The sequence below is a fragment of the Triticum aestivum genome, chromosome 1A (assembly GCF_018294505.1).
Source record: "Triticum aestivum cultivar Chinese Spring chromosome 1A, IWGSC CS RefSeq v2.1, whole genome shotgun sequence".
Taxonomy (NCBI): domain Eukaryota; kingdom Viridiplantae; phylum Streptophyta; class Magnoliopsida; order Poales; family Poaceae; genus Triticum; species Triticum aestivum.
This window is the reverse complement of record NC_057794.1, coordinates 221444045-221588223: the sequence shown is the minus strand read 5'-3', so window position 1 is coordinate 221588223 and position 144179 is coordinate 221444045.

Below are 144179 nucleotides of genomic sequence, written 5' to 3'. Positions count from 1 at the left end.
CAGAGAAGACATTCGACAGTTTCAATAGAATGCATATGATTTGGAGAGATAGAATTTGAGATAGAAAGCATAGAGAGGTTAGGGTCCGATCACATTCACTTAGTTCAAAAGATTCAACAAGAAGACATAGCTATAAGTGAATGCTGTAGAGGACAGAACACTAGTATATATATAATCAACATAGTGAAGATAATCATGAAGACATGTTGAGATTGAAGCCAAACCAAACGTGAAGACATAGCAAGGTAACGCCATGAGTGAAACACTTCAAAATAGAACATTTGGTGGTGGCGTTACCCACCGTATAGGAAGTATTAGACCCAGACACGGCGCACAATTATCGTGGCGCTCCGAAGTCAAATTCCACATTAATGTATTCACACTTAGAATGTATGTCTTCATTGATTGAAGATATACTTTACTTCGTGTGTTGCACATCTAAGTCATCAATATGCATAAGGGTTAGGATGTGTGCCTGATCACAGGACATTTGAGGATTCCAGGATATTTAGCTCACACCGTAACTTGCAAAATCTCTTCTCATCCAAGGGCTTGGTGAAGATATCTGCCAATTGCTCTTCAGTGTTGACGTGTATGATATCAATATCTTCCTTCACAACATGATCTCTGAGAAAGTGATGACGAATTTCAATGTGCTTTGTCTTCGAGTGCTGAACTGGGTTGTTGGCAATCTTGATGGCGCTTTCGTTGTCGCAGTAGAGTGGCACTTGCTTCAGATGAATGCCATAGTCTTTGAGCGTTTGCTTCATCCACAGAAGCTGAGCGCAGCAAGATCCAGCAGCAATGTATTCAGATTCAGCAGTGGAGAGAGATACACAGTTCTGCTTCTTTGAAGACCAACATACAAGTGATCGTCCCAGAAAGTGACATGTGCCTGATGTAGACTTGCGATCAACTTTGTCACCAGCATAATCAGCATCCGAGAATCCAACCAGATCAAACTCTGAGCCCTTTGGATACCATAATCCTAGAGTTGGGGTGTGAGCCAAATATCGAAGAATTCGCTTCACAGCTAAGTGATGCGACTCCTTTGGTGCCGCTTGAAATCGAGCACACATGCAAACACTAAGCATAATATCTGGCCTAGATGCACATAGATAAAGTAAAGAACCAATCATGGAGCGGTATACCTTTTGATCGAACTCTTTACCATTGTCGTCAGGACCCAGATGATGCTTGGCTGGCATTGGCGTCGTGAAGCCTTTGCAGTCTTGCATACCGAACTTCTTCAGGCAATCTTTGAGATACTTCTCTTGAGATATGAAGATGCCGTTGCGTTGCTGTCGTATTTGAAGACCGAGAAAGAACTTCAGCTCTCCCATCATAGACATTTGATATTGCTCTTGCATCATATATCCAAACTCTTCACTGTACTTCTGATTGGTGCAGCCGAAGATAATGTCATCCACATATATTTGGCACACAAACAGTTCACCATCATATGTCTTCGTGAAGAGAGTGGGGTCGAGAGAACCAGGTATGAAGCCTTTGCTCTTCAGGAAGTATTTGAGTGTGTCATACCAGGCCCGAGGGGCTTGTTTGAGGCCATACAGTGCCTTGTTGAGCTTGTATACCATGTCAGGATGTTTTGGATCTTCAAAGCCAGGAGGTTGTGCAACATACACTTCTTCTTCAATCTTGCCATTGAGGAAGGCGCTCTTCACATCCATTTGATAAAGAAGTATGTTGTGATGATTTGCATAGGCCAGCAGTATGCGTATGGCTTCAAGTCTAGCCACAGGAGCAAATGTTTCATCGAAGTCAATGCCTTCCACTTGAGTATATCCTTGAGCAACGAGACGAGCTTTGTTTCTGACAACTTGACCATGCTCATCTTGCTTGTTGCGGTATATCCATTTGGTGCCTATTATGTTGTGCTTCCGAGGATCGGGACGCTTGACCAGTTCCCATACATTATTCAGCTCAAACTGTTGAAGCTCGTCTTGCATAGCTTGAATCCATTCAGGTTCCATGAAGGCTTCTTCAACTTTCTTGGGTTCTGTTATTGAGACGAATGCGAAGTGCCCACAGAAATTTGCTAGCTGAGTTGCCCTTGAACGAGTGAGTGGACCGGGTGCATTGATGCTATCAATTATTCTTTCAATCTGCACTTCATTGGCAACGCGAGGATGTACAGGGCGAAGATTTTGCTCTTGCTGATCATTGTCGTTGTTAGAAGGAATGTCTTCAGGCTGAGCATTGTCTTCATGTTGATCAGGTGCTGAGATGATAAGTTCTTCTTCAGGATGAGCTTCAGAAGGTATAATTTCTCCAGTTCCCATTAGCTTGATTGATTCACTGGATGGAACTTCATCTAGCACATTTGGCAGTTGCTCTCTTTGTGAACCGTTGGTCTCATCGAACCGCACATCCACTGTTTCAACCACTTTGTAATGAAAGAGATTGAAGACTCTGTAGGAGTGCGAATCCTTTCCATATCCAAGCATAAAACCCTCATGTGCTTTTGGTGCAAACTTTGAGGTGTGATGTGGGTCCTTGATCCAGCACCTGGCGCCAAATACTCTGAAGTAACTGACATTTGGCTTCTTGCCAGTAAGGAGCTCATAAGATGTCTTGTTCAGAAGCTTGTGAAGATAAACACGATTGATTGTATGGCATGCAGTATCAATGGCTTCAGGCCAGAATTTTCTTGGAGTCTTGTATTCATCTAGCATCGTTCTGGCCATCTCAATGAGTGTTCTGTTCTTGCGTTCGACGACCCCATTCTGCTGTGGCGTGTACGGGGCTGAGAATTCATGTGTGATGCCCAAGGTATCAAGATATGTATCAAGGCCAGTGTTCTTGAATTCAGTGCCATTGTCACTTCTGATATGCTTTATCTTGGCGCCATAGTTGTTCATTGCTCGATTGGCGAAGCGTCTGAAGACATCCTGCACTTCAGTCTTGTAAAGGATTATGTGCACCCAAGTATATCTAGAATAATCATCAACAATGACAAAGCCATAGAGACAAGCAGTAGTAGTAAGAGTTGAGTAATGAGTGGGACCGAAAAGATCCATGTGAAGCAGTTCGAAGGGTCGAGTAGTGGTCATGATTGTCTTCGAGGGATGTTTGGCCCTCGTCATCTTTCCTGCCTCACAGGCACCGCATAAGTGATCTTTCTTGAACTTGACGCCCTCGATGCCTATGACATGCTTCTTCTTTGCCAGGGTGTGGAGGTTCCTCATGCCAGCATGCCCAAGCCTCCGATGCCAGAGCCAGCATTCTGAAGCTTTTGCTAGAAGACATACGGCAAGCTGTGGTCCTGCTGAGAAATCTACCACGTACAAATCATCTTTTCGATACCCTTCAAATACTAGAGACTTGTCAGATTCCATTAGAACAAGGCAACGATATTTTCCAAATATTACGATCATGTTTAAATCGCAAAGCATTGAGACAGACATTAAGTTGAAGCCAAGGGATTCAACAAGCATGACTTTATCCATGTGTTGATCCCTTGAGATTGCAACTCTACCTAGACCCAATACCTTACTTTTACCAGTGTCAGCAAATGTGATGTGGCTCTTGTCGGATGGACGTAAGGTTGAGTCCATAAGAAGGCTTCTTTTGCCAGTCATGTGATTTGTACACCCACTATCAATAATCCATTCTGAAGACGCTGGTGTCGTACCCTACAGTGCAGTTAGGGGGATAGGCTTCACGAAGAGCATTGTGAAGCAAAAACATTTGACGAACCAGTGGGTTATGAAAGCTTAGATCCAGATTAGGACTAATAGGGAGAGTAGCAAGCGATTCAGGAACGAAGTACATAGTAAGACCATTCGGGCATTTGATCTTGCGCCCTACAAGATGTTTAAGGTCCCCAGCAATAGCGTCAGACGATTTTGGTTTTCTGCTGGAGACCTTTCCCTGCAAAAGAGAGTTAAGCTTTCTTAGCCACCCACATCTTCAAGGGTGGCTTAGAAGCAATAAGTCTAAGTGCAGCATCTGAGAACTTTGGCTTTGGAGCCCTAGCAAACAGTCTTGCAGGCGGACAATAGTACTCATAAGAATAAGCAGAATAGTTCTTGGTCTTATGAACATGGCGGTTTGATGAACCGCTCTCATATTCATATGCCTGAGTATGGTTTCCCTGCAAAACATTTGCGTTAGTGCGACTCAGGTGAGTCCTCTGTCTGTATGAAGCCTTTGGACCGTATGAAGCCTTTGGTCTGAGGTTTGTCTTCTTCACGTGAGGTGTCATGATGACATTCACAGGAAGATTCTCCAGACACCTTTTCGGAACCCAGATCTTCTTCATAGGCGGTCCATTCCTGCAGTTAGTACCAATGTACCTGGCAAACACTTCACCATTCTGATTCTTAAACAGTTTATAGTTTGCATCAAGGGATTCATCAATGATAATGGGGTTAGCACAAGTGAAGCCAGATAGATTGGATGGATCTGCTGAAGGTTCCTTTGCAGCAACCCACGTGGTTTTGGGGTACTGCTCAGGTTTCCAGTAAGAGCCATCAGCATTCATTTTCCTTACGAACCCAACACCCTCTTTCCTCGGGTTTCGGTTCAGAATCTGCTTTTTGAGGACATCACATAGTGTCTGATGCCCTTTAAGACTTTTGTACATCCCTGTTTCAAGCAATGTCTTCAACCTAGCATTCTCATCAGCAATAGCAGTGGTATCCTCAGCAGAGGGGTTAGTTACCACATCAACAGTTGAAGATATTGCAACAGTAGTAGCAGTAGAACATTCAGCAACAGAAGTAGCATTATCACGCTCAATGCATTTAAGACATGGTGGTTCAAATCCTTCCTGAGCGGAACTGATCTGTTTGGCGCGAAGTGACTCGTTTTCCTTTTGAAGATCTTCATGAGCCGCTCTCAATTTCTCAAGATCTTGCTTCCTTTGAAGATAATCATAGGAAAGCTTTTCATGAGTTGTTGAGAGAGTTTCATGACGACTTTCAAGTTCCTGATACTTAACGTGAAGATTTTTTATGTCTTCAATTAAGGATTCAGATCGAGTCATTTCAGCACCTAACAGATCATCGCTTCTGTCTAACAGTTTTTGAATATGTTCCATAGCTTTCTGTTGTTCAGTTGCAATTTTAGCAAGTGTTTTGTAGCTGGGTTTTGAACCACAATCAGAGTCATCGTCACTAGATGTTTGATAGTGAGTAGTGCGTGTGTTTACCTTGGCACCGCGTGCCATGAAGCAGTAGGTAGAAGCGGAGTAGTCCTTGTCATTTGCATCGGTGTCGGTGATGAAGTCATTGTCTTCAGTGTTGAAGATGGACTTGGCAACGTATGCTGTAGCCAGACTTGCGACGCCTGAATCGGACTCCTCCTCAGACTCCACCTCCGCCTCCTCAGAAGCGGACTCCTCCTCTGAATCCATTTCCTTGCCAACAAACGCACGTGCCTTGCCAGATGAGCTCTTCTTGTGTGATGAAGACTTTGAGGAAGACTTGGAAGAAGACTTTGAGTATTTCTTCTTCTTCTTGTCGTCAGAGTCATATTCCTTGCTCTTCTTCTTCTTTTTGTTCTCATTGTCCCACTGTGGACACTCAGAGATGAAGTGGCCAGGTTTCTTGCACTTGTGACATGTTTTCTTCTTGTAGTCGTGAGCAGAAGCTTCATCATTCCTTGAGCTTGATCGGGAAGACTTTCTGAAACCTTTCTTCTTGGTGAATTTTTGGAACTTCTTCACAAGCATAGCAAGTTCCCTTCCAATGTCTTCAGGATCATCCGAACTGCTGTCAGATTCTTCTTCAGATGAGGAGACAGCTTTTGCCTTCAAGGCACGAGTTCGCCCATAGTTTGGACCGTAGATATCTCTTTTCTCAGAAAGCTGAAACTCATGTGTGTTGAGCCTCTCAAGTATGTCAGACGGCTCGAGTGTCTTGAAATCAGGACGTTCTTGAATCATCAGGGCTAGGGTGTCAAACGAACTATCAAGTGATCTCAGTAGTGTCTTGACGACTTCATGTTTGGTGATCTCAGTAGCGCCGAGGGCTTGAAGCTCATTTGTGATGTCAGTGAGTCGGTCAAATGTGAGCTGGACATTCTCATTGTCATTTCGCTTGAAGCGGTTGAAGAGGTTGCGAAGGACACTGATTCTCTGATCTCTCTGGGTTGAGACGCCTTCATTGACCTTGGAGAGCCAGTCCCAGACCAGCTTAGATGTTTCCAAAGCACTCACACGGCCATACTGTCCTTTGGTCAGATGACCACAGATGATATTCTTGGCAGTAGAGTCCAGTTGAACGAACTTCTTGACATCAGCAGCAGTGACACCTTCTCCAGCCTTGGGAACGCCGTTCTTGACGACATACCATAGGTCGACGTCAATGGCTTCAAGATGCATGCGCATCTTATTCTTCCAGTAGGGATATTCAGTTCCATCGAAGACGGGGCACGCAGCGGAGACTTTAATTATCCCTGCAGTCGACATAGCTAAAACTCCAGGTGGTTAAACCGAATCACACAGAACAAGGGAGCACCTTGCTCTGATACCAATTGAAAGTGCGTTATATCGACTAGAGGGGGGGTGAATAGGCGATTTTTATGAAAGTCTTCAAAACGTGGAAGTTATGAAGACAAACGATAGAAATAAACCTATTACCCTGCAGCGGAAGGTAGACTACACTAGGCAAGCCATAGTCAAGTATTCAATAGAGTGAAAGCACAATGACTAATAGCAGCAATGTAGTAAGGATCAGGTAGGAAGATATTGTGAAGCCACACAGAACACGCAGTCACTCAGTGAAGACAAAAGATAGTGCGAACATACAATGACTTCACAAGGAGTAACAGTAAGTAAAGGGAAGGGAAGATGAAACCAGTGACTCGCTGAAGACAATGATTTGTTGGACCAGTTCCAGTTGCTGTGACAACTGTACGTCTGGTTAGGGCGGCTAGGTATTTAAACCTTAGGACACACAGTCCCGGACACCCAGTCCTGAACACGCAGCTCAGGACACCCAGTCCTCACCGTATTCCCCTTGAGCTAAGGTCACACAGACCTCGCCCAATCACTCTGGTAAGTCTTCAAGGTAGACTCCCAAACCTTCACAGACTTCGTTCACCGGCAATCCACAATGTCTCTTGGATGCTCAGAACGCGACGCCTAACCGGCTGGAGGATGCACAGTCCTCAAGTGTAATAAGTCTTCAGATCACACAGACAAGAAGACTTAAGTGATGCCTAATTCTCTTTGGCTCTGGGTGGTTAGGGCTTTATCCTCGCAAGGAATTCTCTCTCAAAGGCTTCGAGGTGGGTTGCTCTCAAACGACAAAAGCCGTACTCTGAATCTGAGCAGCCAACCGTTTATGGTTGTAGGGGGTGGGCTATTTATAGCCACTTGGCAACCCGACTTGATTTGTCCGAAATGACCCTGGGTCACTAAGGAACTGACACGTGTTCCAACGGTCAGATTTCAAACTCACACGGCAACTTTACTTGGGCTTCAAGCAAAGCTGACTTGCCCGACTCTGGACAAGATTCGCTCTCAAAGTCTTCACTCGAAGACATAGGTTTTGTTTAAGCATCACTTCAGTCATTCTGACTGGTTCTCTTGGACCCCACTTAACAGTACGGTGGTTCCTATGACTCAACACAGAAGAAAAAGAACTACGAAAGATATAAGTCTTCGAGCTCCATAGGCTTCATGTGGTGTCTTCTCTTGTCATAGTCTTCAATGTGAATATCTTCATATACCACCTTTGACTTCAATGTCTTCATACATTTTTAGGGGTCATCTCTGGTAGGAAAACCGAATCAATGAGGTACTTCTACCTGTGTTATCCTGCAATTCTCACAAACACATTAGTCCCTCAACTAGGTTTGTCGTCAATACCCCAAAACCAACTAGGGGTAGCACTAGATGCACTTACAAGAACCCATCTAATAAGTCTAGGTTTAGCATCTTTCTTTTCCATAAGATATTTAATAGCAGCATGATTCGTGTGAATAGTTACTTTATAATCAACAATATAAGGTCTGAACTTATCACAAGCAAATACAACTGCTAAGAATTCTTTTTCGGTTGTAGCATAATTTCTTTGGGCATTGTCTAGAGTTTTACTAGCATATTGGATAACATTTAATTTCTTATCAACTCTTTGCCCTAGAACAGCACCCACAGCATAATCACTACCATCACACATAATTTCAAAAGGTAAATTCCAATCAGGTGGCTGAACAATAGGTGCAGAGATTAATGCTTTCTTAAGTATTTCAAATGCTTCTACACAATCATCATCAAAGACGAACGGTATATTTTCTTGTAATAAATTAGTCAGAGGTCGAGAAATTTTTGAGAAGTCCTTAATGAACCTCCTATAAAAGTCGGCATGACCAAGGAAACTTCTTATACCTTTGATGTCCTTGGGACATGACATCTTTTCAATAGCATCAACTTTAGCTTTATCAACTTCAGTGCTTCTTTCAGAAATTTTGTGCCCCAAGACAATACCTTCATTAACCATAAAGTGGTATTTCTCCCAATTCAAGACAAGGTTAGTTTCTTCACATCTCTGCAAAACTCGGTCAAGGTTGCTTAAGCAATCATCAAAAGAGGATCCATAAACGGAGAAACCATCCATGAATACCTCACATATCTTTTCACAAAAATCTGAAAATATAGCCATCATGCATCTTTGAAAGGTAGCAGGTGCATTACATAAGCCAAAAGGCATACGTCTATAAGAAAAAGTACCGAAAGGGCAAGTAAAAGTGGTCTTAGATTGATCATCAGTTGATACAGGTATTTGAGAGAAACCAGAATAACCATCTAGAAAGCAAAAATGTGTATGTTTGGATAATCTTTCTAGCATTTGATCAATAAAAGGTAAGGGGTAATGATCTTGTTTAGTAGCCTTATTTAATTTGTGGAAATCAATTACCATCCTATAACCTATAATAATTCTTTGCGGAATTATCATCTTTATCATTAGGAACGACAGTAATACCTCCCTTCTTAGGAACACAATGGACAGGACTTACCCACTGACTATCAGCAACAGGATAAATTATACCTGCCTCAAGGAGCTTTAGTATTTCTTTTCTTACCACTTCTTTCATCTTAGGATTCAGTCATCGTTGGTGATCAATAATTGGTTTGGCATCTTTCTCCAAATTTATTTTGTGTTGACATAGAGTGGGACTAATGCCCTTAAGATCATCAAGAGTATATCCAATAGCAGCACGGTGCTTCTTCAAAATTTTCAATAATTTGTCTTCCTCCTTCTCTGAAAGGTTAGAACTAATAATAACAGGATATATCTTCTTTTCATCAAGATAAGCATATTTAAGAGTATCAGGCAATGATTTAAGCTCAAACATGGGATCACCCTTGGGTGGAGGAGGATCCCCTAAGATTTCAACAGGCAAGTTGTGTTTCAGAATAGGTCCCTATTTAAAGAACACCTCATCTATTTCCCTTCTTTCATTCATAAACATATCATTTTCATGGTCTAGCAAATATTGTTCTAAAGGACCACTAGGAGGTACGGCAATAGAAGCAAGACCAATAATTTCATATTTACTAGGCAATTCCTCTTCACGGTGTTGTCTATGAAATTTAGAAAAGTTGAACTCATGAGATATATCACCTAAACCAATAGTAACAACATCCTTTTTGTAGTCTATCCTAGCATTAACAGTGTTTAAGAAGGGTCTACCAAATATAATGGGACAAAAGCTATCTTGTGGGGAACCAAGAACAAGAAAATCAGCAGGATATTTAGTTTTCCCACACAAGACCTCAACATTTCTAACAATCCCAATTGGTGAAATAGTATCTCTATTGGCAAGTCTAATTGTGACATCAATATCTTCTAACTCAGTAGGTGCAATATCGTGCATAATTTCTTTGTATAAGTCAATAGATATTGCACTAGCACTAGCACCCATATCACACAAGCCATGATAGCAATGATCTCCTATTTTAATAGAAACAACAGGCATGCCTACCACAAGTCTATGTTTATCTTTAGCACAAGGTTTAGCAATTCTAGCAGTTTCATCATAGAAATAAATAACATGCCCATCAATATTATCAGCCAAGAGATCCTTAACAATAGCAATATTAGGTTCAACTTTAACTTGCTTAGGAGGTGTATAGGTTCTAATATTGCCTTTACGAACCACAGTTGAAGCTTTAGCATGATCTTTTATCCTAACAGGAAAAGGTGGTTTCTCAACATAAGCAGTAGGAACAATAGGATCATTATAAGTGATAGTCTTTTCTTCAACTTTAATAGGTGCAGCTACTTTTACTTCTATGGGAGGATGATATTTAAACCACTTCTCCTTAGGGAGATCAACATGAGTAGCAAAAGATTCACAGAAAGAAGCTACTATCTCAGAGTCAAGTCCATATTTAGTGCTAAATTTACGGAAAACATCGGTATCCATAAAAGATTTAACATAATCAAACTTAGGTTTCATACCTGACTCCTTACCTTTGTTGAGATCCCAATCTTCAGAGTTGTGTTTAATTTTTTCCAATAAATCCCATTTGAATTCAATAGTCTTCATCATAAAAGAGCCAGCACAAGAAGTATTGAGCATGGTGCGATTGTTATCAGAAAGCCGAGCATAATTTTTTTGGATAATCATTTCTCTTGAGAGCTCATGATTGGGGCATGAATATAACATTGATTTAAGCCTCCCCAAGCTTGAGCGATGCTTTATCCTTCGCGAGGCCAAAAAATATATATGTAATTGCGATCACGATGAACTAGATGCATAGGATAAAACTTCTGATGAAATTCCAATTTCAATCGTTTGTAGTTCCATGATCCCATATCATCACATAGCCTATACCATTTCAATGCATTTCCCTCCAAAGATAAAGGGAATACCTTCTTCTTGATAACATCATCAGGCATACCTGCAAGCTTAAATAATCCACAAACTTCATCCGCATATATTAGGTGCTCATCAGGATGTAATGTTCCATCTCTTGCAAAAGGATTAGCTAGCAGTTTTTCTATAATACCCGAAGGAATTTCAAAGTAGACATTTTCATTTTCAGTAGGTTCAGTAGGTTGAGGAGCAACTCTTTGCTCTACTGGTCGGGGTGAAGATACCCCGAACAAGCCCCTCAGAGGATTACTTTCCATAGTAACAAGTGACAGTAAACTTTAGCACACTATATATATTTTTCCATACCAAATTCCACCTACCAAAGGCGCTTCACTCCCCGGCAACGGCGCCAGAAAAGAGTCTTGATGAACCACAAGTATAGGGGATCTATCATAGTCCTTTCGATAAGTAAGAGTGTCGAACCCAACGAGGAGCAGAAGGAAATGATAAGCGGTTTTCAGCAAGGTATTCTCTGCAAGCACTGAAATTATAGGTAATAGTTAGTTTTGTGATAAGATAATTTGTAATGAGCAACAAGTAATAAAAGTAAATAAAGTGCAGCAAGGTGTCCCAATCCTTTTTGTAGCAAAGGACAAGCCTGGACAAACTCTTATATAGAACAAAGCGCTCCCGAGGACACATGGGAATTATCATCAAGCTAGTTTTCATCACGTTCATATGATTCGCGTTCGGTACTTTGATAATTTGGTATGTGGGTGGACCCGTGCTTGGGTATTGTCCTTACTTGGACAAGCATCCCACTTATGATTAACCTCTATTGCAAGCATCCGCAACTACAACAAAAGTATTAAGGTAAACCTAACCATGGCATGAAACATATGGATCCAAATCAGCCCCTTACGAAGCAACGCATAAACTAGGGTTTAAGCTTTTGTCACTCTAGCAACCCATCATCTACTTATTACTTCCCAATGCCTTCCTCTAGGCCCAAATAATGTTGAAGTGTCATGTAGTCGACGTTCACATAACACCACTAGAGGAGAGACAACATACATCTCATCAAAATATCGAACGAATACCAAATTCACATGACTACTAATAGCAAGACATCTCCCATGTCCTCAGGAACAAACGTAACTACTCACAAAGCATATTCATGTTCATAATCAGAGGGGTATTAATGTGCATATAGGATATGAACATATGATCTTCCACCAAGTAAACCAACTAGCATCAACTACAAGGAGTAATCAACACTACTAGCAACCTACAGGTACCAATCCCAGACTTAGAGACAAGAATTGGTTACAAGATATGAACTAGGGTTTGAGAGGAGATGGTGCTGGTGAAGATGCTGAAGGAGATTGGCCCCCTCCCGATGAGGGGAGCGTTGGTGATGATTTCCCCCTCCCAGAGGGAAGTTTCCTCGGTAGAACAGCTCCGCCAGAGCCCTAGATTGGTTCTACCAAGGTTCTGCCTCATGGCGGCAGAGTCTCATCCCGAAAGCTTGCTTATTATTTTTTCCTCAATGAAAGACTCCATATAGCAAAAGATGGACATCGGAGGGCCACCAGGGGGCCCACGAGGTAGGGGGCGCGCCCCCACCCTCGTGGCTGGTGAGTGGCCCCCCTCTGGTACTTCTTGCGCTCAGTATTTTTTATATATTCTGAAAATAACTTCCGTGAAGTTTCAGGACTTTTGGAGCTGTGCAGAATAGGTCTCTAATATTTGCTCCTTTTCTAGCCCACAATCCTAGCTGCCAGCATTCTCCCTCTTTATGTAAACCTTGTAAAATAAGAGAGAATAGGCATAAGTATTGTGACATAATATGTAATAACAGCCCATAATGCAATAAATATCAATATAAAAGAATGATGCAAAATGGACATATCACGTGGCTAATCAATGGGCTACGGAGATGCCCACCGATTGATGTCAATGCAAGGAGTAGGGATTGCCATGCAACGGATGCACTAGAGCTATAAATATATGAAAGCTCATCAAAGAAACTAAGTGGGTGTGCATCCAACTCGCTTGCTCACGAAGACCTAGGGCATTTGAGGAAGCCCATCATTGGAATATACAAGCCAAGTTCTATAATGAAAATTTTCCACAAGATTATGAAAGTGACAACATAGGAGACTCTCTATCATCAATATCATGGTGCTACTTTGAAACACAAGTGTGGAAAAAGGATAGTAACATTGTCCCTTCTCTCTTTTTCTCTTTTTTTATTTGAGCCTTCTTTATTTTCTTTTTTCTTTTGGCCTTTTTTCTCTTTTTTTCGTCCGGAGTCTCAGCACGACTTGTGGGGGAATCATAGTCTCCATCATCCTTTCCTCACTAGGACAATGCTCTAATAATGATGATCATCACACTTCTTTTTACTTACAACTCAAGCATTACAACTCAATACTTAGAACCAAATATGACTCTATGTGAATGCCTTTGGCGGTGTACCGGGATATGCAATGAATCAAGAGTGACATGTATGAAAAATTATGAACGGTGGCTTTGCCTCAAATATGATGTCAACTACATGATCATACATGGCAATATGACAATGATGAAGCGTGTCATAATAAATGGAACGGTGGAAAGTTGCATGGCAATATATCTTGGAATGGCTATGGAAATACCATAATAGGTAGGTACGGTGGCTGTTTTGAGGAAGATATAAGGAGGCTTATGTGTGATAGAGCGTATCATATCACAGGGTTTGGATGCACCGGCGAAGTTTGCACCAAATCTCAAGGTGAGAAAGGGCAATGCACGGTACCAAAGAGGCTAGCAATGATGGAAGGGTGAGAGTGCGTATAATCCATGGACTCAACATTACTCATAAAGAACTCACATACTTATTGCAAAAATCTGCAAGTCATCAAAACAAAGCACTACACGCATGCTCCTAGGGGGATAGATTGGTAGGAAAAGACCATCGCTCGTCCCCGACCGCCACTCATAAGGAAAGCAATCAAAGAACACCCCATGCTTCAAATTTGTCACATAATGTTTACTATACGTGCATGCTACGGGACTTGCCAACTTCAACACAAATATTCATCAATTTCAAAATTACTCAACTACCACACCTCTAATATCACCACCTTTATATCTCGAAACAATCTATCAAGCATCCAACTTATCTTAGCATTTATAATTTATAATCAAGGTGAATTACCATGCTGTTCTAAAGGACTCTCAAAATGATATAAGTGAAGAATGAGAGATCAATTATTTTTATAAAATAGAACCACCGCCATGCTCTAACAGATATAAGCGAAGCACTAGAGCAAAAATTATCCAACTCAAAAGATATAAGTGAAGCACATAGAGTATTCTAATAAATTCCAATTCATGCGTGTCTCTCCCAAAAGGTGTGTACAGCAAATATGATTGTGGTAAACTAAAAAGCAAAGACTCAAATCATACAAGACGATCCAAGCAAAACACATATAATGTGGCGAATAAAAATATAGCTCCAAGTAAAGTTACCGATGGACGAAGACAAAAGAGGGGATGCCTTCCGGGGAATCCCCAAGATTAGGCTTTTGGTTGTCCTTGGATTTTACCTTGGGGTGCCTTGGGAATCCCCAAGCTTAGGCTATTGCCACTCCTTGTTCCATAATCCATCAAATCTTAAACAAAAACTTGAAAACTTCACAACACAAAACTTAAAAGGAAATCTTCGTGAGCTCCGTTAGTAAAAGAAAACAAACCACCACTTCAAGGTACTGTAATTAACTCATTATTTATTTAAATTGGTGTTAAACCTACTATATTCCAACTTTTCTATGGTTCATAAACTCTATAAATAGCCATAGGTTCATCAAAATAAGCAAACAACGCACGAAAAACAGAATCTGTCAAAAACAGAACAGTCTGTAGTAATCTGTAGGTTTCGAATACTTATGGAACCCCCAAAATTCTAAAATAAATTTATGGAAGTGAGGAATTTATCTTTTAATCATCTGAAAAACGAATTAACTAAATAGCACTCTCCAGTAAAAAATGGCATCAATTCTCGTGAGCGCTAAAGTTTCTGTTTTTTTACAGCAAAATCAAAAAGACTTTCCCCAAGTCTTCCCAACGGTTCTACTTGGCACAAACACTAATTAAACACAAAAACACAACCAAAACAGAGGCTAGATAAATTATTTATTACTAAATAGAAACAAAAGGAAATGAATAAAAATAAAATTGGGTTGCCTCCCAACAAGCGCTATCGTTTAACGCCCCTAGCTAGGCATAAAAGCGAGGATAGATCTAGGTATTGCCATCTTTGGTAGGCAATCCATAAGTGGCTCTCATAATAGATTCATATGGTAATTTATTTTTCTTTCTAGGGAACTGTTCCATGCCCTTCCTTAACAGAAATTGGAATCTTATATTTCCTTCCTTCATATCAATAATTGCACCAATCGTTCTAAGGAAAGGTCTACCAAGAATAATAGGACATGAAGGATTGCAATCTATATCAAGAACAATGAAATCTAAGGGCACATAATTCCTATTTGCAACAATAATAACATCATTAATTCTTCCCATAGGTTTCTTAATGGTGGAATCTGCAAGGGGCAAGTTTAAAGAACAATCATCAAATTCACGGAAACCTAGCAAATCACACAAAGTTTTTTGGGATCATTGAAACACTAGCACCCAAATCACACAAAGCATAGCATTCATGATCTTTAACTTTTATTTTAACTATAGTTTTCCACTCATCATAAAGTTTTCTAGGGATAGAAACTTCCAACTCAAGTTTTTCTTCGTAAGATTGCGTTAAAGCATCAACGATATGTTTAGTAAAAGCTTTATTTTGACTATAAGCATGAGGAGAATTTAGCACGGATTGCAACAAGGAAATACAATCTATCAAAGAGAAATTATCATAATTAAATTCCTTGAAATCCAAGATAGTGGGTTCATTGTTATGTAAAGTTTTAACCTCTTCCATCCCACTTCATTGCTATTTAAAGTTTTGACCTCTCCAATCCCACTTTTATCAATTTTTGCATCAAGATCTGAAAACTCCTAATCATTGGGACGCCTTCTAACTAAAGTTGACTCATCTCCAGTCCCATCATTATCAAGATTCATATTGCAAAACAAAGATTTAATAGGGGACACATCAATAACTTTTAGATCTTCATCATTATTATCATGGAAACTAGAAGAACACGCTTTCACAAAGCAATCTTGTTTTGCACACATCCTAGCGGTTCTTTCTTTGCACTCATCAATGGAAATTCTCATAGATTTGAGAGACTAATCGATATCATGCTTAGGTGGAATAGATCTAAGTTTCAAAGAATCAATATCAAGAGAAATTCTATCCACGTTCCTAGCCAACTCATCAATCTTAGACAATTTTTCTTCAATCAAAGCATTGAAACTCTTTTGCAAACTAATAAATTCTTTAATATTAGATTCAAAATCAGAGTGCATCGTATTATAATTTCCATAAGAATTGTTGTAGGAATTACCATAATTATTAGAGGAATTACTAGGAAACGGCCTAGGATTAAAATTACCTCTATACGCGTTATTACCAAAATTGTTCCTACCAACAAAATTCACATCCATAGATACATTATTATTATCAATCAAAGTATACAAAGGCATATCATTAGGATTAGTAGGATCACTCTTATTAGCAAACTATTTCATAAGTTCATCCATCTTTCCACTCAAAACATTAATCTCTTCAATTGCATGCACCTTTTTACTAGTAGATCTTTCAGTGTGCCATTGAGAATAATTAACCATAATAATATCTAGGAGTTTGGTAGCTTCTCCTAAAGTGATTTCCATAAAAGTGCCTCCCGCGGCCTAATCTAAAAGATTTCTAGAAGAAAAATTCAAACCGGCATAAATTTTTAGTATAATCATCCATAAATTCAATCCATATGTAGGGCAATTACGTATCATCAATTTCATCCTCTCCCAAGATTGTGCAACATGCTCATGATCAAGTTGCTTAAAATTCATAATATCATTTCTAAGAGAGATGATATTAGCAGGAGGAAAAATACTTAGAGATAAAAGCATCTTTGCACTTATTCCATGAATCGATACTATTTTTAGGCAAAGACGAAAACCAAGCTTTAGCACAATCTCTAAGCGAAAACGGAAATAGCTTAAGTTTAACAATATCATTATCCACATATTTCTTCTTTTGCATATCGCACAAATCAACAAAGTTGTTTAGATGGGTAGCATCATCGTCACTAGGAAGGCCAGAAAACGGATCTTTCATGACAAGATTCAGCAAAGCAGTATTAATTTCACAAGATTCAGCATCGGTAAGAGGAGCAATCGGAGTGCTAATAAAATCATTATTGTTGGTGTTGGCAAAGTCACGCAATTTAGTATTATCTTGAGCCATCGTGACAAGAGAGCAATCCAACACACAAGCAAACAAGCGAAGAAAAAGCGAACGGAAAGAGAGGGCAAATAAAACAGCAAGGGTGAAGTGGGGGAGAGGAAAATGAGAGGCAAATGGCAAATAGTGTAATGCGAAGGATAAGAGTTGTGATGGGTACTTCGTATGTCTTGACTTGGCATAGATCTCCTCAGCAATGGCACGAGAAATCCTTCTTGCTACCTCTTGAGCATGCGTTGGTTTTCCCTTGAAGAGGAAAGGGTGATGCAGCAAAGCAGCGTAAGTATTTCTCTCAGTTTTGAGAACCAATGTATCAATGCAGTAGGAGACCACGCGCGAGTCACCTCGTACCTACACAAACAAATAAGAACCTCACAACCAACACGATAAAGGGGTTGTCAATCCCTTTACGACCACTTGCAAGAGTGAGATCTGATAGAGATAATAATAATAAGATAAATATTTTTGGTATTTTTATCATATAAATTGTAAGTAAAGATTGTAAAATAAAATAGATTGGAAACTTGTATGATGGAAAATAGACCCGGGGGCCATAGCTTTCACTAGTGGCTTCTCTCAAGATAGCATAAGATTACGGTGGGTGAACAAATTACTGTCGAGCAATTGATAGAATTGAGCAAAGTTATGAGAATATCTAGGTATGATCATGTATATAGGCATCACGTCTGTGACAAGTAGACCGACTCCTGCCTTCATCTACTACTATTACTCCACACATCGACCGCTATCTAGCATGCATCTAGAGTATTAAGTTCATAAGAACGGAGTAATGCTTTAAGCAAGAAGACATGATGTAGAGGGATAAACTCATGCAATATGATATAAACCCCATCTTTTTATCCTCGATGGCAACAATACAATACGTGTCGTTTCCCTTTCTATCACTGGGATTGAGCACCGCAAGATTGAACCCAAAGCTAAGCACTTCTCCCATTGCAAGAAAGATCAATCTAGTAGGCCAAACCAAACTGATAATTCAAAGAGACTTGCAAAGATAACCAATCATACATAAAAGAATTGAGAGGAGATTCAAATATTGTTCATAGATAGTCTTGATCATAAGCCCACAATTCATCAGATCTCAACAAGCACACCACAAAAGAACATTACATCGAATAGATCTCCAAGAGAATCGAGAAGAACTTTGTATTGAGATCCAAAGAGAGAGAAGAAGCCATCTAGCTAATAACTATGGACCCGAAGGTCTAAAGTAAACTACTCACACATCATCGGAGGGGCCATGGAGTTGACATAGAGGCCCTCCGTGATCAATGCCCCCTCCAGCGGAGCTCCGGAAAAGGCCCCAAGATGGGATCTCTTGGGTACAGAAGGTTGCTGCGGTGGAAATAGGGTTTCGTGGTGCTCCTGGATGTTTTCGGGGTATGTGAACATATATAGGAGGAATAAGTAGGTCAGCTGAGCCATGAGGGGCCCACGAGGGGGAGGGCGCGCCCCCTGCCTCGTGGCCACCTTGTTGGTTGCTTGATGTCCACTGCAAGTCCTCTGGATCATGTTTGTTCCAAAAATCACGCTCCCGAAGGTTTCATTCCGTTTGGACTCCATTTGATATTATTTTTCTGCGAAACACTGAAATAGGCAAAAAATAGCAATTTGGGCTGGGCCTCCGGTTAATAGGTTAGTCCCAAAATAATATAAAAGTGTATAAATAAGCCCATTAAACATCCAAAACAGAATATATAATAGCATGGAACAATCAAAAATTATAGATACGTTGGAGAGGTATCACTGCCTAAATTGGATACATTTGTTTTGCTTACAAATGAAGGGCCTGACATGGATAAGAGGAACGAACACTGGAGCAAGACCAAGCATGGAGATGATGGCATGCGCAAGGGGAACAAGAACGGAGTTTCAAGTGATGATTTCAGGACTTTGAAGCCACCATAAGGAGTGCATGAAGACTTGGATGAAATATACAAGATGCCACTTTATAAATTTCGTCCAGAGACTACTCTAGGTGCTACATCACCTTATTATTGGGCCAGGCCCATGTAACTTTGAAATACTTAAGTATAGGCTGTTTTTAGAGTCTGTATGTGTGGGGAAACAAGAGTTAGGGTTGGTTTCGGACCCCTCCTCCAAGGGCCACGAAATTCCCCCTCTTCCTCCATATATACAGCCCTTAGGGCGTCATTTAGACTTTGGGTATTGTTTAGACTAAAAGTTCGCCATAACTGCAAGTTTGCGTACTTCGTTTGTGTTTACCGACCAGACAAAGGCGTCACAGAACCCCACCTTCATTGATAAAGCTTTCCTCTTATATTCGCAATATCCATATTGCAATCTTAGTTTCTTGCTTGTTCTTTGTTAGCTCGCAGGAAACAGACCCTCGTGGCTAGGCTGATCACGCTCCGGCGTGGTCAATAACCCCTCGGAAGTTGGTTTAGTGATTGCTAAGGCGCAGCGTCCCGCACGTTCGTAGTCGGACCGTCAAGGTCGACTCCCATAGAAAACGATAGCCACCATCTCATCGAAACATTGGGACACCTTCACCTCTATCGGTTTTTAAGAAAGTTATTTGGTTTCATGCTAATCGAAGGTGATTGTTAATAAGACTTGATCAACCTTATTAATGGATCATTTTTTAGAGGTATGAAGTTGATGAATTTAGTAGGCACTACCTTCTGTCCTTACCTTTTGTTTTCTGTTTTTCTTAGTTAAATAAAATAAAATAAAATGTCTATCCTGTTTTCTTGATTTTCCGTGCAATAAAAAATGACCCAAAAATAAAAGTGCTCAGAATGCCTAGAAAATTTAATACGATTTTTCTGAATATTTATGAATTTTTAGTGCAAATAACATCAGAGGGGGGTGCACTAGGAGCGCACAACCCACCTGGGCGCGAGCAGCCCCAGGCGCGCCCTCGTGGGTTCTGGTCCCCACGTGGGCCCCCTCACTTATCTCTTTATCCCATGCCATCTCCTACCTTTAGAAAAAAAATCACCATTACTCTCTCTCTCATGTTCTTGCTCTCAAACCCACGGATTTCAATCTCTTTGCTTGAAGCTCCGTTTCCAAAACTATTTTGGGGGATTGCTACTTGAATTTTATTCATAGGAATAAGATGAGTTTCTTTAGGAGTTCTTCGAGGAGGAGGTCTTTGATACGTGTTTGTCGTACCTATAATTTTTTTTGTTCCATGCCAAATATCTACAACTTTTACATACTCTTGGCAACAATTTATATGATTTTCTTGGACTAACATATCGATACAGTGCCCAGTGCCAGTTCCTCTTTGTTGCACATTTTTGTTTCACAGGAAATCCATATCAAACGGAGTCCAAACGGGATAAAAACTTATGGAGATTTTTTTGGAATATATGTGATTTTTGGGAAAAAGAATCAACGCGAGACGATGCCCGAGGAGTCCACAAGGCAAGGGGTGCGCCCAAGGGGGTAGGGTGCACCATGGGCCCTTGTGGCCACTCCGTAAGGCGGTTGGTGCCCTTCTTTTGCCGCAAGAAAGCTAATATCCGGATTAAAATCGTGTTAAAATTTCAGCCCAATCAGAGTTACAGATCTCCGAGAATTTAAGAAACTGTGAAAGGCCAAAAATAGGGAGCGTATAAACAGAAGGAAACAGAGAGAGAGAGAGATCCAATCTCGGAGGGGCACTCGCCCCTCCGCCGTCATGGAGGCCATGGACCAGAGGTGAAACGCTTCTCCCATCTAGGGGGAAGGTCAAGGAAGAAGGACAAGAAGAAGAAGAAGAAGAAGAAGGAGGAGGAGTGGGAGGATGAGGAGGAGGAGGGGGGCTCTCTCCCCCTCTCTCCCGGTGGCACCGGAACGCCGCCGTGGCCATCATCATGACGGTGATCTACACCAAACACTTCGCCGCCGTCATCACCAACTCTCTCCCCCTCTATGCAGCGGTGTAACACCTCTTCTCCCTGTTGTAATCTCTACTTAAACATGGTGCTCAATGCTATATATTATTTCCCAATGATGCCTGTCTATCCTATGATGTTTGAGTAGATATGTTTTGTCCTATGTGTTGCTTGATGATCGCGATTGGTTTGAGCTGCAAGTTTTATTATTGGTGATGTCCTATAGTGCTCTTTGTGTCACGCAAGCGTGAGGGATCCTTGCTGTAGGGTTTGCAATATGTCCATGGTTTGCTTAATGTCTGCGTTGCGGGAGTGATAGAAACACAAACATGGATAAGTGGGTTATGGCGTATCGGAATAAAGAGGACTTGATACTTTAATGCTATGGTTTGGTTTTACCTTAATGATATTTAGTAGTTATGGATGTTTGCTAGAGTTCAATCATAAGTGCATATGATCCAAGAAGAGAAGGTATGTTATCTTATGCCTCTCCCTCATATAAAATTGCAATAATGATTACCGGTCTAGTCATCGATTGCCTAGGGACAAATAGCTTTCCTGTGTAACAAAAAGCTCTCTACTAAAACTAACTTAGTTGTTTCTTTATCTAAACAACCCCTAGTTGTATTTATGTGCTCTTTATTATCTTGCAAACTTATCCTATCACACCTACAAAGTACTTCCAGTTTCATACTTGTTCTAGGTAAAGCGAACGTCAAGCGTGCGTAGAGTTGTATTAGTGGTCGATAGAACTTGAGGGAATATTTGTTCTACCTTTATCTCCTCATTCAGTTCGACACTCTTACTTATCGAAAGAGTCTCCAACTAATCCCCTATACTTGTGGGTTATCAGGTCCTTTTTCTGGTGCCGTTGCCGGGGAGCAATAGCATGAGGTGAATATTCTCGTGTGTGCTTGTTTGGTTTATCACCAAGTAGTTTTTATTTGCTATTCTAAGTTGTTATCTATCTTTAGTTATGGATATGGAACACGAAATACCAAAAAAATTAGGTGTACTTGCTACTCTTGGAGATGGGGAACCTCCTAAAACCCTCGATGCTCATTATGTGAAAGATATTATGCACTACTTTAATAATCCGGATAAAACCCATTAAATTATATAATGGGATACATGTTGGATCAATGTGAATACTTTAGGGATTATCGCTTGACTCAAAAAGGTAAACTGTTATGGGATCAAATTCATATGTTGCATTGGTATGCTCGGAATTTATGCTTGAGATATGATTATACTTGTTGCTCTAGGATGAAGGCTCCACACCTTCCCTTTTCATGTAAATTTAATGATAATCAAACCTTGGCTTCTTATGCTCATGGTATTTATGATTACTATGATGTGGAACGAATTGAAGAATTTGTTGCTTTTAAGGGTGCTTATGAAATTGAATCTATGTTTGAAAAATGTAAAAATCTTGATGATGTTGTTTACAGACCTGAAAATTTTGCTATCCTTAAATTTGTTATATGAATTATGAATAAAATTCCGATATTGATGCATTTATTGAGAAAGTCTCCGCTGTCCAAGAAGAGACTAATATTTTGCAGGAAATTATGGAAAAATAAATTGATGATACTGTGAGCTCATTGGATGAAAAAGATGAGGAGGAGAGCAAAGAACAAAAGGAGGAAGAGCAGATTGATCACCCGTGCCCACCTTCTAATGAGAGTAACTCTTTATCTCATACATTGTTTAATTCCCCTTCGTTCTTATAGAAGGATGATTGCTATGATCCCTTTGATTCGTTTGAAATATCCCTTTTTGATGAACTTGATGCTTGCTATGCTTGTGGCCATGATGCCAATATGAATTATGCTTATGGAGATGAACTTGTTATAGTTTCATATGTTAAGAATGAAATTGTTTCTATTTCACCCATGCATGATAGTCCTATTATCTTTTTGAATTCTCCCAACTACACTATATTAGAGAAGTTTGCACTTATTAAGGATTATATTGATGGGTTGCCTTTAACTATTGTACATGATGATTTTGATAGATATAATATGCATGTGCTTGCTGCTCCTACTTGCAATTATTATGAGAGAGGAACTACATCTCCACCTCTCTATGTTTCCAATACAATAAAATTGCAAGAAACTGTTTATACTATGCATTGGCCTTTACTTGATGTGCATGAATTGTTCCTTTATGACATGCCTATGCATAGGAAGAGAGTTAGACTTCATTGTTACTTGATATATGTTACTTTGTGCTCACTACTAAATCACAAATCATTGTTAATTAAAATTGGCTTTGATATACCTTGGGATCCAGGTGGATCCATTACTTGAGCACTTTATGCCTAGCTTAATGTCTTTAAAGAAAGCGCTGCCAGGGAGACAACCCGGGAGTTTTAGAGAGACATTTATTTCTGTTGAGTGCTTTTATAAAGTTTAAAAACAAAAAAAATAAAGTGGGGAACCTAAAACTTTTTCAAAAAAGAAAAGTGAAAGTAAGAAAGACGAGCACCATTGAAGTGGGAGAGCTCCTTGAACTTTGTTCATGCCCATGGAAACTTTGCAAACCTTGATTACATAAACTTTTCAACAAAAATAATGTATTGCCTCTAGGATTATAAAAATCCATTATATTATTTAAATAATGTGCCAAGATTTGCCTTTAGGATGATTAGATTGATTGTTTGGTTTGTGCAGTGCAAAAAAAGAAACTTTGGCTGTAGTGCGTGAATTTTCATTTTTTACTGGACGTGGAATGTTTCTGAAACTTTTTACATAGTAATTATATACAATTTTTTTATTTTTTCATAATGTTTCAGAATTTTTGGAGTTATAGAAGTACGGCAGATGTTCAGATTGCTACAAACTGTCCTCTTTAAGACAGATTCTGATTTTGATGCATTGTTTTGTTCGTCTTGATGAAACTTTCTATTGTATCGGTAGTATAAGCCATGGAAAAGTTATATTACTGTAGCTACAATGCAAAAATAAAATATGAATGAGTTTGCAACAGTACTTAAAGTGGTGATTTGTTTTATTATACTAACGGATCTCATGAGGGTTTTGTTAAGTCTTGTGTGATTGAAGTTTTCAAGTTTTGGGAGAGATCACGATAGATGAAGGAATAAGGAGTGGCAAGAGAGTAAGCTTGGGGATGCCCGAGGCACCCCAAGGTAATATTCAAGGACTCCCAATCAACTAAGCTTGGGGATGCCCCGGAAGGCATCCCTCTTTCTTCTAGCAATCATCGGTAATTTTACTTGGAGCTATATTTTTATTCGTCACATGATATGCGTAAATCTTGGAGCGTCGTGTGCTTTTTATTTTTTTCTCTTAATAATGCATCATGCTGGTATGAGATAGTCCTTGGTTGATTTATAGAATGCTTCATGCACTTCACTTATATCTTTTGAGTATGGCTTTATAGAATGCTTCATGTGCTTCGCTTATATCATTCGAAGTTCGGATTGCCTGTTTCTCTTCACATAGGAAACCACCATTTGTAGAATGCTCTTTTCCTTCACTTATATTTGTTAGAGCATGGGCATATCTTCTGTAGAAAGAACTGAACTCTCTTGCTTCACTTATATCTATTTAGAGAGTTAACAGTAATTGGTCATTCACACGGTTAGTCATAAAATCATCAAGACCTCATTCCTCATAGGATTGGGATGAACTAGTTGCCTTGTATTCCTTTGTTGTCCTTGAATCATTGTGACCTCTTGTGTTCTTGGATCTAGCATATGTGTGATTGGATCTAGTGGATTTGAGTGTTTCCCCTCTCTTGTGTTCTTCGTGTTCTTTGTGGGATTTTCCCTCCAATTCATGAAAGATCCATCTTAGGGTTCCACTCTAAAACATCTTGGTATCATGAGCCATGGTTTCTCACGAAACTGGAGCCCCCTTCTTGTTTTCTAGCCTAATTTTGTTGTGTTCATCCCCAATTTCGAAAATCCCCACCAAAAATAGCCCCAATTTTTTTGTGATTTGTTGGTTTGATGAGGTTTTGTTGGATTTGATCCATGGATTTGCTTGGTTTCAAGTGGATCTAGCTTTCCCCCATCTTTTCCCCACCATCCATCCCCAAAATCTCCCCATTTTTTCTCTAGAAATCTTCAATTTCTGCCCCGAAATCGCGAAATTTCCGCCCACCCCGTGCCCACGGACCCCAGACCCCGTGCGCACGGGCCCCGAAAAGTCTCTAGACACCCCGTGCCCATGGACCTATACCATGCACACGGGACCCCATGCCCACGGACCTATACCGTGCACACGGGACCCCGTGCCCATGGGTTCCTACCCCCGTGCGCACGGCCCCCCTACAACTGCCGCATGCACTTCAGCATTTCGGTCATAACTTCCACATTCGGAGTCTGATTTTCACGTACTTTAGCTCATTGAGTAGCTATTGACATCCCCCATCCGTCTAGATAGGTTCCCATAATTTTACTCCAATTTTTTTTTGACATTTTTGCATCTTTGCCTAGGCCTTCCACCATAATATCTGCAAAACCACCATAACCTTCCGCAACCTAACCCATTTTGCTCCATATAGCATTTGTGGTTGCTTGAGTAGTGACTTGAGTCTCCTCGGGTGTTTCGGCTACTTAGGGATGGTTGCTTCTGCATCAACCACCACCACCACTTCTGCATTATCATCTCCGACACCACCACCACATGTCCGCTACCACCATTTGATATTTGCCTTTGGACATTTTGAGTTTGCGGTTTTTCCTTTTCCTAGGGTGTTTCGGCTAACTAGGAACGGTTTGACATCGACAACACCGCCGCTCAAATTCGCCAAGGATTCGACATCAACCACCTTCACCATTTTGACACCCTAACCGTAAGCAAGAATGGTAACCTCTCTATCATCTTGGTATCGTGGTATCCCATCATTGTACATTCTTGCCATTGCATTGATAACCCCTAGCCCATTTTGCGTCACTTGCCTATCGAGACTATCCATTGAGTATTTCTAGCAATGATACTTGTGCACATTAGTGATCATCGCCTACACCTTCCATTGCATACATACCATATCATATTGGTATTATCTTGGTATCGTCATATCATCTCTTGTGTCACAAGATTGTTCCCTCATATACACAATTGCTATCTTGGTTTGTGCATTTCGCATAGTGGCTATATAAAAAAATCTTTCAAGCAAAAGAAAAGGAGAGCAAAGAGCTTGTAGGAAATAGCCATAGCATCATACCACATTGCACATAAGATTGTCATATCCGATCATTTTGGATCATCTTGAGAAGAACAATGGGAACATCATACACATAGCATAATTGGGATAGAAAGCTCCTACATTTTGCATCTTATAGGTTTTGCACAAGTGTCGTATCCGCCTATTGAGCAATCGTGCTAGTGTCTCTCTTGAGTTGTGCAACACGAGCGTTTTCCGTGGATTCCACATTTTGTGCTCATTCCTTGGTTGCGCGGCCCCATTTATCTATCCGTGTGTGTGTGTTTCCGCATGCCACATATTTCTATTGGTCTACTTGTTTCACTTGCGAATTTGTGAATCTTTTCCAACATTATTGACTCTTGCTAACATTTTGCATCAAATTTTTGTGCCACCATCCTCACCAAGCTCCACCTTAATCCTTACTTGTGTAGGTGTGAGAACTGACAAGATCCGGTACCAATTGTGATATCTCCTTGATACATTATTGAGTGATCATTGATCCATCTTCAACATTGGATAAGTTACATTGGTCTAGTTCTTTCCTTTCTTCCACTCACATTTGCTTGAGTTTTGTGATGGATAGGCCAAGCATTTCATCTCCGGTCTTCGACAACAACAACGGCGCGAACAACTACATCACCAAAGCTTCCATCTTCGATCTACAACGACAAATGCAAGGTGCACAATCAAGATTGCGAGAGCGCATCGACAACCTCGCCATCGACATATGACACTCCAAAGCACATACAAGAGACTACTTTGACAACAAGTTTTCCGCACAAAAGGAGGAGAAAGATGCAAGGATGGAGGAGATTCGGGCTTTGGTCAAGTCTACTTCCCCTTCGTCATCTTCAAGGCGACGACGAGCAAGTCGATCACATTTGGAGCGCCACATGATACAAGTACCACGCGGCACCATCATCATCTTCAAGACGACCGCCAAGGCCACGAACAAGACCATGAAGAGCGACCTTCGAGATGAGAGATGGCTTCTCTATCACCCACGTGCACACAGGCCCTCGACCCCCGTGCACATGGGACCCCGTGCACATGACCTCCCGCACCCTCATGCGCATGGGCTCTACAAAACGGCACCATTGACCCCAAGGCTGCAGCTTCATCAACAACTTTGGCATCCTTGCCAAGTGACTTCAAGGCATCTTCACCTTTGTACGTATGACATCTTCGCCTACTTCCCACAAGTTCACCTACATCGACATCTTCAACAACGAGGCGACCACCTACAAGCGATGGCGACACTTCCATCTTCGGAAGCCCCTCAAGGAAGACGGTCGAGCATGGGAAATTCCCTTCGGTCATGGAGACGAGCTAAGAGGTGCCACATCATATGGGCCTCTTACAAGATGGCGACAAGACGGTCGAGCAAGGACCATACCCTTCGACCACGGTGACGAGCATGAACCTCTTCAACAACATGAAGACGGTGCCCCAAAAGGACTCATTCTCCGAGTCAAGCTACGAGACCGCACATGAGACCTTATTTTTGTTCTTGGAGGAGAGTGATGGTGTGTGATCTTCAGCCTTCATCCATGGTTACGACCGCGACATGATTGAGCATGAAGACATTTGCACCTACATCTCTCTGGCACCCACATATGACGAGATGCCCCAATTCCCATGTGAGGAGAGCCACCCCACCATGAGTGATATGAGTGACTCCACCCTATATGACATTGAGAGCATTTCCTATGAGAGGATGAGTGTGACAACCATTGGCCCCACACATGAATTTATGCCACACATCCTATGTGAGCTTGAGAGCCATTTGAGTGACCCCACCAACCATATGAGTGAGGGCATCTTACCGGGAGTGAGTGAGCCACAACACTTAGTGAGTGAGGTAGTTGAGACAGCACGTGATGCCACTATGATTTCTAAGGACTTAACCTCTACTCCAAGTGTGTTTTCTACTTTGGTGCTAGGTCTCCTACATGACAACATGCCTACCCTCCACGAGTCCATACCTCCAGTGGCAACGATGATGGCCATGGTGGACGATGATGCACCCCCCACATGGTTCCATCATGATGAAGATGACCACGGCTCGGTCTTCGACACCTCACCTACAACACATGAGCAATGCTCCAAAGGTAACATAGGTAGTGGTGCTTCTCTTGTCCCACTAGTGGACTATCTTACCAATGATTGCTTGCATGATGTTGACACACCTATTCCATGCTTCATGCTAGTGTGACTTCCTCATTTCATGACTTACTAATTTATGATGAATATGATGATGAGCATGTCGAGTTGCCTAGTTTTGATGCTATGCTCATAGTATATCATGTGAAAATTCTTTTGTCCACATCATGTTCGACAACCCATTAAACTTGTCATATGCTATGAGTGAGATCTCCCATATTGCATCATTACAAACTCACAATAGTAACTATGCATGCCCCATTAAAATAAATCCCATTTGCACTTATGGCATAGATGACAAGATGATGGTTATTGGCTTTTGCTTTTCATGTGATGATATTGTCATGCTTCCTTTACATGATTTGCGCAATTCATCTACTATGCCATGCCATGAACAGATTGCTTCGGATATGCATTGTTTTGGATGTTGTCAATATTCTCCATGTGATGTTTCCACTAATGCTCATGAGTAGACCCCCAAAGTTTCCTCATACATATTAGGAGATTTTGATGCATTCCATACTTTGCATGATGCCCATGATTGTGTTCACCCTATGCATTCCATGAATAACAATGCTCTACATATTGCTCGTGATACATTACACAATTTGAGTCTCCATTATGCTACACATAACAACAAACCCATCATGATGGATGACATGTTTCTATATCACGCATCTCATTTATTTGAGCATTGGCTATTTTGTGCTAACCAACACTTGCACGTGTGCATCATAATGGATCATGTGTACATATACCACGCGCACACAATTTTCCCTTTGCCTTTGTTTTGTGTAGGTACTTATGCAAACTCGTCAACCTCACAATCCCATGAGTTGATGAAACGAGCTCTTGAGAGCAACGATGATTTGGGATTCCATGGACTATACTTACCACCGTTCCCTTTGCGCTACGACTACGCGCATCTCTTCTACTTGGCTCTCACATGGCTACAGGCTATATACCACTTGTTACTTTATGCCCATTGTATCATGTTCACTTCGCATGTTGTCCCTCTTTCCATGCCTTTGCCATGCAATTGTGACCCTTGTTTGCACTTACATATGATTCAACATTATACAACTTCTATGTGTACTTGCATGCTTGGTGGAGATCCTAGTAGCTATTACCATGATTTCTTTGTGCCCAATGCTATTGATGCTTGTTGTGTTGGGAGAGTCACTATGCCCCATTGCTATGTACACATGGCCTCTCGCCAATACATTTATGATATTTTTCTCATATCTTGCTTTCATGCTTGTGATATGTCATGTTCATTATTCATGCTCCCTATTTGCACACATGACATGCTTGCCATGATTCCTCCTAGTATGTTGCATCTTTGCACTACTAGCTTACATGACTTGAATGCTATGATTGATTGCTTTGTTGCAGCACCCATGTTCCATTCTTACTCCCTTTCTTGGGTTGATGACATATATGTTCATGCCTCTCACATTATATATCTTGATCATTGTCGCTTGTCTCCATCAGTTGCAACTCTCATATCCACTTGTAGTGAGTGCAACCATGCTATGCTTATTGACCTTGGATACTTTGGCACCTTACTTGTTATGCATGCTTGTTTGATTGAACCTATTGTATTTGGTTTTCTCGCATCATATGCCTCCATACTATGAAATGCTCCCTTGTCCTTTCTTTATGATGAGCATGATGCATACACTTGTTGGGTATCTTACCACACGAATGATAGGATTTGCACTTCCGCTAACCTCATTTGTTTTTCCGAGCATTTGTCATGTTCTTTCGTTTTGAAGGATTCACAAGGTGGTACCATGACGAGACAACTTGGTCATGTGAAGGCGTACCCGATGCGCGACACCAACATTTTCGACATTCACATAAAGGTGAACTACTTCCCTTTGAGTGATCCTCATATACGCATCTTGGATGGGTCATTCTTTCATTGTTGTGTCCTTCTTCTTGTCTACATGATACATCTATTGGATGGAGGAACGAGATTGGAGATGGACCATATGGTCTTTCAAGTTGAGGAGTGCCACGACATCGAGCTATGGTACAACACCACCCATAACAAATTTCCATCTTATGCTTGGATTGCCTCACATTATGATTGCCGTGTTGCATCTTGTATTTCTATGTCATCCATGATATATGAGCTTGAGCATTTATTTAGCAAATTTGTTGTCATCTTTCTTGATAGCATATTCATACATAATGATCACATTACCCATCATCAATTGCATGATCACATAGTCACATTGAGCACCAATTACCATGTTCATGCTTTTGACACACCGTCCCATTATGACATCATTTTGCACAATGGTAGAATTTGTAGTTTTGTGCACCATGACAAGCACCATACCATTGTGTGCATGACGAATGAATTTGCTCCCATGAATGCATTACATATCATTCTACATCTTTTAGATAAGCATCATGTGTCTTGCCATGCACAATCTTTTCAAATGGACTCATGCTTCCTTGATGGACGCATGTGCACGCTAACCATTGTATTTCCAAGTGTCCCTTATGTTTGATCATTTTGCATGTATACCATCTCGGCAACATCTTGAAGTACTTGGATTGCGCCATCACATATACTCCATCCGACAACAAGTACATCCATGCCTACCGTGTACATGGCGATGCGGTTTACGATTCGAGGTCGGGTCTTTCCCAAGGGGGAGGGGTATGATGCGGAACATCCCACATTTATTTCCATGTACACCTTCATAGCACCTCAAGCCCCAAGTGGACCGATCGTACTTAAGGTGAACCTGCTCCTCTTCGAGATTTACATGAATATCTATTGGACTTGGTTGCTACCTCAACATGGAACGTTGTGCATCATTAGGTACAAGGGCGACCGCCACCAAGAAGCTAGGGAGCTTCCCGGAGGCCAAGGAGAAGGACCCAAGGCCACAAGGAAGAAGGAGTGCACAAAGTTCATCTCTGCACTTCCCAGGCAACCTCGTGCCGACGACCCTCGAAGACCCGATGCGCACGGGTTACATAGGGAGCTGGTGTTGGAGCACCCCGTGCGCACGGGCCCAACTTACCCCATGCGCACGGTCTCATCAGGATGGATGGCCGAGAGTCGCCTGTTGGGCCTCCACTTCGTCCCTTTCCTCCACTTACCTATATATATCCCTCTCCCTCCTCCATTTAGACTTAGCAAAGTAGTTGATAGACATTAGAGAGCTTTGCTCCTTGTATCCACTCCTCTAGGAGATCATGACCTCCTAGGAGAAGATCCCCTTGTGGATTCAAGACCTCCTCTTGGGGAAGACTATCATCAAGACCTCGTTCCTCATAGGATTGGGATGCACTAGTTACCTTGTATCTTTCCTTTGTTGTCCTTGAATCATTGTGACCTCTTGTGTTCTTGGATCTAGCATATGTCTGATTGGATCTAGTTGATTTCAGTGTTCCCCTCTCTTGTGTTCTTCGTGATCTTCGTGGGATTTCCCCTCCAATTCATGAAAGATCCATCTTAGGGTTCCACCCTACAACATCAAGTATTTCATTTTTCTTGAGAGGATGATCAGGAAAAGCATTAAGCAATTGGCAAAGCCTCCCCCAAGCTTGTGGGAGACTCTCTTCTTTAATTTGGACAAAATTAAATATTTCCTGCAGGGCAGCTTGTTTCTTATGAGCAAGGAAATATTTTTCAGATAAGTAATAAATCATATCCTGTGGACTACGCACACAACCAGGAGCAAGAGTATTGTACCAAGCTTTAGCACGACCCTTTAATGAGAACGGAAATAGTTTGAGAACATAGTAATAGCGAGTTTTCTCATCATGAATGAAAAGGGTGGCTATGTCATTCAACTTAGTAAGATGTGCCACAACAGTTTTAGTTTCATAACCATGGAAAGGATCATATTCAACCAAAGTAATTAACTCTAGGTTGACGGAGAATTCATAACCGCTATCATTAATAAAGATAGGTGAAGTAGCAAACTTAGGATCATATTGCATTCTAGCATTCAAGGATTTTTTTGTTTATACTTGCATAATAATTTCTCTAGATCATCTCTATCCTTACAAGCAAGAATGTATCTAGTTGTCTCTTCATTCATAACATAACATTCCGCTACCTTAGGCAATTCATATCTAGGAGCGCTAGTTCTAGTAGGTGTTTCAAGATTTTTAGTTTCAAGCTCACCATCAGTTTCAACAATATCATGTTGTCTTACTCTAGCAATTTGTTCATCAAGAAAATCACCTAGTGGCACATCATCATCAACCAAGGTACTAGCATCATCCTAAGTATCATTCATAGCAGAAGTAGCATCATCAACAACTTGCAACATATCGGGATTAATAGCATGTGGTGGTGTTGCAAGTTTACTTATAACAGCAGGTGAATCTAAAGCAGAGCTAGATGGCAGTTCCTTACCTCCCCTTGTCTTAGAGGGAAATATCTTGGTCTTAGCATCCTTCAGATTCTTCATAGTGATAAATTGATAACAATCCCAAGTGACTTAACAAATATAGCTATGCTCCCCGGCAACGGCGCCAAAAAAGGTCTTGATAACCCACAAGTGTAGGGGATCGCAACAGTTTTCAAGGGTAGAGTATTCAACCCAAATTTAAAGATTTGACACAAGAGGAGCCAAAGAATATTTGTAAGTATTAGCAGTTGAGTTGTCAATTCAAACACACCTAGAGATTAATTATCTGCAGCAAAGTGATCACTAGCATAGTAATATGATAGTTTTGATAGTAGTGACAATAGCAATAGCAACGGTAATAGTGATAGCAGTAATTTTGTAGCAAGTGCAACAGTAATGATAGCAGTAGTAACTTAGCAGAAACAATATGATAGAAATTCATAGGCATTGGATCGGTGATTTATTGGATGATATTCATCATGTGACAGTCATAACCTAGGGCGATATGGCACTAGCTCCAGTTCATAAATATAATGTAGGCATGTATTCCGTAAATAGTCATACGTGCTTATGGAAAGAACTTGCATGACATCTTTTGTCCTACCCTCCCGTGGCAGCGGGGTACAATTGGAAACTAAGGGATATTAATGCCTCATTTTAATAGAGAACCGGAGCAAAGCATTAACGCACGGGAATACATGAACTCCTCAAACTATGGTCATCACCGGGAGTGGTCCCAACTATTGTTACTCCGGGGTTGCCGGATCATAACACGTACTAGGTGACTATAACTTGCAAGATTTGATTTAGAATATGGATATAGTGGTGATAACATAAACGGTTCAGATCTGAAATCATGGCACCCGGGCCCAAAGTGACAAGCATTAAGCATGGCAAAGTCATAGCAACGTCAATCTCAGAACTTAGTGGATACTAGGGATCAAGCCCAAACAAAACTAACTCGATTACATGATGAATCTCATCCAACTACTCACGAACTAGTGAGCATATGAAGGAATTACTCACTCCCGGTGGGGAGCATCATGGAATTGGAGATGGAGAAGGGTTGGTGATGACAAAAATCCCCCATTCTGGAGCTCCAAACGGACTCCAGATCTGGCCTCCCGATGAAGAACAGGAGGTAACGACGGCTCCATCTTGTGGAACGCGGTAATTCTTTCTCACTGATTTTTTCTGGAAATATGGGATTTTATAGCATTGGTTTCAGGGTCTGAGGGGCCACCAGGTGGGGACAACCCACCTGGGCGCGCCTGGGGGGGGCAGGCGCACCCTGGTGGGTTGTGCCCACCCAGGTGCCCCCCTCCGGTGGTTCTTGGCTCCAGAAATTCTCTATTATTGTATAAAAAAATCCTCGCAAAGTTTTGTTCCATTCCGAGAACTTTTATTTCTGCACAAAAACAACACCATGACAGTTATGCTGAAAACAGTATCAGTCCGGGGTTAGTTTTATTCAAATCATGCAACTTAGAGTCCAAACAAGAGGAAAAGCGTTAGAAAAAGTAGATACGTTGGATACATATCACGCCCCTTACCAACGCCCTGTACGCGCGCCAACTGCGCTCACCGCGGCCTCGCCCCTCCCACTGTGCCACCGCGCATGCTCACGCCCGCTTATGACCGCGCCGCTCCGTCAAGCGCTCATCGCGCTTTCCCACCTCGTCAGCCCGCTGCCACTGTTGCCCCTACGCATCGGCCTCACGCTTGCCGCAACCTCCTTCCCGGCGCTTGCCCCTGCTTGCCATGCCCTTGCCCCGCGAGTGCCCGCTGTCGCTGGCGCACGCCCATCGCTCGTCCCGTCCCACGCTGCGCCTGCAGCCGCCCTGGCGCCTCGCGCCACCCTGCTCGCCGCTCGCCACCACCACCACTACCTCCAACCGCGCCCCCTATCCTCGCCTGCTCCGGCTGCCCTGGCCGGCGCCCTCCTCCGCCCCGGCCGGTGCCCAGGGCCAGTCGGGCTGCGCTCGATCCACGCACCCGTCGCCCATTCGGGCTGGGCCCTAGCGCCCGATGCACGCACCCGCTATGGCCCTCTAGGCCACTGACTAGGGGGCCCCACGCCCAGGAAACATAAATAAAAATGAATAAAAGAAATAAATAATTATTTAATTAAATAATTAATTAACCTAATTAATTCTGTTTAATTAAACTAATTAAACTTAGTTAACCTAATTAACTAATTAAACTAACTAATTTGTTAATTAGCATAATGTGACAATGACAAACAGGACCCACCCTTTAGTTTGACCGGACCATGGCCAGAGCTGACCGTTGATGTCAAGATGACGTCATAAATGTTTTTCGATTAAATTAATCTATTAATTCCTGGAAATGAATTAAAACTTTGAAAATCAATATAAAATAATCCATAACCCGGATGAAAATGTTTTGTACATGAAAGTTGCTCAGAAAGACGAGAGGAATCCGAATGTGCAAGACTTTCGTCTGCCACACGTCCCTACCATAGCGAACATGCAACCATCCCCCTCTAGTTTGTCTATCCGAAAATGTTGAACACCAGGAATCCTTTCCCGGATGTTTCCCCCTTCGCCAGTAGCACCTAGTACCGCGTTAGGGCACATCTAGCACCGCTTAATGTCATGTCATGCATTGTCATGCATCTGTTTGCATTGTATTCATTGTTTCTTCCCCCTCTTCTCTCTGGTAGACTACGACACTGACGCCGCTGCTGCCCCGGTCGACTATGGTGTTGACGACCCCTCCTTCTCAGCAGAGCTTCCAAGCAAGCAAACCCCCCTTGATCATCCCGATATCACCCATTCCTTCTCTCTACTGCTTGCATTAAAGTATTGTTACAGTTGTCGGTTTGATCCTATACTGATGCATGGCCTGTCTTTGATACTACTACTGATACCTTTACCTGTAATCCTAAATGCTTAGTGTAGGATGCTAGTATTTCATCAGTGGCCCTACATTCTTATCCGTCTACCATGCTACTTTATTGGGCCGTGAACACATTGGGTGTTGATCACGGTTATATACTATATACATAATATGCATGATACCATGATGTGACTAAAGTCGGGTCGGCTCGTTCAGTACCCGCGAGTGATTCACAGACTGGGGGCTGAAAGGGCATGTTTCTCGACGGCCCTCGGAGTGGATCGTTGTGGTGGAGCGACATGGCAGGTTGTGACCACCTAGGAGACAGGTGGGCCTAGTCCTAGTCGGCGTCCGTGGTTAGTTCAAATAACATGCTTAACGAGTTTGGATATTTGATCTGAGTTGGGCGTTGGCCTTATACACACTATCCGCCACGTAGGAGAAGATATGGGCAACCGACGTTGTAGTATCAGCTGAAGCTCTTCTGACGTCAGGGGCTGAGTGGTGCGCGCTGGGTTGGACCGCGTAACGCACCCTCCTTTGTAATGGAGGTTGCTAGGTCTGCTCACCAACCGCGTTCGCAACATGTAGGAGTGCAACGGGCGATGGGCCCAAGACCCCTATGCGCTTAGGATTTAGACCGGCGTGCTGGCCTCTATGTTGGGCCTAGGTAGGGCTGCGACGTGTTGATTTTCTGAGGCCGGACATGACCCAGGAAAGTGTGCCCGGCCAGAGGGATCGAGCGTGTCAGGTAATGTGGTGCACCCCTACAAGGAAGATTGATCTATTCGAATAGTCGTGTCCATGGTTATAGGACAACTTGGAGTTGTATTCCAACCTCATGAGAACTAGAACTAGATACTTAATAAAACACACCCAGATAAGTTCCGGAGACAACCCGGTGATCGCTTTCTCACAGGGTGACCACGAGAGGATCGTCGAGTAGGATTATGCTATACGATGTTACTTGATACTATACTTGCTACTCTCTTCTATATGCTTCAAGATGGAGGCTTCTAGAAGCATACTCTTTGATAGGACTAGCTACCCCCTCTTATTCTGGCACTCTGCAGTTCAGTCCACAGATACTACCCATTTCATTGATACCGATGCATATGTTCTGTAGATCCTTGCTTGTGAATACTTTGGATGAGTACTCGCGGTTGCTTTGCTACTTATTTTCCCCTTTTCCCGGTAATGCGATCATATGATGGAGTCCAGCAGCCAGAGGATCCCGAGGATGTTTCTACATGGAGTTCATGCGCGAGGTGGTTCTCCTGTGGGTGGCGGCGCACGGGAGATCAGCGAGGAGGCATGGGTGAGTTGGATCGGGAGGAGCGGGGCTCTCGCTCCTCTCTGGCGGCGCGATCAAGGGAACGAGGGAGAGAGGGTCGAGCGAGTGGGTGGATAAGGGAAGATCGGGCAGGCCTCTAGGCCGGCTAGGTTAGGCCGCGGGTGGGCCTTAAGCGGGCTGCGGCTATGGACTGCTCCCCTCTCTCTTTATATTCTCCTTTCAAAAAATAGAGAGAGACCAAATAGAATCAAGAGAGGAGGCCATGGACAAGAATAAAATTGTGGGATATTTTTGTAAGGCTTTATGGAATATTTCCAACACAACAAAAATGGTTCCAACAAAATAGGGGAAGTTAAATCCAAAATTATTTAACTTGCACCAAAGAAGTTTGAATGGAGTCTAGGATTTAGGAGTGTCCAAAATGTTAAGATTTAAGCTGTAGCTCGGGAAAGTGATGAAAGAATTTGCAAGCAAAGTTTGAGGTCAAGAAGTGAGATAGAAAAGGCATGGAATTAAATTGCATGTGTGTTATGGTGAATTCGAAATTAATGGAATATTTTATTATAGCTCCTTAATAATATCGGGATACTTTGTACATGCTATAAAGAGAAATCACCATTCTGAATATCCCTCGATTTAAATGGACCAAGATCCATACAATTTATTTATTTGAGTTAACAAAGAATGATATGATGGCATGAAGCAATGATGCAGTGCAACAAACAAAATAAAACACACGATGATCACGAAATATATGGAAGTCCTCTAGAGCGCCCGTCTCGGGCTGTTACATATGTACTCAGATATTGTTGCTTCCGCTGACTCGTTTGTATTCGAGCTGATGTATTCGATCCCTCGAGGCCCCTGGCTTGTAATATTTTAATTTGTGTCTAGCATTGTGTTGTGATATCTTCCCGTGAATCCCTAATGATCATACACATTTGTGTGTATGATTAGTGTACGATTGAATCGGGGGTCACAACGAGAGTGGGGCTCGAATCATTGTCGCAAAACACTTAAGCATCTTCATCTTCATTAACTTGACTATGCATGACCACGTGCTCTAGCGCTTCCATTTATTCATCACTCACTGAATCATATTCTCCATTTTAGTTGATGATCATGGTCCACCTTGTGGGACACTCAAAGGTCTTGTAGTTGGGGAACGTTGCATGGAAAACAAAAAAAATCTACGCACATGCAAGATCTATCCATGGATATGCATAGCTATGAGAGGTGGAGAGCATCTACATACCCTTGTAGATCGCTAAGCGGAAGCGTTTATCAACGCGGTTGATGCAGTCATACACCTTCATGATCCGTCATGATCAAGTACCAAATGTACGACACCTCCGCGTTCAGCACACGTTCAGCTTGATGATGGCCTCGGCTTCTTGATCCAGCAAAAGAGGCGAAGTAGCAGATGAGTTCTGGCAGCACGACGGCGTGACGGAGGTGGTGAAACTATCCGCGGGGCTTTGCCAAGCACAACAGACATGGATGGAGGAGGAACCAGAACTAGAAGGAGACGGGGCGCCACACACGGCTTGGGGATCGTTGTGTATGTTGCCCCTCTCCCTCCTCACATATATATAGGTGGAGGGGAGAGGGGAGGCAGCCCTAGGGCGCCCCAAAAGGGGCCAGCGGCCAGCCCTAGTGGCCTGCCCTAGGTGCGCCCCTTCCTTTCTTGGCGCTTGGGAAGAAGGCGGGAGGGGAGCCCCCCCCCTTTCCTTTCTCTCATGTGTAAGAGAAGGCGGGAGGGGCTATCCCTCCTCCTTTTCTTCCCTAAGGGTCGGCGACATAGAGGTGCGGCGCACCAGCCCCTTGTGGGCTGGTGTGCTTCCCTCATTGGCTCGGTAAGCCCAATAACTCCTCGTGGCCTCCCTGAACCCCTTCGGTGATCCGATAAATACCCGGTGCGTTCTGAAACCTTTCCGGAGACCAAATGGTATTGTCCTATATATCAATCTTTACCTCCGGACCATTCCGGAGCTCCTCGTCATGTCCGTGATCTTATCCGGGACTCCTGTAAGGGCATATTTATCCCTCAAGTAGTTTTGGTGATTGATGACAAAACGTTTGCGGACTAATCGTGTGCACTAACTGTTTCAGGTGATCTATTATAATGGCACTTTGCGATTATTCCCCTCGAGGACTTCACTTTAGATGGATTATTTTCCTTCATTTCTTTTTGGTGGAATTGAGTCATAGGGATAACCGTACTATCAAGAGGGGATCCGTTTCAAAAGAGTATGGGTGGAATCATCACGTACACATTGTCCTTGCACCCTCGATGTCTTCCTGCGTGTTGGTGTTTCCGTGTTGTGCAAAACAAGGGGTGCCTTGTGCTACGCGGTAGTACCACGGCCAGGGCGGTAGTACTACCTATCGGCGGTAGTACCGCTGGTACTACCGCCTCTGCTGTGGTCTCGACTTTTTCGTGCCGGGTTTTCATAAAAGACCACGCAGGGGAGCGGTAGTAGGGATGGCAGTAGGGCGCGGTAGTACCGCTCCTACGTTCGCTCCAACTGCCGCACAGCTTGTTGCCCTCCTCTATTTTTCCAGCGGCTATAGGGAGCAGCAGTACCGCCCCCAGGGCGGTAGTACCGTTCTTGTGCGCGCACTTCTTCTTTCTCAGCCATGGTTGTCCTATGCCTGCTTGCCACAGCGGTAGTACCACTGTGGCAGCGGTACTACCGCTCCAGCAATGGTAGTACCGCCCAGATGCGGGCTGTGGGCTGCATAACGGTTGGATGTGTCCCCCCACTATATAAAGGGTTCTTCTTCTCCAAGATACCTCACCTCTTTTCCCTCAAACTCCATTGTTGCTCCACAAGCCCATTTTCGCCTGATCTCTCTCCCTAGCCAATCAAACTTGTTGATTTTCTAGGGATTGGTTGAGAAGGCCCAGATCTACACTTCCACCAAGAGAAATTTGATTCCCCCCACTAATCCCTTGTGGATCTTGTTACTCTTGGGTGTTTGAGCACCCTAGACGGTTGACGTCACCTTGGAGCCATATTCCATTGTGGTGAAGCTCCGTGGTTTCATTGGGAGCCTCCAATTAAGTTGTGGAGAGAGCCCCAACCTTGTTTGTAAATGTCCGGTTGCCGCCTTCAAGGGCACCAATAGTGGAATCACGGCATCTCGCATTCTGTTAGGGCGTGAGGAGAATACGGTGGCCCTAGTGGCTTTTTGGGGAGCATTGTGCCTCCACACCGCTCCAATGGAGACGTACTTCCCCTCAAAAGGAAGGAACTTCGGTAACACATCCTCGTCTTCACCGGATCCACTCTTGGTTATCTCGTTCCTTTACTTGTGATTTGTGTTATATCCATTGCTTGCTTGCGTTCTTGTTGTTGTTGCATCATATAGGTTGCTCACCTAGTTGCATTTCTATACAACCTACTTTGATGCAAAGTTTAAATTGGTAAAGAAAAGCTAAAAATTGTTAGTTGCCTATTCACACCCCCCTCTAGTCAACTATATCGATCCTTTCAATTGGTATCAGAGACTCGTCTCTTTACTAAGGACTTTACCGTCCAAAGAGTATGGTTGACACCGTAGACGGTGCGGAGGAGCACTCCGGTGTGAATCCAATCTCGTCCATGGCCGATGGGTGAACCGTGGTGTCTCGTGAGGAATTCAATGTGGCCTTGGACACATTGAAAACCTCCATGACCACCGAGGTTCAAAGCATGTTTAACAAATTCATAGAAGGGCTTAAACTATACACTGCACCATTGAGAGTGGGTGATCCCACTAACAAGGTGACAGATGCTAACTCCGACAAGGGGGAAGCTACTAGTGATCAAGTCCCTTCTTCTAGTGGTAAAATGGCACCGGCATCTTTGCCCATGTGGAACCTCCACTTGTTTATGGTGGACCGATTCCTTCCACTCATTTGAATCATGCCGGTCCTCCCCCCAAGATTGTGAAAAATGAGGATTTTGATTCATGGGTCTATCGCTTTAAGCGTCATTTAAATCATGTGAATACTAATCTTTGGAGAGTCATTGAAGAAGGTTTCCATCCGCATGACTGAAGCAACTTCACTCCTAGAGAAGCTGCGGATAATCAACTCAACGAGAATGCTCTCTTCATCATCCAAGATGCAATTCCACCCAAAGATCTTCCTCATCTCCGGCCCTTCGCCATGGCCAAATATGCATGGCATCAAGTTGTTTCCCTCTACAAGGGAAGCGCAAGCATACAACGCTCCAACTATGAAGTGGTGCAAGATGAAGCCGATGAGTTTGCAATGAAAGAAGATGAAGAACCTCGTGAGCTGTATCGGAGAGTAACCAAACTCACGGTCTCACTTCGAGATCACGGGAGCAAGGACACGTATGACAATTGGATCAAGCGCAAATTCCTCAAGGCAATGATGCCTTACCACAAGGCCATGTCCTCCGTCATTCGTCAAAGGCCGGACTTCCACACCTTGTCCTCAAGTGAAGTGTTGGATGAGTTTGTGGCCATGAGCATCTTGGACAAGACCGCCGACAATGCGGTGCTACGTTCTCAAAGAGCAAATAAGCCCAACCTTGCATTAAAGGCCAAGGTTTGTATGGAAGAAGAGGACGAAGAAGAAGAAGAAGAGGAGAGCAACCCCGAAGATACAAAGTATGCCTATCATGAACACATGGCACTTGCTTCAAGGCAATTTTAGAGCAATAAAAACTCAAGGCCAAACTTCAACAAGAACAACTCAAGTGGCACGAAGAGCAAGCAACATGTGAGGACTTGCTATAATTGTGGCAATGTGAGCCATTTTGTTGCGGAGTGCCCGTATGAGAAGAGGTAAAACAATGGAGGCAAGCTCATCCGAAAAGACAAAGCCAAGTCTTTCCCAAACAAGAGCAACTTCACCCAGAAGACTCCTCACAAGGTGTTGTTGGTACAAGAAGAGTACCATGAGGATGATGATGATGATTATGGTGAGTCAGTTTCCATGGCCTCCATTGCCATTGCAACAACTCCACGGGTGTCTCTCTTCGACTCACCTAATGAGAACATCACTGCCAAGTGCCTCATGGCTAAAGCCACCAATAAGGTAACCCCCAACATCAAAACTACCATCATTAGTAATCCCTCTTTGATGGATTGCATTGATGAACATGAGGGGTCTAATGTGGAGGAGAATGAGTTTTGAGTCTTTTATGAACAAACTCAAGGGTAAATCCAAGAAGCACTTCGTTGCTCTCTTGGAACAACTTCGTGAAGCCAATGACATGATCGAGGATTGTGAAGATACCATCTCTAAGATGGAGGGGCATAGTCGTGACTATGCCGATGAGATTTAGGATCTTTCCAATGCTCTTGAGGAAGAGCGTTGTCTTCTTTTGGCTCTTGAGGAGTCACACAATGATGATAATGCTAAATTAAAGAAAGATCTTGATCATGCTCTTGTTGTATCTCGTGTGCTAAATTCCGAGAAGGCCAAACTTGGGGTTGATCTTGCTAGACTCAAGGTGGAGTTTGATATACTTGACAAAGCTCACAAGGCCTTGAAAATGTGTTCATGCTAGCCTTAAGGAGTCTCATGTTCAATTCCAAGTGAAGCTAACCAAGGAGAAAGCCACCTTTCCTCATATGGTGTTAATTGATAATGCAAATGCTACTGACCCTTGTTGTGAGCATGTGCATCTTGTTGAGGAAAATGCTAAGTTGAAGGAGCAACTTGAGAAAGGCCTTGTGTCGTGCATACAAGGTGAGAAGAATCTCAACGACCTGTTGAGCAATCAAAAGGAAGTTGTGGCCAAAGAAGGGATTGGGTTCGCACCCATGCCCAAGAACAAGAAGAAGAATGGCAAGACCAAATGACCTCCCCCGCTCAAGCAAACATTTGTGAAGGAGGGAGAGGGTGCTTCCAAGGAGAAGAAGAACAATGTGAATGGTGGTGGTGTCAAGAAAGGCAATGCCACCCCGTCAAACAAAGCCGGCGACTTTAAGCCTTCTTATGTGTTGTGTCGTGCTAGTGATGGGCATGTTTATGCCAAATTTGTTGGTTCTCCTTATGAGTACATTTAATGGTCTATTTGGGTTCCTAAGACCCTTGTTACTAACATCAAAGGACCCATTACAAAATGGGTACCTAAAACCAAGCATTGATTTCTTGTAGGTGTTTGCTTCCGGTGGGGGATCAATGTTGCTCGATAGTGGATCTACAAATCATATGACCGGAAGTGAGGACTTGGTGGTGGACGTGCACAAGATTCCATTTATGCCCACCAATGTCGAATGGGGTGATGCCTCGTCTTCTAAGGTATTGGGACTTGGCAAGGTTGTCATCTCTCATGATCTCACGATCGAGAAAGTCATGCTTGTTGAGTCCCTTGCATACAATTTACTTCCCGTTCGTCAACTTGCACTCATGGGCTTTGCCACTTTCTTTGATATTGATACCATGGCCCTCTTGTGGAGCAAGACTCTTAAAGTAGCCTTTGTTGGGCATGTCAAGAACGGTCTCTATGTGATTAACTTTTCGGAGCGATCCACTAAGACCGTGACATGCCTAATGGCTAAAGTTGACATGGGATGGCTTTGGCATCATCGTCTAGCCCATGTCAATATGAGACCTTTGCAAAGTCTTCTCAAGGGGGACCATGTCCATGGACTAACAAATGTTAGTTTTGCTAAAGATCGTGCTCCAGTGCTTGTATCGAAGGAAAGCTACATGAGAAGGCTCACCCTCCCGCGACTATCATTTACTCGAAGAGGCCTTTTGAGCTCCTTCATATGGATCTCTTTGGGCCTCCATACTTTGATAGTCTTGGGGGAAGAAAGTATTGCCTGGTGATTGTGGATGACTATTCAAGATACACATGGGTACATTTCTTCAAGAGGAAGAGCGAGACCCAACAAACCGTCATTGACTTTGCAAATGAAGCTCAACGTCAACACAATGCAAAGATCTTGACTATAAGAAGTGACAACACCGAGTTCAAGAATTACACCTTGGATGAGTTTCTTAGTGATGAGGGGATCAAGCATCAATATTCCGCACCATACACCCCTCAACAAAATGGTGTAGCGAAAAGAAAAACCAGACATTGATGGATGCGGCAAGGACCATGATGGCGAAGTTCAACTCTCCATAGAACTTTTGGGCCGAAGCCATCAACACCGCTTGTCATGCTTCCAATCGGCTCTACCTCCGCAAGGGTTTGAACAAGACTCCATATGAGATACTCACCAGTAACAAGCCCAACCTCAAGTACTTTCGGGTGTTCAGGTGTAAGTGTTTCATTCTCAAGAAAGGTGTGCAGTTGTCTAAATTTGAGGCTAGAGCTTCTGAGGGCATATTTGTTGGTTATGCTACAAACTCTCATCCTTATTGTGTCCTCAATAAGTCCACAGGACTTATCGAGGAGACGTGTAACGTGGAGTTTGATGAGAATAACGGCTCCCAAGTGGAGCAAAGTGGCACTTGTGATGTAGGTGATGAAATTCCTCCTCAAGCCATAAGATGAATGGGAGTTGGTTTTATCCTACCCATTGAGGAACCCGTTGTCGCCGAAGGAGAAGGACAATGCTCCACGCAAGTGGATCCATCACCAACCCAAGGCCCACACGCTTCCGAAGAACAAAGTGAAGGCCATCAACCTCATGAACAAGACCAAGGGCAAGATCAATCTCAAGACCGTGTTGAATCACCAAGTGATGCCCAAGGTCAAGTTCTCTCCTCCGAGAAAGTTCAAGATCAAGAGCTACCTCAAGATCAAGAATAAGCTCAAGACGGCGCTCAAGATGATCAAGTGACCGCTCCTCGGCTCACCCCCGAGGAGGAATTGGAGCATTATGCCGCCAAGATTGCATCCAAGCTCTCCACCAAGGGTCATCTCATGAAGAATGTGCTTGGAAGCATTCAAAAGGGGGTAAGCACTCGTAGAAAATTGGCAAACTATTGTGAACATCACGTGTTTGTCTCTTGTGTTGAACCCCAAAAGGTATATGAGGCGCTCAAAGATCCGGATTGGCTAAATGCCATGCATGAAGAACTCAACAACTTCGAGTACAACAAGGTGTGGAGATTGGTGCCAAGGCCAACGGGGAACCACAATGTCATTGGAACCAAGTGGATATTCAAGAACAAGCAAGATGCTCATGGGACCATCGTTCGCAACAAGGCAAGATTGGTGGCATAAGGCTACTCCCAAGTCGAGGGTATCGACTACGGTGAAACCTTTGCTCCCGTTGCTCGCCTTGAATCCATTCGTTTGTTGATTGCTTGTGCTTCTCATCACAACTTTAAGTTGCAACAAATGGATGTGAAAAGTGCTTTTATTAATGGTCCTATTAATCAGTTGGTATATGTCAAGCACCCCCCCCCCCGGGTTCGAGGATCCCTACTTTCTCGATCATGTGTATCAACTCGATAAGGCACTCTATGGCCTTAAACAAGCCCCTTGTGCGTGGTATGACCACCTTACCGAGTTGATACAAGATCGTGGATTTGAAGTTGGGATTATCGACCCCACTCTTTTACAAGATCGTGGATAAGAAGGTGAAAGGGGAGTTGTTTGTGTGCCAACTATATGTTGATGATATTATATTTGGTTCCCCTAACAAAGCTTTCAATGAGGAATTTGCCGCTCTCATCACCTCTAAGTTCAAGATGTGTTCGATGGGAGAGTTGAAGTTCTTCCTTGGATTCAAAGTCAAACAAAGAAGAGAAGGAACCTTCATCAACCAAGCCAAATACACTCAAGACATGCTAAAGAGATTCAAGTTAAGTGATGTCAAGCCGTCTTCCACTCCAATGCCCACCAAGTGCCAACTTGACATTGATCCCAATGGTAAAGTGGTGGATCAAAAGGTATATCGCTCCATGATTGGCTCCCTGCTTTACCTTTGTGCATCTAGACCGGATATCATGTTGAGTGTGGGAATTTGTGCATGTTTCAAGCCACACCTAAGGAAAGCCACTTTGTGGCGGTCAAGCGAATCTTTCAATATTTGGCTCATACCCCAAACTTTGGCTTATGGTACCCAAGAGGAACAAACTTCAAGCTTGTAGGATATTCGGACTCTGATTGGGCGGGAGACAAAGTGGATAGGAAGTACACTTCTGGAGGGTGCCAATTTCTTGGTTGCTCCTTGGTGAGTTGGTCTTCCAAAAAGCAAAATTGTGTGTCTCTCTCGTCCACCGAAGCGGAGTATGTGGCGGCCTGTAGTTGTTATGCACAACTCTTATGGATGAGGCAAACTTTAAAGGATTACGGTGTCATTTGTGACAAAGTACCTCTTTGGTGTGACAATGAAAGTGCCATCAAGATTTCTCTCAACCCGATGCAACACTTCAAGACGAAGCATATTGAGATTCGGTATCACTTCATCCGGGACCATATTAGGCGAGGGGAGATTGAGCTTAACTATGTCAACCTTGTAGATATTTTCACGAAGCCCTTGGATGAAGCAAGATTTCGTGAGTTAAGGCATGAGCTAAATATCATTGATTCGAGAAATGTGACTTGAACCCTTGCACACCCCACCACACTCATCTTGATGTCTAGTTTAGATGTAGGCATGGACATAGGGGGAGAGTTGTTCTCTCAATGAACTCTTCCTCCCCCCCATTATGCATAAATTTATCAAGTCTTTCACATTAGCCATTTTTTATGGTACTTGTGCTTCAAGGACGAGTTTTGGTCATGGGCCCAAGGAAAATTCTTCGCGGCGCCATACCATTTGCTCAAACATAGGTGGCCTCGGCCATCGTCCTCTCTTCTCGAGAGTTTGTTTGTGTGTTGTCTCTTGTTGCTTGTGCTTCTCTCTTTTGAGTGGTTGTGTTTTGGTTTGGACGTGTTCGGGTTTGGCTTGTCGTGTCTTGTGTGGTCCTTCTGTTTTTTTGCTAGTCGGGCGTAAGCCATCTTTTCCCCTTGTTCCTGCTTTGGGGCGCCTGAGCAGTACTACCGCGGCAGCAGAGCGGTACTACCGCTTATACAAGCGGTACTACCGCCCGGCGGACACGGTACTACCGTGGAGTGGTTCACTGGGCGCTTTGTGATCCAGATCTGCACCAGGGCAGTACTACCGTGCCTTGCACCGTACTACCTCTTGGGGCTGGGCGAGTGGGGTATGTATCGGGCTAGGGGAGTTTCTACTCCCCCATACCCATTCAGTTTGCCCCATCCCCTCGTCCTCTCCTCTCTCAGGCGACTCCCCAAGCACCAGAGGCTCGCCGTCGGGCCGCCGGATTTAGGCCGGCTCCCTCGTTTCCGTCCAGTGGGATCATTCCCCACCCTCTCCTCATGCCATGGATGTCGGTATTGCCCCCGTTCTTCTCTCCCTTGGTTCTCCTTCTTGGATCTAGGTTTTGGGGCTATACTCGTTGCATCCCTCGATTTAGTTGTTGAATCGAGGCTTAGGAAGGACTTGGGAGACTACTAGACTAGGGTGTTTGTCGATTAGGTGTAGAAATATGATCTTGTGCATCTCCGGTAGTACCGGATCTTGCCGCGGTAGGTGTCAGCCTGCTGACAACCGCTCCAGTGGTACTACCGATGTACCCTAGCAGTACTACCACTCTGGTGCATGGTACTACCGCCCTGAGATGCCATTGCTCCGGTTTCTATACCTAATTCTCTTTTTGGTAGTCGTCTTTCCCTCGCTTATGCTCTCTTGCTTTTGTGGTCTTTGTGTGCGTGTGCTTTCAGGTGGTAGTAGCTCCGGGCATCAGGCTCGTCGCAAGAATCCAGACCGTGCAACAGGTTCCAAGCGCTATCGCTCGTCAGATGTTCCAGTGTCTGCTGCTGGTGGTGGTGAGGGTGTCTCTTCTGAGCCGCCAAAGTGCAAGGCCAAGGTACCAACATCGAAGACCTCCACCGGACGCAAGCCTGCTAAACTAATGTCTGCCATGGAGTTTTGCACCAAGAGGGAGCACAATCCCTATCATGTGGATCAAGAGCCTTCTCTTCAGAGGCGTCCATTTTGGAACAGGTTTCAACAGTCAATCTACCACGATGTCTTGAAGAAAAATAAGAACTTGTTTGTGAAGGTCAAGTCTATCGATCTTACACACATGGAGAAGGACCTGCCATACTTTGGGAATGCTCTGCAAAGGTGTGAGGAGTTAGACATGAAGAGGATCATCACCTTCAACAAAGACTTTGATGCCGAGCTCGTGGCCCAGTTCTTTGCCACCGTTCACTTTGGGCATGATCCATCTCGTACTCTGTCTTGGATGACCAATGGTCGTCGTTCGTCTGCACCATGGAAAGATTTCATGGTCAGCTTGACGTACAATGATGAGGGTGCCCAGACCCCACTTGGGTTTCGCCCTCATAAGGAGATTGCCGCTACTCACAAGGAAAAGCTTTGGCCCTATTCTACTAGGAAGGTGTCTGAGACTGGAAAGGTTACTTATGAGCTCTGGCCCTTTCTAGACATCATGCATCGGATCTTCCGGAACTCCCTATTCCCTCGGATTGGCAACTTGGATCAGGTGCACTCTTACCTTGTTGACATGCTTCTGTTCTGTCAAGAACATCAGGGCTCTCAACAGGTGATGGATGTGTCACATGTGATGTGGTCTGAGCTTCACTCTGCTGTCATGGAGCGCAAGTGCATCGTCTATGGGCCCTATCTTATGCAGCTTATCGAGGACACTTGGGCAGCCAAGTTTCCAGATGAGTAGCTTGTCATAGACAACATGGTGTATCATGACACTATCGATCTGCGTTAGAAGGAGAAGTGGAGTTCGTCTACTCCGGCACCTCCAGTACAGGAGACTGTCCTATCTGATGATGAGGAGGATGATGATGATGGGCCAGAGTATATGCCGCCATCTGAGGAGCCCTCTTGGGCGAAGAAACTCAAGGAGAAGATGAAGTGTCTGTTCTGCTTCCAGGCCAAGGGCCAGTACATGGCTCACAAGGAGGCCAAGATGGCTCGTCGTCGTGACAAGGCCATTATGGGACAGGTTGGCCTTGAGGTTGCTGATGGCTCTGAGGAGCGGATCACTGATGAGGAGTCTTGGATTAGAGTGCATTGCCCATGATCTAACACTGAGGAGGACACCGGAGTTCACGCGTCTCCTCGTACTGCAGAGGTCTCTGAGGAGGAGGAGGAGGAGGACGAGGAGGAGGAGCATGACTGGTGATGCCATGGAGACATACTACCATCATGGGTCGTGTCGTCCCTTTTGGTGTCTTCCTGCCAAAGGGGGAGAGTTAGGGATTTGCCTTAGGATTTGCCTTAGGTCTTGTGTTGGCGTGTTCCCTTAGGTCTTGTGTTGGCGTGTGTGTTGGTGTGTTCATTCGGGTTCACGTGTCTCGTGTTTGTTGTGTTCGTTCGTTTTCGTTTGCTTTCTTTCGGCTGTGAGCAAGACCATATGGTGTAAGACATATGTGAACTACCCTTTCCTATCTACTTTAGTATCAAGTACCCTATTATATTGTGAGATGCTTCATTTTCAGCATTTATATTTTTTTTCCTCATGCTCGTCCTTGCTTAGTTGTACTTGTTGTTATTCTTATATGCAAGGATGTTGCCTGCCTACAAAATATAGGGGGAGTTTGATCCTAAAGATGTGCACATAGCCTTTCATGCTAATTCCTTGGTGCACACCTCTAGGGGGAGCCCATCTATATTTTGTTAGAAGGGGGTTTGCTTATTTTCAGTCACTATTTTGTGCAAATCCCGCGTTGTCATCAATCCACCAAAAAGGGGGAGATTGTAAGGGCATATTTATCCCTCAAGTAGTTTTGGTGATTGATGATAATACATTTGCGGACTAATCGTTTGCACTAAGTGTTTCAGGTGATCTATTATAAGGGCACTTTGTGATTGTTCCCCTCGAGGACTTCACTTTAGACGGATTATTTTCCTTCGTTTCTTTTCGGTGGAATTGAGTCGTGGGGATAACCGTACTATCAAGAGGGGATCCGTTTCGAAAGAGTATGGGTGGAATCATCACGTACACATTGTCCTTGCACCCTCGCTGTTTTCCTACCTGTTGGCATTTCCGTGATGTGCAAAAAAGGGGTGCCTTGTGCTACGCGGTAGTACCGCGGCCTGGGCGGTAGTACTGCCTATCGGCGGTAGTACCGCTAGTACTACCACCCCTGCTATGGTGTCGACTTTTTCGTGTTAGGTTTTCCTAAAAGACCACGCAGGGGAGCGGTAGTAGGGACGGCAGTAGGGCGCAGTAGTACCACTTGTTTAGGCGGTAGTACCGCTCCTACGTTCGCTCCAACTGCCACACAACTCGTTGCCCTCCTCTGTTTTTCCAGCGGTTGTAGGGAGCAGCAGTACCACTCACTAGCGGTAGTACCGCCCACAGGGCGGTAGTACCGTTCTTGTGCACGTACTTCTTCTTTCTCATCCCTGGTTGTCCTATGCCTGCTTTCCACAGTGGTAGTACGCTGTGGTAGCGGTACTACCGCTCCAGCAATGGTAGTACCACCCAGATGCGGACTGCGGGCTGCATAACGGTTGGATGTGTCCCCCCACTATATAAAGGGGTCTTCTTCTCCAAGATACCTCACCTCTTTTCCCCCAAACTCCATTGTTGCTCCACAAGCCCATTTTCGCCCGATCTCTCTCCCTAGCCAATCAAACTTATTGATTTTCTAGGGATTAATTGAGAAGGCCCAGATCTACACTTCCACCAAGAGAAATTTGATTCCCCCCACTAATCCGTTGTGGATCTTGTTACTCTTGGGTGTTTGAGCACCCTAGACGGTTGACGTCACCTCGGAGCCGTATTCCATTCTGGTGAAGCTCCGTGGTATCGTTGGGAGCCTCCAATTAAGTTGTGGAGAGAGCCCCAACCTTGTTTGTAAAGGTCCGGTTGCCGCCTTCAAGGGCACCAATAGTGGAATCACGGCATCTCGCATTGTGTGAGGGCGTGAGGAGAATACGGTGGCCCTAGTGGCTTCTTGGGGAGCATTGTGCCTCCACACCTCTCCAACGGAGACGTACTTCCCCTCAAAGGAAGGAACTTTGGTAACACATCCTTGTCTTCACCGGCTCCACTCTTGGTTATCTCGTGCCTTTACTTGTGCAAGCTTATTTGTGTTATATCCCTTGCTTGCTTGCGTGCTTGTTGTTGTTGCATCATATAGGTTGCTCACCTAGTTGCATTTCTAGACAACCTACTTTGATGCAAAGTTTAAATTGGTAAAGAAAAGCTAAAAATTGTTAGTTGCCTATTCACCCCCCCCTCTAGTCAACTATATCGATCCTTTCGACTCCTAACAACATTCATTCACCAACTCACATAACTCATATAATACTATACCGTCAACGAACGTTAAGCGTGCGGACCCTATGGGTTCGAGAATGATGTAGACATGACCGAGATGCTTCTTCGGTCAATAACCAATAGGGGGACCTGAATGCCCATATTGGTTCCTACATATTCTACGAAGATGTTTATCGGTCGAACATTTATGATAAAATATGTAGTTCCCTTTGTCTGTCGGTATGTTACTTGCCCGAGATTCGATCGTCGGCATCTCCATACCTAGTTCAATCTCGTTACTGGCAAGTCTCTTTACTCATTCTGTAATACATCATCTCGTAACTAACTCCTTAGTCATTTTGCTTGCAAGCTTCTTGTGATGTTGTATCACCGAGAGGGCCCAGAGATACCTCTATGTCACATGGAGTGACAAATGCCAATCTCAATCTGCCAACTCAACAGACACCTTCGGAGATACCTATAGGGCACCTTTATGAACACCCAGTTACGTTGTGACATTTCATAGCACACAAGGTATTCCCCCGGTATCCCGAAGTTGCATGATCTCATGGTCGAAGGAATATGTATTTGACATTAAGAAAGCAGTAGCAATAAACTGAACGATCATATGCTAAGCTAACAGATGGGTCTTGTCCATCACATCATTCTCCTAATGATGTGATCCCGTTATCAAGTGACAACACATGTCTATGGTTAGGAGACCTTAAACATCTCTTGATCAACGAGCTAGTCTAGTAGAGGCTTACTAGGGACACTGTATTTGTTTATGTATCCACGCATGTATTCAAGTTTCCAGTCATTAAAATTCTAGCATGAATAATAAACCTTTATCGTGATTAAGGAAATATAATAATAACCACTTTATTATTGCCTCTAGGGCATATTTCTATCAGTCTCCCACTTGCACTAGAGTCAATAATGTAGTTCACATCACCATGTGATTAATACCTAAAGAGTTCTAAGGTGTGATTATGTTTTGCTTGTGAGAGAGGTTTAGTCATCGGTTCTACAACATTCAAATCCGTGTGTACTTTGCAAATTTCTATGTCTACAATGCTCTGCATGGAGCTACTCTAGCCAATTGCTCCCATGTTCAATACGTATCTAGATCGAGACTTAGAGTTATCCGGACCGGTGTCAAAGCTTGCATCGACGTAACCCTTTATGAATAACTCTTTATCACCTCCATAACCGAGAAACATTTCCTTAGTCCTCTTAGGAAACTAAGGATAGTTTTGACTGCTATCTAGTGATCCACTCCGGGATCACTATTGTACCCCTTGCCACACTCATGGCAAGGCACACAACAGGTCTGGTACACAGCATGGCATACTTTATAGAACCTATGTCTGAGGCATAGGGAATGGCTTTCGTTCTCTCTCTATCTTCTGTCGTGGTCGTGTTTTGAGTCTTACTTAACTTCATACCTTAGAATATGGGCAAGAACCCTTTCTTTGACTGATCCATTTTGAACTTCTTCAAAGACTTTGTCAAGGTTTGTGCTTTGTGAAAATCCTATTAGGCATCTCGATCTATTGCTATAGATCTTGATGCCCAATATATAAGCAGCTTCACCGAGGTCTTTCATTGAAAAAATCTTATTCAAGTATCCTTTTATGCTATCCAGAAATTCTATATCATTTCCAATCAATAATATGTCATCTACATAAAATCTCAAAAATGCTATAGAGCTCCCACTCACTTTCTTGTAAATACAGGCTTCTCCGTAAGTCTATATAAACCATATGCTTTGATCACATCATCAACGTGTATATTCCAACTCCGAGATGCTTGCACTAGTCCATAAATGGATCGTTGGAGCTTGCACCACTTTGTTAGCACCTTTAGGATCAACAAAACCTTATGATTGCATCATATACAACTCTCTTAAGAAACCCGTTAAGGAATGCAGTTTTGACATCCATTAGTCAAATTTCATAATCATAAAATGTGGCAACTGCTAACATGATTCAGAGAGACTTAAGCATCACTACGGGTGAGAAAGTCTCATCGTAGTCAACCCCTTGAACTTGTTGAAAATCTTTTGCTACAAGTCGAGCTTTATAGACAATGATAGTACCATCAGCGTATGTCTTCTTCTTGAAGATCCATTTATTCTCAATGGCATGCCGATTATTGGGCAAGTCCACTAAAGTCCATACTTTGTTCTCATACATGGATTCTATCTCAAATTTTTCATGGTCTCAAGCCATTTGTCGGAATCTGGGCTCATCATAGCTTCTTCATAGTTCGTAGGTTCGTCGTTGTCTAAGAACATGACTTCCAGGACAGGATTATCGTACCACTCTGGAGCGGTGCGTGTTCTGGTCGACCTATGACATTCAGTAGTAACTTGATCTGAAGTTTCGTGATCATCATCATTAGCTTCCTCTCTAGTTGGTGTAGGCATCACGAGAACGGTTTTCTCTGATGTGCTACTTTCCAACTCGAGAGAAGGTACAATTACCTCATAAAGTTCTACTTTCCTCCCACCCACTTCTTTCGAGAGAAACTCCTTCGCTAGAAATGATCCATTCTTAGCAACAAATATCTTGCCTTTGGATCTATGGTAGAAGGTGTACCCAATAGTTTCCTTAGGGTATCCTTATGAAGACACACTTCTCCAATTTGGGTTCGAGCTTATCAGGCTGAAGCCTTTTGACATAAGTGTCGCATCCCCAAACTTTAAGAAATGACAGCTTAGGTTTCTTGCCAAACCATAGTTCATATGGTGTCGTCCCAATGGATTTAGATGGTGCCCTATTTAACATGAATGCAGCTGTCTCTAATGCATAACCCCAAAATGATAAAGGAAAATCAGTAAGATATATCATAGAACGCACCATAACTAATAAAAGTATGGTTACGACGTTCGGACACACCATTACACCGTGGTGTTCCAGTTGGCGTGAGTTGTGAAACAATTCCACATTGTTTTAAATAAAGTACAAACTCGTAACTCAAATATTCGCCCCCGCGATCAGATGTAGAAACTTTATTTTTCTTGTTACGCTGATTCTCCACTTCACTCTAAAATTCTTTGAACTTTTCAAATGTTTCAGACTTGTGTTTCATCAAGTAGATATACCCATACCTACTTAAATCATCTGTGAAAGTTATAAAATAATGATACCCGCCGCATGCCTCAACACTCATTGGACCACATACATCGGTACATATTATTTCCAATAAGTCATTAGCTCGATCCATTGTTCCGGAGAATGGAGTTTTAGTCATCTTACCCATGAGGCATGGTTCGCAGGTACCAAATGATTCATAATCAAATGATTCCAAAAGTCCATCCACATTTTGTATCATGTTTACCTACTGTTATTTATAATGTTTTTATGCATAATAATGCTTTTTGGAGTAACTCTAATGCCTTTTCTCCCATATTATGCAAGGTTCACACAAAGAGGGAGAATACCGACAGCTAGAATTCTGGACTTGAAAGAGCTACATCAAGCCACCTATTCTGCACAACTCCAAATGAGCTAAAACTTCACGGGGATTTTTTATGGAATATATAAGAATTATTGGAGCAAATAACTACCAGAGGGGGCCCACCAGGTGGGCACAACCCACCTGGGCCCGCCCTGGTGGGTTGTACCCTCCTCGACCCGCCTCTGGTGCCCCTCTTTTGGTATATAAGTCATTTTAACCTAGAAAAAAAATAAGAGGTGGACTTTCAGGATGAAGCGCCGCCATCTCGAGGCGGAACTTGGGCAGGAGCACTTTTGCCCTCCGGTGGGGCGATTCCGCCGGGGGAACTTCCCTCCCGGAGGGGGAAATCATCGACATCATCATCATCAACAACTCTCCCATCTTGGGGAGGGTAATCTCCATCAACATATTGAACATCACCATCTCCTCTCAAACCCTAGCTCATCTCTTGTGTTCCATATTTGTATCGGAACCTTAGATTGGTGCTTGTGGGTGACTAGTAGTGTTGATTACATCTTGTAGTTGATTACTATATGGTTTATTTGGTGGAAGATTATATGTTCAGATCCCTTATGCTATTTAATATTCCTCTGATCTTGAGCATGATTATCATTTTTTAGTAGTTACTTTTGTTCTTGAGGTCACGGGAGAAATCTTGTTGCAAGTAATCATGTGAACTTGATATGTGTTCGATATTTTGATGGTATGTATGTTGTGATTCCCTTAGTGGAGTCATGTGAACGTCGACTACGTGGCACTTCACCATATTTGGGCCTAAGGGAATGCATTGTGGAGTAGTTATCAGATGATGGGTTGCGAGAGTGACAGAAGCTTAAACCCTAGTTTATGCGCTACTTCGTAAGGGACTGATTTGGATCCAAAAGTTTAATGCTATGGTTAGATTTTATCTTAATACTTTTCTCATAGTTGATGCTTGCGAGGGGGTTAATCATAAGTAGGAGGTTTGTTCAAGTAAGAACAGCACCAAAGCACCGGTCCACCCACATATCAAATTATCAAAGTATCAAACACAAATCGAACCAACATAGTGAAAGTGACTAGATGAAATTCTTGTGTACTCTCAAGAACACTTTGCTTATCATAAGAGACCGTTTTGGACTGTCCTTTGCCTCAAAAGGATTGGGCTACCTTGCTGCACTTTTGTTACCATTACCGTTACTTGCTCGTTACAAATTATCTTGCTATCAAACTACTCGCTACATATAATTTCAGTGCTTGCACAGAATACCTTGCTGAAAACTACTTGTCATTTCTTTCTGCTCCTCGTTGGGTTCGACACTCTTACTTATCGAAAGGACTACGATTGATCCCCTATACTTGTGGGTCATCACCATCAACTCTTGATGTTCCTTCTTGATTTCAACCTCCACCAATTTCAGCATTGTGAAGAACTCGGGAATTCTTTTCGTCATCCCTTGCATATTATAGTTCATCGCAAAGCCTTTGTAGCTTGGTGGCAGTGACTAAAGAACTCTATCAATAACCATAACATCTGCAGTAGCTCCTACATCAGGTCTGTCACCTAGCGGTGCATCAAGGACATAATACTTCTGTGCAGCAATGAGGATTATCCTGAAGTTACGACCTAGTCCGTGTAGTTGCTACCATCATCTTTCAACTTAGCTTTCTCTAGGAACGCATTAAAATTCAAGGGACTGGTAGCACGGGCCGTTGATCTACAACATAGATATGCAAAAACTATTAAGACTAAGTTCATGATGAATTTTAGTTCAAATAATCAAATTACTAATGAAATCCCACTTAAATCAACATCCCTCAAGTTGTCTAAGTGATACATGATCCAAATCAACTAACCCATGTCCAATCATCACGTGAGATGGGGTAGTCTTCAATGGTGAGCATCTCTATGTTGATCATATCTACTATATGACTCATGTTCGACCTTTCAATCTCTAGTGTTCCGAGACCATGTATGTACATGCTAGGCTCACCAAGTTTAACCCAAGTATTCTGCATGTGCAAAATTGTCTTACACACGTTGTATGTGAACGTAGAGTCTATCACACCCGATCATCACAAGGTGCTTCGAAACAACGGACTTTGGCAACGGTACATACTCAGGGAGAACACTTTTATCTTGAAATTAAGTGAAGGGATCATCTTATAATGCTACCATCATTCTAAGAAAAATAAGATGCATAAAGGATAAACATCACATGCAATCAAAATATGTGGCATGGTACGGCCATCATCATCTTGTGCTTTTGATCTCCATCTCCAAAGCATCGGCATGATCTCCATCGTTGCCGACACGACACCTGGATCTCCATCGTAGTGTCGGGGTCGTCTCGCCAACTATTGCTTCTATAACTATTGCTAACGCATATCAATAAAGTAAAGCAATTACATGGCGCTTACTCATTGACATGCAGGTCATACAATAATTAAAGACAACCCTAAAAGGCTCCTATCGGCTATCGTACTCATCGACATGCAAGTCGTGAACTTATTACAAAACATGATCATCTCATACATCAACATATATCACATCATATCTTGATCATATCACGTCACAACATGCCCTGCAAAAACAAGTTAGACGTCCTCTACTTTGTTGTTGCAAGTTTTATGTGGCTGCTATGGGCTACTAGTAAGAATCGTTCTTACCTATGCAAAACCACAATGGTGATTATCAAGTTTGTTGTTTTAACCTTCTGCAAGGACCGGCCGTAGTCAAATTCGATTTGACTAAAGTAGGAGAAACAGACACCCGCCAGCCACCTTCATGCAAAACAAGTTGCATGTCAGTCGGTGGAACCGGTCTCATGTACATGGACATGTAAGGTTGGTCCGGGCCGCTTCATCCCACAATACCGTCGAACCAAAATAAGACATTGGTGGTAAGAAGTATGAACATCACGGCCGACAACTCCTTTGTGTTCTACTCGTGCATATCTACGCATAAACCTGGCTCATGATGCCACTGTTGGGGAACGTTGCATGGAAAACAAAAAAATTTATGCACATGCAAGATCTATCCATGGAGATGCATAGCTATGAGATGGGGAGATCATCTACATACCCTTGTAGATCGCAAAGCAGAAGAGTTTATCAACATGGTTGATGTAGTCGTACACGTTCACGATCCGTCCTGATCAAGTACCGAACGTACGTCACCTCCGTGTTCAGCACACTAATAACCCACAAGTATAGGGGGTCGCAAAAGTTTTCGAGGGTAGAGTATTCAACCCAAATTTATTGATTCGACATAAGGGGAGCCAAAGAATATTCTCAAGTATTAGCAGTTGAGTTGTCAATTCAACCACACCTGGAAAATTAATATTTGCAGCAAAGTGTTTAGTAGCAAAGTAATATGATAGTAATGGTAACGGTGGCAAAAGGTAACGGTAGCAAAAGTAATATTTTTGGGTTTTATAGTGATTATAACAGTAGCAACGGAAAAGTAAATAAGCGAAGAACAATATATGGAAAACTCGTAGGCATTGGATCGGTGATGGAGAATTATGCCAGATGCGATTGATCATGTAACACTCATAACCTAGGGTGACACAGAACTAGCTCCAGTTCATCAATGTAATGTAGGCATGTATTCTAAATATAGTCATACGTGCTTATGGAAAAGAACTTGCATCACATCTTTTGTCCTACCCTCCCGTGGCAGCGGGGTCCTAATGGAAAATAAGGGATATTAAGGCCTCCTTTTAATAGAGTACCGGACCAAAGCATTAACACATAGTGAATACATGATCTCCTCAAACTACGGTCATCACCGGTAAGTATCCCGATTATTGTCACTTCGGGGTTAACGGATCATAACACATAATAGGTGACTATAGACTTGCAAGATAGAATCAAGAACTCTCATATATTGATGAAAACATAATAGGTTCAGATCTGAAATCATGGCGCTCGGGCCCTAGTGACAAGCATTAAGCATAGCAAAGTCATAGCAACATCAATCTCAGAACATAGTGGATACTAGGGATCAAACCCTAACAAAACTAACTCGATTACATGATAAATCTCATCCAACCCATCACCGTCCAGCAAGCCTACGATGGAATTACTCACGCATGGCGGTGAGCATCATGAAATTGGTGATGGAGGAAGGTTGATGATGACGATGGCGACAGATTCCCCTCTCCGGAGCCCCGAACGGACTCCAGATCAGCCCTCCCGGGGGAGTTTAGGGCTTGGCGGCGGCTCCGTATTGAAAAACATGATGAATCCTTCACCCTAGTTTTTTTTCTCCCCGAAAGTGAATATATGGAGTGAAGGTTGAGGTCGGTGGAGCGTTAGGGGGCCCACGAGGCAGGGGCGCACCCAGGGGGGTAGGGCGCGCCCCCACCCTCATGGACAGGTGGTGGCCCCCTGACGCGGATCTTTCTTCCAGTATTTTTTATATATTCCAAAATAATTCTCCATTGATTTTTAGGTCATTCCGAGAACTTTTATTTCTGCACAAAAATAACACCATGGCAATTCTACGGAAAACAGCGTCAGTCTGGTTTAGTTCCATCCAAATCATGCAAGTTAGAGTCCAAAACAAGGGCAAAAGTGTTTGGAAAAGTAGATACGACGGAGACGTATCAACTCCCCCAAGCTTAAATCTTTGCTTGTCCTCAAGCAATTCAGTTGATAAACTGAAAGTGATAAAGAAAAAATTTACAAACTCGGTTTGCTCTTGTTGTTGTAAATATGTAAAGCCAGCGTTCAAGTTTTCAGCAAAGATTATGAACTAACCATATTCACAATAACACTTAGGTCTCATGTTTACTCATATCAATGACATAATCAACTAGCGAGCATTAATAATAAATCTCGGATGACAACACTTTCTCAAAATAATCATGCTATGATATGACAAGATGGTATCTCGCTAGCCCTTTCTGAGACCGCAAAACATAAATGCAGAACACCTCTAAAGATCAAGGACTAACTAGACATTGTAATTCATGGTAAATGAGATCCCGTCAAGTCATACTCAATGTAAACTAACAGTAATGGATGCAAATGACAGCGATGCTCTCTAACTGGTGCTTTTTAATAAGAGGATTATGACTCAACATAAAAGTAAATGGATAGGCCCTTCGCAGAGGGAAGCAGGGATTTGTAGAGGTGCCAGAGCTCGGTTTTGAAATAGATATGAATAATATTTTGAGTGTTATACTTTCATTGTCAACATAACAACCGAGAGATCTCGATATCTTCCATGCTACACACATTATAGGCGGTTCCCAAACAGAATGGTAAAGTTTACACTCCCCCTCCACCAACAAGCATCAATCCATGGCTTGCTCGAAACAACGAGTGCCTCCAACTAACAAGAGTCCCGAGGGAGTTTTGTTTGCAGTTACTTTGATTTGATTTGCATAAAGCATGGGACTGGGCATCCCAGTGAGCAGCCATTTTCTCGTGAGTGAGGAGCGGAGTCCACTCCTCTTGAGAATAACCCGCCTAGCATGGAAGATACAGACAGCCCTAGTTGATACATGAGCTATTCGAGCATACAAAACAGAATGTTTATTTGAAGGTTTAGAGTTTGGCACATACAAATTTACTTGGAACGGCAGGTAGATACCGTATATAGGAGGTATGGTGGACTCATATGGAACAACTTTGGGGTGTATGGAATTGGATGCACAAGCAGTATTCCCGCTTAGTACAAGTGAAGGCTAGAAAAAGACTGGGAAGCGACCAGCTAGAGAGCGACAATAGTCATGAACATGTATTAAATTAATCAACATCGAATGCAAGCATGAGTAGGATATAATGCACCATGAACATAAATATCGTAGAGGCTATGTTGATTTTGTTTCAACTACATGCGTGAACATGTGCCAAGTCAAGCCACTCGAATCTTTCAAAAGAGGATACCACCCTATCATACCACAACACAACCATTTTAATAGCATGTTGGCACGCAAGGTAAACCATTATAAGCTCCTAGCTAATTAATCATGGCATAAGCAACTACAATCTCTAATTGTCATTGCAAACATGTTTATTCATAATAGGCTGAATCAGGAACGATGAACTAATCATATTTACAAAAACAAGAGAGGTCGAGTTCATACCAGCTTTTCTCATCTCAATAAGTTCATCATATAATCATCATTATTGCCTTTCACTTGCACGACCGAATGGTGTGGATAATAATAATAGTGCAGGTGCATTGGACTAAGCTGGAATCTGCAAGCATTCAATTCAAGAGGGAAGACGAGGTAATATGGGATCTTTGTTAGATCAACAATAATGCATATAAGAGCCACTCAACATTTTCATTATGGTCTTCTCTTCTCGACCCCAAAGAACAAGAAAAGAAATAAAACTATTTACACGGGAAAGCTCCCAGCAAGCAAAAGAAGAACGAGAAATCCTTTTGGGTTTTCTTTTTAATTACTACTACAGGCATGGAAAGTAAACTAACTAAAAGCTACAACTAATTTATTTTTTCGTTTTTTCCTAAGGTTTGTCAAACACACAAGAAGAAAGCAATAAAAAGGAAAATAAACTAGCATGGATATTACAATGAAAAAGTATGAGCACCGACAACTAGCATGAGTGTGTGAGCAGGAATGTAATGTCGGTGAGAAATACGTACTCCCCCAAGCTTAGGTTTTCGGCCTAAGTTGGTCTATGGCCAAGGCTGGCCTGGCGGATATCCAAAGTTGTAGCTGGGGTCATACTGAGATGCAGCGGCAATTGCCCGATGAGCTGCATCTTGGAGGCGAGCTGTCTCCTCCCTCCTCTCGTACTTGGTCGCCTCCTCCTTGGTTATAACATATCTCCCCTTTGCCTGAAAGTCAAAGAAAGTAGGAGCAGGGAGAGCGACGTGATAGGTGTGTCGTCTGTCAAAGATTAGTCGGTACTGGAGGAACTAATCTTTCCTCTCAACAAACTGATGATGAACCATAGCATCATAATCTAGATAAGAAGGAGGCAACTCAATATCATCTCCACGTATGGGTACCTCAAGAAAGTTAGCTATAGGAGTTGCATAAATTCCACCAAAGAAATCTCCATGAATACGATTATTATGCAACCTACGTGCAATAATAGCCCCCAAGTTGTATTGTTTATCTCCTAAAACAACGCTCCTGAGAACGCTAAGATCAGGTACACACATGTGACATGCTTCATCTTTATCGTTTATGCACCTTCCTATGAAGAGAGCAAAATAATGTATAGCAGGAAAATGAATGCTCCCTATGGTGGCTTGTGTTACATCTCTAGACTCCCCCACTGTAATACTAGCAAGAAAATCTCTAAATTCAGATTTGCGAGGTTCACTAACATTACCCCACTATGGGAGTTTACAAGCAGTGTTAAAATCTTCTAGGTCCATGGTATAAGATTTATCATAAAGATCAAACAGGACAGTTTGAGAATTGTGCGATGATGAAAATTTAAACCTTCTCACAAATGAGTCAGTTAAATAGAGGTATTGACGGCACTTATCTTCCTCGAAGCTCTCTAGATCAGCATTACACACATATGCTCCAAATTCCTCCTTGATTCCTTCTCGAACCATGAAGTCCTTTGACAGCCATTTACAAGGCCGCACTTGAGCATCCCTTGGTGGTTCCTCATCTGCATCGCATATTGCGGGCCTGGGTCCTTGCTTTATTGAAGAACAACCTTGGTACATTTTCCTAAACATATTTCTTCCTCTGAAAAATTTGAATTTTTTTAGTAACTCAAAATAAAAGTGAACGAAACTCAACAATATTGATATCAACTACTCCTACAAGTGCCTAGAGGCCATATCATGTATTAAAACTACTTTTAACCATATAAATTTGACATGCAAGCTCGAGAACAGGGTCACCTAAGCAGCAAAAATTTGCAATGAATAAAGCACTAGAACAAAAACTAATTGGACCATTGGAGGATTCACATACCAAAGAACAATCCCCGAAAGCAGTTTTGTGAATGGAGCTTTGAGCAAGGAGATCGAAAATGGCAGCAAGATGAGCAAAAACTCAGGTTTGAGCTGGTTGGTGATTTTTTTTGGGGAGGAAGAAGGAGTGTGGTAGCTGCAATAAGTGGAGGGGAGCCACCATGGGCCCACGAGGCAGGGGGCGCGCCCTGGACCCTCGTGGCTAGGTTCTTGCTCCCCCTGGTGTGTTCTCAGTGCCAGATATTCTCATATATTCTAGAAAAAACATATTTAAATTTCAGGGCATTTGGAAAACTTTTATTTTCAGGGTATTTTTTATTGCACGGATAATTCAGAAAATAGACAGAAATTACTATTTTTGCTTTATTTAATATAAATAACAGAAAATAAAAAGAGGGTACAGAGAGTTGTGTTTTCTAAATTCATCCATCTCATGCTCATCAAAAGGAATCCACTAACAAGGTTGATTAGGTCTTGTTAACAAACTCATTTGGAATAACATGAAACTGGAGAATTTTCGAATAAAACTAGGTTACCTCAACGGGGATATGCACATCCCCAACAATAAGAATATCATATTTCTTCATGACAGTAGGAAGAGGAAATTCAAAACCTCCAATAGTGATTGTTGAAATTTTCCAATAGAATTGATACTGTGGACTTGAGGTTGTTTCCTCGGAAAGTGTACCGTATGCTCATTACCATTAACATGAAAAGTGACATTGCCTTTGGTGCAATCAATAACAGCCCCTGCAGTATTCAAAAAGGGTCTTCCAAGAATAATAGACATACTATCGTCCTCAGGAATATCAAGAATAACAAAGTTCGTCAAAATAGTAACGTTTGCAACCACAACAGGCACATCCTCACAAATACCGACAGGTATAGCAGTTTATTTATCAGCCATTTGCAAAGATATTTTAGTAGGTGTCAACTTATTCAAATCAAGTCTACGATATAAAGAGAGAGGCATAACACTAACACCGGCTCCAAGATCACATAAAGCAGTTTTAACATAGTTTCTTTTAATGGAGCATGGTATAGTTGGTACTCCTGGATCTCCAAGTTTCTTTTGTATTGCACTCTTAAAAGTATAATTAGAAAGCATGGTGGAAATTTGAGCTTCCGGTATCTTTCTCTTATTAGTAACAATTTCTTTCATGTATTTAGCATAAGGATTCATTTTAAGCATATCAGTCAAACGCATATGCAAAAACATAGGTCTAATCATTTCAGGAAAGCGCTCAAAATCCTCATCATCCTTTTTCTTGGATTGTTTAGGAGGAAAGGGCATGGGTTTCTGAACCCATGGTTCTCTTTCTTTACCGTGTTTCCTAGAAATAAAGTCTCTCTTATCATAACGTTGATTCTTTGATTGTGGGTTATCAAGATCAACAGCAGGTTCAATTTCTACATCATTATTATTGCTAGGTTGAGCTCAACATGAACATCATCATTAACATTATCACTAGGTTCATGTTCATTACCAGATTGTGTTTCAGCATCGGAAATAGAAATATCATTAGGATTCTCATGTGTGTCAACAACAGGTTCACTAGAAGCATGCAAAGTCCTATCATTTTTCTTTTTCTTCCTCTTAGAAGGACTAGGTGCATCAACGTTATTTCTCTGAGAATCCTGCTCAATTCTCTTACGATGACCCTCAGGATACAAAGGCTCCTGAGTCATTTTACCACCTCTAGTCATAACTCTAACAGCATTATCATTATTCTTATTATTCAATTCATTGAGCAAATCATTCTGAGCTTTAAGTACTTGTTCTACTTGAGTGGTAATCATAGAAGCATGTTTACTAATAAGTTTAAGTTCACTTTTAACACTAGCCATATAATCACTCAAGTGTTCAATCATGTAAGCATTATGTTTCAATTGTCTACCAACATAAGCATTGAAATCTTCTTGCTTAACCATAAATTTATCAAATTCATCCAAACATTGGCTAGCAAACTTAGCAGGAGGGATTTTAGCTTTATCATATCTATAGGGAGAATTTACCTTTACTACCTGTGTCGGGTTATCGAAACCGTGTGTTTCTTCAATAGGTGATGAATTAAGACCATGTATTTCTTTAACAGGAGGTAAATTCTTAACATCCCTAGCTTTTATACCTTTTTCTTTCATAGATTTCTTTGCCTCTTTCATATCTTTAGGACTGAGAAATAGAATACCCCTTTTCTTCAGAATTGGCTTAGGAGTTGGTTTAGGAAGTGTCCAATTATTTTCGTTGGTCAACATATTATTCAGTAGAATTTCAGCTTGATCAATGGTTCTTTCCCTGAAAACACAACCAGCACAACTATCCAGGTAATCTCTGGAAGCATCAGTTAGTCCATTATAAAAGATATCAAGTATTTCATTTTTCTTGAGGGGATGATCAGGCAAAGCATTAAGTAATTGGAGAAGCCTCCCCCAAGCTTGTGGGAGACTCTCTTCTTCAATTTGCACAAAATTATATATTTCCCTTAAAGCAGCTTGTTTCTTATGAGCGGGGAAATATTTAGCAGAGAAGTAGTAAATCATATCCTGGGGACTACGCACACATCCAGGATCAAGAGAATTAAACCATATCTTAGCATCACCCTTTAATGAGAAATAATTTAAGGATATAATAATAGCGTGTTTTCTCATCACTAGTGAACAGGGTAGATATATCATTTAATTTAGTAAGATGTGCCACAACAGTTTCAGATTCATAGCATAGAAAGGATCAGATTCAACCAAAGTAATTAACTCAGGATTAACTGAGAAATCATAATCCTTATCAGTAATAAAGATAGGTGAAGTAGCATAAGCATGCTCATATTTCATTCTAGCATTCAGAGATTTTTCTTTCAGCTTAGCTAATAATTTCTTAAGATCACTTCTATCATTGCAAGCAAGAAAGTCTCTAGCAGTTTCTTCATCCATAACATAACCCTCAGGAACAACAGGCAATTCATATCTAGGGGGAGAATCTTCAACATCACTTTCATCAATACTATCAGTTTCAATAATTTCATTCTCTCTAGCCCTAGCAAGTTGTTCATCAAGAAATTCACCAAGTGGCATAGTAGTATCAAGCATAAAAGTAGTTTCATCATAAGTATCATGCAAAGCAGAAGTGGCATCATCAATAACATGCGACCTATCAGAATCAATAGCATGTGTAGGTGTCGCAAGTTTACTCAAAACAGAAGGTGAATCAAGTGCAGAGCTATATGGCAGTTCCATACCTCCGCTCGTTGTTGAGGGAAAAATCTTGGTTCTTTGATCTTTCAAGTTCTTCATAATGATAAGCAGATATAAATCCCAAGTAACTCAAAGAATAGAGCTATGCTCCTCGGCAACAGCGCCAGAAAATGTTCTTGATAAACCAAAAGTATAGGGGATCACAACAATTTTCGAGGGTAGAGTATTCAACCCAAATTTATTGATTCGACACAAGGGGAGCCAAAGAATATTCTCAAGTATTAGCAGTTGAGTTGTCAATTCAACCACACCTGGAAAATTAATATCTGCAGCAAAGTGTTTAGTAGCAAAGTAATATGATAGTAATGGTAACGGTGGCAAAAGGTAACGGTAGCAAAAGTAATATTTGGGGGTTTTATAGTGATTGTAACAGTAGCAACGGAAAAGTAAATAAGCGAAGAACAATATATGGAAAACTCGTAGGCATTGGATCGGTGATGGAGGATTATGCCGGATGCGATCGATCATGTAATAGTCATAACCTAGGGTGACACAGAACTAGCTCCAGTTCATCAATGTAATGTAGGCATGTATTCCGAATATAGTCATACGTGCTTATGGAAAAGAACTTGCATCACATCTTTTGTCCTACCCTCCCATGGCAGTGGGGTCCTAATGGAAAATAAGGGATATTAAGGCCTCCTTTTAATAGAGTACCAGACCAAAGCATTAACACATAGTGAATACATGAACTCCTCAAACTACGGTCATCACCGGTAAGTATCCCGATTATTGTCACTTCAGGGTTAACGGATCATAACACATAATAGGTGACTAGACTTGCAAGATAGGATCAAGAACTCTCATATATTGATGAAAACATAATAGGTTCAGATCTGAAATCATGGCACTCGGGCCCTAGTGACAAGCATTAAGCATAACAAAGTCATAGCAACATCAATCTCAGAACTTAGTGGATACTAGGGATCAAACCCTAACAAAGCTATCTCGATTACATGATAAATCTCATCCAACCCATCACCATCCAGAAGGCCTACGATGGAATTACTCACGCACGACGGTGAGCATCATGAAATTGGTGATGGAGGAAGGTTGATGATGATGATGGCGACGGATTCCCCTCTCTGGAGCCCCGAACGGACTCCAAATCAGCCCTCCTGAGAGAGTTTAGGGCTTGGCGGCTCTGTATCGTAAAACGCGATGCATCCTTCTCCCTGTTTTTTTCTCCCCGAAAGTGAATATATGGAGTCAAGGTTGAGGTCGATGGAGTGTCAGGGGTCCCACGAGGCAGTGGGCGCGCCCAGGGGGGTAGGGCGTGCCCCCCACCCTCGTGGACAGGTGGTGGCCCCCTGACGTGGATCTTTCTTCCAGTATTTATTATATATTCCAAAATAATTCTCTGTTGATTTTCAGGTCATTTCAAGAACTTTTATTTCTGCACAAAAATAACACCATGGCAATTCTGTTGAAAACAGCGTCAGTCCAGGTTAGTTCCATTCAAATCATGCAAGTTAGAGTCCAAAACAAGGGCAAAAGTGTTTGTAAAAGTAGATACGATGGAGACTTATCACACACGTTCAGCTTGATGACGTCCTCGCCTTCTCTATCCTGTAAGAGAGACGAAGTAGTGGATGAGTTCTAGCAACACGATGGCGTGGTGGCATTGATAAACGCCACCATGTTGATAAACGCTCCCGCTTTGCGATCTACAAGGGTATGTAGATGCTCTCCCCCTCTCGTAGCTATACATATCCATGGATAGATCTTGCGTGTGTGTAGAATTTTTTTGTTTTCCATGCAACGTTCCCCAACAGTGGCATCATGAGCCAGGTCTATGCGTAGATGATATGCACGAGTAGAACACAAAGGAGTTGAGGGTGGTGATATTCATACTTCTTACCACCAACATCTTATTTGGATTCAGCAGTATTGTGGGATGAAACGACCGGAACCAACCTTACATGTCCACTTACATGAGACTGGTTCCACCGACTTGCATGCACCTTGTTTTGCATAAAGGTGGCTGGCGGGTGTCTGTTTCTCCTACTTTAGTTGAATCGGATTTAACTACGACGGTCCATGGAGAAGGTTAAATAGCAACTTCATAATCACCGTCGTCGTTTTGCGTAGATAAGAACGATCCTTACTAGTAGCCCGTAGCAGCCATGTAAAACTTGCAACAACAAAGTAGAGGACATTTTGCAGGGCATGTTGTGATGTGGTATGATCAAGATATGATTTGATATATGTTGATGTATGATGATGAGGACATCAATACCATTGTTACACCCACAGCCCCTGCTACTATACATATTGGACCAATGACTAGAGCTCGCGCACGGCAATTGAATTATCACGTACTTTCGCTTCTTGGTAATGATTCTAATGTTCATGAGAATATGATGCTGCCTAAATTGGATACATTTGTTTTGCTTACAAATGAAGGGCCTAGCTTGGACATGAAAGATGAACCTTGGAGCAAGTTCAAGCATGGAGATGATGGCATGCGCGAGGGGATCAAGAACGGAGTTACAAGTGATGATTTCAGGACTTTGAAGCCACCATAAGGAGTGCATGAAGCCTTGGACGAAATATACAAGATGCCACTTCATAAATTTCGTCTAGAGGCTATTTTAGGTGTTGCGTCACCTTATTATTGGGCCAGGCCCATGTATTTTCGAAATACTTAAGTATAGGCTGTTTTTAGAGTCTGTATGTGTGGCGAAACAAGAGTTAGGGTTGGTTTCGGACCCCTCCTCCAAGGGCCACGAAATCCCCCCCTCTTCCTCCATATATACAGCCCTTAGGGCATCGTTTAGTGTTTGGGTTTTGTTTAGATTAAAGTTTGTGTTCAACGACCAAACAAAGGCGTCACAGAACCCCACCTTGATCAATAAAGCTTTAATCTTATATTCGCAACATCCAGATTGCAATCTCAGATTCTTGCTTGTTCTTTGTTTGCTTGCAGGAAACAGACCCTCGTGGTCAGGTTGATCGTGCTCCGGCGTGGTCAATAACCCTCGGAAGTTGGTTTAGCGATTGCTAAGGCGCGACGTCTCGCACGTTCGTAGTCGGATCGTCAAGGTCGACTCCCACAGAAAACGATAGCTACCATCTCATCGAAACATCGGGACACCTTCGCCTCTATCAAGTGGTATCAGATTTCCAGGTTGCTCGGCGAGATTTTATAGTTTTTCGTAGTTTAAGTCGAGTCTGTTCTTCATTCCTATAGTCCACGAAAAAGCCGAAAAAAATTAGGGTTAGGTCATCATATCCAAACCAATCTGAGCCTTTGCATAGTCTTTTTATTGTTTTCCTTTGTTGAATTTGTGGTTGCATCATCGTGTCGAGTTGCTGGTCTTAGCGTCTAGTCCCTTAGAGTTTCGAGTTCTGTTCACAGGTTGTCACGCCGCCGCCGCACCATTGTCATCATCATTACCATATACCACCACCCCACCATATACATCGCCGCTGCCATATACAACCACCAATCCGAGTTCACATATACCATCGCCATATACCACCACCAATCCGAGTCCAGATATACCGTCGCCATATACCACCACCAATCCGAGTCCAGATATACCACCAGTCCGAGTTCCACTAGATTCATCTCCGCCACCAGTCCTAGTCCGAGTCCAGTATTTGTTGCTTTGTTTTCGAGTTCTAGATCACGCCATACTCTGAGTCGTGACAGAGTAGGACTCCCGAGATTCCGTGCTACCCACAGTAGAGAAATAGTTCCAAACTCAAAAAAAAACTAAGTCTGGAAAATTCTAGCTAGGCAGTTTTTAGACCATTTGTAGACTTTTTCGGAAAAAAATTGTTGCAGAGCAAAAAAAGAGGAAAAAAAGTGCAAAAAAGTGAAAAAAAAGGAAAAAGAATTAGAGAGTGCTCCTTCCTTGTTTACGTGCCGCGTCGTGATTTTGTTCGTGTTCTAGGCTCGCGTCTCTAGTACGGTCTAGCCTAGGACCAGCACAGTACCGTCATTGAGCATTTATTCAACTTTGCATCTCTGAATTGATTATTGCTGACATTTTTGCTAGCATATCATAAACCTTCCCAGCTCCACATACATCTACATCGTGCATTTGACACCACCTAGCAATCGCTCTATCCAATCTTTGAGAGTTTTGACTACGACGGTTGCCGATCACCACCTGCTGCTGGGTAAGAACTGGTAAGAATTTGACATTCGCTTGCCAGATTTGTGATACACCACCACCACCACTTCCTAGTAGTCTATAGGATCATATTCTTGTGTGTTTCTATTGCTTCTAACCATGGAAGGATCACAAGCCGATGAGACAGATTGGGAGAACATGACGAACAAAGAGCTACATGATAAATTTCAGCAAATGATGAGTGGACAGGTGCAAGATGTGCTAAACAGATTTGAAGATGCCATGGAGAAGATAGATGGCATGGAGAAGATGTTCGAAACAAAGCTCGATAACAAGTTTAATGAATTGCTCGCGCGTCTTCCACCACCACCAGCTGCACCTAATGCACCTCTACAATAACAACAACAACAACATCACCTTCCAAATCAAGTGGGACGGGCACTGCGCATTCCACCTTGAGCCTGGTCAAAATTCTGGTCCCGCTGTTGATGCTTCTGTAGCTCCTGCTACTACTGCAGAGGTGGAGTACCATTATGAGGATGAGGTTGATCAAAATCAGAACTACATGCAACCACCAGCACCACTGCCACCAGGTCGTCCTCATGCATATCATCGCAATGGTAGGGATGCACAACCACCTCAGGTATGTGATCATGACCATCTCCCTAAACTAAAATTGAACATTCCACCATTTGAGGGTAGATATGTTCCTGATATATATCTTACTTGGGAGTTAGAAACTGAACAACGATTGACATGTTTACAATATCCTGAGGAGAGACGTGTTCCTGCAGCTGTTTGTGCTTTCACTAGCTTTGCATGTGTTTGGTGGCCTGAACATTGTAGATTATATCCTATTCTAGCTACTTGGGCTGCTTTGAAAACTGATATGCGTACTCGTTGGGTTCCATCGTATTATCAACGTGAATTACTTCAAAAATTGCAGCGTCTAAGACAAGGAAAAAATTATGTAGAAGAATATTATCAGGAATTATAAACTGGCATGATTAGATGTGGTATTGTTGAGGAGAATGAAGCTATGCTTGCACGTTTTATGGGTGTATTAAATAGAGAGATTCAGACCATTCTAGAGTATAAGGAGTATACTAATATCACTCGTTTATTCCATCTTGCTTGTAAAGCTGAAGTGAAGTGCAGGATCGACAGGCATTGGCGCGAACTAACTTTTCAGCAGGTCTGTTAGTGCATCTAGTGCCACCCCTAGTTGGTTTTGGAGTATTGACGACAAACCTGGTTGAGGGACTAATGTGTTTGTGAGAATTGCAGGATAACACAGGTAGAAGTCCCTCATTGATTCGGTTTTCCTACCAGAGATGACCCCTAAAAATTTATGAAGACATTGAAGTCAAAGGTGGTATATGAAGACATTCACATTGAAGACTATGACAAGAGAAGACATCGCGTGAATACTATGGAGCGCGAAGACTTAGCAGTTTCGTCGTTCTTTGTTTTTTCTTTGTTGAGTCATAGGAACCACCATACGGTTAAGTGGGGTCCAAGAGAACCAGTCAGAATGACTGAAGTGATGCTTAACCAAAATCCTATGTCTTCGAGTGAAGACTATGAGAGGAAATCTTATTCAGAGTTGGATAAGTCAGCTTTGCTTGTAGCCCAAGTAAAGTTGCCGTGTGTGTTTGAAATCTGACCGTTGTAACACGTGTCAGTTCCTTAGTGACCCAGGGTCTTTTCAGACAAATCAGGTCGGGTTGCATAGTGGCTATAAATAGCCCACCCCCTACAACCATAAACGGTTGGCTGCTCAGAGTTAGTGCACGGCTTTTGTCGTTTGATAGCAACGCACCTCGAAGCCTTTGAGAGAGAATTCCTTGCGAGGATAAAGCCCTAAACACCCAGAGCCAAAGAGTGTTAGGCATCACTTAAGTCTTCCTGTCTGTGTGATCTGAAGACTTATTACACTTGAGGATTGTGAATCCTCCAGCCGGATAGGCGTCGCGTTCTGAGCATCCAAGAGTCATTGTGGATCGCCGGTGAACGAAGTCTGTGAAGGTTTGGAAGTCTACCTTGAAGACTTACCAGAGTGATTGGGCAAGGACTGGGTGTCCTTAGCTCAAGGGGAATAAGGTGAAGACGCGGCCTTCTGAGTTGAATCTCAGCCTCCCTAACCAGACGCACAGTTGTCACAGCAATTGGAACTGGTCCAACAAATCATTGTCTTCAATGAGTCACTGCTTTCATCCTTCCCTTTCCTTTACTTACTGTTGGCCCTGGTGAAGTCATTGTATGATTGAATTATCTTTTGTCTTCACTGAGTGACTGCTTGTTCTGATTGGCTTCACACTATCTTCCCACCTGATCTATACTGCCTAGCTGCTATTAGTCATTGTGCTTTCATTTCATTGAATACTTGACTATGGCTTGCTTAGTGTAGTCTACCTTCCGCTGCATGGTAATATGTTTATTTCTATCGTTTGTCTTTGAAACTTCCATGTTTTGAAGACTTTCATAAAAATCGCCTATTCACCCCCCTCTAGTCGATCACTAGCACTTTCAATTGGTATCAGAGCAAGGTACTCCCTTGTTCTGTGTGATTCGCTTTAACCACCTGGAGTTTTAGCTATGTCGACTGCAGGGATAACCAAAGTCTCCGCTGCATGCCCAGTCTTCGATGGAACTAAATATCCCTACTGGAAGAATAAGATGCGCATGCATCTTGAAGCCATTGATGTCGACCTATGGTATGTCGTCAAGAATGGCGTTCCCAAGGCTGGTGAAGGTGTCACCGCTGCTGATGTCAAGAAGTTCGTTCAACTGGACTCCACTGCCAAGAACATCATCTGTGGTCATCTGACCAAAGGACAGTATGGCCGTGTGAGTGCTTTGAAAACATCTAATCTAGTCTGGGACTGGCTCTCCAAGGTCAACGAAGGCGTATCAACCCAGAGAGATCAGAGAATCAGTGTCCTTCGCAACCTCTTCAACTGCTTCAAGATAAATGACAATGAGAATGTCCAGCTCACGTTTGATCGACTCACTGACATCACAAATGAGCTTCAAGCCCTTGGCGCCACTGAGATCACCAAGCATGAAGTCGTCAAGACACTTTTGATATCACTTGATAGCTCGTTTGACACCCTAGCCCTGATGATTCAAGAACGTCCTGACTTCAAGACACTCGATCCGTCTGACATACTTGAGAGGCTCAACACACACGAGTTTCAGCTTTCTAAGAAAAGAGACACATACGGTCCCAACTATGGGCGAACTCGTGCCTTGAAGGCAAAAGCTGTCTCCTCATCTGAAAAAGAATCTGATAGCAGTTCTGATGATCCTGAAGACATTGGAAAGGAGCTTGCTATGCTTGTGAAGAAGTTCCAAGAATTCACCAAGAATAAAGGCTTCAGGAAGTCTTCACGATCAAGCTCAAGGAATGATGAAGCTTCTGCTCATGACTACAAGAAGAGAACATGCCACAAGTGCAAGAAACCTGTCCACTACATCTCTGAGTGTCCATAGTGGGACAATGAGAACAACAAGAAGAAGAAGAGCAAGGAGTATGACTCCGATGACAAGAAGAAGAAGAAGAAGAAGAAGAAGAAGAAATACCCAAAGTATTCTTCAAAGTCTTCCTCAAAGTCTTCCTCACACAAGAAGAGCTCATCTGGCAAGGCTCATGCGTTTGTTGGCAAGGAAATGGATTCAGAGGAGGAGTCCACTTCTGAGGAGGCGGAGGAGGAGTCTGAGGAGGAGTCCGATTCTGGCGTTGCGAGTCTGGCTACAGCATACGTTGCCAAGTCCATCTTCAACACTGAAGACAATGACTTCATCACCAACACCGATGCAAATGACAAGGACTACTCCGCTCCTACCTACTGCTTCATGGCACGCGGTGCCAAGGTAAACACACAAACTACTCACTATCAAATATCCAGTGAAGATGACTCTGATTGTGGTTCCAAACCCAGCTACAAAACACTTGCTAAAATTGCAACTGAACAACAGAAAGCTATGGAACATATTCAAAAACTGTTAGACAAAAGCGATAACCTGTTAGACACTGAAATGACTCGATCTCAGTCCTTAATTGAAGACATAAAAAATCTTCACGTTAAGTATGAGGAACTTGAAAGTTGTCATGAAACACTCTCAACAACTCATGAAAAGCTTTCCTTTGATTATCTTCAAAGGAAGCAAGATCTTGAGAAATTGAGAGCGGCTCATGAAGATCTTCAAAAGGAAAACGAGTCACTTCGCGCCGAACAGATCAGTTCCGCTCAGGAAGGATTTGAACCACCATGTCTTAAATGCATTGAGCGTGACAACGCTACTTCTATTGTTGGGTCTTCTACTACTGCTACTATTGCAATATCTTCAACTGTTGATGTGGTAACTAACCCCTCTGCTGAGGATACCACTGCTATTGCTGATGAGAATGCTAGGTTGAAGACATTGCTTGAAACAGGGATGTACAAAAGTCTCAAAGGGCATCAGACACTATGTGATGTTCTTAAAAGGCAGATCCTGAACCGAAACCCTAGGAAAGAGGGTCTTGGGTTCGAAAGGAAAATGAATGCTGATGGCTCTTACTGGAAACCTGAGCAGTACCCCAAAACCACATGGGTTGCTGCAAAGGAACCCTTAGTGGATCCATCCACCCTGTCAGGCTTCAATTGTACTAATCCCATTGTTGTTGATGAATCCTTTGATGCAAACTATAAACTGTTTAAGAATCAGAATGGTGAAGTGTTTGCCTGGTATATTGGTACTAACTGCAGGAACGGGCCACCTATGAAGAAAGTCTGGGTGCCGAAAAGGTTGTTGGAGAATCTTCCTGTGAATGTTGTCATGACACCACAAGTGAAGAAGACAAACCCCAGACCACAGGCTTCATATGGTCCAAAGGCTTCATACAGACAAAGGACTCACCTGAGTCACACTAATGCAAATGTTTTGCAGGGAAGCCATACTCAGGCCTATGAATATGAGCGCGTTTCATCAAACCGCCATGTTGATAAGACCAAGAACTATTATGCTTATTCTTATGAGTACTATTGTCCACCTGCAAGACTTTTTGCTAGGGCTCCAAAGCCAAAGTTCTCAGATGCTGCACTTAGACTCATTGCTTCGAAGCCACCCTTGACGATGTGGGTGGCTAAGAAAGCTTAACTCTCTTTTGCAGGGAAAGGTCTCCAGCCAAAAACCAAAATCGTCTGAAGCTATTGCTAGGGACCTTAAACATCTTGTAGGGTGCAAGATCAAATGCCCAAATGGTCTTATTATGTATTTTGTTCCTGAGTCGCTTGCTACTTACCCTATCAGCCCTAACCTCGATCTAAGCTTTCATAATCCACTTGCTCGTCAAATGTTTATGCTTCACAATTCTCTTCGTGCAGCCTATCCCCCTAACTGCATTGTAGGGTACGACACCAGCTGCTTCATAATGGATTATTGACAGTGGGTGTACTAATCACATGACTGGCAAGAGAAGTCTTCTCATGGACTCAACCTTACGTCCATCTGACAAAAGTCACATCACATTTGCTGACACTAGTAAAAGCAAGGTATTGGGTCTAGGTAGAGTTGCAATCTCAAGGGATCAACACATGGATAAAGTCATGCTTGTTGAATCCCTTGGTTTGAACTTAATGTCTGTCTCAATGCTTTGTGATTTGAACATGATTGTGATATTCGGAAATATCGTTGCCTTGTTCTAATGGAATCTGACAAGTCTCTAGTCTTTGAAGGGTATCGGAAAGATGATTTGTACGTGCTAGATTTCTCAGCAGGACCACAACTTGCCGTATGTCTTCTAGCAAAAGCTTCTGAATGCTGGCTCTGGCATCGGAGGCTAGGGCATGCTGGCATGAGGAACCTGCACACCCTTGCAAAGAAGAAGCATGTCATAGGCATCGAGGGCGTCAAGTTCAAGAAGGATCACTTATGTGGTGCATGTGAAGCAGGAAAGATGACGAGGACCAAGCATCCCTCGAAGACAATCATGACAATGACTCAACCCTTCGAACTGCTCCACATGGTCCTGTTCGGTCCCACTCATTACTCAACTCTTACTACTACTGCTTGTCTCTATGGCTTTGTCATTGTTGATGATTATTCAAGATATACTTGGGTGCATATAATCCTCTACAAGACTGAAGTGCAGGATGTCTTCAGACGCTTCGCCAATCGAGCCATGAACAACTATGGCGTCAAGATCAAGCACATCAGAAGTGACAATGGCATTGAATTCAAGAACACTGGCCTAGATACTTATCTTGATACTTTGGGCATCACACATGAATTCTCAGCTCCATACACGCCACAGCAGAATGGCATCGTGGAACGCAAGAACAGAACACTTATTAAGATGGCCCGGACGATGCTTGATGAATACAAGACTCCAAGAAAGTTCTGGCCTGAAGCCATTGATACTGCATGCCATATCATCAAACGTGTTTATCTTCACAAGCTTCTGAACAAGACATCCTATGAGCTCCTTACTGGCAAGAAGACAAATGTTAGTTACTTCAGAGTATTTGGTGCCAGGTGCTGGATCAAGGATCCACATCACACTTCAAAATTTGCACCGAAAGCACATGAAGGTTTTATGCTTGGATATGGAAAGGATTCGCACTCCTACAAAGTCTTCAACCTCTTTCACTATAAAGTGGTTGAAACTGTGGATGTGCGGTTCGATGAGACTAATGGCTCGCAAAGAGAGCACCTGCCAAATGTGCTAGATGAAGTTCCATCCAGTGAATCAATCAAACTTATGGGAACTGGAGAAATCATACCATCTGAAGCTCAACCTGAAGAGGAACTTATCATCTCCTGAAAGTGCGTTATATCGACTAGAGGGGGGGTGAATAGGCGATTTTTATGAAAGTCTTCAAAACGTGGAAGTTATGAAGGCAAACGATAGAAATAAACCTATTACCCTGCAGCGGAAGGTAGACTACACTAGGCAAGCCATAGTCAAGTATTCAACAGAGTGAAAGCACAATGACTAATAGCAGCAATGTAGTAAGGATCAGGTAGGAAGATATTGTGAAGCCACACAGAACACGCAGTCACTCAGTGAAGACAAAAGATAGTGCGAACATATAATGACTTCACAAGGAGTAACAGTAAGTAAAGGGAAGGGAAGATGAAACCAGTGACTCACTGAAGACAATGATTTGTTGGACCAGTTCCAGTTGTTGTGACAACTATACGTCTGGTTAGGGCGGCTAGGTATTTAAACCTTAGGACACACAGTCCCGGACACCCAGTCCTGAACACGCAGCTTAGGACACCCAGTCCTCACCGTATTCCCCTTGAGCTAAGGTCACACAGACCTCGCCCAATCACTCTGGTAAGTCTTCAAGGTAGACTCCCAAACCTTCACAGACTTCGTTCACCGGCAATCCACAATGTCTCTTGGATGCTCAGAACGTGAAGCCTAACCGGCTGGAGGATGCATAGTCCTCAAGTGTAATAAGTCTTCAGATCACACAGACAAGAAGACTTAAGTGATGCCTAATTCTCTTTGGCTCTGGGTGGTTAGGGCTTTATCCTCGCAAGGAATTCTCTCTCAAAGGCTTCAAGGTGGGTTGCTCTCAAACGACAATAGCCGTACTCTGAATCTGAGCAGCCAACCGTTTATGGTTGTAGGGGGTGGCCTATTTATAGCCACTTGGCAACCCGACCTGATTTGTCCGAAATGACCCTGGGTCACTAAGGAACTGACACGTGTTCCAACGGTCAGATTTCAAACTCACACGGCAACTTTACTTGGGCTTCAAGCAAAGCTGACTTGCCCGACTCTGGACAAGATTCGCTCTCAAAGTCTTCACTCGGAGACATAGGTTTTGTTTAAGCATCACTTCAGTCATTCTGGCTGGTTCTCTTGGACCCCACTTAACAGTACAGTGGTTCCTATGACTCAACACAGAAGAAAGAGAACTACGAAAGATCTAAGTCTTCGAGCTCCATAGGCTTCATGTGCTGTCTTCTCTTGTCATAGTCTTCAATGTGAATATCTTCATATAGCAACTTTGACTTCAATGTCTTCATACATTTTTAGGGGTCATCTCTGGTAGGAAAACCGAATCAATGAGGGACTTCTACCTGCGTTATCCTGCAATTCTCACAAACACATTAGTCCCTCAACTAGGTTTGTCGTCAATACTCCAAAACCAACTAGGGGTGGCACTAGATGCACTTACATCTCCACACCTGATCAACCTGAAGACAATGCTCAGCCTGAAGACAATCCTTCTAACGATGACAATGATCAGCAAGAGCAAAATCTTCGTCATGTTCATCCTCATGTTGCAAATGAAGTACAGATTGAGAGAATAATTGATAGCATCAATGCACCAGGTCCACTCACTCGTTCAAGGGAAACACAGCTAGCAAATTTCTCTGGGCACTTCGCATTCGTCTCAATATCTGAACCCAAGAAAGTTGATGAAGCCTTCATGGAACCTGAATGGATTCAAGCTATGCAAGAAGAGCTCCAGCAGTTTGAGCTGAATAATGTATGGGAACTGGTTAAGCGTCTTGATCCTTGTAAGCACAACATAATAGGCACTAAATGGATATATCGCAACAAGCAAGATGAGCATGGTCAAGTTGTCAGAAACAAAGTTCGTCTCATTGCTCAAGGATACACTCAAGTTGAAGGGATTGACTTCGATGAAACATTTTCTCCTGTGGCTAGGCGTGAAGCCATACGCATAATGCTGGCCTATGCAAATCACCATAACATTCTTCTGTATCAAATGGATGTGAAGAGCGCTTTTCTCAATGGCAAGATTAAAGAAGAAGTGTATGTTGCACAACCGCCTGGCTTTGAAGATCCAAAACATCCTGACATGGTGTACAAGCTCAACAAGGCACTGTATGGCCTCAAACAAGCCCCTCGGGCTTGGTATGACACACTCAAAGACTTCTTGAAGAGCAAAGGCTTCAAACCCGGTTCCCTCGATCCCATTCTCTTCACGAAGACATATGATGGTGAACTGTTTGTGTGCCAAATATATGTGGATGACATTATCTTCGGCTGCACCAATCAGAAATACAGTGAAGAGTTTGGATATATGATGCAAGAGCAATATCAGATGTCCATGATGGGTGAGCTGAAGTTCTTCCTTGGTCTTCAAATACGTCAGCAACACAACAACATCTTTATATCTCAAGAGAAATACCTCAAAGATTGCCTGAAGAAATTTGGAATGCAAGACTGCAAAGGCTACACGACGCCAATGCCAGCCAAACATCATCTGGGTCCCGACGACAATGGTAAAGAGTTCGATCAAAAGGTATACCACTCCATGATTGGTTCCTTGCTTTATTTATGTGCATCTAGGCCAGATATCATGCTTAGTGTTTTCATGTGTGCCCGGTTCCAAGCGGCACCAAAGGAATCATATCACTTAGCTGTGAAGCGAATTCTCAAATATTTGGCTCACACCCCAACACTAGGATTATGGTATCCAAAGGGCTCAGAGTTTGATCTAGTTGGATTCTCGGATGCTGATTATGCTGGTGACAAGGTGGATCGCAAGTCTACATCAGGCACATGTCATTTTCTAGGATGATCACTTGTATGTTGGTCTTCAAAGAAGCAGAATTGTGTATCTCTCTCCGCTGCTGAATCTAAATACATTGCTGCTGGATCTTGCTGCGCTCAGCTTCTATGGATGAAGCAAACACTCAAAGACTATGGCATCCATCTGAAGCAAGTGCCACTCTACTGCCACAACGAAAGCGCCGTCAAGATTGCCAACAACCCAGTTCAGCACTCGAAGACAAAGCACATTGAAATTCGTCATCACTTTCTCAGAGATCATGTTATGAAGGAAGATATTGATATCATACACGTCAACACTGAAGAGCAATTGGCAGATATCTTAACCAAGCCCTTGGATGAGAAGAGGTTTTGCATGTTACGGTGTGAGCTGAATATCTTGGAATCCTCAAATGTCCTGTGATCAGGCACACATCCTAACACTTAAGCATGTTGATGACATAGATGTGCAACACACGAAGTAAAGTATATCTTCAATCAATGAAGACTTACATTCTGAGTGTGAATATATTAATGTGGAATTTGACTTCGGAGCGCCACGATAATTGTGCGCCATGTCTGGGTCTAATACTTACTATACGGTGGGTAACGCCACCACCAAAATTCTTCCCTTTAAAGTGTCTATCTCATGGCGTTACATTTGCAAAGTCTTCGCATTTTGTTTGTCTTCAATGATTAAAAAGTTCTCCTATTTATCTTCGACGTACTGATTTGGTTTCTATCCTCTACATCATTCACTTATAGATATGGCTTCTTGCTGAATCTTTTGAACTAAGTGAATGTGATCGGACCTGAACCCCTCTATTCTTCTTTCCTAAGTCTATCTATCCAAATCATATGCATTCTATTGACACTGTCAAAATGTCTTCTCTGCATCCTTGTCAGCGGAAGACATAGAGACAAACATTAATCCATTTTCAATGCCAAATCCTTTTCACCTAAAACCCGGAGAAGTGGGAACGACCACCCGACAATCCAGGCGTGCGTGGGAACATGGAACAACCTCCGATGTGTTGCATGATAGCCACGTGTCCTTCAGATGTGAATCGCCAGGGGCACCTATGTAATAACACTGTGCCGTCCCTATCCCTATAAATACACGCCTCACCACAGTCATTATCCCTTCTTCCACTCTCGCACAAACCCTAGCACCACCTCTAGCCCTCGATGACACCGGCGACGAACGCTTAGCTGCCGCAACCTCACCGACACCATCTTCACGCCGGCCACGGACATCGTCTTCTCCGCCGTTGCCGTAGGTGTCCTCTGTCGCCAAGTTAGGGCACGGACGATCGAACTGCTCGGCATCCTCGCCCACTCCGTCTAGTAGTTCTTCATGTGGTAAACAAAACCTCCTTTTTACGGCCCCTTTGATCCTATAGATTCATAACTTTCTACCACAAGCAGTTTCTGTTCACACAAGTTGGATCTATTTCATACTGCATCTCATAATATGCCTAGTATGTTCACTTATGCTTCACAAAGTAGTTAGATTCCTCACTTGTACTTATTCGTGGATTCGTACAAATCTGGAACCAACTCTCTATCTATGAGTGAATCTCTTCACACTATGAGGTCAATGTCTTCTAAACTGATTTATCTTCAAAATCTTCTGAGAATGCATATGACCTCTTCCCCTTCCCTCGCACCTTAATGCTGTCACAGGTACATGTCCGTGGGACAATCCCTTGGTTCTCATAGTCTGCATTCATTTGCAGAATTCTTACAGCATCATATAAATTCTCCTGAAGCCAATTCTTGTCTGACCAGTAGACAGAAGACTTTGACAGTTTTGAAGCCTTTCAGTTTAAACTTCATGGCATCAGAAAAATCTACAAGGAAGGGAGGCAGACAACGCCGTGGAAACACTGCTAAGGACCTGCCACCAGATCTCTATGAGCTATACAAGTCAGATCTAGAAGAGACCTATGGAGAACGCAAGAACTGAATCCAATGGATTCGAAGACATTGGGAAGAGGAATGATTCAAGTATAGATTCGTCACCGACGAATATGCTGAGAAGAGTGCCATCAAGGGCCCCTGGGGAGATATCATATACAAAGGTCTTCAGCCCAAATCACAGTCCGAAGCTACTGCTCAAGGCTTTTACCCCTGGATGCTTCGTGGACCTCAGCCTGCTAATGCCGACCCATCCTCTCTGTTATGGTGTCGCGAAGACAATCTCTTCAAGCGCAACTATCAGTTTGCACAGAACTCTGCCAAGGAAAACAAGAAGTCATTGGGATTAGACTTCAACCCAAGCCCCTCTGCGCCACGTGCTGATGGCACACGAGAAGCTGAACCCAATCTGGTTGGGCCCTTCTACAACCTATAAGGTCTCATCACTCATATTATGGTTCAAGGGGAAGTCGTGGATCAACCTGCAGATGATGCTAAATCCGAGGAAGCACCTGCACCACCGAAGCCAAAGAAGCTGAAGAAGCCTAAAGCTTCAAAGCCTGCCCCAGCACCAAAGGTCTCACGGGCGAAGCCTCTGGCCACTTCACCTCCTGAACACAGTGTGAAGTCTGAAGATTTGTCACGCACCTCCAAGCCCTCCAAAGTGAAGATGCCCATACAACCCACTAGCCAAGCACTGACCGCTGCTGCCATTCTGTGCAATGACGCCATTGATCTGTCCAGCGACGACGATCTTGGCGATGATGCTCTTGAGCAGTTGATCAAGAGCAAGCAAGAGGCAGAAAACTTCAATGACCTCCCTCTCTTTGATGTTAAAATCATCAACACCTTCATTGATGAGTGGTTTGACAACCCAAATGTCAGCTTTGATGATCATCAGCTTCCGATTGGCCTGAGCGTTGCCTTCCATGGATCCATTGCTACTGAGCTGGCTCTAGCTCAGAAGATTGTTGAACTGAAGCATAAGATTGATTATGAAAAAGCTCAGTTCAAGAAGCACATGGCCAAGCTCAATGTTGAAGACATTCAGAACTTTCAGACCATGATGCATGAGCTTAAGGAAGCATTCCGAACCAAACGCGAAGAAGCCAAAGGTTCTCGTGAGCGCATGAAGGATCTTGCTGCTAAATGTGTCCAAGGATAAGATGAGGCTGAAAAGCGCAAGGCCTTGGGGCGACCAGGAATTGACCCTAGAATGGCGGCCAAGAAGAAGAAGCCAGTTGTGGCAGAACCCGAAGCACCAAGGCAGGAAGTACATCCAATTGTCTTCCCAGCCAGTATGACAGGCTCGAAGCCTAAGGTCCCCACGGTGGCTTCGGAACCGAAGAAAACAAGGGCTGTTGAAGCTGAAGCCAGAAAGCGCAAAACCAAGGGCAGTACTGATGATGCTCCTCCAACCAAGAAATGCAAAACTAAGAAGAGAGATCGGGCTGCTCCCACAGAGCCCCTTAATGTCGAGCCAATCTCAGTGGCTCTTCCTGCATCTGAACATTGTGAGCGCCAGTTGATAGTTCATGAGCCTGCTTCCACAAAGGCTCCTGAAGTTGAAGAAAATCCTGAAGTTAATCCAGCTGTTGACCCCACCGCAGCTGAAGACATTGGTCCTCACGACAATGTTGAAGATGATGAAGTCCTTCCTCAGATCGAGCACCAATTAGTATCATCGCCTGTGCTCACGCACAACGAACTCATCAGCATTGGTCGTCCTCTGACGCCAACTGCTTAGGATGCATCGTAGGCTGATCACCCACAGAGACAAGACACTCCAAGCTCTCCCCAACCGCAAGCTACCCCACCAGTGCAAGATGACGATGACTTCGAGGCCCAGCACACTCCATCTCCACAAGCGTCGCCCGCATTACGCAAGCTTCGCAAAGGACCAAGGCCCCAAGTCACTCCCACAATGCACGCCTCTGAGTCCGAAGCCAAAATGGCTGAAGAAATTCCGAAATTCCGGCTGCATCAGCCGATGAAGAAGAAGCCCCAAGAGTTGAAAGAGTTGCTACACCCCTGTCCCACCAAGATGTTGTTCTCGAGGAGAACGTGTCCGACCCTCCAGCTTCTGAAGTGGAGGTTAACAACCCTGAGGCGGCCACCAACATCACCGCTGACGCCAATGAGGCGCCTGCAGCTACTGCGGTGCCAGAAGTCAATGCAGCACCAGAAGTCAATGCTGAAGCACCTGAGGTCCAAGCACCTGAAGCAACTGTGGCCCCTGAAGCCCATGAAGACAATGCCAATGCTCTTGTTCCCCCTCCAAGACCTCATACAATTGAGCTTGCATTTAAACATGGTCAGCCTGTTATGGTCTGATGGCCCATTCTGACTCCTCCGCCTGATGCAGGTCCACAATTTGAGTATCACGTCGAGCACAGACCTGAAGTCCAAAAGCCCAATCCAAGACTTCCACGATTCCCAGACACTGCCACTTCACCTGGGGTCTTCAATGTGAATGGCTTCGTGGCACATAATACCTTCTTCTGGAGCTATCAGCAGCGCAGCTACTATTCTTATGTCCTAAACAATCAAGGGCGCATATTTTCACATATGTGCCTCGACTCTGAAGCTATAGCTGGACTGCCATGCCTTGAAGAAGCATTGGATTGTTTCAGAGATGCTGGTCTGTTGCAATTTGTCACAGATAAGGAGCACTGGAATGAAGAGCTTCTACTACAGTTCTATGCAACTCTCCACATTCGAGGCTACAACAGGGATCCAAAGACTTGGGTCCTTGAGTGCATGACAGGCAATGTCCATCATGAAGCTAAAGCTCTTGATATCATTGAGCTCACATGCCTGCCCACTCCTGGTGAATAATATGAACCAGGTTGTCAACAACACCAAAATGCCCTGGAAAGCATATTTTAGAAGCCAGAACCCAACATGAGTCAAATGCTGAGCATGATGAAGCCTTTGCCTCACGATACTGAATACCCATCTGAGTTCTTTGTCGAAGACCTAGAGTACCTGCCTCGCACCATTTACCACATCATCAGGAAGACTCTATGGCCTGTCAAAGGACACTCATCTGCAGCGAAGCTTGAAGGAGCAATGAAGACTTTGGTCTTCTATATTTTCAATGGCATCAGCTTCAATGCTCAAGACTTCTTCATCAGGCAGTTGGCTGCGTCTGGCTCCGACATCTTTGGGTTGAAATTCTATGCTCCATGGCTCATGCGTCTAATCAAGCGTCACTCAGCCTTCAACTATCAGCCGTCTGCGCACAATCATCTTATATTCTTGCCCGAGGTTGATCTGTTAGTTGAAGCCATTTACCCAAAGCCTGCTAAGGATCCCATTTATCTTCACAATGTTGATCACCAAAGCTTCACCCAGCCCATTGAAGGAGTTCCAGCAGTCTCTCGTGTTTATCCCCTTGCTGGAAACACACGTGCCCCTCGTGCTCAAACTGATGCCACTAGTAGCACCATTGCGCAAAGGCCTCGACGACGATCTCGTGTCCTAAATGACCGAGAGCTTCTTGTCGCACTGCATCAGAAACATGACAAACATCACGACTGGCTTAAGCGTCAGATGCAAAGCCTCTTGGTGGATGTCAACCGCATTCGCAATCTTGCCACCAAGAATGCCTTTGTCACTCATGAAACCTGTCGGAGGTCGTGGAAGAGTTTGACCCTACTTAGTGCTGAAGCTGATCTGCACGACGATGGCTTCACCGAACGCTTCAAGTTTGACTCAACTCCTCCCAGAAATGCTCACTTGCGTCGGACTCCCTCACTTGAAGACTCTGAATACTCGTCCTCAGCTGCGACCGTAAATGCCAGAGTCATCGATGTCCAAGATGATGCAACTTCACCTCCTCCAACTTCAGCGCGTGTCGACACTGCACCAAGTTCCTCTGCACCACCGGATCTCAACGACGACCCTGCTGCCTCGCCTGCACCTCATGGGAACGAGTAGGCGCTCTATGTCTTCAAACCTTTTTGGTCCTCACTGACAAAAGGGGGAGAAGCATATGAGTTGATAGTCTTCAAGCGGGTCCATATGGGTGGTTGCTTTACTTTTTGCTACTTTTGCCAAGTGCTTACAACTCTCGTTTTCGATACATTTGGTTCTTTGAGTTGTAACACTTAAACTCGATGGTCGTCTGCTACTTATTTGCTATTCTGTGATGCGATGATAAATTCCGCATGTGCGACGATAAATTCCGCACTTAGATCATTTTGCAGACGTCCATTTTTCATTATGCATGTCATTATCTTCGTTACATCATATCTTGCATAATGAATTGTCATCATAGGTTGAAGAGGATCTCCACAAGTACAACCTGCCATGTGCATTTGCATTCCAAAAGCAAATTACTTATATGCACATCTTCAGGGGGAGCCCTTGCAACTTATGAAGACAATACCCTATCCTTTACAATTTCACATATTTTATTCCCCGTTGAAAACTTCAACCAGTTTGTCATCAATCACCAAAAAGGGGGAGATTGTAAGTGCATCTAGTGCCACCCCTAGTTGGTTTTGGAGTATTGACGACAAACCTGGTTGAGGGACTAATGTGTTTGTGAGAATTGCAGGATAACACAGGTAGAAGTCCCTCATTGATTCGGTTTTCCTACCAGAGATGACCCCTAAAAATGTATGAAGACATTGAAGTCAAAGGTGGTATGTGAAGACATTCACATTGAAGACTATGACAAGAGAAGACATCGCGTGAAGACTATGGAGCGCGAAGACTTAGCAGTTTCGTCGTTCTTTGTTTTTTCTTTGTTGAGTCATAGGAACCACCGTACTGTTAAGTGGGGTCCAAGAGAACCAGTCAGAATGACTGAAGTGATGCTTAACCAAAATCCTATGTGTTCGAGTGAAGACTATGAGAGGAAATCTTATTCAGAGTTGGATAAGTCAGCTTTGCTTGTAGCCCAAGTAAAGTTGCCGTGTGTGTTTGAAATCTGACCGTTGGAACACGTGTCAGTTCCTTAGTGACCCAGGGTCATTTCGGACAAATCAGGTCGGGTTGCCTAGTGGCTATAAATAGCCCACCCCCTACAACCATAAACGGTTGGCTGCTCAGAGTTAGTGCACGGCTTTTGTCGTTTGAGAGCAACCCACCTCGAAGCCTTTTAGAGAGAATTCCTTGCGAGGATAAAGCCCTAAACACCCAGAGCCAAAGAGTGTTAGGCATCACTTAAGTCTTCCTGTCTGTGTGATCTGAAGACTTATTACACTTGAGGACTGTGAATCCTCCAGCCGGTTAGGCGTCGCGTTCTGAGCATCCAAGAGTCATTGTGGATCGCCGGTGAACGAAGTCTGTGAAGGTTTGGAAGTCTACCTTGAAGACTTACCAGAGTGATTGGGCGAGGACTGGGTGTCCTTAGCTCAAGGGGAATAAGGTGAAGACGCGGTCTTCTGAGTTGAATCTCAGCCTCCCTAACCAGACGTACAGTTGTCACAGCAACTGGAACTGGTCCAACAAATCATTGTCTTCAATGAGTCACTGGTTTCATCCCTCCCTTTCCTTTACCTACTGTTGGCCCTGGTGAAGTCATTGTATGATTGCATTATCTTTTGTCTTCACTGAGTGACTGCTTGTTCTGATTGGCTTCACACTATCTTCCTACCTGATCTATACTGCCTAGCTGCTATTAGTCATTGTGCTTTCACTTCATTGAATACTTGACTATGGCTTGCTTAGTGTAGTCTACCTTCCGCTGCATGGTAATAGGTTTATTTCTATCGTTTGTCTTCGAAACTTCCATGTTTTGAAGACTTTCATAAAAATCGCCTATTCACCCCCCTCTAGTCGATCACTAGCACTTTCAAGGTCGATCTTCATCATGGACACCACGTCCATCCTCTATCTCCACTGCACCAGCACCTCCATTAGGTGCCACCTCCAGACGTGATACAAGAAAGCAAGCACAACCACCACTATCTGCCAAGAGCACACCTGCTTGCCCTGCATAGAGTTCTTCTTTTTCCATGGCATCAACAGGGCACACAAGTGATATTATTTGTCGTCGTTGTAAGGGAAGAGGACATGTTGCGAGAGAATGCAAATCTCAGTGTGTGATGATTGTTACTGAGGATGGTGGGTATGAGTCCGCTAGTGACTATGATGAGGAGACTTTGGCTCTTATTACACATGAAGAACACGGTGGAGAGGATTCTGATCATGAGACGCAATACATGGCTACTGAAGATGCTGACAGGTATGAATGTTTAGTTGATCAATGTGTTTTGAGTGTGCAGGTTACACAAGCTGAGCAAAATCAGAGGCATAATTTGTTCCATACAAAGGGAGTTGTGAAGGAACGTTCTATTCGCGTCATCATAGATGGAGGGAGCTGCAATAACTTGGCTAGCATGGAGATGGTGGAGAAGCTATCTCTCACCACAAGACCACATCCACATCCTTACTACATCCAATGGTTCAACAAACAGCGGCAAGGTTAAGGTAACACGTACTATTCGTGTGCATTTTAGTATCTCTACATATGCAGATTATGTTGATTGTGATGTGGTACCTATGCAAGCATGTTCCTTATTACTTGGTAGACCATGGCAATTTGATAAAAATTGTGTACACCATGGTGGAAACAATCAGTATAGTCTTGTTCATAAGGATAAAAATATTACTTTGCTTCCTATGACTCCTGATTCCATTTTGAAAGATGATATTAATAGAGCTAATAAAACAAAACAGGAGAAAAATAAGAGTGAAAATCAGATTGTGGCAAAAGAATTTGGGCAACAAATGAAGCCTAATAATAAACCATCTAGTGTTGTTTCTGAAATTAAATTGAAAAGTGCATGTTTACTTGCCACCAAATCCGATATTGATGATCTGGATTTTAGCAAATCTGTTTGCTATGCTTCTGTGTGCAAAGAGGCATTATTTTCATTCGAGGACGTGCCTTCCTCTTTGCCTCCTGCTGTCACTAACATTTTGCAGGAGTTCACTGACGTCTTTCCACAAGACATGCCACCGGGATTACCACCTATTAGAGGGATTGAGCATCAAATTGACTTAATTCCCGGTGCATCATTACCCAACCGTGCACCATACCGTACCAATCCAGAGGAGACGAAGGAGATTATGCGTCAAGTACAAGAACTACTCGACAAAGGTTATATACGCGAATCCCTTAGTCCTTGTGCTGTTCCTATCATCTTAGTGCCGAAAAAGGATGGTACGTCGCGTATGTGCGTTGATTGTAGAGGCATTAATAATATTACTATTTGTTATCGTCATCCTATTCCTAGGCTAGATGATATGCTTGATGAATTGAGTGGCTCTACAATATTCTCCAAAGTTGATTTGCATAGTGGATACCATCAAATTTGTATGAAATTGGGAGATGAATGGAAAACAACATTTAAAACTAAGTTTGGATTATATGAGTGGTTAGTCATGCATTTTGGGTTAACTAATGCACCTTGTACTTTCATGAGATTAATGAACGAAGTTTTACGTGCTTTCATTGGACGATTTGTGGTAGTTTACTTTGATGACATATTGATTTATAGCAAATCTTTGGAGGAACATTTGGAACATTTGCGTGCTGTTTTTATTGCTCTATGTGATGCACGTTTGTTTGGTAACCTTGGAAAGTGCACCTTTTGCACCGACCGAGTATCTTTTCTTGGCTATGTTGTTACTCCACAGGGAATTGAAGTTGATAAAGCCAAGATTGAAGCTATCGAGAGTTGGCCGCAGCCCAAAATGGTCACACAAGTGAGGAGTTTCCTTGGCCTCGCTGGATGCTATAAGCGTTTTGTGAGAGATTTCAGCACCATTGCTGCACCTCTCAACGATCTTACAAAGAAGGATGTGCCTTTTGTTTGGGGTACCGCACAGGAAGAAGCCTTCACGGTATTGAAAGATAAGTTGACACATGCTCCTTTACTCCAACTCCATGAATTTAATAAGACTTTTGAGCTTGAATGTCATGCTAGTGGAATTGGATTAGGAGGTGTGTTATTACAAGATGGCAAACCTGTTGTATACTTTTCTGAAAAATTGAGTGGGCCTAGTCTGAACTATTCTACTTATGATAAAGAATTATATGCTCTTGTTTGGACCTTAGAAACATGGCAACATTATTTATGGCCCATAGAATTTGTTATACATTCTGATCATGAATCTTTGAAACACATTAAAAGTCAAGCTAAACTGAACCGTAGACATGCTAAATGGGTTGAATTCATTGAGACTTTCCCTTATGTCATTAAACACAAGAAGGGTAAAGAAAATGTTATTGCTGATGCTTTGTCTCGTCGTTATACTGTGCTTTCACAACTTGACTTTAAAATATTTCGTTTGGAGACCATCAAAGATCAATATGTGCATGATGCTGAATTTAAAGATGTATTGCAGAATTGTAAGGAAAGGAGAACTTGGAACAAGTTCGTTCTTAACGATGGATTTATGTTTCGTACTAACAAGCTATGCATTCTAGCTAGCTCCGTTTGTCTTTTGTTGTTGCAGGAGGTGCATGGAGGAGGATTAATGGGACACTTTTGCGTCAAGAAGATGGAGGATATACTTGCTACACATTTCTTTTGGCCAAAGATGAGACGGGATGTTGAGCGTTTTGTTGCTTGCTGCACTACATGTCAAAAAGCTAAGTCACGACTCAATCCACATGGTTTATATATGCCTTCGCCTGTACCTGGTGTTTCTTGGGAGGATATATCTATGGACTTTGTTTTAGGTTTACCTCGAACAAAGAAGGGGAGGGATAGCATATTTGTTGTCGTGGATAGGTCCTCGAAAATGGCACACTTTATACCATGTCATAAAAGCGATGATGTTGTTATTGTTGCGGATTTGTTCTTTTGTGAAATTATTCGCTTGCATGGTGTGACAAATACTATTGTTTCAGATCGTGATACTAAATTTCTTAGCCACTTTTGGAGATGTTTATGGTCTAAGTTGGGGACTAAACTGCTTTTTAGTACTACTTGTGACCCCCAAACTGATGGACAAACGGAAGTAGTCAATCGAACATTGTCTACTATGCTTAGGGCTGTTTTTAAGAATAACAAGAAAATGTGGGAAGAATGCTTGCCTCATATTGAATTTGCTTACAATCGTTCATTGCATTCTACTACTAAGATGTGCCCTTTTGAAATTGTGTATGGTTTCCAACCTTGTGCACCTATTGATTTGTTGCCTCTTCCATCTTCGGAGAAGGTTAATTTTGATGCTAAAGAACGTCCTGAATTGATTTTAAAAATGCATGAGTTAACTAAGGAAAACATTGTGCGTATGAATGCTAAATATAAGGAGATAAGGGTAGAAAACATGTTGTGTTTGCACCTAGAGATCTTGTTTGGTTACATTTGCGAAAGGATAGATTTCCTAATTTGCGCAAATCAAATCTAATGCCACGTGTTGATGGTACTTTTAAGGTGTTAGAGAAAATAAATGATAATGCATATAAACTTGAGCTGCCTGCAGATTTTGGGGTTAGTCCCACTTTTAACATTGCAGATTTGAAGCCTTATTTGGGTGAGGACGATGAACTTTCATCGAGGACGACTTCATTTCAAGAAGGGCAGGATGATGAGGACATCAATACCATTGTTATACCCACAGCCCCTGCTGCTATACATATTGGACCAATTACTAGAGCTCGCGCACGCCAATTGAATTATCACGTACTTTCGTTTCTTGGTAACAATTCTAATGTTCATGAGAATATGATGCTGCCTAAATTGGATACATTTGTTTTGCTTACAAATGAAGGGCCTAGCTTGGACAAGAAAGATGAACCTTGGAGCAAGTTCAAGCATGGAGATGATGGCATGCGCGAGGGGATCAAGAACGGAGTTACAAGTGATGATTTCAGGACTTTGAAGCCACCATAAGGAGTGCATGAAGCCTTGGACAAAATATACAAGATGCCACTTCATAAATTTCATCCAGAGGCTATTTTAGGTGCTGCGTCACCTTATTATTGGGCCAGGCCCATGTATTTTCGAAATACTTAAGTATAGGCTGTTTTTAGAGTCCGTATGTGTGGGGAAACAAGAGTTAGGGTTGGTTTCGGACCCCTCCTCCAAGGGCCACGTAATCCCCCCTCTTCCTCCACATATACAGCCCTTAGGGCATCGTTTAGACTTTGGGTTTTGTTTAGATTAAAGTTCGCCATAGCTGCAACTTCGCGTACTTCGTTTGTGTTCAACGACCAGACAAAGGCGTCACAGAACCCCACCTTGATCAATAAAGCTTTCATCTTATATTCGCAATATCCAGATTGCAATCTCAGTTTCTTGCTTGTTCTTCATTCGCTCACAGGAAACAGACCCTCGTGGTCAGGTTGATCATGCTCCGGCGTGGTCAATAACCCTCGGAAGTTGGTTTTTGCGATTGCTAAGGCGTGATGTCTCGCATGTTTGTAGTCGGATCGTCAAGGTCGACTCCCACAGAAAACGATAGCCACCATCTCATCGAAACATCGGGACACCTTCGCCTCTATCAAGATGATCATGTTTTGTAATAAGTTCACGACTTGCATGTCGATGAGTACGACAACAGGCAGGAGCCTCAGGCTTGTCTTTAATTATTGTATGACATGTGTGCCAATCACTTAAGCGCCATGTAATTGCTTTACTTTATCGCTATGCGTTAGCAATAGTTGGTGTGATGACCCCAACACAACAATGGAGATCAAGGTGCCGCACAGGTGACGATGGAGATCATGGCATTGCTTTGGAGATGGAGATCAAAAGCACACGATGATGATGGCCATATCATGTCACATATTTTGATTGCATGTTATGTTTATCCTTTATGCATCTTATTTTTCTTAGAACGATAGTAGCATTATAAGATGATCCCTTCAATTAATTTAAAGATAAAAGTGTTTCCCCTGAGTATGCACCGTTGCTAAAGTTCCTCGTTTCAAAGCACCGTGTGATGATTGGGTGTGATAGACTCTACGTTCACATACAACGGGTGTAAGCCAGTTTTGCACATGCAGAATAGTTGGGTTAAATTTTACGAGCCTAGCATGTACAGACATGGTCTAGGAACACTGGAGACCAAAAGTTCAAACATGAGTCATATAGTAGATATGATCAACATAGAGATGTTCACCATTGAAGACTACCTCATCTCATGTGATGATCGGACTTGGGTTAGTTGATTTGGATCATGTTTCACTTAGAAAACTTGAGGGATGTTGATTTAAGTCTGAGTTCATTAGTAATTTGATTAATTGAACTAAAATGTATCATGAACTTAGTCTTTATAGTTTTTGCATATCTATGTTGTAGATCAATGTCTTGTGCTACCGTTCCCTTGAATTTTAATGCGTTCCTAGAGAAAGCTAAGTTGAAAGATGATGGTAGCAACTACACGGACTGGGTCCGTAACTTGAGAATTATCCCCATTGCTGCATAAAAGAATTATGTCCTTGATGCACCGCTAGGTGTACCACCCGCTCCCGCTAGTCTAGGCATTGTGAACGCCTGGCAAACGCGGACTGATCACTACTCGATAGTTTAGTGTGCCAGGCTTTATGGCTTAGATCCGAGGCTCCAAAAGCGTTTTGAGCACCACAGAGCATGTGAGATGTCCCAAGAGCTGAAATTGATATTTCAAGCTAATGCCCGGCTTGAGATATATGAAGTCTCCAACAAGTTCTTTAGTTGTAAAATGGAGGAGAACGGTTCTGTTAGTGACACTGGTACGCATGAGTCCTAAACAAACAGTTTTTAACCCCTTTTCGCGACAGCATTCAGAACCGTATCCAAGTGAGTGTGGGCGATAGGGGGGTCCTTCCCACACGACCCAGAAACCGTTGGGGATATGCCCTCCTGGCACACACGCTCGGAAAAATGAGGTTGTGTGCGACCGACGAGCACTCAAATACAGAAATACGTACAATAGTGCTCAAAAAATACAATTATATAGGCTAAATCATTTCCGGTCGTAAGTACATCCCACACAGCCAGTCACCAATAAACGTTTCCATTCGTATATACACCCCACACAGTCACCACAAGGAAAATGTTTGCCCAAGGTGGCGTAATGCAAACAGTTTTGAAGAGAATGTCGTGTGTGATTGTTCATTGATCCAACACCGTTTATTCTTAGAAACTGTGTGCGTTGCCTGAGGTCATCGCCCACGGTGTTTTCTCATTAACCGTTTGCAATAGGAAAACCCAATTAGCAAGCTAATTGGCCAATTAACAGGATAATTGCCCTACTATTAATAATCCATTTACTAATCTAATTGACATTCATATTAAGCACATAATATATTCCATTTCCATATTAAGGAAGCGGGATTTCATAATTGAAATACATCGGAATACAACATGATATAGCTTCAGCACTCAGTTACCCCATTACACAACTGCACCCGCGGCAAGTTTCACATGCAACATCTAGAACCTTTCGAAATTAGCATCATAGACGGTACATAGAGAGATGCATCTCATCTGGAAAACTGCTGAAGCGGAAGGCAAATATTGAGCCTTCATTCATGTTGAAGGTCTTTGCAACTTTAGGCCAGTGCCTCTGGATGATTGACCCTCCATCCTTCGACCTCTTCAGGAACACTTCAATATTGAACCGTGGGTGTTGTATGAAAACTTTTCTCGCCTCCTGACCACAAAGGTGGTTTGAGAGGTAATCATCAGTGAACACTGAAAACAAGGATGTGCATAAATATCTTCTCTATATTGGAAACGGGGCAAAGGAATAAAAAAGGCAAGGTATAATAGTTAGTACCATCTTGTAAACCTCAGTGCTTCCCATTGTTTCCCTGCAACACATATAAGGTAGTTAGTCATCAGGTTAAGTAAGGGTTCGCATGCTATCAGTAAAACATGTTGATGAAAAATAAGCACATTGGAGATTCATCAGATTAATTCAAGCCACATGGAAAACCCATTTATCCAAACCAAGCATGATTAAGAACTAGGAAATATAGCACTTGTATACGTTTCCATGTATTAAGTGCAGCCAAATTTGATTTATTCCTGACATGGTATACAATAACAGAATGCAATCACAACAATTGAACATGCAGAATTGAACCAAGCAGTTAACTAAGCACCACAACAAATGAACCAAACGTTAACTGAGCACCACATTGCACAATATAACATACTCCTAATAGAAGATCAGACAGTTAACCAAACCAAGCATGCTTAACAACTTGGAAATATAGCAATTGTATTTGTTTCTCATGTATTTAGTACAGCCAAATTCAATTTATTCCTCGTATGGTATACAATAATAGAATGCAGCCAGAGCAATTGAACATCACATTGCAGAATTGAACCAAGCAGTTAACTAAGCACCACAGCAAGTGAACCAAGCCACAACAAATGAACCAAGCAGTTAACTAAACACCAATTGAATAATATAACATACTCCTAATAGAAGATCAGATAGTTAACCAAACAAAGCATGCTTAACAACTTGGAAATATTGCACCCTAAAGAATTGAACATCACATTTGCAGAATTGAACCAAATAGTTAATTGAACACCACATTGCACGACATATAGAACATATACACTATAGCATAAGATTGCATGGTAAAAGTAGATAGCACAATTCACTAGAATTTGTTAAGGAAAGGCAGTAGCTAGCAAACTGAACATAGGTCCTTATAGTGAGCTAATAAGACAAGCTACTCCTCATTGTCGGAGATATCGATGACGATTGGCTCCTTGGACATGGAAGAGGGTGACGCCTCCACATCGTGGGTGCCCTCGTTGTAGTGGTGAGTTGCCTAAGCTGCTCTGGGCACCAACCTGTTGGCTCTCGAGATGAGGTAAGCACAAGCACGCAGAGAAAACACCTCGTAGTCTTCGTCGAAGGCACCGACGGTGGCCTTGAGAAAACACCACGAACTGTCATTTAAAGTAGCCAACCGCGTCGCGACGTTGGTGCGCGAGGCGTCAACGGTGGCCTCGACGGCGAGATGCTCCTCCAAGATCTAGGGGTTGGCACGAATGGCAGCCATCACGACCTCATCCGCACGTGCGGCCGCGATTTTCTTCTCCGCTGCCAAATGCTCCTTGAGGTCCTGGCTATACTGCGTGCATCATGGCTTAAGCCGGCACTTATTTGGTGGAGGGGTCAGTGATTTGGGTGGAAGGTGTCATGCTCGCGCCAGCGACCGAGGCATGTGGGATGTGGAAGGAGGAGGAGGATGGGGGTCGGGTATGGATTACCTGCCTAGATAGGCGAGGCCGAGCAGCGTGAAGGAGGGTCGCCGGCGAGGAGGCGGGGGTGTTGCAAGCAAGGAGTGAAGGTTTCAACTTGGAAAGGAAGGCGGAAACAGGGGAAATGTGTCTTTTGGTAAGGGGGAGGGGGCGGGGAGGTAGATATTTCCACGGAAGCCGGAAATTTGGAATCGCTTCAGCCAAAAAACTGGCGCACAAAGTGTCATCAGACACGGTCCCTTATTCAGAGCGGGTTGTGGACTGTAGCCGTCGCACCTTCTCGTGTAAGCCATATGCATATTGTACTCCGACGGTGCTCCAAGATATTTTGTGTTGCATCTCACACGGTTGATTATAATAAACTGTGTGGGGTCTACTTGATTTTTTGTCTTGATTTGAATTACATAATGTGGCCACAGTGGCCATGGACGGTGTTTGAATTGCTAGACCTTTTATCTACAGTGATCATAAAAGAATTGGAATTATTCAGGGTTAATTTGGATATTTTTATGCATTAAGTGAGTTTTCAATGCATTTATGTGCATAATTCAAATTTGAACTACATGCACATGCTCCAGTGCATATAAATTGGTTGAAAAATCAAATCTTTGTTCTTGGGTGCATGCTTAGGTCCCATGCAAGAAATGGGAATGAATTTCGAACACCAGGACACCATTGATTGCCGGCAAAACATTGAGATGTCTGCTTTTTAAATTCTAGTAAATCCAAAACACGTCTGAAATTCATGAAACTTGGCATGCTATCATGAAGTGACATCGACATGTCGTGGTAAATTTTTTGTCCTATTTGGGGGCAGGTTTGGGTATATGCTTCTCACAAACCAGAGCTTTTCACAACAAGCATGATGGTTTCGATAGGGAACGCCCCACCTTTGGGGACGAAACAATATCCATTGCCTCTTATTGCTTTCAAAAAATTTCTCGTGTCAACATAGAACAACAGGAGTGTTGTGTTTTTTTTTGTGATTTTTCGGGGTTCGTTTGGACATTTTTATGCATTCAGTGAGTTTTCAATGCATTTATGTGCATAATTCAAATTTGAAATACATGCACATGCTCTAGTGCATTTAAATTGGTTGAAAAATCAAATCTTTGTCCTTGGGTGTATGCTTAGGTCCCATGCAAGAAATGGGAATGAACTTAAAACACCAGGGCACCGTTGATTGCCGGCAAAACATTGAGATGCCTGGTTTTTAAATTCTAGTAAATCTAAAACTCGTCTGAAATTCATGAAACTTGGCATGCTATCATGGAGCAGCATCAACATGCCGTGGTAAATTTTTTGTCCCATTTGGGACAGGTTTGGGTATATGCTTCTCACAAACCAGAGCTTCCCACAACAAGCATGACGGTTTCGGTAGGGAACGCCCCACCTTTGGGGACGAAACGATATCCATTGCCTCTTATTGCTTGAAAAAAAAATCTCGTGTCAACATAGAACAACAAGAGTGTTGTGTTATTTTTTGTGATTTTTCGGGGTTTGTTTGGACATTTTTATGCATTAAGTGAGTTTTCAATGCATTTATGTGCATAATTCAAATTTGAACTACATGCACATGCTCCAGTGCATATAAATTGGTTGAAAAAACAAATCTTTTTCCTTGGGTGCATGCTTAGGTCCCATGCAAGAAATGGGAATGAATTTCAAACACCAGGGCACCATTGATTGCCAGCAAAGCATTGAGATTCCTAGTTTTTAAATTCTAGTAAATCCAAAACTCGTCTGAAATTCGTGAAACTTGGCATGCTATCATGGAGCGGCATCAACATGCGTGGTAAATTTTTTGTCCCATTTGAGGCAGGTTTGGGTATATGCTTCTCACAACAAGCATCATGGTTTCAGATAGAACACCCGTATGCAAAGTGAGAGCAGGCTTTGTGCATCTCTTGAACACAAACGGTTCTTTTGGATGACCTATGTGAACCACTTACAAACAATTTGGTGCGGTTTGCATCTGTCATATTGGGTATGTTGCCATTTGTCAAACTAGAGAGATTGACATTTGTTGATCTAGTAACATTGCCATTTGCCAACCTTGTAACATTGCGATTTGTCAAAATATGAAGCTAAAAATCACTAGCAGTATCTAATTTTTGCAACTAAAATTCAGTAATTAAGCATAGATGGAGGCGAGGAGGCGTGTTCAGCCAGGTGTGCAGCGGGCGGTGCAGTACTATTCGATTTGACAGCGGGTGGCACGGTTCCCGATATGTCTTTAATGCAGACGAGGCAGAGGGTAGTTGTTCCCGAAATGTTGAACGGTCAATGATGCATCCTCCTTCAATTAGCATCGTGTGAATGCATGAGGGAAGTAATGGGAGGACTGGAAAAGAGGCAGCACAATGTGAGTGCAACGCAGTTTGCACTCATATAAAGGCGCCCCTCCATTCCAATGCATCTACCACATCGTACGCACCTAAGCATTTGCCTAAGCACCTACACTATTAAGCGCAAAAGTGCCCACTCCAGACCCATGGTGGCGATGTGCGCGAGCAGCCAGTGGTTGTGCCAGATGGTCCACGACGCCGGCCTGCGGCATGGCACTGTGGATCATCTCCATACGGTGTTGGCGATCGGCTGGTGGATGGCCGCCATCGACGCCAGCTACGACTCTCAATTGTACCAGATGATCATTCGCACCACCAACAGGTTCACCATCGTCAAGAAGCTCGCGGACAACATCGTCATACTCCTCCAGCCCATGCGCCCGGGCTCCTCATTGCCTGCCACCCTAATCGGCCTCCATGGTCGGAACCTCTTTCAAGCACTGGTGGCCCTGCAACTGCCCGCCGATGCCACAAAGAATGTCCACCTGGAGGTCATGCTCGCCGCGAGGCGCCTCGCCCTGCAAGAAACCGTCGACCTACACATCCATGTGTACGAGCGAGTCGTGTACATAGGTATCTACAAGGCTAGTGAGGACGCTACGACGTTGGCCTTCTTCAGCCGGCTGGAAGCCTTGGATGCCTTTGTTGTGAAGCACCTTGATCTCGCCACAAAAGTCGCCGATCCTTAGCCGCCGGTCGGTGGCCCGGCCGGCGCACTGAGTTGAGGAGGAGGAGGTCGTACGTTGATGGATGCATCTTTCTTCTTGCCTCCTGTAACCACCACTGTGATCGCATCATCGTGACCCTAATTCCTATTTTGCTATTGCACTCTCGTTCCAGTCAATATAGACATGTGCGATCCCTTTGCTCAATACAGACATGTTCATTCCAGTCTTATTTTGATTGGCTTGAATGAAGGTTTATCCCATCGTTAGGTGCCGCAGCACGCTGTGCTCGCCGTTAGGCGCCGCGACACGCTCTACTCGCGTTCGTTGGCGCACTCTGCTCGCATCCGTCGGTGCGCTCAGCTTGTGGGCAGCTTTTCCCTGCGTGTTCAATATATATATATATATATATATATATATATATATATATATATATATATATATATATATATATATATAACGGTTGGGCGTGCGCACGATCATGTCGGGGGCCACGTATACATGTGGTTGCGCCGTGTGCGTTGTCACGCGATGCAGTTACGTGCGGCACGATGGAGTTACGCGCTGCAAATTAGAACTGCCATCAGGGCCTACCGATATTCCTGGCCGTCTGGCTTCCCCTTTAATTCCCACGGCCATTATAACCTCAGTATCTTCAACCTTTCGATCACGCCCCACAACACAACAAGCACACCCATGACGACACATAGAGAGGGGATGTCGAGCGGCGCTCCAATGGAGTTCGGCGAGCATAGAGTGGAGACCCACGCGAGGGAGACGGATCTCTCAGTGGTGTACACCATTGACCCGGCCGTGGTGGATGATTACATCAATAGTGTTGAGCAGTTACTTGCTGGAGACAAGTACAAGGTGGTCGGCATCGACCTCCAGTACACCGTCGGTCATCTCGGCATAGATCAGAAGGTTACCATTGCCCAGTTGTGCGTGCGCCATCCATTGTTGAGGAAATCATTAACTGGTAGCTGCTCGGTTGGCTGGCGGGTAGGGGATTAATTGGCGAATCGGCAAGTTAATCGGCCATTTAATCAATTAGTCGGATGATTTTTCAGTTTATCAGCTACTCGGTGACCCTACGAGTAAGGATTAATCGGCAGGTTAACTAGTTAATCGGATGAATTCTTGAACAGGGGCGCCATCATGTCCTCATCTACCACTACTGCATGGCCACAGAGCCTTGCGACCGTTTCAATAGGTTTGCAACAGCACCGACTACAAGTTCGTCACGGTGGAAACCAAAGACGATGTAAATGCGCTCAGTATTACGGGCTTGGCCTGCAAGAACCTTGTCAAAATCTATGACCACTACAAGGTCTGGGGAAGCACGAAGAAGGACTCCCTGGCCGAACTCGCCTCGGGCATCTTTGACCCCTACTACGAAAAGATGAAGCGGGATGCCCAGAGAACAAGCCCCCTATCCTGGCACAGGGCCTGGATGCGGCAACTGGATGAACCTCACCTCAGGTTCGCAGCCAAGAGCGTGTACGCATGCTACAAGATGCGCAGGAGGATAGTTGATATGAGGAAGTGTCTCGTTACCCAAATCGACGAGCCCGGATCGAGCCACAAGCAGATCAAGTGTCACAAGAAGTAGATGATGATCATATGATCATTTATGCTAGTTAATCATGCATGTAATATATAGTTTACTTTATTGGTGTGTGGAAATGTCATGTGTGTAGTAGCCACCTATGTAATTATGCATGTAATAGTTTACTTTGGTGTGTGCAAATGCCATGGTTGTAGTAGCCACCTATGTAAGTGGATGTTTAATTTGGTTATGCAAGCATGTCCTTATAAGTGTGTATATATATGTCGTTGTTTTGTATGCAATCCCATCGCACAACACACATGTCTTATTAGCGGCAACCGTCTGTGTTATTATCGGTGTTCAGACACATTTCCGATTACAGACCTGTTTGCCACGTATCACACACATCTTGTTCATTCGAACCGCTTCTGTTCTCATGTCTCAACGCAAACAGTTCATCCGAGTGGACTGCATGCCGTATATCGCACACACCTTTGAATCTGGCTGACCGTTTCCATTGTGTTGCCTAATCACAAACAGTTCATCTGAGTGAACTGCATGCTCTACATCGCACACACCTTCATCTGGCTGCCTGTTTCTTTTGTTACTCCTCATCGTAAACAGTTAATTGAGATGAACTGTATGCCCTGCATCGCACACGCAACTAAAATCTTAACCGGGTTTGATGCATCCTCCATCGCAAATGTTTTGCATATTTTTTGAAGGTTTTCTTACACCACCGTTTGCGATTATGGCATCGCACACAGTTTCGTCGAAAGGTCTCTGATCATAGTGTGACATTAGCAGCATCCTGCAGTAGTGTGAACACATACTTAAAATCTCTGGGTACCATAACCACTTGACTCGGCTGGAAATTGAACTCCTAGATGAGTGTATTATTCATAGATTCTTCAATCACTGTCACCAAGCTATAAAGGCTTCGTGATGAACTATACTATGCAAGGAATGACTAAAACCATTTCCGAGCTCTTCACGATGCTGAAATCGACAGAGGTAGAAATCAAGAAGGAGCATAAGTGTTGATGGTTAACAAGACCACTAGTTTCAATAAAAAAGGCAAGGGAAAGAAAAGGGAACTTCAAGAAGAATGGCAAGCGAGTTGCCACTCCTGTGAAGAAGCCCAAAGCTAGACCAAGCCTGAAACTGAGTGCTTCTACTGCAAAGGAAATGGTCATTGGAAACGGAACTGACCCAAATACTTGGCAAATAAGAAGGATGGCAAAGTGAACAAAGGTATATTTGATATACATGCTATTGATGTGTACCTTACTAATGCTCATAGTAGTGCATGCGTATTTGATACTGGTTCGGTTGCTCATATTTGTAACTCAAAATAGGAGCTACGGAATAAACGAAGATTGGCTAAGGACGAGGTGATGATGCGCGTCGGGAATGGTTCCAAGGTTGATGTGATCGCCGTCGGCACGCAACCTCTACATCTACCTTTGGGATTAGTTTGAGACCGCAATAATTGTTATTTGGTGCTAGATGTTGAGCATGAACATTACATCTGGATCTTGTTTAATGCGAGACGGTTATTCATTTAAGTCAGAGAATAATGGTTGTTCTATTTATATGAGTAATATCTTCTATGGTCATGCACCTTTGATGAATGGCCTATTCTTGTTGAATCTCGATCGTAGTGATACACATATTCATAATATTGATGCCAAAAGATGCAAAGTTGATAATGATAGTGCAACATACTTGTGGCACTGCCGTTTAGGTCATATTGGTGTAAAGCGCATGAATAAACTCCATGCGGATGGACTTTTGGAATCACTTGATTATGAATCATTTGATACTTGCGAACCATGACTCATGGGTAAGATGACTAAAACTCCGTTGATAGAGACAAAGGTGTCCCGTCTTTCGATGAGACGGTGGCTATCGTTTTGGAGGAAGTCGACTTTGACGATCCGACTACGAACGTGCGAGGACATCGCGCCTTAGCAATCGCTAAACCAACTCCGAGAGGTTATTGACCACATCGGAGCACGATCAACCTAACCAAGAAGGTCTGTTACCTGCAGGCAAACGAAGAACAAGCAAGAAACTAACATTGCAATCTGGATATTGCGTATATAAGAGGAAAACTTTATTGATCAAGGTGGGGTTCTGTGACGCCTTTGTCTAGTCGTTGAACACAAACGAAGTACGCGAAGTTGCAGCTATGGCGAATGTCGGTGGGAACGACACCTATGGGATCACTGGGATCCCTTCTACGGTCGGTGGGCGCGGGGTCGTGAGAAGAGCAGGTTTAGCAGCAAGCACATGGATCGTTTACCAAGATTTGGGACGCGAGGATGCGTAAAACCCTAGTCCTGCTTTTGTGGATGTATAGAGTGTTCCTGAGCTTTTTGAACTAGCAACGCTGGCTGTGCTGTTCTAAAAAGCTGAATCCCTCTCCTGGTCGCCTCGGGCCTCCTTTTATAGAAAAAGGGGTTGCCACAGTGGCACACAGGAGGTGGAAAGGCCTATAGTGTGTGAGCTTATCGCACGGCATTATGGGACAAAGCGCATTAAATGTGCTACGTAGGTGTCCACTAGCTTTATCGGGGACGGGAACAAGGCCCGTCCCGTCCGTCGCCGCTCTGCCTCGCTTCGACACGCGCCCAGACTAGCGATGCATGCAGCGCCATGTAGGCAGGCAAGCAGCTGAGGTGGCGCGGTGGTCGGGCCTTCAGAAGATCTGCATGCCGCCACGCAGGTGCTTGCTGATTTGGCCTGGAAGTTGCATGTTGCCACGCAGGTGCCTGCTCAGCTGGTTGGGCTGATAGCTGCATGTGAATGGCGGTAGAGTCTTGGCTGGTGCGGGCCTGGCAGTGGCCCTGCTGGCGTCCTCAGCAAGGGTCTTGCCGTGGTGTCGTAGTCGTCCCCGACAAGACGCTTGTCGGGGGTCTTGTGGATTTCCTCGGCTAGGATCCTGCCGAGGGTCGCCGTCTTCTGGTCCTTATCTGAACTCATATGTTTATGATCTTGACGAAGATTTGCATGTCACCACAGAGGCGCCTCCCGAGCCTTGGCTCCAATGTACTTGATTGGGTTGGAGCCTGTGGGCTCAAGGGTGGCTCGCTCTGCTGGTGTTGGGCAAGTTGCCCCGACAAGGCCCTTGCCGGGGCTGCGGAGGCTGCCTCGGCAAGGATCTTGCCAAGGGAGTCCTCCTCGCCTTCTTGCCCTCCTGTGCTTCTGGTGTTGGCGTCGCCTTGGTTGTCTTGTGCTCCGGCTTCCCTCCTCTGCCCTGCTAAGTGTGGCCGCGGCGCGTGGCTTCGACTGCCCGTGCACAAGTAAAGGGGTCAAAAGGAGAGCCCCTGCTTTTGTATACCGACAGGAGCCCCCGGGCCTGGGCCACACATAAGCGTGACGCATTGTTGGGCCAGGCCCAAAACGGTGCGCGGGCAATTGGGGCGGGATTTTACCGCAGTAACTTCTCGTCCGCTGCGCTTCCCCACGACCCGCGTTGAACGCGCGATGTGGAGGGTCGCGCGTGACGTGGGGGTCATGCATGGGGCGGTTCCCGCATGCATGCATCACATCATGGTAAAGAGGCGGCTCGCGTCTTCCCCATAAAGGAGGGAGGCGCAGAGGCACAGCCCATTTACTTGGGTGGACTCGGGTCATGGGCTTCAAGGCGCCCACGCCCCACGATCACGGGGTGGGGAGCGGCCGCTTCGCCCGTCCCTTTAATGCTCCTCGCTCGCCATGTGTCCCTCATGCAGGTGGCAGGAGGTGGAGGCGGGAAACCGGGCCGTTGCTGATTGGGGCAGCGGGCCGGTCCTGATTCCCTGTGCCCCCGACTTCGCCCCTTTATAAGAAGGGGAGGGGCGGCATTCCAAATTCTTCCATCATCAGTCTCCTTCCAACTCCGCTTCCTTCTTCCATATGCCATGGTGAGAGGAAGCGCTGGCCCTTCGACGGTGGCGGCGAGGGTTGCTGCTCGTTAGCGCGTTCCTCCTCTCCAAGAGCTCGTGGCGGCGGAACCGGCCATGAGAGGAAGGGGGAGGGGCGAGGCCGAGGTCGTCGTGGCGCTCGGGGGAGAGGATGATGGGGCAACGCATTGGCCTCGCCTCCACCAACGATGCCTCCCCTGACGGGGCGCCACGTCGGGGACCAGCCCCGCGAGTTCTTCATCAGGCTGCGCCGGCCACCGCGCCGCCGCTGATACGTCTCCAACGTATCTATAATTTTTGATTGCTCCATGCTATATTATCTACTGTTTTGGACATTGTTGGGCTTTATTATCCACTTTTATATTATTTTTGGGACTAACCTATTAACCGGAGGCCCAGCCCAGAATTGATGTTTTTTTGCCTATTTTAGGGTTTCAAAGAAAAGGAATATCAAATGGAGTCCAAACAGAATGAAACCTTCGGGAATGTGATTTTCTCAACGAACAAGACCCGAGAGACTTGGACCCTATGTCAAGAAAGAAAAGAGGAGGCCATGAGTTAGGGGGCGCGCCTACCCCCCCCCCCCAGGCGCTCCCTCCACCCTCGTGGGCCCCCTGTTGCTCCACCGATGTACTCCTTCCTCCTATATATACCTACGTACCCCCAAATGACCAGATACGGAGCCAAAAACCTAATTCCACCGCCGCAATTTTTTGTATACACGAGATCCCATCTTGGGGCCTGTTCCGGAGCTCCGCCGGAGGGGGCATCGATCATGGAGGGCTTCTACATCAACACCATAGCCCCTCCGATGAAGTGTGAGTAGTTTACCTCAGACCTACGGGTCCATAGTTAGTAGCTAGATGGCTTCTTCTCTCTTTTTGGATCTCAATACAATGTTCTCCCCCTCTCTTGTGGAGAACTATTCAATGTAATCTTCTTTTCGCAGTGTGTTTGTTGGGACCGATGAATTGTGGGTTTATGATCAAGTCTATCTATGAATAATATTTGAATCTTCTCTGAATTCTTTTATGTATGATTGGTTATCTTTGCAAGTCTCTTTGAATTATCAGTTTGGTTTGGCCTACTAGATTGATCTATCTTGCAATGGGAGAAGTGCTTAGCTTTGGGTTCAATCTTACGGTGTCCTTTCCCAGTGACAGTAGGGGCAGCAAGGCACGTATTGTATTGTTGCCATCGAGGATAACAAGATGGGGTTTTCTTCATATTGCATGAGTCTATCCCTCTACATCATGTCATCTTGCTTAAGGCATTACTCTGTTTTTAACTTAATACTCTAGATGCATGCTGGATAGCGGTCGATGAATGGAGTAATAGTAGTAGATGCAGGCAGGAGTTGGTCTACTTGTCTCAGATGTGATTCCTATATACATGATCATACCTAGATATTCTCATAACTATGCTCAATTCTGTCAATTGCTCAACAGTAGTTTGATCACCCTCCGTAGAATACTTATGCTCTCGAGAGAAGCCACTAGTGAAACCTATGGCCCCCGGGTCTATCTTCATCATATTAATCTCCTACTACTTAGTTATTTCCTTTGCTATTTCCTTTGCCTTTATTTTACTTTGCATCTTTATCATAAAAATACCAAAAATAGTATCTTATCATATCTATCAGATCTCACTCTCGTAAGTGGCCTTATAGGGATTGACAACCCCTATTTGCGTTGGCTGCGAGGATTTATTTGTTTTTTGCAGGTACGAGGGACTCGCGCATAGTCTCCTACTGCATTGATACCTTGGTTCTCAAAAACTGAGGGAAATACATACGCTACTTTGCTGCATCATCCCTTCCTCTTCGAGGAAAACCAACGCAGTGCTCAAGAGGTAGCAGCCTCCTCCATCTCCCTACTGCATTTGCTCGGGAGATGGAGCTCAATCCACCCCAGACCCTCTGGTTGCACATGAGGGGCTGTGGGAGCGGCGGCACGCAGGTCGACGTCGACTTCCCCGCTCCTCACGTCATGTATCTCCGCCGCGGATGGAAGACATTCACTCGCATCCACAGCCTGACGGCAGGGCTTGTCCTCTACTTCAAGTTAATGGAGGGCATCCTGCTCTCCATCAAGGTCTTTGGAGATCTCGGAACTCGCTTGAAGTGCTGCATGGAGAGCTCCTCCGACGATGAGGATTCCTCCTCAAGCGGGAGTGACAAGGAGGACAGCGACAGCGACGACGAGGGAGTCGAGCGGTAGGATGCCGACTCCGACTTCGACTGACCGCACCGCCCCTCCCTCGGCCATGCACCCTGCCGAGGTCCATCCTCGACAAGCTCTCCATTGGGGCACTCCCCGTCGCCTCCTTGGGCGGCTAGCGTAGGAGGTCCAGAGAAGGCGAAGAAGGTGGGTGGCGGCCGTCAAGTCGGAGTACGCGGGCAACGATGCCTTTGTCGCGTATTGCCGGACCACTGTCTCATCTTCTAGCTCCCCTCCCGACACCGGGACGTTCTCTTGGTGCCTTCTGCTCCTCGCACCTCACCTAGGCGCTCTTTTCGCCCTCCTACCCTCTTGTTCCACCTTCTGAGGAGAGGGACAAGAAAAGGATTACAGACATCTTATCTTTTTTTTGTAAGCCTGCGGGCACTTGTTAATTTTAAGACTTGTTATCCCCATGCGAATTGTACCTGTATGGGATGTTTTTAATGAAAAAGGGTGCTTGTCGGGTTCTTTGTGCGTGAGCGAGGCCCATGCCAAGGATGAATCCTTGTTATTTTTAAGATAAACATTGTCGCCCAGCAACAGGCCTTGCCGTCCCCCCACTTCAGTCAACCATTTTCGCGCTCTTGGCGGAGGCAGGGCGAAGTAGAGTTAGGCCCCTCATTCATCTCCTCGTCACCGCGACTACTACCAAATCCCGACCCAGGAGGTAGCTCTTGGGTACAGGAAAGGGGGAGCGTGGTGGTTTTAAGAACATAAATAGGGTTTCACATGTCCCAGTTCTATATGGAAACGCATAACGGGGGGATAAAAGACTTATGTGAATCCGCAGCCCCCGGCAACCTTGGCTTGCCGTGGTTGGATCCTTGTATCTTCAGCCCCCGGCAGTTTTGGCTTGCCGGGGCCAGAGCGCCGATTTGTTTTCTTCCTCCCAAGCGGCTCAGCAGAAGTGTCCATGTTCCATGCGAACCAAAGGAGACAGAAAAACGCATACTCGACCTCTAGGCTAGGGGTTAGTCACCGCTAAGCACTATCAACCCTAACCGAGGGAGAGACTTAACCTAGCATGCATGCTATAACTTAGGGTGCCAGCGCTTCATTTATTTATACTCAGGGTCTGCGCCTGGCTTTGTACAGAGGGTTACATGCCTTGCCGGCAAGGCTTGTACAAAGGGTGGTTTACCGGGGGGTGGCAACCGCGCCTTATGGGCAAAACTTGCGAAGATGTTCGATGTTCCAGGAATTGCTCACTGGGACAGCATCTTCAGTCTCCAGGCGGACTATGCCGGGCCTGGTGACTCGTATTACCCGATAAGGGCCTTCCCACTTTGGTGTCAACTTGTTGGAATTCTTGGCCGACTGAACGCGCCCGAAGAACAAGGTCGCCTTCCTCAAAGCTTCGGGCATGAACCTTGCGGCTATGGTAGCGGCGCAAGGCTTGCTGGTAGCGTGCTGCTCTCACAGCCGCCTGAAGACGATCTTCCTCAAGGAGAGTTGCGTCATCTTGTCGCAATCGCTCTTGCTCAAGCTCGTCATAAGCAAGCACTCGAGCTGACCCGTATATGAGTTCCGTGGGGGGGACTGCTTCTGCCCCGTATACCAGGGCAAAGGGTGTCTGGCCGGTGGCTCGATTTGGCGTCGTTCTGATCGATCAAAGAACCGTTGGCAACTCATCAATCCAGCACCTTCCGCTTTTGTGCAGCTTGTCAAAAGTCTTTGTTCTCAGGCCTCGCAGTACTTCAGCATTTGCCCTATTCACCTGGTCGTTGCTCCGTGGGTGTGCCACAGAAGTGAAACAGACCTTGTTGTCGAGGTCTTGGGTGTACTGCATGAAGGTGTGGCTTGTGAACTGCATGCCGTTGTCGGTGATGACTCTGTTTGGCACACCAAAACGGCAGACTAGTCCCTTGAAGAACTTGACAGCTAACTGTGTTGTTACCTTCCTCACTGCCTCCACCTCCGGCCACTTTGTGAACTTGTCGATCGCAACGTACAAGTACTCAAAGCCCCCGACAACGCGAGGGAAAGGGCCTAGTATGTCAAGCCCCCAGACCGAAAACAGCCAGGAGAGAGGGATTGTTTGAAGGGCTTGAGCTGGTTGATGAAGCTTCTTTGAATGGAACTGGCACGCTTCACACCTGGTTACTAGTGCCGTTGCATCCTGGAGGGCGGTGGGCCAAAAGAAGCCTTGCCGGAATGCCTTGTTGGCAAGGGCCCTCGACCCTATGTGGGAGCCACATATGCCTCCATGTATCTCTGCCAACAGCTCCAATCCTTCCTCCCGGGGGATGCACTTCAATTTCCAACCGTTCGGTCTTTTTTTGTACAGGACGTCATCGACGAACTAGTACAAGGCAGACCGACGGGCTACTTTTTCTGCTTCTTCCTGCTCCTCAGGAAGTTCCCCTGTCTGGAGGAAACGGGCGGTATGCTGTGCCCATGCCGGTGCCTGGGGCTCGACGACAAGGACCAAAGGCATCTCTTCCGCCATGGGGGCAGCCGTCTCTACGGCCAGGGCTCGGCACCCTGCCGGAGCCAGCTGCCCCTTGGCGGGCTCAGAATCCGCGGCAACACCCTTGTCGGCGGCCCCTTGTGGCTCGGCGAGAAAGTACTTGTCGGGGCCTGATTTCCTCCGCTTGTTCTGCTCCGTTGATGGTTCGACGGATGGTTGAGTTAACCGAAGCAAAAAGGTACCTGGTTCCACAGGTAGCTTAAATGCAGCACGCTTTGACAGGTAGTCAGTGATGTCGTTCTCCGCTTGGGGAACGTGCTCCGCTTGTATACCGTCGAAGCGCTCCTCCGGCTTTCTCACCTCATCTACGTAGGCCTCCATCAACGGACTCTGGTAATCTTTGTTGACCTGTCTGACGATAAGCTGCAAATCACCCCTGACGATGAGCTTCTTCACCCCGAGGTCTGCCACGATCCTGAGACCGGCAAGCAGCCCCTCGTACTCAGCAGTGTTGTTTGTGGACATCTCCATGGGGAAGTGCATCTAGATCACTTACCTGAGGTGCTCTCCGGTGGGTGCGACAAGCAGCACACCGGCACCGGCGCCTTGCAGCGAGAAAGCACCGTCAAAGTACATGATCCAGTTGCGACTTGCTTCCTTGCCGGGCAGAGCGGTCTCCTGGATTTCTTCGTTGGGCATTGAGTTCCATTCTACAATGAACTCCACCAAGACTCTGCTCTGGATTGTCGAAGTACTTTCAAACTTCAACCCAAAGCTTGACAACTCCAAGGCCCACTCCACAATCCTTCCGGTTGCATCTGGGTTGTGTAGTATCCGTTGCAATGGGAGGCGGGTGACGACAGTGATCTCGTGGGCTTGGAAGTAATGACGCAGCTTCCTCGAGGCCATAAGGAGGCCGAAGAGCAATTTCTGCACACCGGAGTACCTTGACCTAGCCCCCTGCAAGAGGGAGCTGACAAAGTAAACCGGGTGCTGCATCATCTTCTTCTGCACCACTTCACTTGGCTGCGCAGGCCCCGCCCCGATGGCGTCAGACTCTGCCGGGGGCCTTGCCTTATCGGCACCAGGCCCTGCCGGGGGAATCTCTGACTTGCCATCCGCCGGTCCTGCCGTTGCCACTGCCTCTTCGTTGACCTTCCTCTGCGCCACTAGAGCGGCGCTGACCACTTGATTCGTCGCCGCCAGATACAGCAGCAACGGCTCTTGTGGTTTAGGCACAACCAGTATTGGCATAGAGGAAAGGTATTTCTTCAGATCCTGCAACGCCACCTCGGCCTCTGGGGTCCACTCCATTGGGCAAGCTTTCTTCAAGATTTTGAAAAAGGGAAGGGCATGCTCAGCAGACTTGGAGATGAATCTGCCCATGGCGGCAACGCAGCCAGTGAGCCGGCACACATCCTTGATCCGCTTGGGTGCCTCAATCTGCTCAATAGCCTTGATCTTGTCTGGGTTTGCCTCGATCCCACGCTGCGACACAAAGAACCCGAGAAGTTTTCCTGACGGGACGCCAAAGACACACTTCTCAGGGTTCAGCTTGAGGTTTGATCTTGCGTAGGTTGGCAAACGTCTCTTCTAAGTCTTGTACAAGGGTCGCCTTGTCCTTGGTTTTGACCACTATGTCATCCATATAAGCTTCCATATTTCTATGTAGTTGGGGCTCAAAACCAATCTGCACCGCCCTTGTGAATGTCGAGCCAGCACTCTTCAACCCGAAAGGCATCCGTAAAAAGCAATATGTACCACATGGGGTGATAAATGTTGTCTTCTCTTCATCTTCTCTTGTCATGAAGATCTGGTGGTAGCCCGAGTAGGCGTCGAGGAATGAAAATAGATCACACCCAGCCTTGGAGTCGACAATCTGGTCGATGCGCAGCAACGGGAAGGGGTCCTTAGGACAAGCCTTATTGACATCTGTGTAGTCAATACACAGTCTCCACTTCCCATTTGCCTTGCGCACCACCACCGGATTGGCCAACCACGTCGGATGGAGCACTCCTCTCACCAAACCTGCCTCTTCCAATTTCCTGATCTCCTCTGCGATGAACTCCTGTCGTTCCAAAGCTTGCTTCCCGAGCTTCTGCTTGACGGGTCGTGCATAGGGACAGACAACAAGGTGGTGCTCAATCACTTCCCTGGGAACGCCGGGGATGTCGGATGCTTGCCACGCAAACACATCGACATTCGCCCGCAGGAAAGTGACGAGCACGCTTTCCTATTTGCTGTCGAGGGTGGAGCTTATGGTGAAAGCCCATCCCGTGCCATCCCCCTTGACGGACACCCTCTTGGTCCCTAGTGGTGCAGCTCTTGATTTCTTGCTCTTGCCGGCAGAGCTCTCGGGCACGTCCTCGACGGTAGCACAACACTTCGAAGAGGTGCGCTTGACAGAGTGGGTGCAAGAGGTCTTGCCGGTCTTCTCCTCCCCCCCCCCCCCCGGGGGGGGCTTCAATGGCAGGAGCAAGTGCCTTGGCGGCAGCTACCGTAACTGCTTCTTGATAGAGTTGGTCAGCGCAGATCAGCGCATCCTTCTTGTCGGAGGGGACGGTGATGATGGTCATCGGCCCAGGCATCTTCAGCGTGTTGTAGGCGTAGTGGGATGCCGCCATGAACTTGGCTAGTGCCGGGCGGCCGAGGATCCCATTATAGGGCAAGGGGATCTCGGCCACATCAAAAACGATCCTCTCCGTCCCGTAGTTCAACTCACCTCCAAACGTCACGGGCAATGTGACCTTCCCTTTCCGCTGGCTCCTTTCCGGACTGACCCCTTGAAACGTACCCGTTTCCTTGAGGTCTCCATCAGGAATTTGCAGCCTTTTGATCACGACGGGCGAGATCAAGTTTAGGTCGGCCCTGCTGTCAACCAGCATCTTGTTCACCTTGAGGTTGCGTATCATTGGCGAGACCAACAACGGTAAACACCCGACCGTAGTTGTGCGGTTAGGGTGGTCCTCAGCGTCAAAGATGAGGAGCGTCTTGGACCACTTCAGTGGCTTCTGAGCATCGAACGAGGGCTCTGGTGCTGTAATCTCACGTGCCTACTACTTGAGCTGGCGGTGAGAAGTGTGCAGCGAGGCGCCACCATCGACGCACATGGCCTCCGTAGCCTTCTGAAACTCTTGCTCGTCGGACTCGTCGTCCTCGTCATGATCATCGTCTTCCTACTTCTTGTCACGGCCCCGAGCGGGCCTCTCTCGCTGGTTATCCTTGCTGCGGCGGCCTCCTTGCCCGCCACACTTCTTGTCGGATCCTTCAGCACCATCCTGACCCTTCTCCTTGTCCCGCCTCTCATACTCGGCCGTTTGCTTTTCGGCAAGCAGCTCGACCTGTCGGCAGTTCTGGAGGTCATGGCCCTTGGTGCGGTGGATCTTGCAATACTGCTTGTCGGAGCCTCCTGGCTTGTCGGTCGTCGCCAAGGCCCGGCAGGCGGCGCACCCAGCAATATCCTTGTCGGGGTCGTCTGCCTTGGCCTTCTTGGCGGCGTTGGTGTCGCTGGATCCCTCAACGGCAAGCACGGTCCTGTCCTTCTGTTTCCTGTTGCGACGCCGACCCTTCTTCATCGGGGCGGCGGTGTCTTCGTCGGTAGAGTCGGTTTCCGCACTGGCGTCTTCGCCGGGATACTTCCTTCCCTCTTCAGCCCGGGCGCATCTATCGGCCAGAACGTAAAGTTCGGCCATGTCCTTGACCTTGTTCATTGCCAGCTCTTCACGCATCTTGCGGTTACGCACATTCTGATGGAATGCGCTGATCACGGCGGTCGGATGAACATCTGGGATGTTGTATTGCACTCAGCTGAACCTCTATATGTACTTGCGCAGGTTTTCACCTTCCTTCTGGGGAATGATATGCAAATCACTCGCCTGGCCATGAGCTTGGTGGCCTCCAGCACTACAACAAAAACATCACATATGGTCGCTTTCTCTGAGTCGCTTTTTTATTCGTCTCTACGTCCATGAACACTAGCAACCTAAAGACGCTTCTTAAGACGTTTTCATAACGCCATAAACTTTTCATTGTAATTAGCCTTAAAATAATAAGTATTTAATTTTAATTAACTTAGAGACGATTTGTGAGACGTTTTATAGTGCGACTCTATTCTTAGAGACGATTTGTTAGACATTTTAATGTGCGACTCTATTCTTCGAGACGATTTGTGAGACATTTTAATGTGCAACTCTATTGTTTTCTTAGACTAAAGAAAAGAGGTAAATACATGTGGAGTCTTACAATTTGTGCGTGACGGTCAGTTTTGTGCATAAACTTGCAAAATACGTGTTTCTGATCGTCTAACTTGTCCTTTCATTCATACATGGTGCTTTCTATTGTATCAAGTTGTATCCCGTGCACGCGTGACGCGCCAACATGGTGGTGGCACACTCTCAGTGGTCGAGGCGGTGGGTAGCTCGTGTGCACTGTTTTTTCTTAATGCACTATTTTTTTATTCAGAAAGCAGTACTGCATTTTATTTATTTACGTAGAAAACCCTGAAATAAAATGGAAAATACTGGAGGAGGGGGAGGGGATCCTGAAATAATGAAAAATGTTGGTGGTGGTGGTGGGGTGGGGGGTCGAACCACGTCGTTCTGCGTTTTGGCTCACCTAGATAGTCACTAGACCAACTGACGTTTGGCATTTAACGAGCAAAATTAGGTACTCCCTCCGTTTTTATTTAGTCTGCATATTAGCTTTAGTCAAAGTCAAGCTTTGTAAACTTTGACCAAATTTATAAACAAAAATATTCACATATACAATAACAAATCAACATTATTAGATTTATTATTAAATGTACTTTCACAGCATAGATTTGTTATGATAAATATTTGTACTTTTTTCTATAAACTTGGTTAAACTTTACAAAGTTTGACTTTAGTTAACTCTAATATGCAGAGTAAATAAAAACGGAGGGAGTATATAAGACGGACCATAGGAATTCAAGTAGAAATCAAAACGGGAAAGTGGTGTGTAGAAAAAGAAAACCCCAGTTCGAACCTATTGCAACATAAGCTCGTCGCATGTGCGAGCGCCAACCATTCGGCCACAATGACACTTATATACTTTAATTTTAAATTATTAATAAATTTTTTTAATAAAGTAAGGTGCATTTCTTCAAAATTTTGGTCCGTTCACTGTATAAGATTATTTTGCTCCATGGCCAGAAGTCGCTAAAATCGTATGTGTAAACAATTTGGCTTATGGTTGGACCTGCCACACCAGCGAACAATGTGAGTATAACTCAACCCAAAAAAAATGCAAGACACATGATTTGAACTAACGACCTAGAATATTAATGCAGAGTAAACTGACATACCAACTGAACTAGCGCATGCTTTGTCTGAAACGTGGGGTTAGACCCTACTTGATCCGTTGCGCATCCCCTGTGTCAGCTTTTTTTTAGAGCGATCCGTGTCAGTTCCTAATGCGCCCAACAAGCTGGGCGTGAACCTGCACTCCCAGACGAAAGCCTTGCTACGGCACATTTAATTGGCCCAACAAGTATGTGGTGCAATACGACGACCAGTTGATGTTCACAGGCCCAAAAGAAATATTCGCTTTTCATGTTTTGTTCAGTTTTTTGAAAAATATTCGTGTTTTCAATTTTTTTTCAAAATTTCAAGAAACATTCCCATTTGCAAAAAAAACTTCACAGATTAAAAACTGTTTGAGATATTTGAGTTTCTATATTTTTTCACAAATTTGAAAATGTTTGTGTTTTAAAATTTGTTCAAGATTTCAAAAAACGCTCCCATTTCGAAAATTAATTCACAGGTTAAAAAATGTTCTATATAGAAAGAAAATATTCGAATTTTTTCAAAAAAATTCAAAATTTGAAAATGTCTGCATTTCAAAATATGATTCACTTTCTTAAAAAAATATGTTCACATTTTTTATAAATGTCTTTTCAAATCTCGGTAATGTAGTTTGTTCTTTACATATATTTCGCTTCAGCAAATCAACAACAACATTTAGTTCTAGCGGCTAACAGTGTGCACTCTGTATTATGTGGTTGCGATTCGACTACTTCCTAGCGCACTCGTTTTTTCTGATTTTTTCTGTCGTGCGCTAAGGAAAACATCCAGCTCGCTCGCCCCAGTGGGTCGGCCCAACCGCGGGACTCCATATATGACGCATGCGTTCTAGGCTTCCAGCTATTCGACCTCTTCCACCACAGCCCGCGCGCACCATCATCTTGCAGTAAAAAAGGATTCCCACCTTGTGGTATTAATGCCTATGGATATTTCGTTTAAATAGTACCACATGGGCCCCTTATGTTGTTTCTCACCAATTTAAATATGTTGAACATTGTTCTTGGTGTGAACTACTCCCTTCATTTCTAAATATTTGTCTTTTTATAAATTTCAAATAAACTATCACATGCGGATGTATATAGACATATTTTACAGTGTAGATTTACTCATTTTGCTCTGTATGTAGTCATCTGTTGAAATTTCTAAAAAGGCAAATATTTAGGGCGGGGGAGTAATTAAAAGGGATCCTTCTGGGTGTATGATGATTCCTTCGGTTTCCTTACTCTAAATAGAAGAATTCTTAGAGACATCCCTGACATCTCCCGGCCGAAAAGGAAGGCTTCAATTCACTTCTTCGTTTGTTGAAAGTCTCGTCCTTCGTTTTTAGAGGAAAGAGTAGTTCCTTTTCTTCGAACCGTTACCTTGCAAGTTTTCTGAAAAAATATTTTTTTTTGTTTTCAAAATGGTTTGTTGCCTCATATTTAGCTGGTTTGGGAACTAGTGAAAACTTTCAGAATTCTCATACATTTGTTTACACTCAATATGGAGCCATCTTTCGTGTCGTCGGCTTGCTCCCTTGCTAGAGTGTGTGGGACCCACTCTTCATGTTTTTTAGGACCCAGCCAAGCACCCTCCTGGGTAGTGCTAGGAGCGGCATCAAATAAATGGTATTCTAAGGTTTGGATATTCCACTGCCTCCTGTCGAAGAGCCGTCCATCTACTTACCGGCCAACGATCGCCTTCTTTTCACCTGCCTTTGTCTCTCTCCTCTTAGGACATGCGAATCAGAAGGTGAGTGGAGGTACTGACAGACACGATTAACCGCAAAAGGAGCATCGACCACCACTGGTTCGACAACATCATCGAGGCTAAGGGCAGTAGGGAGTCCTGCCCGATTACTGCCCGATTAGGGAGGTAGAGAGAACCCCCCTCCCCCATTGGTGAAGAAGGCATGCGGCAGCGAGCATGCCAGTTGTGAAGAATGGCTTGTACCTACATATTTATAAGATGAAATCCTGTATAAATATGAGGTTTACATGGCATATACCAGAAACCACAAACTAATACAAATACAAAAGCTTAACAATCAAGATCGGCGAGGAGGACTCAGTGTTTGTCCTCGCCCGGTTTATGTAAATGTATCATACTTTTAACAGGTTGGCATGAAACTTGTTTGGTTTGGATAAAATTTCTGCGCCCGGTTTATGTTTGAAATGCGCGCAGGCGTTTCAGGTACTATAGAGGATGCCCGGCTCCCATATGTGTGTCTGAGGACGCGTCCATGTATTATAGTGACATCCTTGTTTTTCGAGTCACACTCCGCCCCTTCGATCTACCACTGGCTTTATAGTTTCTTATTAAAACTATGTGGATATTTCTTCATACGTATATTATCCTATAAAGCTTGATCCTTCCTGGAAAAAGAGCAAAGAATGTAGATTTATCCGATGCGAACCAACCTGTAGTTGGATGGTTAGAGGGACAATGATATTCCTGGCCCACCAGGATTCAAGTCCTAGTGCTCGTATTATTCCTGGATTTATTTCAGAATTTTCGGTGATGTGCTTTCAGTGGGAGGAGACGCTCCCGTCGACAACGATGCGCTTATGGTGACTTCGTAAATCTCAAGATGATATGTCGGCTCAGTCTCTCGAAGATGCTCATAGGGTTAGGGTGTGCGTGTGTGCGTTCATAAGGATGAGTGTATGCGCTTATATATGAGCACTTGCGTCTGTGCTGTGTTCAAAAATATTTATCCGATAAAAATACACCTACAAATATGTATCCGTATATGTGGTTACTTGGCGCTCCAAAGTATTTGCACTTTTCACGCAAAAAAAAACTATTTGCACTTAACAAAATCTGACGTTCCCAAATTATTTGCACTTAATCAGCTTTATGTCCGTATGTGTTGCCGGATAACTTTCCCCGCCACCATCTCCCCCACCTCTCATCCAACCGTCCGACTCCAATGAGTCCAATCTACTCCGGCATCACCACCGCGCACACCGCCCATTCCCGCACCCCGCACCGTGGAAGCCTCACCCTCAAGGGGTGTCTTCCACCCCTTGCTCCGCCCGCCGCCGCTTGCTCCGCCCGGCATCGGCTCCAGTTTTCCTCCATCGGCAAGCTCGCTAGTTGGATCCCCTTCAACACCGTCGTCCTTACCGTAAGTCGTGCTCCTTCGGACGTCGTGCTCGCCGTCACGAAACCGTGTCCATGTCGGTCTCATCCTTCACCCAAAGTTCCGTCGTGCGTTTCGTCGGTACATCGGTCGCCCTGTAAGAAGCTCTCGTCTTCGTCCAGCATCTTCAGCCTCCACCACGCCAAGCAGGTGATCCTTGATTCCCATAGCCCCTGCAGTTTTATCATCAAATCAACCAAAGTGGTCTCCTCTATTTATGCATCTCAAGTCTCGATCCTCTTCTCGTTGGTCTCCTTACTTCCTCCTTGTAGGCAATGCCACAACTGTTTGGTGAATTTTTTGCTTGCCTAGGATTCAATTCTAACATATTTTCTTAAAAATATGTGAGCAACTGTTTGGTACAATATACTTTTATATGGCAAAACTCAACAGTTGTACAATTGGCGTTAGATAGACCGGTCAAATAACCTCAGATTACATTTACACTGGAGTTTAAAACATGGTAGTGTTTGGTTATACAGCTGCAACGTACCCTGTTATTTTACAAGAAGAACAAAATTGATAAAAAAAATTATACACAAACAAATTTTGTTAAACCAAAACAGTATACTTAGCTGTACATGTAAAACCATTTTTGATAACCCAAAAGCTTTTTTCAATCTTTTGCCCATTTGAAGCTCGCACAAGTTATATCTTTACAATTCCCAACTAACATAAAAGGAAGATTTGTTACTGTATATACCCGTATGCTTCATCAGCTAAATAAAAGAAGCCGTCCCTCTAGAGTTTTGCATTGAACGTTCTCTACCGCAAAACACGCCGATTCAATGTTCTGTATCCTGCCGTTCCTCTAGAGTTTTGCATTGAACGTTCTCTGCCGCAAAACACGCCGATTCACTGTTCTGTATCATGTTTAATTCATGCACTGTCCAAGACTGTTAATTTGACATTGTTGACTGCCAATTTTAATTTTTGAAGGAGAAATTTATCTACCCCAATGAGATGAGACAACTTAAACGAGACCAGATCCTATTTACTATTAACAAAAATATAGACTGTATAAGTCTCAGTTGAATAATAAATATTTCAAGCATGATAAGAGGCTTTGGCTGATATTATAGCAGGTGTTCCCAAAGGTGTTAATGAACATCACTAGGATACTCTTGTTGGGTTTTAGTGCTAGGATTGACGCTTGGTTATGTGTTCTATTCTCATACTTAATCTGGCATACATAATTAGTTTGGTGACATTATTATTGACTGGATGTGTTTTTCTACCAGAAATTATGCAAAAAGAACACCGGGTATGCAAAGAAGCAGAACAATCCACACACAACCGGGAAAAAAAGCCATGCTAGGCTCAGAAAAGGGATGGTGAAACTTTTTATTTCTAAAGATGGTTGAGAAAAGTTTTGTTAGTGAAGAAAACCGAATATGTTCTAACAGAAACATTAACAAACATTCTAATTTACTTAATTTGTACAGGAAATCAAGAGCAATCGAAAGGTTAGCAAGATTGAACTAAGGGATGAAGCTCATAAGAAGAAGGACCGTAAATACAAAATTGCGAACACAAACATAGTGATGGTATACTTCTACTTGTGATTAAAGTAAATGTTTTAATTTAAACTTAGTGTAATGAGTTGTTTGTATTTATTTCAATAAGAGAAACTTGAAGAAAGAAAGAAAGATAACAATGCCTTTCATTCAATTATTACAGAGAAGTATTTACAAGTATGCATGGCGAAGAGGCGAAAGAACTTCGAGGGTATTATGATGATAAGTATTGGAGCGGAATAAAAGTTTCTGAGGGGCTGTCTTTTGTACAACATTCTGAGAAAGAAGGAAATGTTCAATTTGCACCGTGGGCACTAGGAGATAATGCAGAAAATATGACGGCCGAGTTTGCTATGATGCGTTCATACGTGAAGCAAAAATTCCCCAAGAGAGGATTGGAGAAATGGATTTGTAATAGCGAGAAGTTATGAAGTTGTTATTTAAACAAAATTCTTTCTACAATGATAAAAGTATGAGTATTAATATACTATTGTCATGTTCTTGTTTCAGGTTGATCTCAACGAAAGAGTTGTTGGCAATGACCTCCCAAATGAATCACATAACATAGTTGAAAGATCCCCTGGCAATGTGCATGCTCCATTGAGTGCTATGCAGGTGATATAATAGTTTCTTCGCTAATAAATATTCTGGTTTATTCTCATACTTAAAAAGAATTGCTCGTCATAAGTTATAGGAACTACATCTTAGCAATTGTGTGATATCCAAAGAGTGTTACACCGGTTTATCATCACCACATGAAAAATGGTTTCTAAGGTGTGTGTGTGTGTGCATAAAATTGCTGCTTCATTATTAGAAATTGCATATGTTTTGCATAAGTTTACTTATAACCGAACGAAACCTCAACTGTAGAAAGCATACATTGAGAAGTCTGATAAGGCCAGTCAAGGAAGTGCAGAGTTAACTTTACCGTACAAGCAGATCACTATCCAGGAATTGCATCATAGGTTTCCTGCAAGAACCAAGGAGGATTGCAATGGTTTATCTTTACCACACATGGTTGCTAAAGTGCGGGTTTGCATAAATTTCTGCTTCGTTATCAAACATAGCCTATGTTTTGTGTATGTTTATGTAGTACTGAACTGAACCTCAACTGTAGAAAGCACACATTAAAAAGTTTTATAGGGCCAAACAAGGTTATGCAAAATCAACCAGAGAGGATTACACCATTTTCCCTATACCACATGAACACATGGTTGGTAAGGAGTGTCTGTTGTGCACAAATTTCTACTTTGTTTTCACACAATGTCTATGTTTTGTATATGTTTACTTACAACCAAACTGAACCTCAACTGTAGAAAGCCCACATTAAAAAATTGATAGGGTCAATCAAGGCTGTGTAGAATCAACTTTATCAGACAAGCAGTTCACTAACTAGGAATTGCATCCTAGCAATTGCGCGAGAGCTAAAGAGGGTTACACCAGCTTATCTTCACCAGATGAACACACAGTTGCTAGGGGGGGGGGGTGTTCGCGCTCATGCATAAATTTCTACTTTGTTATCAAACAATGTCTATGTTTTTTTATAAGTTTAAACTGAACTGAACCACAACTAGAAAGCACATGATGATCCTGAATCATAGAATGGTCATGCTGAAAAAGCTATGCGGCCAAGCAAGGTGGTCCTGAATCAAGTGTACAACTAATTTGCGTCATAGAATGATGAATGGTTAGAATAGTTAGTTGGTCTAATTTCATGTGTAATCGTCCATTTTTGCATAGAGTGAAATATTCCATGATTTGTGACAATGAATGTTTCATTTCTTGAAAATGGGATAAAACGAAAGTCTTGTTGTTTTCGTTGAACCTGAGAAGCAAAAATAAATCGGTGGCCGAAGAAACTTCAGAGAGTAGAGATAAAACATATGTGGTTGGAGGAAACATGCTTGGAGAGCAATATGTAGCAGTTTCTATTTTCGATGTTTCAAGACATGGAGATGAGACACTGGTTAGACCGTATGAAAAATTCCAAACAATTTGGGATGCTATTAGTCATGTTATTGCATGGCCTCGATCACACGTAAGTACACTTTCATACAATCATCGATTATGCTCCAATGTACATATTTAAGGTTTATTATTTATGAAGAATCATTGTGTTTTTAAGTCAAAAAAATCAATCCCAACCACTCCTACATAGCCTCCAAAAAGCCACCAAACACTGATGCATCTCTTACAATTTCATCAGAGTACATTTCTTCACACACTGCTCTTAAAGCTTACATTCTAATTTTTTTCTCTGTTAACTTCCTTTTTCAGGGTAGCTCAAGATTAGTTTAGAGAAGGAGTGCATTGTAGGAGGGAAGAGCAACTATAGAAGAAATACTTTTTAAATGGACAAATATTGTATTTTTTAAAAGGATTTAGCTTCATAGGAAAACTTTGTTCTGGTTGTACCATCTTCTCTTAATTATTTGCATCTTTCATATGAATATCTAATTTGATTCGGTTCTCAAGGTGTTTGATCCTTATTGAAATTGTGCAAATGAGATACTTCTGAATACAATTGGTGATATGGGATGATCCCTTTATATAGTATTTGTTGCCTGTGAATGTGGCTCGTGATATGAGTGGATACCTTTATATAACAATATTTGTTGATCATTCTGCACAAGCATGTGTTCTGATGAAGTAACTGGATTTGGAATGGTGAAATACAAATTCAAAATAACTCAAATAATTTTTAGAGTTAAATCTTACCTAGTTACAAAAAGCTTGTGTAAATTTAGAGATGAATATAGCGTCTCTACATAGCATGTATAAGAATGGGATTAAGGGCCCATGGTGAATGAAAAGGCTCTATGAGTAGAGACGAGATAAGCGCATCTAACAAAATGACTCTACATACCTAGATATGCTTTTGAACATCTCAATATAGCGTCTCATATCTATGGGCGCTTTTGAACAACCCAATATAGCGCCTCATATCTAGGGACGCTTTTGAACGTCCTAATATAGCGCCTCATATCTAGGAACGCTTTTCAACGTCCCAATATAGCGTCTCGTGCAATGTAGACACGCTTAGCTAGCGTGTCTACATGTTTTGAGACGGTCCATGAGGAGATGCTCCAAAGACGCTTTACTAAGTCGACTCTATGGTTGCCTAGAGATGGAATAACACGTCTCTAGCTATGGAGTACGACGTCTCTACAGGCAGTTTTTCTTGTAGTGCAGTGAAGGCACCAACGAACTCGTGGCACAGATCTCACAAAGAAGAAATGGAATCCGCCGAAAAGTGCATCAACCAAGACATGACATTGGGTTTGAGGGCCAACGGGAAGTAATTGGCAAGCACCTTGTCGTCACGAGCTCCAGCGGCTTGCATCGCGATGGTGTAGATGTTGAGGAACTCTGACGGGTGGGTCTTGCCGTTGTACTTCTCGCCGACGTCGGGCTTGAACATGGTGGGACAGCCACTGGAACTGCCACAGCCCACGGGTAAAGGCTGGGCAACCCACCTTGTAAGGTAGGCCGCCGGAGCCTCCCGGTGCTGGGTGGTCCATAGTGGGCCCCGCCCGCCTGCCTGACTGGTGGCGCGTACCATGCCGCCGCTCGATGGTGGTTCGAGCGTCTTCATGGGCTCGCTCCCGAAGAACCTGGCGTTGGTCGCGGTGGGTCCGTGGGTCGGACGACGCTATGGAAATGTCATCACGAGCATCATCATGATGGACCGACATCCGCGGTGGCTGGCGTGGAGGAGGAGAGTGCACCGTGGTCGCAGTGCCTCCGGCCCCTCAACCGCCGGCATGCAGTGGCTCGATGGAGCGCCGGCCTAAGGGCCCCGCCAGCCGTGGCTCGTCTTTGTTGGTGACACCGACGAGGCTCCGGATAGTGGCTCTCCACTCGTCGAGCTTCTTCGTGGCGGGAGGGAAGTCGAGGAGCAGCTGCGTGCGCCAAGGCTTCTACTGGCATGGGTGGCGGCGAAGGCTACATGGACCGTGGCGCGCTTCGACTTCTAACCACGTTAGAAGGAGCTCTGTCACGGCCCAGCGGCTGTGCGCCATCTTCGCCAGCGCTTCGGCGGGCATGCTAGCCTTCTTCGTCCCGCGGATGACGCACAGGACTCTTCCCACGGCGGCGTCCAGGGTCGCCGGTGTGGTGACGCTGCTCGTCGCACACAACCTGGGAAGAGCGTGTTGTGGGCGCCGGAGTGGGCGTCTTGGAGGTCGCCGCGCCGCCCGCGGGTGGAACGGCGACGCCCCCGGAGGGTCCCGCGCCGTCTGCGGGGGGCCCAGCTCCGTCTCTGGATTTCGTGGCGTGTGGCCCGTCGCCTTGTGCACGAGCGACGCCGCTCGCCAGGCTCTGACTGCCAGAGCAATGTTGGTGCTCGCGGGTCGCGCCTCAGGTTCTGTCCGTGACCGTCCCGCTGCTCGCCCGCACTGGTACAGGCCGTCCGGCTCCCGACAAACCGACCACCGTGGCTACCTTCTTCTTGGGATCCATGGCGACGAAGAACCACTAGGCTAACTGCTAGACCAGATTCTCACAACTGCGCCCCCCTACCTGGCGCGCCAAAGATGTCGGTGGGAACGACACATATGGGATCACTGGTATCCCTTCTATGGTCGGCGGACACGGGGTCGTCAGAAGAGCAGGTTTAGCAGCAAGCACACGGATCGTTTACCCAGGTTCGGGCCGCGAGGATGTGTTAAACCCTAGTCCTGCTTTGGTGGATGTATTGAGTGTTCTTGAGCTTTTTGAACTAGCTATGGTGGTTGTGCCGTTCCAAAAAGCCGAATCCCTCTCCTGGTCGCCTTGGGCCTCCTTTTATAGGAAAAAGGGGTTGCCACAGTGGCACACAGGAGGTGGAAAGGCCTATAGTGCGCGAGCTTATCGCACGGCATTACGGGACAAAGCGTGTTAAATGCCCTACGTAGGTGTCCATTAGCTTTATCGGGGACGGGAACGAGGCCCGGCCCGTCCGTCGCCGCTCCACCTCGCTTCGACACGCGCTCAGGCTAGCGATGCATGCAGCACCATGTAGGCAGGCAAGCAGCTGAGGTGGCGCGGTGGTAGGGCCTTCATGAAGATCAGCATACCGCCGCACAGGTGCTTGCTGATTTGGCCTAGAACCTGCATGTTGCCACGCAGGTGCCTGCTCAGCTGGTTGGGCTGGCAGCTGCATGCGAACGACGGCGGAGTCTTTGCTGGTGCGGGCCTGGCAGTGCCCTACTGGCGTTCTCGGCAAGGGCCTTGCCGGGGGCCCGGCAAGGGTCTTGCCATGGTGTCGTAGTCGTCCCCAGCAAGACGCTTGCCGGGGGTCTTGTGGATTTCCTCGGCTAGGATCCTGCCGAGGGTCGCCGTCTTCTGGTCCTCATCTAAACTCATATGTTTATGATCTTGATGAAGATTTGCATATCACCACAGAGGCACCTCCTGAGCCTTGGCTCCAATGTAGTTGATTGGGTTGGAGCCTGTGGGCTCAAGGGTGGCTCGCTCTGCTGGTGTTGGGCAAGTTGCCTCAGCAAGGCCCTTGTCGGGGCTACGGAGGCTGCCTCGGCAAGGATCTTGCCGAGGGAGTCCACCTCGCCTTCTTGCCCTCCTGTGCTTCTGGTCTTTCCGTCGCCTTGGTTGTCTTGTGCTTCGGCTTCTCTCTGGCTTCCCTCCTCTGCCATGCTAAGTGTGGTCGCGGCGCGTGGCTCTGACTGCCCGTGCACAAGTAAAGGGGTCAAAAGGAGAGCCCCTACTTTTGTACACCGACAACGAACTTTAATCTAAACAAAACCCAAAGTCTAAATGAAGCCCTAAGGGCTGTATATATGGAGGAGAGAGGGGGGAATTTTGTCGCCCTTGGAGGAGGGGGTCCGAAACCAACCCTAACTCTTGTTTCCCCAAAAACAGCCTATAAATAAGTATTTCGAAATTACATGGGCCTGGCCCAAAAATAAGGTGACGCAGCACCTAGAATAGCCTCTGGACGAAATTTATGAAGTGGCATCTTGTATATTTCGTCCAAGGCTTCATGCACTCATTATGGTGGCTTCAAAGTCCCGGAATCATCACTTGTAACTCCATTCTTGTTCCCCTTGCGCACGCCATCATATCCATGCTTGAACTTGCTCCAAGGTTCATCTTTCTTGTCCAAGCTAGGCCCTTCATTTGTAAGCAAAACAAATGTATCCAATTTAGGCAGCATCATATTCTCATGAACATTAGAATCGTTACCAAGAAACGAAAGTACCTGGTAATTTAATTAGCGTGCGCGAGCTCTAGTAATTGGTCCAGTATGTATAGCAGCAGGGGTTGTGGGTGTAACAATGGTATTGATGTCCTCATCATCCGTACTCTGGAACAATGGAGCGAGCTAATGACTTATTGGAAATAATACATACCGATGTATGCGGTCCGATGAGTATTGAAGCATGCGGCGGGTATCGTTATTTTATAACCTTCACATATGATTTAAGTAGGTATGGGTATATCTACTTAATGAAACACAAGTTTGAAACATTTGAAAAGTTCAAAGAATTTTAGAGTGAAGTAGAGAATCATCGTAATAAGAAAATAAAGTTTCTACGATATGATCTCGGAGGTGAATACTTGAGTTATGAGTTTGGCCTTCATTTAAGACAATGTGGAATTGTTTCACAACTGACGCCACCTGGAACACCATAGCATAACAGTGTGTCTAAAGTTTGAACACCGTAATCGTACTTTATTAGATATGGTGCGTTCTATGATGTCTCTTACCGATTTGCCTTTATCATTTTGGGGTTATGCATTAGAGATAGCCGCATTCACGTTAAATAGGGCACTATCTAAATCCGTTGAGATGACACCGTATGAAGTATGGTTTGGCAAGAAACCTAAGCTGTCATTTTTTAAAGTTTGGGGATGTGATGCTTATGTCAAAAGGCTTCGGCCTGATAAACTCGAACCCAAAGCGGAGAAGTGCGTGTTCATAGGATACCCTAAAGAAACTATTGGGTATACCTTCTACCATAGATCCGAAGGCAAGATCTTTATTGCTAAGAACAAAGTGTGGACTTTGGTGGACTTCAAGAAGAAGACAGATGATGAAGGTAATACCACTGTCTATAAAGCTTGACTTGTCGCAAAGCTTGACTTGTCGCAAAAAGGTTTTTGACATGCTTAAGTTTGTCCAAGTCATGTTAGTAATTGCCACATTTTATGATTATGAAATCTGGAAAATGGATGTCGAAACGGCATTCCTTAATGGGTTTCTTAAAGGAGAGTTGTATATGATGCAACCAGAAGGTTTTGTCGATCCTAAAGGTGCTAACAAAGTGTGCAAGCTCCAGCGATCCATTTATGACTGATGCAACATCTCAGAGTTAGAATATACGCTTTGATGATGTAATCAAAGCATATGGTTTTGTACAGACATACGAAGAAGCATGTATTTATAAAAAAGTGAGTGGGAGCTCCGTAGCATTTCTGGTGTTATATGTGGATGACATATTACTAACCGGAAATGATATAGAATTTCTAGATAGCATAAAAGGATACTTGAATAAGAATTTTTCAATGAAAGACCTCGGTGAAGCTGCTTATATATTAGGCATCAAGATCTATAGGGATAGATCGAGATGCTTAATAGGACTTTCACAAAGCACATACCTTGACAAAGTTCTGAAGAAGTTCAAAATGGACCAGTCAAAGAAAGGGTTCTTGCATGTGTTGCAAGGTATGAAATTGAGTCGAAGTCAAAGTCCGACCATGGCAGAAGTTAGAGAGAAAATGAAAGTCATTCCCTATGCCTCAACCATAGGTTCTATTATGTACGCCAAGCTGTGTACCAAACCTGATGTGTGCCTTGCCATAAGTTTGGCAGGGAGGTACCAAAGTAATCCAGGAGTGGATCACTAGTCAGTGGTCAAGAATATCCCGAAGTACCTGAAAAGGACCAAGGATATGTTTCTCGCTTATGGAGGTGATGAAGAGCTCGTCGTAAAGGGTTACGTCGATGCTAGCTCCGGCAGAGATCCGGATGACTCTAAGTCATAAACCGGATATGTATTTATATTGAATGGTGGAGTTGTCAGTTGGTGCAGTTCCAAGCAGAGCGCCGTGGCGGGATCTACGTGTGAAGCGGAGTACATAGCTGCTTCGGAAGTGGCGCATGAAGGAGTCTGGATGAAGGAGTTCATATCCGATCTGGGTGCAATACCCAGTACATCAGGCCCAATGACAATATTTTGTGACAACATTGGAGCAATTGCCTTAGCAAAGGAATCCAGGTTTCATAAGAGAACCAAACACATGAAGAGACACTTCAACTCCATTCATGAAAAGGTCAAGGATGGAGACATAGAAATTTGCAAAATACATACGGATCTGAATGTGCTAGACCCGTTGACTAAACCTCTTCCACGGGCAAAACATGATCAACACCAACACTCCATCGGTGTTAGATTCATTACGATGTAATCTAGATTATTGACTCTAGTGCAAGTGGGAGATTATTGGAAAAATCCCCTAGAGGCAATAATAAAGTGGTTATTATTATATTTCCTTAATCATGATAAAGGTTTATTATTCATGCTATAATTGTATTGACCGGAAACTTAAATACATGTGTGGATACATAAACAAATACCATGTCCCTAGTGAGCCTCTACTAGACTAGCTCGTTGATCAAAAGATGGTTAAGGTTTCCTAACCATAGACATGTGTTCTTACTTGATAACGAGATCACATCATTAGGAGAATGATGTGATGGACAAGACCCATCCGTTAGATTAGCATATGATCGTTCTTTTATTGCTATTGCCTTGTTAATGTCAAATACATATTCCTTCGACCATGAGATCATGCAACTCCCAGATACCGGAGGGATACCTTGTGTGCTATGAAGCGTCACAATATAATTGGTTGATAATAAAGATGTTCTACAGGTATCTCCAAAGGTTTCCGTTGAGTTGGTGTGAATCGAGATTGGGATTTGTCACTCTATATGACGAAGAGGTATCTTTGGGCCCACTTAGTAATACAACATCACAAGAAGCTTGCAAGCAAAGTGACTAAGGAGTTAGTTATGAGATGATGTATTATGGAACGAGTAAAGAGACTTGCCGGTAACAAGATTGAACTAGGTATGGAGATATGGACGATCGAATCTTGTGCAAGTAATATACATACAGACAAAGGGAACTACGTATGTTGTCATAAAGGTTCGACCCATAAAGATCTTCGTAGAATATGTAGGAACCAATATGGGCATCCGGATACCTCTATTGGTTATTGACCGGAGAAGCATCTCGGTCATGTCTACATCATTCTCGAACCCATAGGGTTCGCACGCTTAAAGTCTGTTGACGATATAGTATTATATGAGTTATGTATGTTGGTGACCGAATGTTGTTCGGAGTCCTGGATGAGATCACAGACATGACAAGGAGCTCCGGAATGGTCCGAAGATAAACATTAATATATGGGATAATAATGTTTGGTCTCTAAAAGGGGTTTTGAAAGTTCCCTGAAATGTTCGGGTATGAGAACACTTTATTTGGGCCAAGGGGTAAAGCTCACGAGGCTTTAGGAAGGTGCAAAAGGAGTTTTGCGGAAGCCAGGGGGCTAGACGCCGGGGACCCTGGAGTCTGGTCTTGGAGTCCGAGAAGGACTCTTGCCTTGTGTGCCAAACTGACTTTGAGGAGGCTCTTTCTCCAAGAAACGACCCTAGGGCTCAACATATAAAAAGACGGGCAAGGCTAGCACCCAGAACACATCAAGATTCACCAAGTCATGTACCAGCAACCCCGCCCCCTCTAGTTTATCCTCCATCATAGTTTCAATTGTGCTTGGCAAAGCCCTTCAGAGATTGTTCTTCACCACCACTGTCACCACGCCATCCTGTTGCCGGGAATCATCTACAACTTCCCCTCTCTTGCTAGATAGAGAAGGCGAGGACGTCATTGAGCTGAACGTGTGTTGAACACGGAGGTGTTGTACGTCGGTACTTGATCGGGACGGATCGTGAAGGTGTACAACTACATCAACCGCATTGATAAACGCTTCCGCTTTGCCATCTACAAGGGTATGTAGATGCTCTCCTCCTCTCGGAGCTATACATCTTCATGGATAGATCTTGCGTGTGCATAGAAATTTTTTGTTTTCCATGCAACGTTCCCCAACACGTGATTGTTGCGAGGTTGGTGGTGCTCCTGTCTTTGAGGTGGATCACTGTCTTCTTGATCCTGATGATAAGCTTGTCGACGAGGGTGAGGAATCCATGCCCATTGCCTTAATTCTTGAACCTCCTCATTGTGAGCATACCATTCTTGGCGCTCTTCTATTTCCCTTCTATTTCTAGTGACAAGGTGTTCTTGAGCTTGGCGAAGGGATCGCTTGGCTTCTTGTGCACTGTCAAAGCGACGTTCTTGCCACTACTGCAAGATGCTGCTAACACGACACTACAATCAAAGACCCTTCGATGAAACTATGTGCGATGCATTAATCGCAAACGGTGGTGTAAAAGACTGTCAAAAAGGTGCAAAATGTTTGCGATGACGAATGCATCAAACATGGTTCTGATTTTAGTTGGGTGTGCGATGTAGGGCATATAGTTCAGTTTAATTAATTGTTTACGATGAGGAAGAAGAACAGAAACGGGCAGCCAAATGAAGGCGTGTGCGATATACGGCATACAGTTCACTCGGATTAACTGTTTGTGATGAGGAGGAACAACAGAAACGGGCAGCTAGATAAATGTATGTGCGATAGAGGGCATATGCTTCGGAAGGACTAACTATTTGCGATTAGGCAACATGATGAGGACATCAATACCATTGTTACACTCATAGCCCCTACTGCTACATATACTGGACCAATTACTGGAGCTCACGCGTGCCAATTAAATTATCAGGTACTTTCATTTCTTGGTAATGCTTCTAATGTTCATGAGAATATGATGCTGCCTAAATTGGATACATTTGTTTTTCTTACAAATGAAGGGCCTCACATGGATAAGAGGGATGAACACTAGAGCAAGACTAAGCATGGAGATGATGGCATGCGCGAGGGGAACAAGAACGGAGTTGCAAGTGATGATTTCAGGACTTTGAAGCCACCATAAGGAGGGCATGAAGCCTTGTAAGAAATATACAAGATACCACTTCATAAATTTCGTCTAGAGCCTATTCTAGGTGCTGCGTTGTAACGCCCTCGATGCGGCTATATCTCCCACGTGTCGAAGCACGACTTAGAGGCATAACCACATTGAAAGCAATGTCGCAAGTGAGGTAATCTTCACACAACCCATGTAATACATAAGGGAAAGAGATACATAGTTGGCTTACAATCGCCACTTCACATAATTACATGAATAAAGCATTACATCAACCAGTTACAATCAAGGCCCGACTACGGAGCCAAAATAAAAGAAGACTACCCCAAATGCTACAGAGATCCCCGATCGTCCCGACTGGGCTCCACTACTGATCAACTAGAACGAAACAACACAAAGGACAAGATCTTCATCGAGCTCCTCCTTGAGCTTGCTTGCGTCACCTGCTCGGTAACATCGGCACCTGCAAACTGGTTTTGGAAGTATCTGTGAGTTACAGGGACTCAGCAATCTCACACCCTCACGATCAAGACTATTTAAGCTTATAGGAAGGGTAAAAGGTATGAGGTGGAGCTGCAGCAAGCGACTAGCATATATGGTGGCTAACATACGCAAAAGAGAGCGAGAAGAGAAGGCCAAGCACGATCAAGAAACTATGATCAAGAAGTGATCCTAGAACAACCTACGTCAAGCATAACTCCAACACCGTGTTCACTTCCCGGACTCCGCCGGAAAGAGACCATCACGGTTACACACGCGGTTGATGTATTTTAATTAAGGTCAACTTCAGGTTTTCTACAACCGGACGTTAACAAATTCCCATCTGCCCATAACCGCGGGCACGACTTTCAAAAGTTCAAATCCCTGCAGGGGTGTCCCAACTTAGCCCATCACAAGCTCTCACGGTCAACGAAGGATATTCCTTCTAGCAGGAAAACCCGATCAGACTCGGAATCCCGGTTACAAGACATCCTCGACAATGGTAAAACAAGTCCAGCAAAGCCGCCCGATGCGCCGACATCCTGATGGGAGCTGCACATATCTCGTTCTCAGGGCAACACCGGATAGGTCAAGCTACGAGTAAAACCAGCCCTCAAGTTTCCCCGAGGTGGCCCCGCAGGCTGCCCATTTCGGACCAACCTTAGACAAGCACTGGCCCGGGGGGGTTAAAATAAAGATGACCCTTGGGCTGGCCTAACCCAAGGGAAAAAGAGGCTAGGTGGCGAATGGTAAAACCAAGGTTGGGCCTTGCTGGAGGAGTTTTAAATGCGAACTGTCAAGGGGTTTCCATTATAACCCAACCGCGTAAGGAACGCAAAATCCGGGAACATAACACCGATATGACAGAAACTAGGGCGGCAAGAGTGGAACAAAACACCAGTCATAAGGCCGAGCCTTCCACCCTTTACCAAGTATATAGATGCATTAATTAAATAAGAGATATTGTGATATCCCAACAAGTAAACATGTTCCAACAAGGAACAACATCTCCATGTTCCAACAAGGAATAAACTTCAATCTTCACCTGCAACTAACAACGCTATAAGAGGGGCTGAGCAAAGCAGTAACATAGCCAAATAACGGTTTGCTAGGACAAGGTGGGTTAGAGGTTTGGTTCAACAATATGGGAGGCATGATAAGCAAGTGGTAGGTATCGTAGCATAGGCATAGCAAAAGAGCGAGCAACTAAGCAAGCAAAGATAGAAGTGATTTCGAGGGTATGGTCATCTTGCCTAAAATCCCGCAAGGAAGAAGAACGAGTCCATGAAGAAGACAAACGGACGTAGTCGAACGGGTCCTCACAATCACGATGTTACTAGAACCTACCCGAAGAAGCAACACCAGAAAGAAGCACACAACATAGTAAACAACCAACACACGAACATGGTATGATATGCGAGATGTGGTATGTGATGCATATGCATGATTTGACAAAGAATGATTGAACCTGGCCTCAACTTGGAAATCCAAGAGTTCCACTGGAAAGGTGAGGTGATTTTGGTTGAAATCGATATAAAGATCACCGGAATCGGATGCATGGTTTGGAAATGGCAAGCAAAACAAATATGGCAACGGTCTACGATAAACAGCAAGTAGCCTTCTAAATGCATCAAGATAAATATGCTACAACACTCAAACATGGCAACAAAATACATGGCACGGATCCACTCATAATGCTGGACAAAAGATTAACACTGAGCTACGGCTAATTCATCCATTAACAGGTTCAAACAAGCATGGTAAAAGGGCAAACGATAACAGGTTTCAGACTTAGTGAAATTAACACAAGTCTGGAATTTATCATCAGGAAGCACACTTTAGAGCATGAAAACTACATGCTACAGGAACATATCATGGCAAAGCAAGGCATGGCACGAAGCTACTCAAAGCACTTAACAAACGTCCCTTAGTGACCTTGAGCCAAAAGGGTTCAGAAAATACAAATGCAAGCATGTGAACATGGCAAAAACATAAATAGATTCAGACTTAGTGAAAAACTGGAGCACGCAAAACAGTTAACAAGTAGGCATGTTTACGAGCTTGATGCACTCACTACAAAGTATGGCATGACAAACTAAGCATACACCCATCAAGAAGACATGGCATAAAAGCTATACATGGCAAGAACAACATCATAGCATGCACGGATCAATAGCAACATCCTCGGCAAAATAGCTAAACAAGTTAATAATCTGCCAGGAACATTAAATAGCAAACGTAGAGCTCGATTGACTCAAGCTAGGGTGCTCCATAATTGCAAACAAAGACATGGATGGATAGAGCACCACAATTTTAACAAAACATCCTTACTTATCATCCTCAAAAGAGGCACGGATCACTAGGAAACAACATGAACATATGGCATAACAACAAAATCAGGACAAGGACTTAGTGAAATTCTAAGTCCCTGAAATCAACATTACCGATTACACTACTTTGCAAGCTTGTGCTAGTCCCCACAAATATCACAAAAATACATGGCAAGCACTCCTGTAAAGATGTCATGGCATATAACAAAACACATGTTGAGCTCAGGGTCATAGCATGCACACATTAATCATGGCAAAAATGACAAATAGCTATTTGCTGAAACAGATCTGTCAAATTCATCACATAGCCCTCTTCCAACAGCATTTCGGGCATCAAGATGAGCTCAAAAGAAAATGATGCAATGAGATGAAATGATGTACTCGTCGAGACGAACATTGTATGCAAAAGAAATGTACATGATGACATGATATGCAATGCATGACACGCAAGCAAAGACAAGACAACAACAGCAAATAACTGGAAGACACCTGGCACATCGGTCACGGGGCGTTACATGCGTCACCTTATTATTGGGCCAGGCCCATGTAATTTCAAAATACTTAAGTATAGGCTGTTTGTAGAGTCTGTATGTGTGGGGAAACAAGAGTTAGGGACCCCTCCTCCAAGGGCCACAAAATTCCCCCCTCTTCCTCCATATATACAGCCCTTAGGGCGTCGTTTAGACTTTGGGTTTTTTTTAGATTAAAGTTCGCCATAGCTGCAACTTCACGTACTTTGTTTGTGTTCAACGACAAGACAAAGGCATCACAGAACCCCACCTTGATCAATAAAGCTTTCCTCTTATATTCGCAGTATCCAGATTGCAATCTTAGTTTCTTACTTGTTCTTCGATTGCCTGCAGGAACCAGACCTTCGTGGTCAGGTTGATCATGCTCCGGCGTGGTCAATAACCTCTCGGAGTTGGTTTAGTGATTGATAAGACGCGATGTCTTTGCACGTTCGTAGTCGGATTGGTCGACTTCCTCCAAAACGATAGCCACCATCTCATCGAAACACTAGACACCTTTGCCTCTATCAAGTGGTATCAGATTTCCAGGTTGCTCGGTGAGATTTTACAGTTTTTCATAGTTTAGATCGAGTCTGTTCTTCATACCTACAGTCCATGAAAAATCCAAAAAATAGGGTTAGTTCATCATATTTGAACCAGTCTGAGCCTTTGCGTAGTCTTTTCAGTATTTTGCTTTGTTGAATTTGCAGTTGCATCGTCGTGTCTAGTTGCTGGTCTTAGCGTCTAGTCCCTTAGAGTTTCGAGTTCTCTTCACAGGTTGTCATGCCGCCGCCGCACCATGGTCATCATCATTACCATATATCACCACCGCATCATCATCATCATCGCGATGCCGTATACCACCACCGCACGAACTTCACCACCATTGCCATATACCACCACCACATATTCACCGCCAATCCGAGTCCATATACGCCACCACCTATCCACCGCCATCACGCCAATCCGAGTCTACCTGCAACATATATCTGTCACCGGTCCGAGTTCCACCAGATTCATCTCCGCCACCAGTCCGAGTTCCACTAGATTCATCTCCGCTACCAGTCCTAGTCCGAGTCCAGTATTTTGTTACTCTATTTTGGATTTCCAGATCACGCCATACTCCGAGTCGTGACAGAGTAGGACTCCCGAACTTCCGTGATACCCGTAGTACAAAAATAGTTCCAGTTTAAAAAAAACTAAGTCTGAAAAATTCTTGCTAGGCAGTTTTTAGACCATTTGTAGACTTTTTCAAAATAAAATGGTGTGGAGCAAAAAATAAAAAAACAAGAGAAAAAAGTGTAATAAAAGGTGAAAAAAAGGAAAAAATTCAGAGCGTGCTCCTCCCTTGTTTACGTGCAGCGTCGTGATTTTGTTAGTGTTCTAGGCTCGCGTCTCTAGCACGGTCTAGCCTAGGACTAGCACAGTACCGTCGTTGTCCGTTTATTCAACTTTGCATCTCTAAATTGATTATTGCTAACCCTTTTTGCTACCATCTTATAAGCCTTCCTAGCTCCACATACATCTACGTCGTACATTTGACTCTCCCTGGAAATCACTCTATCCAAGCTTTGAGAGTTTTGACTACAACGGTTGCCGATCACCACCTGCTGCTTGGTAAGAACTGGCAAGAATTTGAGATTCGCTTGACGGATTTGTGACTGTCCACCACACCACCACCACTTCCTAGTAGTCTGTAGGACCATATTTTTGTGTGTTTCAATTATTGCTAACCTTGGACGGATCACAAGCCGATGAGACCGACTGGGAGAAGATGACGAACAAAGAGTTACATGATAAGTTTCAGCAAATGATGTGTGGACAAGTAGAAGATGTGCTAAATAGATTTGAAGAGGCCATGGAGAAGATAGATGGCATCAAGAAGACATTCGAAATGAAGCTCGATAACAGGTTTAATAAATTGCTAGCACGTCTTCCACCACCATCGCCGGCTGCACCTATCACACCTCTACAACAACAACAATGTCGCCTTCCAAATCAAGTGGGACGAGCACTACGTGTTCCCATTGACCCTGGGCAAAATTCTGGTGTCGTTGTTGATGCTTCTGTAGCTCCTGCTGGTACTATAGAGGTGGAGGACCATTAGGAGGATGAGGTTGATCAAAATCAGAACTATGTGCAACCACTAGCACCACCACACCAGGTCATCATCAGGTATATCATCTCAACGGTAGGGCTACACCACCACCTGAGGTACGAGACCATGACCTTTTGCCTAAACTGAAATTGAATATTCCACCATTTGAGGGTAGATATGTTCCCGATACATATCTTACTTGGGAGTTAGAAACTGAACAACGTTTTACATGTTTACAATACCCTGAGGAGAGACGTGTTCCTGCTGCTGTTTGTGCTTTCACTAGTTTTGCATGTGTTGGTTGGTCTGAACATTGTAGATTATATCCTATTCCAACTACTTAGGCTGCTTTGAAAAGTGTTATGCGTACTCATTTGGTTCCGGCCAGAAGACCTGAAAGTGCGTTATATCGACTAGAGGGGGGTGAATAGGCGATTTTTATGAAATTCTTCAAAACATGGAAGTTATGAAGACAAACGATAGAAATAAACCTATTACCATGCAGCGGAAGGTAGACTACACTAGGCAAGCCATAGTCAACTGTTCAATGAAGTGAAAGCACAATGACTTAATAGCAGCAATGTAGTAAGGATCAGGTAGGAAGATATTATGAAGCCATACAGAGCATGCAGTCACTCAGTTAAGACAAAAGATAGTGCAAACATACAATGACTTCACAAGGAGCAACAGTAAGTAAAGGGAAGGGAAGATGAAACCAGTGACTCATTGAAGACAATGATTTGTTGGACCAGTTCCAGTTGCTGTGACAACTGTAAGTCTGGTTGGGGTGGCTAGGTATTTAAACCTTAGGACACACAGTCCCGGACACCTAGTCCTGAACACGCAGCTCAGGACACCCAGTCCTCACCGTATTCCCCTTGAGCTAAGGTCACACAGACCTCGCCCAATCACTCTGGTAAGTCTTCAAGGTAGACTCCCAAACCTTCACAGACTTCGTTCACCGGCAATCCACAATGTCTCTTGGATGCTCAGAACGCGACGCCTAACCGGCTGGAGGATGCACAGTCCTCAAGTGTAATAAGTCTTCAGATCACACAGACAAGAAGACTTAAGTGATGCCCAATTCTCTCTGGCTCTGGGTGGTTAGGGCTTTATCCTCGCAAGGAATTCTCTCTCAAAGGCTTCGAGGTGGGTTGCTCTCAAACGACAAAAGCCGTACTCTCAATCTGAGCAGCCAACCGTTTATGGTTGTGGGGGGTGGGCTATTTATAGCCACTTGGCAACCCGACCTGATTTGTCCGAAATGACCCTGGGTCACTAAGGAACTGACACGTGTTCCAACGGTCAGATTTCAAACTCACACGGCAACTTTACTTGGGCTACAAGCAAAGCTGACTTGTCCGACTCTGGACAAGATTCGCTCTCATAGTCTTCACTCGAAGACATAGGTTTTTGGTTAGGCATCACTTCAGTCAGTCTGACTGGTTCTCTTGGACCCCACTTAACAGTACGGTGGTTCCTATGACTCAACACAAAAGAAAAAGAACTACGAAAGATCTAAGTCTTCGAGCTCCATAGGCTTCATGTGGTGTCTTCTCTTGTCATAGTCTTCAATGTGAATATCTTCATATACCACCTTTGACTTCAATGTCTTCATACATTTTTAGGGGTCATCTCTGGTAGGAAAACCGAATCAATGAGGGACTTCTACCTGTGTTATCCTGCAATTCTCACAAACACATTAGTCCCTCAACTAGGTTTGTCGTCAATACTCCAAAACCAACTAGGGGTGGCACTAGATGCACTTACAATCTCCCCCTTTTTGGTGATTGATGACAAACTAGTTGAAGTTTTCAACGGGGAATATAATCTGTGAAATTGTAAAGGATAAGGAATTGTCTTCATAAGTTGCAAGGGCTCCCCCTGAAGATGTGCATATAGGTAATTTGCTTTTGGAATGCAAATGCACATGGCAGGTTGTACTTGTGGAGATCCACTTCAACTTATGATGACAATCCACTATGCATGTGAAAGTATATGAAGATAATGACATGCATAATGGAAAATGGACGTCTGCAGAATGATCTAAGTGCGGAATTTATCGTCGCACATGCGGAATTTATCATCGCAAAACAAAGTGGCAGATAAGTAGCAGACGACCATCGAGTTTAAGTGTTACAACTCAAAGAACCAAATGTAGCAAAACGAGAGTTGTAAGCACGAAGCAAAATATAAAGCACCCGCCCATATGGACCCGCTTGAAGACTATCAACCTCATATGCTTCTCCCCCTTTTGTCAGTAAGGACCAAAAAGGTTTGAAGACATAGAGCATCTACTCGTTCCCATGCGGAGTAGGTGAAGTAGCAGGGTCGTTGGTGGTGTTTGGCGGTGCTGAAGAGCTTGGAGCAGAGTTGACGCGTGCTGAAGGAGGTGGTGGTGAAGTAGCATCATCTTCATCCTCGATAACTCTGGCAGTCACTGTTGCAGCAGATGAAGAGAACTCAGAGTCTTCAAGGGATGGAGTTCCTAGCAGCACAGCTCTTCGAGGAGGTGTGGAGTCAAACTTGAATCGCTCAGTGAAGCCATCCTCTTGGAGATCATCTTCAGAACACATCATCGTTAGCCCTTTCCATGTACGGCGACAGGTTTCATGGGCAACGAAAGCATTCTTGGTGGCAAGATTGCGAATGCGATTAACTTCCACCAAGAGGCTTTTCATCTAACGCTTCAGCCAGTCATGATGCCTATCCTGTTTCTGATGAAGAGCCATAAGAAGCTCTCGGTCGTTGAGAACACGAGTGCGCTTCTTGGGTCTTGGAACAGTTGTACTATCAGTGGCTTCAGTAGACGCAGGGTGTGGTGCACGTGTAGTGCCAGCCAAAGGATACACCCGAGTGACTGCTTCAACTCCTTCAATGTTCTGTGAGAAACTCTGATGCTCTGCATTCTGAAGACTTAGAGGTTCCTTTGCAGGCTCAGGATAGATGGCTTCAGTAGAGATATCCACATCAGGCAGAAAATCCTATGATTGCGAGCAGATGGCTGATATGAGATATTGGAGTGAAGTTTAATTAGCCGCATTACCCATGGGGCGTAGAACTTCAAGCCAAACAGATCAGAGCCCGATGCAGCAAGTTGGCGGATGAATAAGTCCTGTGCATTGAAGCATTTTCCATGAAGAATATAGAAGACCAAAGTCTTCATTGCACCCTCAAGCTTGGCATTTGGAGAGTGCCCTTTGATGGGCCAGAGAGTTCGCCTAATGATGTGATAGATGGTTCGTGGCAAATACTCAAGGTCTTCAACAAAGAACTCTGTTGGATAAGCAGCATCTTGGGGCAATGGCTTCATCATGCTGAGCATCTGACTCATATCAGGTTCTGGCCTCTTAAAGATGCTCTCAATAGCTTCACTATGCAGCTGACAGCCATGCTCGTAGAGATCGCCAGGAGTGGGCAAACCAGTGAGCTCAATGATGTCAAATGCATTGGCTTCGTGATGAACATTTCCGGTCATCCACTCCAGGACCCAAGTCTTCGGATCTCTGCTGTACCCGCGGATGTGAAGTGTGGCATAGAATTGGAGCAGCAGCTCTTCATTCCAATGCTCTTGGTCAGTAACGAACGGCAGCAGTCCAACTTCCTTGAAGCAATCCAAAGCTTCTTCCAGACAGGGCAGACCAGCTATGGCTTCAATGTCAAGGCGCTTGTGTGGGAAGATGCGACCTTGGTTGTAAAGAATGCATGAGTAATAGCTTCGCTGAGGATAGCTCTAGAACCGATCAGATGATATCCTTTCCCTTGAGTAGGGGTTCCTGGAGCTATCGAAGAATGTGTTGTCTGCCCTGAAGCCATTGATATTGAAGGAGCCAGGTGCTGATGCAGGGCCTAGGAACCTTGGCAGTCTTGGGATTGGCTTCTGTACCTGAGGCCTGTGCTCAACATGATAGTCAAACTGGGGACCGGCAGCAGACTCAGGAACAGAAGTGATGGGATTAGTGGCTTCGCTGTCTTCTTCTTCCGTTGGGGAGGGCTCCACATTAGCTTCATTGGTGGTTGTGGCAGCCGCAAGATTTTCATCCTCCACTTGACGAGCTAGAGGGTCGGTCACAGGCATGTTCTCCTTGAGAACTGCTTCTTGTTGGGACAGGGGAGTGGGAACTTGTGGGACTTCTTCTTCCGCGGCTGATGCAGCCGGATTGTCTTCAGCAGAAACTTGAGGCCTTGGACCTTTGCGAAGCCTGCGCAACATGGGCGACGCCTGTGGAGTTGGAGTGGGCTGGGCCTCAAAGTCTTCTTCCTCTTGTGGGAAATCCGCCCATGAAGCATCATGTGCAATTGGCATCAGTGGACGACCAATGCTGATGAGTTCGCTGTTCTGAGGAAGGACTGCACCATCTTCTACATTGTCATGTTGACAAATGTCTTCAGCAGCGATGGAATCAGCTGCTGGAAAGTCTTCAGCTTCATGAGCCTCTGTGGAAGCAGGCTCATGGATAGTCAGTTGGCGTTCATGGCATTCAGCTTCAGGATAGACCATAGAAATGGGTTCAACTATCAAGGGATCTGTGGGAGCAGCCCGATCTTTCTTGGTCTTCCTCTTCTTCTTGGAGGGGGCAGTTGGAGAGGCTTCAGAATGATTCCTCTTCCTAGCTTCAGCCTCAGCAGTCCTTGTCTTCTTGAGCTCTGAAGCTGTTGACCGGCCTTTTGGCTTTGAGCCAGTCATTTTAGTTGGGAAGACAATAGGAACTGCTTCCTGCCTTGGTGCGTCAGGTTCAGCCGTAGCAGGCTTCTTCTTCTTCTTTGCAGCCATCCTGGGGTCGATGCCAGGACGCCCAAGGGCCTTGCACTTATGATGGTCACATCAAAGAGAGGCAGATCATTGAATATTTCTGCTTCTTCTTTGCTCTTGATGAGTTGCTCAAGAGCGTCATCTGCTAGATCTTCATCACTTGACAGATCAATGTCGTCATTGCGCAGAATGGCAGCAGCAGTTAGCTCTTGCCCGGTGTGAGGTAGAGGCATCTTGACTTTCTGGGGCTTGGAGATGCGAGATAAGTCTTCAGACTGCACACTGTCTTCAGGAGGTGCAGTTGCCAGTGGCTTCGCCCTTGAGATTTTTGGTGAGGGGGCAGGCTTTGAAGCTTTAGGCTTCTTCATCTTCTTTGTCTTCGGTGCTGCAGGAGCTTCTTCTGATTCAGCGTCAGCTGCAGGCTCATTCACTGTAGTCCCTTCTAAGATGTGGGTGATGAGGCCTTCAGGGTTGTAGAAAGGACCGATGACATTGGGTTCTGCATCTCGTGTGCCATCTGCCCTTGGTGCTGAGGGACCAGGGTTGAAGTCTAACCCAAAGTCTTCTTGTTCTGCTTCGCTGATTTTTGGGCAAACTGGAAGTTGCACTTGAACAGATTGTCGTCACGACACCATAGTAGTGACGATGGGTGTGCATTGGCTAGCTGTGGCCCACGGACCATGCAGGGATAGAAGCCTTGAGCAATGGCTTCATCTCTGGACCTGGGTAGAAGATTCTTGTATTGGATGTCTCCCCACGGTCTCTTGATGGCATTTTTCTCAACATACTCTTGGGTTACAAATCGGTATTTGAACCATTGTTCTGCCCAATATCTTCGAATCCATTGGATTCGGGTCTTGCGCTAATTGTAATCCTCTTCAGGATCTGTCTTGTACAATTTTGAGAGTTCATCTGGCAGATCTCTGGATGTTTCTCCATGACGCTTTCTGCCACCCTTCCTTGCTGCTTTCTCTGAAGCCATAAACTTTAACTTGAAAGGCTTCAACACGTTCAAAGGGTTCAAAGGTTTTCGCTTGCTGGACCAACAGGAACTGGCTTCGGGAGAATTAATGTGATGTTGTAAGAATTCTGCAAATGAATGCAGACTATGAGAACCAAAGGATTCTCCCACGGACATGTACATGTGACAACATTAAGGTGCGAGGGAAGGGCAAGAGGTCATATGCATTCTCAGAAGATTTTGAAGATAAATCAGTTTAGAAGACATTGACCTCATTTTGTGAAGACATTCACTCATAGATAAGGAGTTGGTTCCAGATTTGTACGAATCCACAGATCAGTACAAGTGAGGAATCTAACTACTTTGTGAAGCATAAGTGAATATACTAGGCATGTTATGAGATGCAGTATGAGAGAGATCTAACTTGTGTGAATAGAAACTGCTTGTGGTAGAAAGTGACAAATCCATAGGATCAACGGTGCTGTAAAAAGGAAGTTTTATTTACCACACTAAGAACTGCTAGACGAAGTGGAAGATGAGGCCGAGCAGTTCGATCTTCCATGCCCTAACTTGGCGACGGAGGACACCTACAGCGACGGCGGAGAGCACGATGTCCGCGGTCGGCATGAAGACGGCGTCGGAGAGGTTGCAGCAGCGAAGCGCTTCGTCGCCGGCGTCGTCGAGGGCTAGCGGTGGCGCTAGGGTTCGTGCGAGAGTGGAAGAAGAGATAATGACCGCTGTGAACTGTGTATTTATAGGTACATGGGCGGCACTGCGCTATTACACAGGTGCCCCTGGCAATTCGCATCTGAGGAACACGTGGCCATTATGCGGAATTTTGGGGTTTGTTCCACGTCCCACGCACGCCTTGATTGTCGGGTGGTCGTTCCTACTTCATGTGGAGGAATGAGCATTGAAAACGGACTTAATGGTTGTCTCTGTATCTTCTGCTGACAAGGACGCAGAGAAGACATTCGACAGTTTCAATAGAATGCATATGATTTGGAGAGATAGAATTTGAGATAGAAAGCATAGAGAGGTTAGGGTCCGATCACATTCACTTAGTTCAAAAGATTCAACAATGAAGACATAGCTATAAGTGAATGTTGTAGAGGACAGAACACTAATATATATATATGTATCTATATAATCAACATAGTGAAGATAATCATGAAGATATGTTGAGATCGAAGCCAAACCAAATGTGAAGACATTGCAAGGTAACGTCATGAGTGAAACACTTCAAAATAGAACATTTGGTGGTGGCGTTACCCACCGTATAGGAAGTATTAGACCCAGACACGGTGCACAATTATCGTGGCGCTCCGAAGTCAAATTACACATTAATGTATTCACACTTAGAATGTATGTCTTCATTGATTGAAGATATACTTTACTTCGTGTGTTGCACATCTAAGTCATCAATATGCATAAGGGTTAGGATGTGTGCCTGATCACAGGACATTTGAGGATTCCAGGATATTTAGCTCACACCGTAACTTGCAAAATCTCTTCTCATCCAAGGGCTTGGTGAAGATATCTGCCAATTGCTCTTCAGTGTTGATGTGTATGATATCAATATCTTCCTTCACAACATGATCTCTGAGAAAGTGATGACGAATTTCAATGTGCTTTGTCTTCGAGTGCTGAACTGGGTTGTTAGCGATCTTGATGGCGCTTTTGTTCTCGCAGTAAAGTGGCACTTGCTTCAGATGAATGCCATAGTCCTTGAGTGTTTGCTTCATCCACAAAATCTGAGCGCAGCAAGATCCAGCAGCAATGTATTCAGATTCAACAGTGGAGAGAGATACACAGTTCTGCTTCTTTGAAGACCAACATACAGGTGATTGTCCCAGAAAGTGACATGTGCCTGATGTAGACTTGCGATCAACTTTGTCACCAGCATAATCAGCATCCGAGAATCCAACCAGATCAAACTCTGAGCCCTTTGGATACCATAATCCTAGAGTTGGGGTGTGAGCCAAATATCGAAGAATTTGCTTCACAGCTAAGTGATGCGACTCCTTTGGTGCCGCTTGAAATCGAGCACACATGCAAACACTAAGCATAATATCTGGCCTAGATGCACATAGATAAAGTAAAGAACCAATCATGGAGCGGTATACCTTTTGATCGAACTCTTTACCATTGTCGCCGGGACCCAGATGATGTTTGGCTGGCATTGGTGTTGTGAAGCCTTTGCAGTCTTGCATACCGAACTTCTTCAGGCAATCTTTGAGATACTTCTCTTGAGATATGAAGATGCCATTGCGTTGTTGTCGTATTTGAAGACCGAGGAAGAACTTCAGCTCTCCCATCATGGACATCTGATATTGCTCTTGCATCATATATCCAAACTCTCCACTGTACTTCTGATTGGTGCAGCCGAAGATAATGTCATCCACATATATTTGGCACACAAACAGTTCACCATCATATGTCTTCGTGAAGAGAGTGGGGTCTAGGGAACCAGGTATGAAGCCTTTGCTCTTCAGGAAGTATTTGAGTGTGTCATACCAGGCTCGAGGGGCTTGTTTGAGGCCATACAGTGCCTTGTTGAGCTTGTATACCATGTCAGGATGTTTTGGATCTTCAAAGCCAGGAGAACATACACTTCTTCTTCAATCTTGCCATTGAGAAAAGCACTCTTCACATCCATTTGATATAGAAGTATGTTGTGATGATTTGCATAGGCCAGCAGTATGCGTATGGCTTCAAGTCTAGCCACAGGAGCAAATGTTTCATCGAACTCAATGCCTTCCACTTGAGTATATCCTTGAGCAACGAGACGAGCTTTGTTTCTGACAACTTGACCATGCTCATCTTGCTTGTTGCGGTATATCCATTTGGTGCCTATTATATTGTGCTTCTGTGGATCAGGACGCTTAACTAGTTCCCATACATTATTCAGCTCAAATTGTTGAAGCTCTTCTTGCATAGCTTGAATCCATTCAGGTTCCATGAAGGCTTCTTCAACTTTCTTGGGTTCTGTTATTGAGACGAATGCGAACTGCCCACAGAAATTTGCTAGCTGAGTTTCCCTTGAACGAGTGAGTGGACCGGGTACATTGATGCTATCAATTATTCTTTCAATCTGCACTTCATTGGCAACGCGAGGATGTACAGGGCGAAGACTTTGCTCTTGCTGATCATTGTCGTTGTTAGAAGGAATGTCTTCAGGCTGAGCATTGTCTTCATGTTGATGAGGTGCTGAGATGATAAGTTCTTCTTCAGGATGAGCTTCAGAAGGTATAATTTCTCTAGTTCCCATTAGCTTGATTGATTCACTGGATGGAACTTCATCTAGCACATTTGGCATTTGCTCTCTTTGTGAACCATTGGTCTCATCTAACTGCACATCCACGGTTTCAACCACTTTGTAATGAAAGAGATTGAAGACTCTGTAGGAGTGCGAATCCTTTCCATATCCAAGCATAAAACCCTCATGTGCTTTT